We start from the raw sequence: 144,179 nt of genomic DNA, 5'->3' as shown, positions 1-144,179 counted from the left end.
ACTCCTTTGTTCTCAAATTGCTTGATTTGTTTGACACTGAGGACCCGCGGGAGAGGGAGTATTTGAAAACCATACTGCATCGTATATACGGGAAATTCATGGTGCATAGACCGTTTATTAGAAAGGCTATTAACAACATTTTTTATCGGTTCATATATGAGACTGAGCGGCACTCTGGTATTGGAGAGCTTCTGGAGATTCTTGGGAGCATTATTAATGGGTTTGCGCTGCCCATGAAGGAGGAGCACAAGTTGTTTCTGGTGAGGGCTCTTTTGCCTCTGCATAAACCGAAATCTGTGTCCATGTACCACCAGCAGTTGTCTTACTGCATTACTCAGTTTGTGGAGAAGGATTTCAAGCTGGCAGATACGGTGATTAGGGGGTTGTTGAAGTATTGGCCTCTTACCAATTGCCAGAAGGAGGTTCTCTACCTTGGAGAACTGGAGGAAGTGCTGGAGGTCACACAGGCTGCGGAGTTTCAAAAATGTATGGTTCCGCTTTTTAGACAGATTTCACGCTGCCTCAATAGCTCTCACTTTCAGGTTCGTAAATGATTTCCATCTTTTATAATGGTGTTAGTTTGAAGTTGAGATTATGGGTAGCTGTGTTCCATTGTTCTTATTTCCAGTTTTGACTTTGCAATATTACTTATTGAACTGCTACCTTGTATGCTATGATACGTTGTACGTTATACATCCAATCTAGCTCTTATTTTTAACTTGTGGGTTTCTTATTTATAGAATGCGGGGGTTGGGGGATGTAAGTTTCAGCTGCGTAATTAATGAACTTTAATTGTCTCATTTTTTATGTTTTTCCATTTATAGCTCCATAGTGTAGTGGGATTGAATCCGTTTCCTTTTTTCTGTAAGGACAGTTTTAAGGTCTATTGTTTAGTTGCTTTTTATGCTATGCATGTATTGCTGATGCTCCAATAGATAGGAAAAAAAAGGAAAAGTAAATTATACTGTGTCATTACTATTAACGTGAGAAGAGGATTTTTGTTCTAGTTGAATTAATTGTATTCTGGTCTTTCACACATTGAAACTAAAATAGACAGACACATGCACATGCTTTTGCATGTACAAGGGTTTTGACTTCACTATTGTTCATTGTCTAGTTTAGAGCTGAGTACTTAAGTGGAAGTTAACCATTTGTAGTTATGAGATTGTGTGATTTATATATCTTTTAATGGTAAAATACCTTGCAGAATATAAAGATTATATGGCTGAGGATATATGTTGGGTACTCTAATGTTAATTTTCTGTTTGTTAAATGCATTAAGCTACTATTTTGTCTATAGTATTATTTAAGAAATCTGTGGGTTATATTTTATTTCTTTCTTGTTGTTATCTTTATTTATTATGTCGGTGACATGCATGTAATTGTACTTTAAGAATGGTGACATAATTGAAAACAAATCTTTAGATCACATCCCTGATTTGTTTGGACAACTGCAATACTCTTCTTGATTTAACATGGTTTGCACTGTGCCCCCTAACAACAAAATTCAGTCAAGTTATCGATGGAATCAGTCACTACATTCTAGAAATAGAAACAGTTTGAAAGGATTTAAGAATTCCTTGTGAACTTGTGCTTTGAGAAGCTGTGCTTAGCTTCCTTGATGCGGCATTATTGTGGATGACCTTATTTTCTCAACTGAATAGAAATGGGGAATATTTCAAAGGGACATAACATGTTCTCATAAGTCATAATCTGCTTGCATCATCTAACAGCTTCCTTTCAACAAACTCTCCTGTGAACACTTGGAAAGGAAATTGCTCTTTTATGAGGATAATTATACAAAGTAGTAAAAATGTACCTTCCAATTTTCAGAAATGCCATGTGTTGTGTGATTTTGCTTTAAATATATTAGAATCTAATGATTATGGATATGGCTTAATTTTTATTCCTATAGAGCTGAGGAGAGCCCTTGATGAATTATTCTGAAACCCTCATATCAATAATGATGGTTGTCTCATTATCATTTACTTCCAAATAATAAGGTAGTCACCTATTTTATTCTTATTGGTTGGCATCAAAGTCATGTTGAAATTTTATGGCTGTCTCAGTATCAAATCTGTACAGGAATTTGTTACTCCCTTTTGTTTCTTTTTCTGGAGTTGATAATTTTGTTTCATCTATCTGAAAGGTGAAAGCCAGTCTTTTTGCATATTTCTGAACTGGGTTTGAGCGTCCTCTTTGGAATCTAATTAATCAATTAAATAACTATTTCTAGGGCTGGCGATATGAGTCCTTTTTAGTAGATCCAATCTGAAGATTTCTGGAAGCTTTTGGTATTGTTCACTTAGTCAATAAAATATTTTCCTGATGCTTGTATGTCACTAAAGGCAGAAACTATTATTTATTCCAGTGAAGAGAAAATCAAAACCAAGGAAAGAAATATACCTGCACGGGATGCTCGTTAAAATATTGGGGGGAGTAATCATGTATTTCGGGGGAGTTAACTTGTCAGGAAATTACATAGTCTGTGATGTAATAAAAGGCTAGTCCTAGTGCACTGGTAAGCCTGGCCTTGGTGACCAGTTGGTCATGGATTCAAATTCAGAAACAGTCTCTGTGTTTATCTAAGGATGAGGTTTTGTACAAATAAACACTTCTGCACCTTCACATCATGAGGAATCTTGTGACACCGGGGTATGTCAGTTTTTTTTATTTACTAGAACTTTAAGGACAGGAAGAGATGGAAGTGAAAATCTATTTGCTGTAGAAGTTATTTGGTTTGGTGGGTTTAGCATTTCTGATGCTCACAAAAGACCATGGGCGAAATTCAGTTGTCATATCACATAATTTGTTACTGTTTTTAGCCAATGGCAGTGTTTTAAATCCTGGAAACTGGTGCGTGGCTGGGGATCAAAAAACACAAATAGTGGGGATAGCAAGATAGCTGCCATAAAAATGTATTTCTCAAGTATGATAAAAAAGTGCTCAAAATTCATGACACTCATAATTAACAATAAAAATGTTATAGGCATCCTAAACAAAACATGCAATAAAATACCTAAAAAAGTCATATAAGTTCCTTAGATAGGAATTATCTCATTATCTTTGAAAGCCGAGTCTTCATTATCATTTTCACTACTATTCCATTTTTAGATTTTAGTTTTGGAAATTGAATATTAGAAAGTAGACTTTAAGTCTAACTTAATCTTGCAAAATCAGATTGTGAGTTTAGGTTTGTACTTGTTATATACTATAATTCGGTTATATCTTTAGTAGGAGATCTCCAAGACATTCTCTTACTATGAGGATTGAAAATCTCATGTGTGAGAGACTATGGGGAACCCGATAGAGGTTGACATGATAGGTTCAACAAACTTAAGGATAGACTTGGTATAGCTTTGACACCATCTTTTAAAGTAGACTTTAAACCTAATTTAACTTCAAAATGTTAGCTGTAAGGTGAGATTATATATTATATTTAATGTAAGATCTCCAACACTGTAAATCCAAAACTAGCTCTAGCCATTCTGGCTGCCACTTTAGCTGCCATAGCAGCGCCGGAGAGGACATCTTTTAGCTCAGCTCCTCTCCAGTACTTTAGTGGTGCTAGTTAAAACCCTACCTATAAGCTGTTACTATATGTAATTGGCTAACATAACCTTCATTTGGATGCACAGGTGGACCTATTTGATGGGAAGGGGAGTGGCACCCACATAAGGAAAATAATTCCTGGTTTTTAATTAAATCCACCTATAAATATTTTAAGAACCTTATATATTTATACTTTTTGCAACCCTAAAGTAGTATTACTGGCTCTACTTTTGGCCTGTGGCACATTGCAAATGATCTTCCATTCTTCACAAATTAAGTGTGGATGAGTTAAGATCATGAGGGTGTTGCAATTTATATGATTTATCAGGGAGCAAATTGCAATCGAGCCTTCGTTCATCTTTTCTGTTACTTCATTAATATGTTCTTTGTAAGCTTATCTTAGTTCTATCTTGTTCCTTCTAGTATCACGATGACGAAGCTGCTGTCTCTTGGTTTCTTACTAAGCCTCTACATGATAAAATCCCTTTGAAATTGCCAACAGTTGGCAAATAACAATCTTTCATCCAAAACTGGTTCGAATTTCTAAAATCTTAACTGATAATCCAATCCTCAGAAAATTGAGAGAATTTCTATCTGCAATTTCCCATCACAGCTTGGGCAATCTCATTTTTTAGTTTCTTTCACTTATTAGTGAGTGGAAGGCTGGAAATTTAAGCTGGCTATCGCAACAGGGGCTTATTGATAGAGTTTGGGTCATGAGGGTGGTATGCCTTTCATTGGAAACTTTATTGCGCTTTTGAATTGAAATTGGGTAAATTACACCCCTCCTTCTAGATGCTTAACTTCCATTGTCCTCTTCTCTATTTTAAAAAAATTAAACTCCTTTAAGAAATTGACGTGTTAACCTTCTTTTGTCCATTTTAACGTTGATGGCCCTTCTAGAGGACAGCTTTCCTCTCTTTGTGACTCTCTTCGTCATGGCTAACCTGTTTTAAATTTTAGATTTGCAGGTATTTATACCAAAATTTTAGATTTCATTTTAAATCTCTTAATATAATTCATTGATTCATTTTTGTTATGTTGACCGATTTTTCTACTCCCCTTCTATTGAAATTATTCAGCTACTAAGCTGCAGTATCAGTATGGATGTTTTCATATTCAGAAACCTTGGTATTTTATTGCAGTGTTAAGAGTTGTTGATGCTGAATTTGTCTGAAAAAAAAAGTATTCTGGTAGATTTTTCTGGTATAGCATTTTTTATCAGCAGGTATCATATAAAAAGACTGACAATTTGTTTAGTATTTGTTATATGATGTGAATATTGTTCTTCCCATACCGTAAAAAGAAGAAAATGAAAGGAGAAACATAAAGTAAAAGTCCTGAGCAAAGAGACGCCCCATAAAATAGCCATAGTCGAACATCGTAAGCCTTAGAATATGGTCTTAGTCAATATAGGAATGATGACTTTTATGTCTTCATTTTATTCATTTTTTCCTTAAAGAATTTTAAAACAGCTTCTGTAATTAATTATGGAAAATGCTATTCTGAAGTTTTTTTAAATCAGCATAGAGGGTTTAGAATCGTGAACGGTCAGAACTGAATATTTTTACTGTTATTATTTTTCATGGTTTAGATGTTCTTTTGAGAAGTGTTTGCGCTTAGCCACACTGATACTGCAGGTTGCAGAACGAGCCCTGTTTTTGTGGAACAATGAGCATATCGTGAGCTTAATTGCCCAAAACAGGACGGTGGTACTACCAATAATATTTGAAGCATTTGAGAAAAACATCTCGAGTCATTGGAATCAAGCAGTACATGGACTGACGGTGAATGTTCGCAAAATGTTCCTGGAAATGGATGCAGAATTGTTTGAGGAGTGCCAGCGGCAGCACGCAGAGAAAGAGGCTAAAGCCAAAGATGTAGAAGAGCAGCGGGAACTTAATTGGAAGAGACTGGAAGATGCGGCTGCACAGAATGGATTTGAGGATATGGTCTTAACTTAGCCTTGTTACCACAACTGCTCTCATCCATTTTGGTGCCATTATTTATTGGTTTCTTTCTTTTCCACCTAATTTTTTCTCCTCTTCTATCTTATTATATATCACTTGGATAATTAGCAATTTTAAGAAATCAGTGATTAATGTAACTTATTCGAAGTTGTTAGCAATGTCTGCAGATTAAGAACGTTTTTGTGAAATACTTTCTTGTATTTTTCTCCTTTTATAAAGAGAAATACGGAAGATTTTTTCTTTTCATTTCTCAAGACAATATCTCACCTTTTCTTGCTTCTTGGATTCGGCCATTGTGATTGGAAATTTGAAGGCATTATACTCAAAAACATTCTACACTAAGGTCGTTATTGAATGACAGTTTTTTCTTCCAAAACTTGTTTCTTCCAAAACTACTGGACAATATCTTTTTATATTATACACGTTTTTTCTTGCTTTCTTTTTTATCGTTTAAATTAATATACTTTTCTCGTAGGAGTTTCAAACTATCAAAGAATGTGCTTTTGTTTATATATAAAATAGTGGGTTACGATGTGTGGGACAACTGAATTTATCAAATTTTAGCTATATGTTTAAATAGGAAATTTGTAGGAACATCAATGAAATTTATATTTTTTAAGTTGAGTTGATTTTGTTCAACTTGAAATTTGTAACTTATAATTTTTAAATACATTTTTTAAAAATCAATTTTGATAATTCAACAGTTTTCTTTTTAATTTCGTGCATATTCTTTTTATAATTTATTATGTAAATGCTGTTTTTTTTATTCAAATGAAGTTATCATCTTAAAATTGGTTCAAATAATTTTTTATTTTAATCAATTATAAATATAATATAGCTTTTACAACTATTCCAAATACGCTGACGACATAAAAGAAGTATGGTGAGAAATTTTACGAAATATTAAGAGAATTAGTGTAATTTAATAAAAATATGCTATACACTGATATTTTCTAGTGTATATATTTTATGTAAATAAAATAAAATATGTTAGTAATCCATTCAAAACATACTACTTGCAAACTAGGTTTTTCCGACAAATTATAAGCATCATCATGTATGATAGAGGGAAAATAATTGTGTAAATATATGTCTAGGTAAAGTCTATATTTGGTAGTAAATAGTTATCCGTAACAAAAGTATTTTTAAGAAACGAATGATATATTAATTCAATCATAAAACTTAACACATACAAACTCGTTTATTTGGTTCTGACAAATTTTAAGTATCATTGTATATAAGCAAATGTGTATGGGTAAAATACGTATCTGATACCATATACCTTTAAACCGAATATTTTTATATAATGAGTGTTTTTTGTTAATTGCATGTTAATGGGACAAAGAACTATCATAATTTTCAACTCATGAGTATCATTTATTAACACTAATAATTATTATTTGCATTTTCACAATGATAAGATAAAAATAATGACTGAATAAAGAGATAATTTTATTTAAATTTATACTTTAAACTTTCTATTTTTTTAAAAAGGACTACTTGTATTTGCCTAATTTTACGATACAATTGAATTATATTTTAGGATAATTTTTTTATACGAATTTATATTAAAAAAATATTTTTTTTAAAATATTAAACAATCTTTAGTCTTGTATTTGTGAGGAAGAATATTATCGGAATTAACATGAGTGTTTATAGTTTTGTATTTGTCTTTAAGACATTATTCTTTTTTATTGATCAAAATATGTGTTCTAGAAGATTACACTCTTTGTAATCAAAGTGATTGAGTCATAAGTGATGATCCAAAAATTAATTGTATTTATTCATAATTAATTGTGTTCAAATAGTACTACTGATTTTAGTTAAAAAATGGTTGAGTCTAAACAATATTTATATTTATTCATAAGTGACTTTGTCCAAACAATACTTTTGGGTTTATGACTACAATAATAAAAAAAAAACTCATGTTAAACTTGGAGTAGTTGGGTCCAAAAAGTATGTAAGTTTAGTTAAAATGGTTGGATCCAAAGAATACTCAAGTTAAGAGTCAATTTTCTTAAACACTTAATAAGTAAATTTTCTTTCACAACAAGGCCTTAAAACAATTAATGAGTCAAACTCCATTCCTAGATACAAACTTGATTAGGTATTTTGCTTCAATTCTAGATTACAGAATAGATTACAGAAGTTAGAAGTTATTTCTCGATATCCAATAAATGAAATATCAAACTATGGGTGATCAAATCACCACATCCATTAATCATAAACAAAATACTAATAGTGAATGGAAAGACATATATAAATATAAACAATACCAATTACATAAGAGTTTAGTTGTTTACATCTAACTCCAACAAAATGGGTTTAGTTCTTGAATGTTATGACGAGCCCACAAAGAAAAGATGAATAATGGAAGAAGATGGATAACCAAAGAGCATGAAGGACTCCAAGGAAACCTTACCAGTACCAAAGGTCTTCAAGATCACGTTCTTCACTTCTCTATTTCCAAAAAAAAGTCTTTGTGACTCAAAGAAGCACAAAGAAATAATCTAAAAGTGCCACATTAGCAAAAGTGACACTCAACTTCAAAAACTCCATATGGGTGCATGAACTCAAAGGCAAGGAATAAATCTCTATCCAAGTGGCGCTCAATGTAAGTGAAGCTTCACTTAGCACAATTCACCACTGGAAAGTGGCACTTAGCAAGGGCTAAGTGGTGTTTCACGAAACTCACCATTAAGAGGTGGTGCCCAACCTCAGGTTAATGAAACTCAGTACTAGTGACAAATTTTCTTCCCAAGCTTCGTTGTGCTAAACTTGAATTTTAGATAGCGCCAAATGCAGGAGAATATTTCAAAGTCCTAATTTGACCTTTTATCTACACTTCCTTGGATTTCAATCTTACTTGGCTTAATATAAGATTAATGGAAAAAAAATTAATGGAGATTAATGCTACAATTATATATGAATAACTAATATTTAACTACCTAGAAAAAAAAGATCAACATGAGGACTAAGTGAGTTAAAAAAGAGAGAGGTGATTTTGTTAATGTAAAATGCCTAATAATAATGGTGAAATATAACATTATCATTTACCTTAGTAAAACTTGATCATGTTGGTCAAGAACTACACATAGTCTGGGTTTATAAGACGAACCAATATGAAAACACATATTAAATCTATCTAATCCATTAACCTTTGTACATTACATGTTATTAATATGTTATCAATCTTTGAAGGAGAGGTTACAAAAACAAACTCTAAAAGCACTTTAAATATTGCATTTTACAGCTTGAAACTAAGTAAAATCTGATCGCTCTTCATGAGATACAATTCAGAGGAAAACTTACAAAACAATGTGTCTATCCAATATTTAATTTCATTTGCTAATGAAAAAAAGTTTTTAAGATAAAATTTGACATTTCCTTCATGTGTTTTTGGGTTGTTTTTCATGTTAGTAAAAGAAAAATGACATTGCTAATCCAAGAGGGAGGAAGAATTAGTTTTAAAAGCTCTTCCAAATAAAATTTCTTTCTTTAAATCTTATCAACTTTGAAAAACTAGAATACAAATTTCTTGAATTCTAATTGATACAAGAATAAAAAGTGTTATATAAGATGATAAAGAAAGAAGAAGATCACACACAAATTTATTCTAGTTCAAATTCTAATAATCCTACATCTAGTTCTCAATTTTCCCATTAGAAAAATTAGTTCCATTATCAATAAGAGTTTGTAGAAAGCTATAAAACAATTACAAACACACAAGAGGATATAATCCCCAATCTACTCTAGACACCAAAGATGACATCTATCCTACCCACTCTTGAAATACTTGGTCTTAATAACTGTTTAGCTATCCAAGAGTATGTATATCATTATTAACTCTATAAAAAACAACTCAAGGAGCTTCTACTAGATAACATATTATATTACAACTCAAAAAGAAATTTGAAAACACTCGAGATAAAAAAATATGAAAAACATAAGCACAATTAGAACTTTTTCAAATCAAACAGCACGATCTTTGAATGATTATGAAAGGTTTAGTGAGCACTTATAAATTGCATGTTGATCTCATAAAAGTTGAATGTATTTTGCTCGTAATGATTGTTATTTGAAATATCGAGATTGATAATTTATTTGTCAAGTTTTAAAAAAGGAATTTAAAAATAGGTGTAATGCCCCAAATTCAGGGTGTCATGGATTATTGCAAAAATCGGTAAATTTCAAACTATGTTAGAGCACGAAAATGTATTTTCAAAAACTTTAACTTTTAAACGTGCATAATTTATTCAAAACATAATAGTTCCAAAAGCCTTGTCCAATTACATTATTCAATAATATTGAAAATAACGAAGGAAATAAAATAACCCCGATTACATTGTCTTAAAATTCTAACCAAAAGAACTTTTAAAGAAAATCCCCAAGATTTTCTCCTGTCAATTCTTGAGTCTATCATGCTTCTGAAACATCTGTAACATCATTTGTTCACGTAAAATACATTATACGATCATCGCCCATATACAAACACAAACATGTATGAGGTAAGCTACCGATAAAACAATCATAATAATAAGATATAACCACACTAAATATATCAACCATAAACAACCACCCCATACCCAATAGTAATAACAATAGGATCCATAATCCTCTAACATACAATTCAATCACAATGAGTTACTCAATTCTCGATCCTCGATCTTTGATTCTTTAACCCTTGATGTCATCACTAACATCTCTCATATAGACCCTTGATCTATTCACTCATTAGCACCTATGCTAACTACTTGTTATAACCGTTATAGTAACACCACTATCAACATAGCATCATCTGGAGCATCTTCAATACTATGATCATCATTATAGATACACCACCATCATGGCTATCAACCAAGAACATTATAGTGGAAAGAGTAAGTCGCATTCCTGTATCCTACCTCACCCGCTTGTAGCCGCTCTTACAGACCAATCTACAGCCTCCCTTACAGATCTTCTTGAGTAGTCTCACAATCCAGCTAAGGAACATGTCTTCCTGCCACACAAGGGCAAGGAAAACACCAACATCCCTCCACAAGGAAAGTTCAATACCCGAAAAACCCTTCCTTTGCACACAAGGCAAAAGGAAACACATATTTGTAGATAAACTTAGGTTTTACTAGGTACAACAAGTAGACCTATCCCACACTTTTATGCTCATCAACCACATACTCAAGTACACCCAACACCCACTCATGCTTCAAATCTCAACCATAAGTCAAACCTGACCCTAAATATGGTCATCAATCCCATTCTTTGCTTATCATCACGTTCTACAACTCCTCAAGCTTGACCCACGTCCACTCTTAATCAAATTCGCCATTTTTAAACAAAATAAACTAGGACAATCGTTTGTCATAAGTGATAATCGATTATTCCCGAGAAGTTCACAATTACGTAAATTATACTGTGATAATCGATTATCACTTAAGATAATCGATTATTCCAATGGCTCAAATACATCAAATTTCCAAATTAATCAACCTTTATCTTTTTATTTTATTTAGTTTAATTTGCATGATTTTACTACTTACACCCCCTTTATTTAATTCCTACACCAATTAATAAAGGTAAAAAGACCATTTTTTCCCTAAGCCACTCATTCTCTTTCTGTTAACTCTAATTCTCCCTTCATACTGCCTACTTGAGTTTCAGCCACTCCTGGTTGTGCAGTATCCTTCACCACTCCTAGTATCCTTAGTCAACGAATAACACCTGTTACCCTAACTGTATGAGTTTCACTCACTCCATGTTTTCACTAGACAATCTTGGTATCCCTTAATACACTGCCTTGTAATCCTTAACTCTCCTTAGTTAAACAACAAATGTCTGAATTCTCTTCAAAATTTGCAATCAATTTGATTGCTTACAAATCGTTAGACGATTGCTCTCACAAAGAGGATATATGTTAATACAATACTGCCTACAGACTCGGTATATGTTTTTCTCTCTTTTCTCTCTACTTATAAATAGTAAGCTGATATTACATTGAAGCTTGAGAGTGTTTCTCGATTTTTCTTTTTCTCTTCTCATATATTCTCTTTTTGATCTTGAGCTCTTATGTGTTTTTTTCTCTCAATGATATTGCTTTACTTATTATATTCTCTTCGTAAGTTATTCCCTTAATTCTTTCTTCAAATCTTGTTCTATTTAAAGTCTTCTAAAAAGACAAGTAACAAAAAGGAGAAGAGACTTATTTATTCTTCTTTATTAAGTCCAAGCTATGTGAAGTCCCACATTACTTGCACATTAAAGAAATGAAGAATATATAAGCTTCCTTACAACCAAACAAAGAGAAAGAAACTCTATAAACTAGAATAGGCAAAATACAAGCCTATGAAAACCTTTGCTATTTCTTTTTATGCTTATCTTCACTCTTAAAACTCTTCATTCTTGCCCTATCTATGATCATATAAGTTAAGGTGGTTGATCTCCCATCTCTCTCATCAGGACTTGAAGCATTTCGACAAGGAGGCAACATCAACTCTTAAGAGCCTAGTACACCAACTAGGAGAAGAAGCTTTGATAAAACTCACAATGATGATAACTTATAAATTGGTCTGAATCACAATGACCACAAAATCTTTAATGCTTGAGAATGCTAATAGATTGATGAATGATCAAACTTATACATAAGATACAAGAAAATTGGGTGAAAGAGGATGAAGTACAATGGATACTCTATTGGGAAATCTTTTTAAGGATTTCTAGGGAAATTTATAAAATGGGTCTAAGGAAAACTATGGCTAGGAAAGACAATGTTTATAAGTTTGTCCATTTATGAATCACTTCTTTTTCCTGAGAGTCTAATTAGTAAACTTCCAACAATATTTTTCTCTACAAAAAGAAGCTTGGATATGATAAGAAGCAATGAAACAAATGCGAGTAAAGGAATGAGCTTTCCAGAGATATGACCTTGTGTGGCAAAAAGTTGGAGAAACAAGAAGAAACAAACCTAAAGAAAATTTATCACCTAACTAGGATGACCATTACCGCGTAATGATGAATTCCAGAATTAAGCACACAAGCTTGAAGATCCCATTGACAAACTACGTGCACATGGAATTTAAAGATGTACTACAGGTGAGGTTACATTTGTGGAGATTATTGATAGGGGGAGCACAGGTTTAGCTGAACCCCCAATCTCAGTGATATCTGTGTTTTTGATGATGACAACACATAATTAATATTAACACATGTGTATGTACTGTGTTATACATGTTATATGCTTATGCTTACTGTGTTGTATTTGTACAAGCATATCGGTGAACATATTGTGTTAATTATTGCATACCACTGTGTTTGATATGTGATTTTATCTATGTATGCATAATATGATTTTTGGAAATGAAAAACCACAAGCACCTAGCTTTAGATGTTTGAACTATAAAGTGTGGGAAAACAACAAGTTTTAAGTCGATTACATTATTCGTTAAATCGATTAAAACTCGTATGTTTGCACAAATTTTTTTCAATTGTTCTGTGATGTATTTTGAGAAGAAAAGTTTTCAAATATATGCTAAGTGTTTCTACTTAATCGATTGCATGCATCTTGTATTTGACTAAGTTTGTTAATGATTTGAAAACTGTTTTAATGCTTGACATAACTGTCACAACGATCATATTTTTAAATATGTTGACCAAGCATTTATTGCAAATCGATTACATTAATTGTGCTTTCAATTAATGCCTTTGACTGTTGTTAATCTGTTATAACTATGAATTGTATTCAATTATATTAACAGCGTAATCGATTAAAACGCGTCTTATTTGTCTTATACTATATAGAGACGCATGATTTGATTTTTTTAAAAAGAATTGATCTTTACACTTTCATATCCTTCAGTGTGTCCTTTTCAAATCTTACAGAATAGAGAAAACCTCCAAGAATCAAGAATTACCATGGTGATAAAGTCTTGAGGATTTCTTGTGAAGAAAGATTGTTTGATACGAAAAGACTGATCGTTTTGCACAGGAAAGTGCTTACTGCGTGATTAGAAAAGCTTTGGCAAACGCTGAGAGTTGTTGGTTTCCCTGTGGTGTATACAGGAAGAAGAACATGGTTCTTGACTTTGAGGGGTATCTCAAAGGGGTTGACAACAGAAGATGATTGTTCTTGCTGCTTATCTGTTTTGTATTGCCTATACTTAGATTAGTGAGTTATAGAGGTGATTTACATTTGACGTGAGGTCGCTGTAAAGCCCTTGGTGTAAAAACTCATATCTATATAGTGCACTAGCTTCCATCTCAGGTTGTGTGAAAGGACACTGGATGTAGGCAGGTTGGCCAAACCAGTATAAACTATAGTGTTTAAATTTTCTTATCCCTTCTCTCTGCATTAAGTCGATTATACTGTAATTGCATTCGAATACGTGATAACGGTTGAAAATACCGTTATCTATGATGTAATTTTGATACTAAATGCACCCTTTTCTGCTTAGAAACTTGCTTGGAATCATGTTTTTCTGTTAAGTTGTGTGAATAAGAGAGTTGAGGTTGAATTTGATGGTTTTATGACTAATTCCCCTTGTTTTGGCAGGAAATGAGATAATATGGAAAGTAGAGATGAAGTGCCAAGGAGATGCTCAAAAAGGCCTGGAAAAGCACTAGAAGGAGGAATACTTGAAGCTTGGGTGCCCCGTTTGGAGGCTTAAGAGCAGAAGAGTGCCGCTCACCGCCCGTGCGGCGCTTGAGCGCCATAAGCACGAAGCTTGGGCGTCCTTTATGAGGCTTGAGCGCAGGGAACAACTGCTCACCGCCTGGGCACCCCTTTTTGGGCGCTTGAGCACCAGAAGCACGAAGCTTGGGCGTCCTTTCTGAGGCTTGAGCGTAGTGAACCACTGCTCACCGTTCGGCCGCCCTAAGTGGGGCCCTTGAGCGCTACTGATACGGGCCTGGGCTTTGTTTCTGTTCTGTCTTCGCTCTATTTAAAGGACCCATACATCCTATGTTTTGTATCTTTGGCTTGAGGAGCACATCAGAACACTCTTTCACCTTCTGGAGGCGGATTTAGATCCAGATTTGGATGCGGGAGCTTCCATCTACTACTTTTAGGGTTTTTCTATCTCATTCTTCTCCATTGTTCATCTAGTTTCACCATGTCTATGGTGAACTAAACTCTATTTGTTGTTGGGGAATGATGTAACCTTGTGAACTATCATGTATTTGAATTGATTCTTAATACCATATGCTTTTTCATTAATTGTTAGAGTAATTCATCTGTGCTTATACATGCTTTGTTTAACTCATTCATAGTGTGATGTATAAATTGCATGAGTGCCGGGAGGTTCCTTACAAATCAGGTTCTTGTTGAATTACTCCCAAGAGTAATATTTCTCAGGGATGAGAGTATGAGTCTTGGTCGTCTTAAAGCTCTTGATCTTCACATTTAATTACTAGGAATGCTAGGAATCGTATGAACTAGTGATTGATGACATGCTTATTTCGTTGAGGGATCGAGTTTAAGTGATTTAGTGAGTGACATTAACATTAATGCATAAAGAAGAATTCTTACATACATGAGAGGGAACTTGGTGAAATCTAACACTAACAACATACTCATCTCATATTAAACAACATTCGTTCATCACTGTCCTATTCTGCTATTGATCAAACTGCATTCATATTTAATTTTCTGTCTTTGCATCTAAAATCAATGATCTCATTTTCTTTAAGTCTTAATTAATCGAGTTATCACACGATTGTCTAGTGCCGAGAGTCCTTTGGGATATGATACTCGGTCTTACCATTTTATATTACTTGTGCAATTCGGTACACTTGCCGATTCATCAACAATACGCTTAATGTTTCATTGCGTACAAATTTACTTACGATTCAAGAAAAGTTTAAAGACTTCCTGTTTTGCAAAAAAGGTTTTGAAAGCAATCATTTTTACACATCACCAATTCACCCTCCCTTTTGGTGTGAGAAACAAAACACTTATTTTTTTAACAATTGGTATTAGAGTTGGTTTTCAAAAAATATTTCAAAAACAAATCGATTAATATTTTTGACTAATCGATTTGATCCGAAAAATGGCCTTTGTTTCTCACACATTTGGTTAAGGTGCATAAACAAATAGACCACCTCTATTTGTTGGTGAAATTTGTGGTTTCTGGAAAATCAGGATGCAAATTTTTCTTGAATCAGTGGATAAAGGTGTATGGGATGCTACACTCAATGGTCCATTTGAACCCACTCATGTTGTTAATGGAAAAATTGTTTTTAAAAATTTTTCTCAGTGGACTCAAGGTGAGAACCAGAGAGCACAGTATGACATTAAAGCTCGTAATGTATTTTCCTCTCCTCTAACAATGGATGAGTTTTTCAGGATTTCCCAATGCAAGACAACAAAAGAAATATGAGAAGTTCTTGAATTAACACACGAAGGAACTAATGAAGTAAAATGTGGCAGAAAAAATTCTCTAGTGTAGGAATACGAGATGTTCAGGATGAAGGCTGGAGAGACTATCTATGATGTGTAGAAAATATTCACACACATCATAGACCATTTAATGGCTCTCTGGCAAGGTGTTTGACAAGGAAGAAATCAACATCAAAATCTTAAAGAGCCTGAATAGAAGGTGGTAGCAAAAGGTAACTGCTATATCAGAATCTAAAGATTTGACTAACATGAATATGGCAACCTTGTTTGGCAAGCTCAGGGAGCATGAGCTAGAGCTTGGTAGATTGAGAGAGGAAGAAGAAATTGAGCAAAAGCAATCGATTGCTCTCAAAGCTACAAACAAAAGATCCTCCAAGAAAGCTGAATCTGAGGCTGAGTCAAATGTAGAAATGCTAGAAAAGGAAATCATGAACATGGTGGTAAGAAAGTTTAATAAATTCATGAAGAATAGAAGTACTGCAACTGATAATGTAGGTTCTTCAAGAGGAGGAAAGAAGAGTTCAAAGAACAACACTGTCATATGCTATGAATGCGGCAAGGATGGTCATATAAACTAGATTGTCCAGAAGTCAAAAACAGGTAGAAGGCTAACACCAAGTATCCACAGGACAGGAAGAGCAAGCAGAGAAAAAATTATATAGCCTAGGAGAACAGTGATGATGATTCATCCAGTAATGATGATTGTAGTGTTGAGGAGGAGTTCAATTTATGTTTCATGGCAGACTATGCACACTCTGATAACATCGACAATGATTTTGAAAGTGAATCAATTGAAGTTAAGTATTACTTACTACTGGACGCCTTTCAAGAGATACATGCAGAAGCCATGCAACTTCAGTACAAGGTAAATCGATTAAGCTCAGAAAGAAAAGACTATGAATATCAAATTGATAACCTTGTAGAGGAAAATGATAAATTGAAAAAGGAATTAGAAACTGCTTTACAATCTGCAAAAACTGTTAAAACTGAGGTTAAGATTGTAGAGAAGAATTGTGAAAATTGCCTTGTTCATCAAGAGAAAATCGATTACTGAACAAGCACTCTAGCAAAATTCACTCAATAAGATTGTAGAGAAGAATTGTGAAAATTGCCTTGTTCATCAAGAGAAAATCGATTACTGAACAAGCACTCTAGCAAAATTCACTCAAGGAAAAGATAATCTAGATGTTGTGTTAATATCTTTAGGGAGAGCAATAAATAGACAAGGCATTGGTTATAAAGCAAAGAGTAATATGATTAATCCTAAAAAGTTTATTGATATGAGTAAACCTATTACAAATGCTTGTTTTTATTGCAATACTATTGGTCATAATGTCAGAAATTGCTATTATAGAAAGGTTGGAGTTCCTAAAGGGAAATATAAGTGGATTCCTAAGGAACAACCTCCTGAAACTAACAACAAAGGACCCAAGTTTGTCTGGGTACCTGCTTCAAAACCATTCAATTGTTTTGCAGAAAAGTAAGTTGCTGACTGAAGCAGTACAATGCTCAAGGATGAACTGTAGTGGAATAAATCACAAGTTCTTGAGTATCTTGATATGGTAACTTAAACATTTATATTCATGCACGCATGCATCATAAGTATTTGTATGAATGATTGTTATGTGCATGTTTGTTGAGTGCCTATCTGGTTGATCTGTGATGAGTCAATATTTTATTGACTTCACTTAGCTTATTGTGCTGGATTTAATTAGGAAATTGTGCTTGAATGTCCAATATTTTCCCATTTTTGCTAATTGTGCTTAATTTGACCAGAAATTCTTATTTTAATTAATTTGAATTATCTGAGCTTATTATTTTTATTATTGATTGCAGGGAAATTGTTGGATAATATTTTGGGACTTAAAGAGAAATGTCACATCAATTATATTTTAAGTTAAAATGAGAAAGGAGGTGCAAATTTCATTTTTCGGGTGCACTGGAAATGGGCTGGAATTAAGAGCACATGCGGGATTTAGTTTTGGAGGAAGCACATCTTATTTTTCTTTCTTTGGAAGCACACGGTCGACCCACGTTGGCACCAAGGTAAGAGGGCACGTCCACAACAGCTTTGGAGCTCACGACTGCACGTCAACACCCAACAAATTAAGAAGGAGCAACCCACATTAAAACACGCCCAACAAATTAAGAAGGAAGCATCTCATCCATTCTTCATCCAGCTGCTTAAGGAGCTCACGGACAGCCCAGCTTCAGCACGGCCCAGCAGACTGCTTTCACACGGAGGGCTTCACACGGGACAACAACTTGGCACAGGGGGGCCCATGGACAAATGAAATTCGGAGCGTCTAGGAGGTGTGCTTGGAAAAGGTGTCACGGCCTTGGTCCAACGACAACAGCAGCCTTGAAGAGTAGCACACGTCCAACAGCGTCCAGCACGTGGTGGCAGCATAATCTCGTTTTTTTTTTGCACGGTTATTCATAAAGGAAACATAATCCATCTTTCTATGTAGTTCAGAGAAGGATCTTTGGAGCATTGACATTTTATCAAGTCTCTTGAACTAATCATCCACAAACTTCTCAAATTCTATTGCTTGCTTATTCCATCCGGCTAGTCGTGACACCTCCTACTTCCGTGAATCAGCGTGACAAGCAAAGTTGAGCTGCTGGAATCCCATCCATTTCCCGTGCACACTTTTCCTAAAAGATGAAATAAAGCCTTGTTGATAAAATCACCGTGCACACATGCTGCTCCAAGCTGGACATGCTGCGACCATTCTCCCATCATTAATCACCATCCTATTCTCTAAAAAAAATGAAAACATTCATGCCTGGAAAAGGCAAACCGATACCTCTTGGAGTATTAAAAAAAATGAGAGCTTTCCTTTATGAATAACCGTGCATAAAAAAACGAGATTATGCTGCCACCACGTGCTGGACGCTATTGGACGTGTGCTACTCTTCAAGGCTGCTGCTGTCGCTGGACCAAGGCCGTGACACCTCTTCCAAGCACACCTCCTAGACGCTCCGAATTTCATTTGTCCATAGGCCCCCCTATGCCAAGCTGTTGTCCCGTGTGAAGCCCTCCGTGTGCAAGCAGTCTGCTGGGCCGTGCTGAAGCTGGGCTGTCCGTGAGCTCCTTAAGCAGCTGGATGAAGAATGGATGAGATGCTTCCTGCTTAATTTGTTGGGCGTGTTTTAATGTGGGTTGCTCCTTCTTAATTTGTTGGGTGTTGACGTGCAGTCGTGAGCTCCAAAGCTGTTGTGGGCGTGCCCTCTTACCTTGCTGCCAACGTGGGTCGACCGTGTGCTTCCAAAGAAAGAAAAATAAGATGTGCTTCCTCCAAAACTAAATCCCGCATGTGCTCTTAATTCCAGCCCATTTCCAGTGCACCCGAAAAATGAAATTCGCACCTCCTTTCTCATTTTAACTTAAAATATATTTGTCATTGTAAAAAGTGAGACAAAAGAGACATTGATATGGTTCTTTCAACTACTTCGAGAACATGTTACCCCTTAACAAAATATTTGCATCATCACTAACAAAGGGAAGGGTATCATATCAGCCTTAAGATCAGAAGAAGTTGGTTGGGAAGATGATGGTTTGAACTCCGTCATTTAGCATTCAACTTCAACAACAAATTCAAAAATCTGGAACTCGAAAAACAATTAATCAATTTAGGTACTATTACACTAAATCTTACTACCAATTTACAGTTTAAATTTTGTACACAAAATTCTTAGATTTTTTATTTTATTAAGTGCTTACAACTTACAAGGTCAAACAACCCACTATGACGACAAAAGTTAATGCAATGAGACATCAATACCCCAATAGGTTGCTTGGATAGATAAACTTTCATTAAAAAAATGGTCTTAGGCTTTTGATGAAGGAAGAAGATATGGACATATGACCATAAATCTTGCTGAGTGAATGAACTCCATTTTAACGGAAGCATGTTCATTACGAATTTGTGCTCTGATCAAAACAACATTTGAGAGGACACAATCATGGTTTTTTGAACGAGGCTTAAAAGCACAGTACATACTGTTAAAATAGAATGAGTCAATTTCTCACACCAAGGGGGGGGGGGGGGCGTGAATTGGTGAAGTATAAAATTTAAAACTTTCAAAATCTTTTTCACCAAAAGTGATGCCTTTATGACTTTCTTGAAATGCAAGGTAAAAGACGTGTTTATGTAGTGGAAATTAAATCGATTGAGTAGAGTAAAAAGTCGACTGAATAAAAAAGTGTAGGGATAGAAAGATCAAACACTGAGTTTTTATACTAGTTCCGCCAAGCCTACATCCAATGTCCTTCCAACCACATGAAGCCAATGCACTATAATGATCAAGGTTTTTACAACAAGGCTTTTAAAGCGACCTCACGTCAAAAATATAAAAAACCTCTTTAACTATCTAATCAAAATATAGGCAGTATACAAATAGACTAGCAGCAAGAATCTCCTCTTCTGCAGTCCAAACCCTTTGAGCCACCCTCAAAGTCAAGAACGCAACACGCTCTTCTTCCTGTAATCACAACAGGGAACCTCAGTCCAATCTTCACAAGATTGTGGCCTTTGATATCTCAGTTACACCCAATGTGCAGATATGATCAGCCTTTGTACGTGTAGTTAACTTGTTCTTCAAGAATCCACAAGTAGATGAGCACCACGGTCACTTCTTGTTTCTTGGAGCTCTTTCTTTCTTTCTGTAAGAATGCACTTTCTGCAAAAGATATCACAAAACTGTTAGATTCACAAAAGTTCTTACAGAAATCAAATTCGCGTCAATTTATAGATAAACACAACTCTGACGCATTTGAATCGACTAAGCTAATAATGTAGTCGAATATAACAATTTTGTTATTGCAGTTAGCAGCAATCAATGCAGTTAATTGAATGTACGATTAATGCAGTCGAATTTCATTTAACGCTTGGTCAACATATTTAAAAATATAACCGTTGTGACAATTATATCAAGCATTAACAGGTATTCAAAACATAACAAACTTAGTCGAATGTAACACGCATGTAATCGACTTAATAAAAGAGTAAAACAATTTTCAAAACTTTTCTCTTTGAAAAACTCTCACAACACACTTGAAAAAGTTTGTGCAAAGACACGAGTTTTAAACGACTCACCTCATAATGAAATCGACTTAAAACTGTTGTTTTGCCACACAATTTAAGTTCAACAAAAGTGCTTGTGGTTTTTCTTTTCCAAAAACATGTGTCATGCATTCATGTATAAAATCACATATATAATACAGTGAAATGCAATGAACAACATAAACAACACAATCATGTTCTCAAAAACGCATATAACATGTAAGCATAGAACATGTAACACTATATACATGTGTGTTATAATTATGTGTTGTCATCATCAAAAACTCAGATATCATTGAGATTGTGGGTTCAGCTAAACCAGTGCTCCCCCTATCAACAATCTCAACACATACTACAAGCAGGACACCAATATCCTGAAGAAATCACCGAATTTATTCGAAAAAATCAACAACAATCTGCATTTAATGTTCATCGGTACAATCATGAAAATTATGAATTTGATGTTCAGGAAATTTCAACACCTCACCAATATCGCCCACATCCAATTTCGTATCATGTCAGGCTAAATGAATGGTAGTGTGATTATGGTCACTTCTAAGCTACTTGTCTCCCATGTCATCATGTCATTGCCATTTGTGCATATTCCCATATAGCACTAACCCAATATATCGATCCAACGTATAGTCTTAACAACATTTACAAGGCATACGAAGTACAATTTCACCCCATCCAAAATGAAGATTATTGGTCTGCGTATACTAGTCCAAAATTCATACCAGATCCTCAAATGCGACGCAAGGCATCTGGAAGACCAACTATTGCCTATTTACGTACAAAAACCGAAGATTTTCCTATAGACAATTGAATCCTTTATATACTGAATTTCAATACCCATCAAACAAGTAGATCAAATACATAAAAAGGAAAACTTGAAATTTTTATTAATTTAATTATATTTTTTTGTAATATTAGCTAGAACAATGTCTGATACAATAAAAAAAAGTTTTTAAGTCTTATGATTGATTAGGTGCAATTTTCATTGACAAGGTTTTCATAAGCCTTGTAAAATGATCTCATTTTAGACAATAGTTCATCAAAATGTTAGTATCACATTATCAACAATTATTTTACAATTGGATACTCCATTTGTAAGAGACAAAAATGATAACTATAACTACTATTGATGAATGGTTAAGTCTTATGAATGGTTAAGTTTTTAAGTCTTATGATTGATTAGGTGCAATTTTCATTGACAAGGTTTTCATAAACCTTGTAAAATGATCTCATTTTAGACAATAGTTCATCAAAATGTTAGTATCACATTATCAACAATTATTTTACAATTGGATACTCCATTTGTAAGAGACAAAAATGATAACTATAACTACTATTGATGAATGGTTAATGTCAGTAGTTAAGTAGAGTTAAGACGTAATCAATACGATAACTGCTATTGATGAATGGTTACTGTCAACATTAATAACAATTAAAAGGTAAATAAATATGTCCTATAAATAGAGGTTTAATTCTGAGGTAAAGGGGATTTTTTTCATAATTGAATTACTTTAGACCTTTAGAGAAAATTCTAACTTGAGCGTCAGATTATCTTCTTCAGATCTACCCCTCAAACTGATCGGTCACCCAGAGCGTAGAGAGGAGCATACGTTCATCCAGGCAAGAGAGTTGAGCAGGAGTCATCCTCTTCCCATTCTAGTAGAAACAATTTTACTTTTTAATTTTCATTTTCTCTCCTTCAAGTCAAATAATTACATTTTCTATTTTTGTTTCTCCTCTTTCCTATTTTTTTATTGTTCATTTCAAACTATATATATATATATATATATATATATATATAATAATGAATTAAATATGTTTTTATTTTTTAATTTTTAATACAAGTTAAAATTAATATTTTATTTGAAACTTTGACTTATTCTTTCAACTTTAAAATGTATAAATTTAGTTCTTTAATCAAATTTGATTAAGTTTATTATGAAACACGTTTAAACTATCAACTAAATTTAATAAAATTTAATTAAAATAACTAAATTTTTATACTTTTAAAGTTACAAAACTAAGTTAAGTTAAGATTTTGAAAAAGGACTAATTTTAATTTAATAAAAACATATTTAACACTTGAAATATGTAACGAGTGAGAATAAAATTGCCATTGAAGGGGTAGAATGGCAGGGAAAATGAGGGGTAAAGATGAGTTAGTTGGGGAACCAGGCCACATGGCACCTACAGCGGAAGGGAGTGGCAGACAAAGGCACGTGAGGGAAAGAAAAATGAATACAAGGTTCAGGGATTTTCATTGGGGAATGAATGGTTACAAAAAGGGAAATTAGTTAGCATTTTTGGTGTAGGCAATGATTGGGAATTATTCTCTCTCCCTCTAGACGTATGCCTTCATTGTTGAGTTTTTAGCTTTTTGTAGTTTCTTTTCGTGTACTCTATGATCCCATTTGAACTCACAATCAGAGAATAACACTGAATACACTTTTCTATTTCCAAATTATGATGCTCTTTTACTGTGCTTTTACTATTACATTGAATAACATTATAAACTGGTGCTTTCATTGAACATGGCCGAGACTTTATCTTCAAATGACCTAAAGCAGATCCTTGAGCTAATGCAAAAACATGAATGTGAGCATGCTGCAGAGATGCAAGAGCTACATCATGCCATTGAGGATTTGAAGAAGAACATGATCCATGGTGGAGCGAACTTACACAATGTTGAAATGTAAAGACCTTTTCCTAGAACATTAGACCCAACAACATTAAACATCTGCCAACTGTTGAAATGCAATCACGCAGGGAAAACCATAAGTGTTTGAATCACCAATATGCATTTCTCCAAGTTGAATATGAAGAGGAGGAGCAGACTGATATAAAAATCCTTGGCTTAGAACAAAACCTGGGACATCATCTTTCCCTTAATGCTTTAAAGGGTGCTGCTGGTGTGGGATTATGAGATTCCAAGGGTCATTACAAGGAATGACAATTCAGATATTGTTGGATAGTGGTAGTTTTGATAATTTCTTACAACCAAGGATTGCTCATTGCCTTAAGCTTCCGATAGAGGATGATGCAAGTACTAGTAGGTAATGGAAATGCCATGTCTACCGAAGGGGTTATCAAGGAAGTCCAAGTTAAAGTACAAGGACATACACTTAAACTTCTAGTGTACTTATTACCAGTTGCTAGTGCTGATCTAATATTAGGTGCTGCTTGGTTGGCTACTATTGGAGCACAGATTGCTGACTATAGCTCCCTATCCCTAAAGTTTTATTTAGACAAACAACTCATTACATTGCAAGGTGAGCCACCAACTCTGCCAAAACCAGCAGAGCTGCATTAGATGACAAGATTGTGCAAAACTAATGTTATTGTAGAGTTGTTTACATTACAATTAGCTCAACCTCTCACTCTAGAGGATGATTGGTTGGTTATTCCTGAGGATATTGAACTAGACATTGCACTCATACTTCATACCTACTGAATGATATTTGCAAAACCTAAGGGTCTTCCCCAAATAGATCTCAAAAGCACTACATTCCTCTCTTGCTTGATGTGAATGTTGTGAGAGTGAAGCCATACAAATATCCTCATAGTCAGAAACAACAGATTGAGAATGTGGTGCAACAGATGTTGGAGGATGAGATTATTACCCACAACACCAGCCTTTTTTCTTCACCAATTATTTTGGTCAAAAAGAAAGATGACACTTGGAGGTTTTGTACTGACTATAGAGCACTGAATGTTGTAACAATGAAAGACATATTTCCTATACCAACTGTTGAAGAGCTATTAGATGAATTATTTGGTGCTAAATTCTTTTCTAAGATGGATCTCAAATCAGGCTATCAACAAATTTTGGTCCACCCTATTGACAAGTTCAAAACTACTTTCAGAACCCATCAAGGCCACTATGAATGGCTTGTCATGCCATTTGAATTAACAAATGCCCCAACAACTTTTCAAGCTCTCATGAATGACATAATTCAAGGACTTCTAAGGAAATTTGTGTTGGTATTTTTTGACAACATACTAGTATATAGCCCTTCTTGGTCTACTCATCTTGGTCATTTGGAAATAGTTTTACACATATTACAAGAAAACAAATTATATGAAATATTATCCAAATGCTCTTTTGGTCTATCTCAAGTGGATTACTTAGGCCATATTGTCTTGGGGAATGGCGTAGCAATGGATGCTAACAAGGTTCAAGCTGTTTTACAGTGGCCATGCTCTCAAAACACAAAACAGTTAAGAAGATTCATTGGTCTAACAGGTTATTACAGAAGATTTATTAAAGGGTATGCTGCAATAGCTCACCCCTTGACCAATCTCCTTAAAAAGGATAATTTTCAATGGACATCACAAGCAACTCAAGCTTTTGAGGCCCTGAAACACGCAATAACCACTGCTCATATACTAGCATTGCAAGATTTCACAAAAATCTTTGTCTTGGAGACTGAAGCATCAGGTTTGGGAATTGGTGTAGTTCTCAGTCAAGACAAGCATCCTATAACATTCTTTTCAAAAAAATTATCCTCCAAGATGCAACACAAATCTGCTTATATAAGGGAATTCTATGCAATCATAGAAGCAATTGCAAAGTTCAGACATTACTTGTTGGGTCATAAGTTCATCATGAGAATTGATCAGAAAAGCCTCAAAAGTTTAATGGATCAAGCTCTCCAAACCCCTAAGCAGCAAGCCTGGTTACACAAATTTTTGGGATATGATTTCACCATTGAATACAAGCCAGGGAAGGATAACCAGGAAGATGATGCACTGTCCAGATCCTTCTTTATGGCATGGTCCCATAGAGAGACTAATTTGATGTCCAAAATTCATAAAGCCACATAACTTGACCCTAATCTTCAATCTGTTATACAAGCTTGCGCAGTAGGGAAACTACCTAATATTAATTATTCATACTATGATGGATTCTTACATTGGAAGCTCAAAGTGATGATTCCTAGAGATGTTGAGATTATACAATTTTTACTTAAGGAATACCACAGTTCGATATTAGGGGGTCATGTTGGAATAACTAGAACTATGGCTCGGTTGTCTTCTCAATTTTATTGGTTTGGAATGCTCAAAGATATTACTCAGTATGTCCAAGAATTCCTTATATGCCAACAAGCTAAATCTGCCACCACTCTACCAACAGGGTTATTACAACAACTGTCAATGTCGAATCAGGCTTGGGAAGATATAACCATGGACTTCATTACGGGTCTCCCACCTTCCAATGGGTATATAGTAATTATGGTTGTCATTGACCGATTATCTAAGTATGCTCACATTGCTCCCCTGAAGGCAGATTATAATAGTAAGATAATGGCAGAATTGTTCATTAATGTGGTTGTCAAACTACATGGTTTTCCTAAAACCATAGTCTCTGACAGAGATAAGATATTCATAAGTCAACTTTGGCAACACCTTTTCAAGTTGAGTGGCACAACATTGAACATGACTACGACTTACCACAATCAGTCAGATGGGCAATCAAAAAGCACTAAATAAGTGTATAGAGATGTATCTCAAGTGTTTTACTTTTGATAATTCCAAGACATGGACCAGACTGTTACCATGGGCAGAGTTCTAGTACAATTCAACATTTCACAGCAGCCAACAAACAACACAATTTAAGGTGGTGTATGGCAGAGACCCCTCGTCCATAATGAAATACACTGTGGATCCTAAAGATCCACCATCCGTCCAAGAGTTATTAGGGAAAAGGGACAGGGCTTTGGCTCAATTGAAGAGACAACTCCTTAAAGCCCAGGAAAAAATGAAGTAATATGCAGATAACAAACGAATGCATAAGGAATTGAAGGTTGGCGATATGGTTTTAGTAAAACTTCAACCTTATAGAAAAAATTCCATTGCCTTTAGAAAAAAAATCAGAAACTAGGACTTAGGTATTTTGGCCCATTCCCAATTATAGATCGAATTGGATCAGTGGCCTATAAACTCTTACTGCCAGAAACTTTTAAAATTCACCCCATCTTCCACATCTCTCAAATAAAAGAATGCAGGGATCACATGATACTACCTATGTTCCCCTCCCATTAATTACACTGCCAGAAGATCCTTTATTGATGCCTCAATCTATCCTTTAGAAACATGACATACTCCATAGGTCCAACATCATTCCTCAAGTATTAGTTCAATGGGTTGGTTTATCTTAAACAAAAGCCACTTGGGAAGACATTAAGGAATTTGTCAAAGCTTACCCTGACTCTAACCTTGATGACAAGGTTAGTGTTGATGGAGAGGGTAATGTAATGACTGAGAATATAATTGTCACTAAAGGGGTAGAATGGGGAGGGGAAATGAGAAGTAAAGATAAGTTAGTTCGGAATCAAGCCACATGACACCCACCGTAAAAGGGAGTGGCAAACAAAGACACGTGAGGAAGAGAAAAGTGAATACAAGGTTGAGAGATTTTAATTTTAATTGAGAAATGAGTGGTTATAAAATGGAAAATTGGGAGATTTTAATTTTAATTGAGAAATGAATGGTTATAAAATGGAAAATTAGTTGGCATTTTGGAGGTAGGCAATGATTGGGAATAATTCTCTCTTCCTCTAGATGTATTCTTTCATTCATTGTTGAGAGTTTTTATCTTTTTACATCTTTTCTTGTACTCTGATCCCATTTGAACTCACAATCAGATAATAACACTGAATACAATTTTCTATTTCCAAATTCTTGTGCTCTTGCTTTTACTGTTACATTGAATAAAGTTACAAAATAATTACAGAGATCAACGTTTTTACTGTTACTTGAATAGCATTACAAAATAATTACAGAGATGCACGTTCGAGGCTACAATTAACCTGTCTAAACCCACGTAACGAAGGGTAAGCCTAGGCCAAAAGTATAAATTATTTTATCTTGTATTGTGTTTTGCTTTCACGTTGAGTACTTCCGCCAAAATATCACGTTTGTTCTGTAATCTTTTAAAGGAAAAGTATAAAATTAACAATAAAATTGTATAATTAAGAGAGAAAAAAATAAAACAGCAAACTGAAAGCTGATCTTGATATATAAAATTTTAAAATTAAAATCCAATTTTAAAGTGCCGGATTCAGATTTTAGTGCAGAAAGAATCTGTGTTGAGAATTAATCCTACTATACTAAGAATATTATCAACTCATGTTTGGTTTTGCATGCCATACCGTTTTAATTTTCAAAGGATAAACCACCCTACGAATAACTTAAATTTAAAATTAAAGCAACACCACCTATTGTTCTTTCCGTTTTCCCTTTAAATTAAACAATCGTCAGAGATATGGAAAAGCGTATATGCATGCTACCATAAAAACCACGAAAATCACGGCCACACTTTTGGTCAAAAGGAAAAGAAAACGATATCTGTTCACCAAAATGGAACATCAATTAAAACCCACATACACGCATCGAGATTATCTGTTACTTTCTTTCATTTTTGTGTAATAAACTAACATAATTATGGATAAAGTTTATGATCAAACCCTACCCGACAAGATTCCATCATCTTCCCATCTACTAAAAACAAGTAGCATAAAGTTCATAACTCAGGTAGGTCAATGCAATTTCAAACACTTTTTTAGACACACTCACAACAATTTGTTACAAACAAACTCTATATCTCTGTCCATTTGACATAAAATACACACTAGTTTCTAGCCATTGGTTAATATCCTTCTGAAAGTTAAAGGGTACAAGGGTTGTGTTTGACGGACAAACATATACTCCTCGGAGTTACAGAAAGCCGGTTTAAATATGATTTTATGTTTTTGAATATATATTAATTCTTAAACTTAAAATACATATAATTTCTTAATTTAATTACGTTAATTAAAATTCTTAAACTTAAAATACATATTTAATTAAAATTTTAAACAAATTTGTATTTCAATTTTTCGTATAATGAAGAAACAAATGTTTTAAACACCTAAGACTTTTTTTTTAATCTGTCCTGGGTATAACTAAGTTCTCCTTCGCTACAAGAGTGGCAAATTTACAATTTTCTCTCTTGACATTGTGGGACACATAAAGACTAAGCCACAGAAAAAGGGTTCGAGGGAAAAATAAAAGAGGACGGGGGAGAAGGGGTTGGGACGAAGATATATAATGATGATGGAGGAAAATATTTAGTCTCAAGTCATTCCAACAGAGACAACAAACATCATCGTATTCGATTGGTTACAACTCATTTTGCTATAGAAGTGTTGTTAAGGTAATTGTATGAAATAAGAGGCACAAGAAAGCAAGAAATGCAGAGAGAAGAGGGAAAATACGTGAAGGTGGCAGCGGCATTGTACTCTGGGACATGTCATCCGTGTATTCTGGGCCTGTATCTGAAAAATATACACCACCATCATTGGCTCCTCTCGTCCACATTCCCAGATTATTGTCCCTGTTCATCATTCAACCATATTTCAGATTCCATTTCCATCTTATGTACATCAAAATGAAAATTTCCTATAAAAAAGTTGTTGAAATCATTTATCATAATTGTAATGTGTTCTTAGAAAAGTAAACTTACTAAGAAAAACAAAATGAACTCTACGAATAAAAGAATTTTCTTTGTAACTATGTCTTTACACATTTTTTATTTATTATATTCTGTATATTTCATAATTATTACGTATACCTTTTGAGTAGAGAATTTTTTTATGATTTGATAATTAGCTTTGATTATGATAAATGATATCATACTAATTTACTATTCTTAATTGTATTAATTAACTAATTTTTTATAATTATGAAAAATGTGTACAAAGTTACGTTAGTTATAATTAAAAAATAATTAAGAAATAAACATAATTAAGATACCTGGCAACGCCGAGCACACCGGCGGACATGGTGAGAAGCGAGATACGATCCACGTTCTTAGGCTCAACGCTGTACGCATTTTGGTAGTCAGTGCCGGCCTCACCTCCTGAGGCCACGAAAAACGCGCCGTTCAGCATCACATCCCCTTCCGACCTCCAATTCCAGCCGCTCCACTCCCCTTCTCCGGCGTCCAGCCTCTTCGTAATCTGCTTTGCGTACGGATCCTCCGGCGCAGTGTAGCGGTTCCCCTGGCTGTTAATAGTAGGCCTCCCACTTCCCCCGATCGCGTACATCTCCCATCGCGTGAAGTCGTTGTTCACCACGTGAATGTAACCTAGTCTGCAACGCGGCATGCGCTGCACCAGATTCTCTCCAAAGTGGTTGAACGCGATCGTCACTTGCATCGCCGAGTCTGGCAGGTAGTGGTCGCTGTGGCCTAAGAGCATCACGTCGTTGTGGTGCGAGAAGTGGTTGTTTGAGATCGTTATTGCCGTCGAACCCATCACCGCGTCGATCAGGCCATCCTTGCACCGGGATAGCGTGCAGTGATCGATCCAAATGTCACGCGACGAGAAGATTGAGATTCCATCGCCGTCTGATTCAGTTCGGTACCCGTAGTGCTCTGGACTCGACCGCACGTTAGCATTACCTGACAATCGTGGTAGTGATAATCATTACATATTTCTTTTTACTTTTTCTTCAGGGTGGAAATATTATTTATATATATATATATATATATATATATATATTCAAAAAAATTACATAACTATTATAGAAGTGTAAATAAAAAAGAATAAAAGTTGTATTTCAAAATTAAGTGAAACCAAACACAAATTTTTATCAGAAAATAATTCAAACAGATATGAAACAACACGATAAAGAAATTCAACAGTTTAGAAAATTGATATAACACTATTTTATAAAAAATTAAAGAATATATATTTTATTTTTTAATTATATATAATTTTATTTTAATATTTTTATTCAGACTGATTTGTTACTAAGATGATTGATCAATTTGAATCTTGGCATTCTTAGATACCTTGTTTTCTAAATATGCAGCTCCATCATTCCTGCAAAGACTTCTCTCTTTCAAAGTATATTCACCTAGATTATTTTAGTATTTCTTATTACATATATCTTAATAATAATAATTTAAAATAAATAAAGGTACGAAGTGAACAAGAAGAATAACATACTCTTTTTCAAGCATTTTGTGTTTTAAAATAGAATAATGAATTTATTTAATTTTAAAAGTTCATATAAAAATAAAAATATAAGATAAATTAATTAATACAACGACATATAGATAACATAAAACAAAATTAACTAATTCCCACATTTTTTTCTTCGCTTAGTATGGTACTCGATTTTCATTTCAATCTAAAAGAGCTAACAAATACCTATTAGTGGTATAATTTTACCATCATGATATATCTATCCAATTTCGCTATCATTATTATCAACATTATCCTATTATAAAAAATAAAAGTAAGAATAAAAAGTTATAAAAATATAAAATAAAATTGAATGACGTATAAAAAAGTTATGTTATTCCTTTTACATATATAAAAATAAAAAAATAAAAAAACAAACTCATTCTTTTTTAATAATGAATCTATCTAGTTTATTCATAAAAGATCTCATTGTCTTTATATTATCAGTGTCATCACAACTTACACTAATTTAAATTTCGCTAAATAATATTATTTGTCTCTATTTTTATAGTGAAAATCAAATGGATTTTCTTTTTTTTTATGTTTCGTAATTTGATTTTTATTTTAAACAATTTGATTAAATCAAATTAAAGAATTGGCACATGTCAGATTGTAATTTTCTTACGTTTTCTAATTTTTCTTTAATTTTTTTAAAATTTAAGAAAAAACAAAAATTTATCAAGTGCCAAGATTTAAAAAATTAAAAATCTTATTCCTGTTACACTACATATTATTGTCTTAATTTAAGTTAAATTTCTGTATTTTTATATTATTTCAATTTAGTTATAATTTTTTTAAAATTAAACAATTTTTGTTTCTTTTATAATTAAAAGCAAATTTAAATTTATATAAATATTATACAAATATTTTTATTAAACTTAATATTTTTAGTAAACGTATCTAACAAAATTAATTTATTTAAATTTATATTTTGTATTAAATTTTATTTAAAATTATTTTAAAGTTATTAATAAAAAATAATGTTAATAGAAAAATTTTAAATTAATTTTAACTAACAAATATATTAAACTTGTCTATCAATTATTTTTGATAAAATAAATCCAATCAGTTGAAATAGTTTTATACTTTTAAAATGTGTAAAACTCAATAATTTCTATATAATTATTTGAGTAGGTTTAAAAATGATTTTTTAAAATCAAATATAAAATTTAAAATATTTTTAAACAATTTTATAATAATTTGAAACAAATATATTTAAAATTTGAAAATAATTTCAAGTTCAATATAAATATAATACAATTAATCTTATTAAATATATTTAATAAAAATATTTATATAACATTTGTATCGTATCCAAGCTTTAAACTTGATCCGAGTGTACATTAAATATGGTTAAAGTTTGTATCGTATTTTATCTTATTACCATTATGTCGACTTTAGAGGGTAACTCTTTTTTTATAACTAAAATGTGTTGATGAAGTTTTGCATTTTATAAATAGAGACATCGTTTTATAACGTTAAGAAAATAATAGGTTTTTTTAAAGTGTAAAATGGAAGGATGTGATGATGAGAAAGAAAAGGGTGCGATAAGCAAGGGTACTAAGAGGGTAATACTTTACTTACGTGGAAAAAATGTAGAAAGTGAAAAAAATCATATTGGAGGGAAGCAGAAGCAAAGCGGGAAAAAGCATCATTATTTCTCTGTTGAATCTAACTTTGAATCTCACTTTATTGCATGTACAAAAGCAAAGAGGTTCCATAAATTTATGGTCAAAGTGAAAACACTCTTTTCAGTTTTCACACTGACTGAGGCTGAATTTTACAAAGTATGTTAATTTTACTATCCATTTATTTTATATTTTAAAAAAAATGAATAGAATAAAACTGAGAGTTTGTATTAAAAGTAAGTAAAAGAAGAAAGTATTGAAGGATGAATGTGTTACCAGAAGGATGGCAATGGTGGATGTGAATGTTGTGAATAATGACATTGCTAATATACTGAAGAGTGATGCAACCTCCACCCACGATGTGCACATCAGCACCACGGCCATCAATGGTTTTGTAACTATTGAAAATGAGTTCCTGAGAGAGCTTAATCATCATGTTACTGGGGAACACGATCCACAGTGGTTCATTCCGTATCACTGCATATCTAAGTGTTCCTGGTTTTGGGTTCACAGGGTCCTCATCAGATGAATCCGTGACTATGTAAAATTCTCCACCTTTTCCACCCTTTGCGTTCTGCCCAAACCCAATTCCACAATCAGCCAGTCTCTGTCTGTTGTTGGCCCAATCTGGGTCACACTTCCAACAATCATCAATCGGGTTACCTGTAAGACATGATGCCACATCTTTCTCTGACAATCTCAGCATTTCCCTTCTTCCCATTGAAGCATTCACCCTCCTGAAAATAACAAACTAAATTATTATATCAAGTTTCAAAAAAATTGTCCCTTTCGTAGTCTAGAAAGATATTCTAGAAAAAAAAAACATTTTTATCACTAAAAATAGTCACTTTGAGGCAACAAAATTGGGTAACTTAGCGTGTGACCCTGAAAAAGGAAGAAGAAATGAAATGTGAGTTGCTGGTTTTTGGCAATGACCCAGATGTAAAGATTGTATCTTTATGTTTTAGCTTTTATGTTACGAGGTTGGGATGATAATTTTCAATGTAGGGTCTTGAAGATAAGGTGAAATAAAGGGGTTAAGTGAGTTGGTTTGTAGTGGTTTTTGTGCTAAAAACCTGAAAAAAGAACTACAAAGACAGAAAGAAAATAAGGTTTTGGAATGATGTACCTATGAACTTGTGTGGCAACAGCTTCCGGGTCTGGATGTTGCCCTGGGAGAGTGAGGTTGAATGCTGCTGTTCCATGTGGTAAAAACGAGGACAGAACGGAGAAGAAGAGCAAAATGTGGGTTGCTTGAAACATTGTTGATGAAGAAGAAAAGTGCTTCTCTGTGTAAGTGTTGTTGCCACTACAATACACAGAGTGTGAACACTTCACTCACTCCCTCTCTCTCTCTCTCTCTCCCAATATTGGTCGCTCAGAAAGATTGGTACTTGGTGGTGTTAGTTTTTAGTAAACAATTCCGTGATTAAAGGAACATTGGACACAATGAATCACCTTTTCATTACATCTTCCAGTTTCGTAGTCAAAGGCAACTAAAGTTCAGTATCAGTTTCTAACAGGAAAAAAAAAAGAAAAATCATTAGGAACCTGTAATAAAAGCGAAAAAAGATTGATATAAAATAATGCTACTATAGGAGAGTGTGGGTTTGAGTTTTAGTATTTTAGTTTGGTTTATAGAGTTTAACCTTTAAAACATTTGTGTTTTGTTTTTGATTATGATTGTATGAATAAAAAGAAGAGAAGTGGGATTGGAGGGTGTGAGGGGCGCATTGAGCAATGTTAGAATGAAACGAAATTGTCCCTGATATCGAGGAAGTTCTGAGAGTAACTTGACCGGACCTGACCCTTGGTGTGTTTCAACGTATAGTACTGCCATTTCTGAAAAGGTAAATAAATAATAATATGAAATAGAGAAGGACAAAGAAAAGGGTCGTTAGTTAATTTAAGAGCAGGAACATTCTTGCAGAACTTCAAACTGCTTTTTGACTTTTTCATCACTTTCTTTTGCACTGTTTTTGTTTCACTAAATTAAATTTTTAAACTTTCTCTTCTATATATACTAGTATATTCAACGTTACCACGCACGGGTTTTTATTTTAATTGAAATTTATTGTATATTATTAAATTAATTATTATTATTATAAAAAAATATAGAATTTATTTTATTAATTGAAATTAGAATAACAATAAAACGGATTATAAAAATGAATAATATGAAATTATGATAAATTTTATTATAATAATATCAATTAAAGTTAAATATTTTATCAATAATAATCTATACAATATACAAATACATGAATAATACAATTTAAACAGATAAAATAAAATTATCTGATAAACTTAAATTTTAGAAAGCTATTAATAATTTTTTTAAATCTTATTTTAATATTAGATTGATTCTCAATTAGTTTGTTTTTAATAAAAATAAAATAAAGATCGATAGTTTTGATTTTTCATTATTAGATTATTAGTAGAAAAAGAGGATTTTATAACGATCTATCATAACCGATGGAATTCACCTTATGAAATTCAACTATCATAATAAGTTGACTGCTAATATTTTTGTAATAAAAATAAGAGTTATTATAACGTAGTTTTGGAGACATGTCATAATATATCAATACGATGACAAAATTGAAATTATGTTTAAACATATTATGATAGGTATTGACCTCTCATAGTGGACTTTTGTTATGGCTGTTAACTTAGCACCTTTCATAATACATGAGACATTATGTTGAACAGATATTATGACTGGTTTTAAAGAATCTATCATTGAATCTCTTAAATCCTAATTTTAGCGTATTCTTTGTAACCTACTCTTCACTCTTCTCAATCCTTAATTTTTTGTTCACACGTTCCCTACATCCTCTCTTTTCTCAATTCATCATTTTGGTCACCATTGCATCCACGTCGTGTAAGAACACCGTCGTCGACAACCCCGTCGTGGTAGACGAAGGAGAAAAGTGGAAGAGATTTAGTTCGCCGAAAGCGTTTGCGAAGGGTTGAGTAACGAATGTCCCTTTCCCTTAAAGGTTTTTTGGTCCAATCAAGCGCTAGTTGTCCACCGCCAATGATTCCACCCGCTTCAAAGAGAGCTTCATAGATGATCCTGAATGTTTATGTTTGTGTTTGGGATTGTTCTTATTCTCATGATGGATTCTGATTCAGGTTTGTTCTTTGTGTTTCAATTTGGTTATATTCCCATCCCCCATAATCCCCTTCCCTGTTTCAATTTAGTTTATGTTCAGTTCTTTTCGTGGTAAGTGATGGTACGCAAGTGACTATGTATTTGTAGCCTGCAACAAATATCTCATTTCACTCAATGAATTATATCATTGCCAACACATGTAGGAATCTAGAAACAAGTATTTTAGAACTAAATGGGATGTTACAATAAAATGAAACATTATGAGAGTGTTTATATTTTCTTAAAACATTATCACATTTAAAAAGATAAAATTTAAGTAAAAATTGTAAAGGGTAGTAGGATAAGCATAGATAAATAAAGATTTGACTATTAGTGTGTTACTGAGCAAGTGACCCTAGGTATGTAATGTATGTGTATACTTCTACTACTATTGTAACTATAACATGGTTTCTTTCACTTGCATATGCAATCCATAAGAGTTTGTGTTTGTGCTTTTATGTGTTGTGTGTTGAAATGTAATGTCTTTCTTATTATTAATATTTATGTAAGGGAGTTTAGTTTTAGGGTTTTGTAAGGGGCTTTCCGCCCATTTACTTTTCAGAACTATTATCTACTATAAATGTAGTAGTAAGTTGTATCAAAAGTTCTAAGTAAAATAAAACCTTTTAGCTTTTCTCAACTCTTCAAGTTGGTATCAAGAGCCATACCTCTGTGTCTTCCTTGTCTGTTGTTGGCGTCGTTGTCTCTCCGTCATTTTCATCGTTTCTCATCGTTGCCCATTTTTGTCGTCGTCGTTAATCATCGCTTTCTCTGACTAAGTCAAATGTTAGGTGCACCTTGAGAAGCGCGACCCAACCCTGGTGGTCCCCTCCTCAAAAGCCCACGTGCCGTTTCTCTCCTACCAGTCTCGGGCTTGTGTTCCTCGTGTGTCGCCTTCCTAGTGTCAGAGTTACATCGTACCACTATCGGTTGTCTCGTCGTTGCTTCCTAAGTGTGTTTTGGTTCTTATTTCTTGGTTTCATTGGCCATGGCTCATACCTAGTGTTTCCTCCCTCAAGTTATTTAGAACCCTAAGTTTTGTGTCTTCTCATAACTTTAGATGGCCTCTTCTACTTGAATTAATTCCTCTTTATCTGCTACCCCTTTCATTATGTCTGTGAAACTTAATTGGAAAAAATATTTATCATGGTCCTTTGTTGTGGAATTATGGTTTCTTGGTCAAGGACACCATAATCACCTTGAACGAGATGTTTTTATGGTCCTAGATAGAAAAAAATAAAACTTATTGGCAGAAACTAAACTTTCAGTTATGTGTTGTTTTTGTTGCAATTGGTTGAGCAAGAGGTTCTAGATATCTTGAGACCTTATAAGTAGTGTTGTCAAAACGGGCCACCTGGCCCAACCCGACCCGACCCACCACGGGTTGATCACTTAGTAAGCTAACCCAACTCAGCTCACTTAGCGAGCCGAAAAAAATTGAATTCATCTAGATCCACCACGGGTTGATGGGTTAAATAGGTTGGCTCACTAGCCCACTTAACTTTTTTTCATTCTCTTCTTTTAGGATTCTTATAACAAGTTACTTGGATCGATCAAATTGAAACAACAATAATTGGACCCATTGATATAAAAGAAAATGAAACAAAAGAACTCTATTGTTACATATTCTAAGCTATCAAGCATAAACTTTTGCCAATTTAGTTTAATGAGACATACAAAATTGTTTGAACAAAAAACTGTATATAGTAGTTAACAAAAATATACAGCACAATACTTGTATATTCTAAAATGGTTATGCTTGTAGATAGGTCTAAAAACAATATAAAACAAATGACATCTTCTTGAATTATCCAATCTATAAGATTATCCATTTATAAGATTTGAGTCCTTAATGGATAAATCCACAATATTATGTTCTCTTGAAGCATCTTCTTTTTTATCTCCATCTACAATATATTAAAAAAGAATGTTAACTAATAATATTGAAACAAAAAGTAATAAATAATTAAATTATTTCATGTAATAATAATGTTACTTGTTAGTTCAACACCATGCAACCAATTTTGGAAGGAAAAAAAAATTCCAGTTGCAATGTTTTATTTTGTTTCATTGCAATTTAATTTAATTAAAAAAAAAAAGGTGGGCTGGTGAGCCAATCCGGCTCACCACGGGTTGAACCAGGGTGAGCCGAGTCAAAATTGGCTCACTTCGAAATTTCACATTTTTTTCAACACAACCTGGCCCAAACCCGTGGTGGCCCGGGTTGGCTCACGGGTTTGAACCCATTTTGATAACACTACCTATAAGACATGCTCCTCCTTTTGGAAAACGGCACAAGTTATTTTTTCTAATGATGTACAACGTCTTTTTGATGCAACTCAATAGTAGCTTCTCTCAAACAAGTCAACCATGATATGGCTTCCCATATAGAAAAAACTCGGGTTGCGGTAGAAGAGTTGAAGAACTTCTTTGTAGCTGATTCATTAGAAAGTATCAACAAAAAGCTTCACAAGTATTACATGGTCCTAATTTTGAGAAGTTTACACTTAGATTTTGATCATGTACGTGATCAAGTTTTAGTTGGTGATCAAATCCCATCGATGGATGGATGGCTTAGTTACTCAACTCCTTTGGGTACCTACATTGGTAAAAGACAAGAATTTAAGTGATGATATTAAAACATCAGCAATGGTGGCACCGCGAGGTAGAGGAGGAGGTAGGATCAACTAAGGAGGACATGGTGGTCAAAGCGGATGTCCTCAATGCTCGTATTGTAAGAGAATGGGCCATACCCAAGATAAATGTTATTCCTTGCATGGCTTTTCAGATAAAGCCGCTCATGTGTCTAAATTTGATAATTCAGAATCTAGAATTTTTTATGAAGAAAACCAAGAGGGTTTTGAAGTATTTAAAAAACACTAGAAAGGGGGTGAATAGTGTTTATGAAAAACGTTTTTCGCAACCCTTCTAATATAGCACGTTGTTGAGCGTGTAAAATATTCTTTTAAAGACTTAGACGCTCATCTTGAAATATAAGCTTTGTAAATATTAGCGTGCTATTCAAAATGATTTCTATTGTAGTGTCTGTAAGAACTTCCTTTAAAAATAAAGGATCGTTTAGCTTGGAAGTTCTTATATTTTCAAATATAAAACTAAACTGCAGGTTTTCTAAGAGGATCATTTAGCAAAGAGAAGAGAGAATAACATGAGAGATTTTATATTGGTTCGCTCCAACTTAGCTACGTCCAGTCTCCCCGTAGAGGGTTTCACTATAATCTTCACCTGATTAAAAATGAGTATGAGCACCACTCCCGGTACTCAACTACCTCTCTGAGATTTCCTTTGAGTATTCACACCACTCTTGGTACTCAGCTCCTTACCAAGATTTCCTTGAGTATTCACACCACTCTTGGTACTCAGCTCCTTACCAAGATTTCCTTGAGTATTCGAACCAGCCTTGGTACTAGACTATCGTGCCTAGATTCCTTAACTCAAAAGAGTTCAGTTGTAAGTGTTTTAATTCTCTACATAATTGCAATCAACGATTTCTTACAAGCAGTTTAGACTAAATCTCTCTACGAGAGGATCTGATTACAATAAAATACAGTCTAAACACTTGCAGTTGTTTTTGTGTAAAATCTTACAACAGTAAGAGATTTTACGCTTAAGCTCGAGAGTATCTCTTTCTCTTTTCTTTTCTCTTCTCTTTTCTTCGGCTTAGATGTATTCTTTTCTTTGAGTTATTTTCTCTCTTCTTCTCTTTAGGATGAATATGACGTTGTAAGCTTTACGCACTTTGGCTATCCTCTATTTTATCCTCTTGATTTTCTTTTTGAGAGTTCTTCTATTTATAGACTTTGCAGATATTTGTCCATTTGACTATATTTGTAGTTTGTAGTCTTGATGCTTATGTTTTCTCCTTTTTCTTTTCACAACAACGATTGTATAAGTCATTTTTGTTAAAGCAGACATGCTTTTTCAATCCTTTGTTTGATGTAGGTTGTAAGATCTTTTTATACTTTGCTTCAAGAGAGGAACATTCCATGATTATCTCTTTTGTATCTAACATCCACATTTGATATTTGATTTGTAACACTGTGGATGCGTGTAGAATAGCTTATTGTTGAGTCACCGGTAAGTGTACCGGATCGTATAAGTAATATAAAATGGTAAGACCAAGTATCGTGTCCCAAGAGACTCTTGGCACTAGACAGTCGTGTGATAACTCGATTAATTAAGACTTAAAAGGAACGAAATCATTGGTTTAGAATGCAAATACAAAAAAATAAATATGAATGCAGTTTTGATTAATTGAAGAGTAGCACAACGATGAACGGATGTTGTTTATGTTATGAGATGAATATGTTGTTGGGGTTAGATTTCACCAAGTTTACTCTCATGTATATAAGAATTCTTCTTCTTTCATTAAAGTCAACGTCACTCACTAAATTACTTAAAACCCGATCCCTCGGTGAAGAAAGCCTATCCTTAATTACTAGTTCATGTGATTCCTAGCATCGCTAATAATTAATTCTTAAGATCAGGAGCTTAAGATGACCAAGACTCATACGCCCATCTTGAGAAATACTGCTCTTGGGAATAATTCTACAAGAACCTGAATTGTAAGGAACCTCCCGACACTCATGCAATTCATACATCACGCTATGAATGAGTTAAACAAAGCAAGCATTGATCACAGAAGAATTACCCTAACAGTTAATGAAAGAAGCATATATTAATAAGAATCAATTCAAATACATGAGAGTTCACAAGGTTACATCATCCCCCAATAACAAATAAAAGTTAGTTCACCATTGTCATGGTGAAACTAGATGTACAATGGAGAAGAATGAGATAGAAAAACCCTAAAAGTTGAAGATGGAGGCGTCTGCCTTCAAAGTTGAAGATGTCCAAATCCGCCTTCAAAGAGTGGAAGAGTGTGTTGCTACGCCTCCTCTACCAAAGATCCAAAACCTAGGGCGTTTGGGTCCTTTAAATAGAGCGAAATCAAAACAAAAACAAAGCCCAGGCCCATCTCGCTAGCGCTTAGCGCCCCACTTAGGGCCCCGGGCGTGCTGCGATACTAAAACTGGCGCTCAGCTTCACTCGGAGGGCAAGCAGGCGTGATTCTTCAGGAAAAGTGGTGCTCAGCGCCCGAAAAAGGGTGTCCAAGCGATGTGCGGTAGGCTTTGGCGCTGAGGGCTCCAAAAAGGGCGCTCAAGCTTCGGGCATTCCTACTTTCTTGTGCTTTTTCAGATCTTTTTGAGCTTCATCTCCTTGACACTTCAGATCTACTTCCATATTATCTCATTTTCTGCCAAAACAAGGGACTTTAGTCGTAAAATCATCAAGTGCAACCTTAACTCTCTTATTCACACAACTTAACAGAAAAACATGATTTCAAGCAAAGTTTCTAATTAGAAAAGGGTGCATTTAGTATCAAAATCAAATCAGAGATAACAGTATTTTCTACCGTAAACTGTGCATGCAACAGATATGAATTTTCTTATCAATTTTGTTGTTTTTAAACATTGGACATTTAATGTCATTTAATGCTCGCTTAGAACAACAAAGTACTTTTTGATTTCCTATCGTTAGGTAGCATTTTACAATTAAGCTCTTTGAATTTAAGGATACCAAACGTATAGATACTTCATCATAGGATGACATGTCTGTTTTGCTCACGGTACCAACTTGATCCAACTAAAAGCTTCTTTTGTTTTTGTCTCTTTGTAGACAGATAGCGTTTAGCTTGCTCAAGCTTTCGTATGTGTTTAACAATTATGTCTTTTATTTTTTTTAGTCAAAGACATTGTCTTCACCTATTTCGTTTTTAAGAGATGTAAAATACCTAATTTAGGTATTTTGAGCATGGAGCGTTTAGCTCATTTCTCTCTTAGACACTTTTAGACAAGACATCATCTAGTCAAGCCTTTGGTTTTTCTAGCCTAAATGTTTTTCTATTTCCTAGTAGCTAAGTGTTTTCCTACGATTTCTATTTTTGGGGTCCAGGTTATAGTTTTATTTGTTGGGGTTTTGACTCTATGTTTTTATCCTAGGTTGCTTTCTGATATTTAACCCGTTTTAATGTAATTTGGCTAAACTTCAAAACATGAGATCATTTGTTCATATAGACGCTTTTGTCTTTAACATTTTTGAGGTATAAGTCTAAAGAATCTTCTGATCTTGGCCAACCCTCCTCAATATCAAATGATAAAATGCTACTTGAATGGTAGAAAATGTAAAAGGCATTTTGTTGTTCTGAACAAGCATTAAATGTCATTAAATGCTCATCGTTCAAAAACAACAAAAGTGATAAGAGAAAAGACATATCTGTTGCATGCAAATCTACTCAACTTTGTGCAGATAACCTACTGGACGTATCCACTTGCTCCATCCAATAAAAATCAGAAGTAGACATGAGAAGCAAAGAATACATTCACGGAATGTTCTCTTCATTGGAAATCATGCCAAAAAAAATAGTACAACCTACTTCTGTCAAAGTACTGAAAAAGAAAGCATGCTCTAACAAGTTGACTTTAACCAACAACTACTTCACACGATAAGACTAAGAAGACACAAGAATCAAGGCAAAAGCTCAGTCTAACGAATATCTTTTAAGAATCCTTTAAATAGAAGATGATTTGAAGAAAGAATCAAGAGAATAGTCTACGAAGAGAAAAGCATACAAAGGGAAAAGAAAATATCATCGAGAGAAAAACACATAAGAGCTCAAGAACTTAAAGAGAATATCTAAGAAGAAAAAACTCAAGTCGAGAAACACTCTCAAGCTTCATTGTAACATAAACTTACAACTCAAAAAGAATATTTGAGAAGAAAAAGCTGAAGTCGAGCAACACTTTCAAGCTTCATTTTAATATAAACTTATTATTTGTAAGTTGAGAGAAAAGAGAGAAAAACACCTAGTGAGTCTATAGACTGAATTATATTGAACATATATAATCTCTATCAGAGTAATCGTCTAGCGCCTTGTAAGCAATCAAATTAATTGCACATTCTGAATAAAATTCAAACACCTATTGACAAACTCAGGTGACTTAAGGATTACTAGGCAATGTATCAAGTTTATACCAGGATTGTCTAGTGGAAACCAGAAGTGGGTGAAACTCAACTAGACAGTGTATCAAGTTGATACTAGAAGTGTCTAAGGATACTAGGAGTGGTGAAGAATACTACACAATCATGAATGGATAAAACTGAACTAGGCAATGTAAACGGTGGTTACTTGGAGTGACCAGGTATACCAGGAGTTGTGAGAATACTCAGTTGTAATCTTGTTGAAGATTATAGTGGAAACCTCTAAGGTTAGAGGAGACTGGATGTAACTTAGGTGGAGTGAACCAGTATAAAAATATTTGTGCACTTACTAATTTATTCTCTCTCAACGCTTCTCTTGCAAAATCTGTAGTTGGAATTTTATCTTAATATAAAACTTTCTATATCAAATGACTTTTATTCAAAATGAAGTTTTATTCAAACGCTACAACAATTATATCTTAACCAATGAATAACACTCGAAAAGAACACATCGCTTAAATCAATTTCAAAGTCGAGCTTATAAACAACCTAGGTAAAATCTTTTATCCTCAACGAAGATGTTATATTATATGTTTGTTGATGTTACATTCTTTAAGGATACACCTTTTTTCTTGTCCTTCATGGATCATCGTTCATTGGTTCAACAAAGGTTTTCTCTACGATCATGTGATCTCTTGGTGACTCCTACTTCTTTACGTCAAACTCAAAATGCAAATGACATTGTTCCTCCATCTCTTCTCACATATCAACGTTAGGTACAATCTCAAACTCATAACACTGAAGATGTTCAAGAGTTAGATCCTCCTTCATCAGATTCCAAAACCATGGATCCTTCATCCTCCTCACCCTCTCTTGACCTAGATAATAATTGGTTTATTGCCCTTCGGAAGGGTATTCGCTCTCCTCATAATCTTTATCCTGTTTAATATTTTTTGAGTTATCATCGTTTGTCTCATCCATATTTCTCATTTTTTTCCTCCTTATCTTTCATTAAGGTTCCTAATAATGTTCATGAGGCACTTGGTCATCATGGATGGCGTCAAGCCATGATTGATGAAATGCAGGCACTTGAACACAATGTCACTTGGGACCTTGTCCCTCTTCCTCCTGGTAAGAAGCCTGTTGGTTCTAGATGTGTCTATGTGTTAAACTGTTGTTTAGTTGCTTAAAACATAATAAAATTGGTCCCCACTAATGTAGAATAGGGCAACCAAAATATAATTGCTAGGACTTGGCTAAAATCAAGTTCTAATGTGTAGAGTTAAGGTCTTTATTTATTCAATAATTATTACTAAACAAGGTCAGGCAATTTAATGAAAAAAATGAAATTTTAAAAAGAAAAGCAAATCTAAAACCTGTTTAAAGGAAAAAAGATGAAATCAAATAAGAGAAAAGAAATTAGAAATCTAAACTACCTAAAATAGAAACAGAACCTAATACTAAAACTAGTATGACCTAATGATGTACAAAGACATTAGACATGCATACTACAATTGAGAAACCTAATTGCTAACTAGATTAAACAAATAGCTAAAGGTTACTATATTAAACAAATAGCTAAAGAACCTATAAAATTGAAATATAAACATAAGCAAAATTTTATTTGAAAGAAAACATTCAAAATAATAGGAGATCATTACCTACGCTAAAACCAACCCACAAATCATTCAACAAATGTAAAAATCAAATAATTAAGCTAAAGACATAGGGAGAATTGAATTCATAGGCAAATGTACATTTAATTGGATGAAAGAGTGCTAAGAGTTCTCAGGAAGACATCCTATTGATGTTGAAACCTACTTTGGGATATTCTGGTTCATATTTCAGAACCTAAATTGACCCTTCACACTCATTCATTCAACCAATGTTCATAAACCTATTCATTAAACAATATTACTCTCACATTCAATCAACATTAGCATAAATGAAACTAAACATCTCAATCCTAGTTTGCTAGATTCAAGAAAACTAATTATTACAAACCAAAACTTCCAGGAATCAAAATCTACAATGCTCAAAGTATAGTTCTCAAAAATTGAATCATAAAGAACATAATTAACATACCATAAACTCATAAAACTACAACCTAAACTTCATCAAATCCAAGTGTTGAAACCTAAAGACAATATATGCATGAACATTTGAGTAAACAAAAGAATCATAATAATGAAATTGAAATTACTAAGAAAATGTAACATTCATAAATCAACTAATTAAAAGCCTATAAAATCAAAATAGAATCAAAGTCTATTAATATCAAAGTAATTAACAATCTCAAAGCAGAATTGAATCCATAATAGAACAAGAGCACGAAACTAACGTAAAACCAGAATTGCAATAAAAAATAGAACAATTTGCAACAGAATTGAAATTCATTGAAAGGAAAATGAAAATTACAAGAGAATATCACTGATAAAATGAAACTGAGCCAACCACGGGCTGTCACCACCGTAATTTCCTGATCAAAAGTCCAAGAATATCGAAAACCTGCTATATGAAAAACGCGTAAACCCTAACTATGACTATCTAATGGTGTCTCTCATGGAGTCTGTCAACTTTCACGTTCTCCACCACTCTCTACTCTCTGTCTAACCCCCTTTTATAGGGTCTATCAGAAAAACAAAAGAAAGAGGGAAATGGGAACCTTAGCCTTGACGCTTCGCGATTCCATCTAACAACCTCTCTTCGTCTTGCTTCAAGTCGCGCCTTCAACCCTCCGATTGTCTTTCTCTCTTTGCCGATCAGCCTATTCGCAACTCTTGTTCTCTTGCATTCTCCCTTCTCTCGCCATGAAACCCTAACACATTGGTGCTTTGCATGTGGTAAATGAAGTTTCGAACTTGACCAAACTCTAGCACAGCAGCACACAGCCAAAATGGAATTGTTCCACTAAAGCTCAACCCATGCAGCGACCCAATTCTATGTGTAGTAAACCAGGTGTAGCCCAAATCAGAAATAACCAACCCTTGGGTGTTGCTCCCTCCACCACCACCCTATACTTCTTCCACCTCCCCACATTATTTTAAATACAATTATATCCTTAAGTTAAAAAGATTTTTTCTTTTACCCTGTTTTAAATAATTTGAAACCCTAATTTTACTTTCCCAGCACCCACCCACGGAACTCTCTTTCCCTTTCCCCATTTTCGTTTCACCTCCCCACCTCTCGCACTTCCATTCCTTTTCCTTTCCAGTTTTTTTTTTGGTTTGAAAGCTTCCATTGTTGCGCCGTGGTGTGAAGGAGCGTCGTCGCCGTGGTGTGGATGAACATCGAGGAGCGTCCAGAGCAGCGTGAGGAAGTATACATCAACCCTAATAAAACAAACTCTAAAATAAAAAAAAGTAACCTTTAAACGGAGGTGACATCTTCAACGGATGTCAACATCCGTTTAAGGTAAAACGGATGTCGACATCCGTTTTTCCTTAAACGGATGTCGACATCCGTTTTTCCTTAAACGGATGTCGACATCCGTTTTTCCTTAAACGGATGTTGACATCCGTTGAAGGATGTTGACATCAGTTGAAGGATGTTGACATCAGTTGAAGGATGTTGACATTCGTTGAAGGATGTCACCTGTTACGTTTTTTATTTTAGGGTATTATTTTGAAGTTTATTCGAATACGAGGAAGCACGACACGCACTGCACCACTCCACGTATTACACCACGAGAGCGATACTGCACCACGGGAGGGAGACTGCTTGATAATTCTTTCCACCACCACTAACCTTTGCAACTTGTAGTATCTCACAACGAAAGAAAGAGAGGAAGAAATATAATGTTAAAATGAAAGAAAAATATTTTACTCATGTACGAGACTAGAATAGGTTATTAGTGAAATAAGTTGTGAATGGGTAAAATTAAAAAATAATAACCCTAAAAATAAAATTTTACTGAGGGAGAAAATAGTAAAGGGGAGGTGGAGGGAGAAAGGTGTGGTGGTGGAGGGAGCAACACCCCCAACCCTTTTCCAAAAATGGCCCAATTGACTAGGGGCACCAATGCAATTAAAAACAAGTAGGAATAAGGATTGATTAATAATAAAAGTAAAGGATATTTAGCAATCAAGAAACATTTTAAACCTATTTAAACAAAAGACTTTTTATATAATAGAGATTTTTAGAAAAGATTAATTGGCTACTTATTTAAAATCACTAAAAATACCCATAAAAACTTATTTTTAACTAAAATTCTACAAAACTAAAGAATTAAAGAAAAAACTAAAAATTATCCTAATTCTACACAATTAAAGACTAAAAGAAACTAAGAAACACTTCTAAACACAAATAAAAGTGAAAAATTAGAGAGTTATCACTATGCTATTAAGGTTGGCCCTACTGGTGCAATCGATTGTCTCAAAGCTCGTCTAGTAGCTTAAGGATATACTTAAGTTTATGGCCTCAACTATTGAGATACCTTTTCTCCTGTATCTAAAATTAGTACCATTCGTATTTGGCTTGATACGATTGTCATTCGTTAATGGTCCCTTTACAAGTTGAACATTAAAAATGCCTTTCTTCATGATGATCTAGAAGAAGAGATATATGTGGAGCAACCTCTGGGATTTGTTGCTCAGGGGGAGTATGGGTTAGTTTGTAAATTACATTGTTCCCTTTATGGCTTGAAGCAATCACCTCGAGCTTGGTTTGGTAAATTTATTCGAGTTGTGGAGAATTTTGGATTGAAACAATGTGAGGCAGATCATTCAGTTTTTTATGGTTACTCTACTCATGATAAATTTGTTTATCTTATGATTTATGTTGTTGATATTATCATTACAGGAAAAGACGTCACTAGAATTGCTCAATTAAAGAATCATTTGTTCAACCACTTTCAGACCAAAGATATGGGTCAGCTAAAATATTTCCTTGGTATTGAAGTGGCACAATCAAAAGAAGGTGTCATCATTTCACAAAGAAAATATGCTCTTGGTATTTTAGAGGAAACAAGTCTAACAAATTGCAAGCCCATTGATAGTTCTATGGACTCAAATAAAAAATTAACGAAATACCAAAGTGAACTTTTCTCAGACCGAGAGAGATATAGAAGGCTGGTTGGAAAACTCATATATCTTACCATAACAAGACCAAATCTTTCTTTTCGGTGGGAGTTCTGAGTCAATTTTAAAACTATTGTCTCCTACAAATACACTAATAAGTTATATCGGAAGTTTTAAGTGAAATAAAACATTTTAGCTTTTCTCAACACTTGAAGTTTGTGACGAGTAGTTGTTAATGTACATCATTTCAATCTTCAAACCAAAACTTCGGGTTCACAGCTAGGTTGTCTACTCCTACCCATAACCATACTATACGCTCTATGCAGTTTGCGCACATTTTTTATTTACTTGTACTTAGTGTCAGCTCTTTCGGTTGGTGCATTTCTTCAAGCATGCATGGTAGCTCTTAATTTTTAAAAAGTTTTGGTAGTGAGACCAAAGTTAGTAGCTCTAGAGGTACACAAAAAAGTCCCAAGTGCTGGAGGCTGTGTTGAAGGAAACTATGGATTTGGTAACATTAACATAGATTTGAATCACTCTATCCATGTGTTGTTCATTGTTGTGTCTTTCTTGCTCTTCTTGTTTTTTTTTTTTACACTGATGGGGTGATGGCCTACCCCTTGGTATAACCTAGCACATTCATGAAGAGTTGGAGACATCTGTAGAAGATGGGCCTAGACTCTTTCTTTTGGGCCATCTTAAGTCATCATGAAGATTTAGTAGAGTAAGAATAATTTCGGGCCTTGTATTTTGGGCTAAGTATTCTAGATTTTATTTGGGCTTTGTATTTTAGGCCAAGTAGTCTAGATTTTTTTTGGGCTTTGTATTATGGGCCTAGTAGTGTAGGATTTCAATTGGGCCTTGTATTTTAGGCCAATTAGAATAGGATTTTGACCAAACAAGTCAACAAAGGGCCAAGGCCCAAAGTTGACTGTGCTTGGACTATCAACCTCACCCACATAGAATTCATGATAGAGACCATACTCCAAGAGAGGTTAGAGTAGACCTCCCACATTTCCATGGTAAAGAAGATGTTGAGGCTTACTTAGATTGGGAGATGAAAGTTGAACAACTCTTTGAGTGTCATGAAGTGAGTGAGGAGAGAAAGGTCACATTGGCCACATTGAGTTTCCAAGGGAATACCATGTATTGGTGGACCCCCTTGAGAGAGAGAGAAGACTCTCTAATTTTCCCTAAGTCACCTACTGGAATGACTTGAAAAGTGCCATGAGAAGAAGGCACATTCCCTCATATTATTATAGGGAGCTAATGGACAAACTCCGAAGGCTCCAACAAAGAGACATAAGCATTGAGAGCTATAGGCAAAAGATGAAGCTCTGCATATTGAGGGCATGAATTAGGGAGGAATACGAGACCACCATCTCTAGGCTTCTAAGTGGTCTTAATCTTGAGATTAGGGATAAAGTGGAATTGTTGCCCTACCAAGACTTAAATGACTTCATACAAATTTACATTAAGGTAGTGCAACAACTCTTAAGAAAATGTTTGAAAGCTTTCCACTCTAACTCTAGTGTTAAGAAAGACTACAAGAGGGAGGGTAAGCAAGTGGTAGAAGAAGAACCCTCTAGGAATCTAGGGATGGAGAAGATAGAAGAGAAAGAAAAAGAGAGGCCAAGGGTGGGAACATCATCTCATACTCACACTAGTGAAATTAAGTGTTTCAAGTGTCTTGGTAGAGGTCACATTTCATCACAATGCCCCACCAAAAAGACCATTATCTTAAGGGGTATTGATGTATATAGTAGCCAAGATGAGGAAAGTAAGAGTGAGAGTGAGAGAAGTGGTGAAAAGAAACAAGAAGAAAGCGCAATTGAGGATGCCCATCGTTGTGAGGGAGAACATCTTATGATAAGAAGAGTTCTCCATAATCATCCTAGTTCACAAGAGCACACAAAAAAAATAACATCTTCCACACTAGATGTAAAATATTAGACAAAACATATTCCCTTGTTGTTGATAGTGACTCATGTTCAAATTGTAGTAGCACTAGGTTGGTTAACAAGCTTGGATTAGCTACTTTTCCTCATCCTCAATCTTATAAACTTCAATGGATCAATAAGGACAAGGAATTGGAAGTTAATCAACAAGTGATGGTCAAGCTATCCACAAGGAATTATGAAGACAGTGTGCTATATGATATAGTACCTATGGATGCTTGTCACATTTTATTGGGAAGGCCTTGGCTTTTTGAAAGAGAATCTCTACATAATGGTCACACCAATGAAATAACCATCACTCATAATACACAGAAGTTTGTACTTCATCCTCTCACACCTCAAGTGGAAGAGGATCAAGCACAAATGACAAAGGAAATAGAAAGAGAAAGAGAAAAATAAGGTAAAAAGAAAATAAAAGACACATTTTTCCCTAAGTATCAAAGCATGATGCACAAGTCTCAAGAATGCCCCAACAAGAAAATTATGATGTTAAGGGCAAAAAGCTTGAGTAAAAGTGTAAAGGTCTCCTTGCCATCTTCCTCTAGAAGCATGGCAAGAAAAGACCCAAAGCATCCTTGTTTTGGTAATAAAATTTTCAAGAAAAATGCTCCTACTTTCAAAGACCTTAAACATTAATTTGATTTAAGGTGTATCCTTATTGGGAGCTATATCCTTCACATACTCACTATTATAACACTTGTTCTAACTTGTGTTATAAAATGGGTATTTGACCCTGGTGGAAAGAAAAGGAAGAATTGAAGATTATGAAGAAAAGGAAGTTTCCTTTAGCCCATGTTGAAGATTTGAGGGCAAATCCTTTTCAAGAGGGAGGGGATGATGGCATACCCCTTGCCATGACCTAGCACATTCATGAAGAGTTGGAGATATCTGTGGAAGATGAGCCTAGACTCTTTCTCCTGCGCCATCTTAAGTCATCATGAAGATTTAGTAGAGTAAGAATAATTTTGGGCCTTGTATTTTGGGCTAAGTAGTCTAGATTTTATTTAGGCTTTGTATTTTGGGCCAAGTAGTCTAGATTTTATTTGGGCTTTGTATTATGGGCCTAGTAGTGTAGGATTTCAATTGGACCTTGTATTTTAGGTCAATTAGAATAGGACTTTGACCAAACAAGTCAACAAAGGGCCAAGGCCCAAAGTTGATTGTGCTTGGACATCCAAAATGGGTGTGTTGACCAAAGGGTCAACATTTTGGCTAAGCTTGGAGAACAAGGGAGATGAATTTCGTCCTAGATATGTGGAAGCTTCCCATTGGAGAGTTTTCCTCCTAATTAGTGGCCATGTGTCACTCTAGGAATGGAGAGTTTTTCCATAGGTAATGGTCACTTGTCACTCTCTCATTTGAGAAGATTTTTGCCACCTGTCTCCCTCCTATTGGAAGGATTTCTCCTTGCTCTCCAAGCCAACCAAGGTAGATTTTTTAGGTTAAAGTTTCAACCCATTTTGAGACACCTTAGCCTATAAATAGAGGTGCTCTCCATCATGTAGTCGCTTTTGATTTAGAGTAAAGTTATTCTGCCATTTTTGTGCTATACTACTCTTTTAAGGTCACCCTAGGCTAGAGCAACCCAAGTGGTGTTCTCTAGCCACCTTCCTCCAAGAGTTGGCTCAACCTCTCTTAGAGAACCACCAAACACGCCTTTCATCATCATTCAAACACCCAAAACCATGACAACCTCCACCTTATACCACCACCATTCCACATTCCATCTAAAACCTTGGGCATCTTGTTCCTGTTGGCATGGTTGCATCTAGATTTGGCTTGTTCTAGCTAAAGCATTGTCATCATGGGCCTTTCTTTTTATTGATCTTGTGAATGCAGGAGAACATACCCATTAAAGAGGTTTTGGAGAATCTTAGATATGGCATGGAAGGTCTCAGTAGTGAAGTTGTTGAGGAGAGGCTTACAATTTTTTTGTCATAACAAGCATGAAGAGAAGAAAGTACTCTCTCTGCTCTCATTCATTAAATCCGATTTTTAAAAAATTGAATTTTTATGGTGAATTTGTCTTCTAGGATACTTTTTAGGAGAGCAAATTTTTGAAGTTTTGGGGATTTATGTGGAATCCTCTATCATGGGTTATGGAGGTTGCCGCTATAATGGCAATTGCGCTTGCAAATGGAGGGGTGAGTGGACTTAGCTTTTGGGACTTTGTATTGGCAATGAAGGTGTGTGTTTGTAGGTTGATTCTTCAGACTTGTTCCTTGAAAACTTGTGTAGGGGAAAGCTCTTGATTGGCAAGACTTTGTGGGTATTATTGCCTTGCTTCTAATTAATTCAATAATCAATTTCATCGAGGAGAGCAATGTTGGTAATGTTGTAGCAGCTCTCATGGCTCAGCTAGGTCCAAAAGCAAAGGTATTAAACTCTATTTTTCTTTTTGTTTTATCTTAATACTTCTTGAGTGTGTGAATTCCATATTCTTATTGGTGCGGTTAGAAATCGAAAGGAATATATTCTTTATTTTCTCCTTTGTAGTTTCATTTCTCATGAAAGTGTTTGTAAAGGTTCTTTTCTCATGGTAGTAAGATGTTGCAGTCCTAGTGATAACGGTTGATTTCACTGTTATTTGTGATTCAATTTTGATACTAAATGAGCCCTTTTTGACTTAGAAACTTGCTTGAACTCTTGTTTTTAGGTAAGTTGTGAATAAAGAGAGTTGAGGTTCGAAATTATGATTTGTATCACTAAATTCCTTTGATTTTTTAGGAAATTGGAATGATTTGGAAGAGGAGTTAAAGTACCAAGGAGTTCGAATCTAGAAAGGACAGAAAAAGCATCAGAAAAGAAGTCTACAGAAGGTCGTAGGACGCCTAGTTGCCCCTTTCTGGGGCCCTCAACGCAGGATGTCTCGTATGGGCATCTGACTGCCCTTTTCTGGGGCCCTCAGCACAGGAAGTCTCGCATCAACGCTTGGGAACCCTTCCTGGGGCGCTGAGTGTTAAGACCTCGGCTAGTGTACCGAATCGTATCAAGTAATAATAATTGGTAAGACCAAGTATCGTTTGCCAAGAGACTCACGACACTAAACAGTCATGTAATTACTTAACTAATTAAGACTTTGAAAAACAATTTTAGGGTTTTGAATGCAAAATCAAGAAACTAAATATGACTGCACTTTTGATCAATTGAAGAAAAACACAAAGATGAATAGACGATATTGAAAATTTGCGATGAATATGTTGTTGGGGTTTAGATTTCACCTAGTTTACTCTCATGCATATATGAATTCATCTTCTTCATTAATGTTAATATCACTTTCTAAATTACTTAAAACCCGATGTCTCGGCAAAGAAAGTCTATCCTTAATATCCTTAATTATTAGATCACAATGTCTTGTATCCCTAGTAATTAATTCTGCATTACGATTAGAAGCTTAAGATAACCAAAACTCATATCCTCATCCCTGAGCAATACTGCTTTTGGGAGAAATTCTCCATATATAGGTTTCTCCGTATGTGTCCATATCACGAAAACCAATAATCATGTCATGAATGAGTTAAACATAACAAGCATAGAGCAAAGAAGAATAACTCTAACAATTAATGAAAGAAGCATATATCAATTAAAACCAATTCAAATACATGAGAGTTCACAAGGTTACATCATCCCCCAACACCAAATTGAATTTAGTTCCCCTTGTCATGGAGAAACTAGATGAACAATGGAATGAGAATGAAAGATAAACCCTAAAAACTGAAGAGGAGAGCTTTCGCATCCACTTCTGCCTCAGAGAGTTGAAAAAATCTAAATTTGTGTCAATTCTGTCAAAAGATACTCCATCTAGGACGTCTAAGTCCTTATATACAGTTGAATTGGATCATGGGCCAACGTTGACACTGCTTAGTGCCCCAACTTAGGGCGCCCAGGCGAGCTTGCAAGAGGAGTGGCGCTCAGCGCCCTAGGAAGGGTACCTAAGCGTGAAACGTTACATGAAGATTGACGCCAAGCGTCCATGAAAGGACGCTCAGGCGTGAATGCGAGACTCTTACGCTGAGGACCCCAGAGGAGGGCGGCCAAGCGTCTTGCGACCTTCTGCAGCCTTCTCTTCTGGTGTTCTTTCTATCCTTTCTGAGTTCCAACTTTTTGACAACTTAACTCCTCTTCTAATTCATCTCAGATTCCTACAAAATCAAGGCAATTTAGTGATGAAATCTTCAAGTATAACCTCAACTCTCTTATTCACCAAAATAAGCTAAAAACAAGAGAACAACAAAGTTTCTAAGCCAAAAAGGGTTCTTTTGTTATCAAAATTTAATCCCAAACAATGGTGAAATCAACTGTTATCACTAAGAGCCAGCCTCCTTTTTTCGCACACTGCCTGGGCGCCCTTTGAGGGGCCTTGAGAGCCACTCCTCTCGGACCAGTGCCTAACTGCCCTAAGTAGGGGCGCTGAGCGCCAGCGTGTTGGGCTTAGACTCTGTTTTCTGCTCTATTTAAGGATTTGTTCGTCCTAGGGTTTGTATCTTTGGGCAACAGAGACGCAAAAACACACTTTTCCACTCTCTGGAGGCAGAATTGGATGCAGGAGCTCTCCTCTTCCGTTTCTAGGGTTTTTCTATCACTTTCATTCCATTGTATACCTAGTTTCTCCATGATTATGGAGAACTAAATTCAATTGTTGTTAGGGAAGATGTAACCTCTAAACTCTCATGTATTTGAATTTGTTCTGAATTATTATATGCTTCTTTCAATAATTGTTAGGGATTTTCTCCTTTGCTCTATGCTTGTTATGTTTTGATCATTCATAGCATGATTTTATGGCCTTCTTTGTTATTGGGAAATACCTAGAAACCAAGATCTGGAGAATTTCTCCCAAAAGCAATATTGCCCAACGATGGGGATAGGAGGTTTGGTTGTCTTAAGCTTCTGTTCGTAATGCAAAATTAGTTATTAGGGATGCAAGGGATTATGGTCTAATAATTAAGGATAAGCTTTCTTCGCTGAGGGATCAGGTTTTACGTAATTTAGATAGTGACATTAACAATTGAATGAAGAAGATGAATTCTTATATGCATGAGAGTAAGGATGGTGAAATCTAAACTCCAACAACATACTCATCTCATATTATCCATTCAATTTTGTATTTTTCCCCAATTGAGCAAATTGCATTCATATTTACTTTTTCTGCATGTTGCATTCTCAACCAATGAAATTGTTCTTAAGTCTTAATTAGTTAAGGTATTACATGACTCTCTAGTGTCGTGAGTCTTCTGGGATACGATACTTGGTCTTACCATTTTATATTACTTGATACGATTCGGTACACTTGCCGATGTGTCAACAAGTTTTTGGCGTCGTTGCCGGGGACTCGTGGTTTAAAATATAATTTTGTGTGATTTTTAACCGATTAGACTTTATTTTTTATTGTTTTAATTTTTGTTTTTATTAATTTCTTGTTTTTATCTATTTGTGCTAATTAGGTGCTCAAGTGTTTGTTCTCTAGTGTATGCAGGGTACAATTCGGACTAGAAGTACGAAAATTTCTAAACCTCTTCTTACAGGTCTGGACAATAGTAGAAGAAGAAGGAGGAACAGGACGTCCATAAAACATTTCCCTTCTCCTAAGACTCTTCAACAACCTTCACCTTAAATATTTGACTAGGAAACAAAAAATATGGCTGGAGAGCATAATGGTAGATGTACCCTGGCAGATTATGCAACAGTTATTGGTCCTCATCATTTTAATAGTATTGCAAGGTCGAGGTTTAATGCTGCAAACATGGATATGAAGCCTACTTTGATTCAATTGGTGAAGAGCAACCAATTCAATGGATTATCACATGAAAATCCATATGAGCATTTGACCACATTCAATGGGATATGCACTACTGTGAAGATCAATGGCGTGCCAAATGAAGGTATTAGACTTAGCTTGTTCCCTTTCTCTTTGGGAGGCAATGCTAAGATGTGGTTGAACTCTTTTGCAGAAAACAGCTTTACTGAGTGGGAATCAATGGTTGCAAAATTTCTGAACAAATATTTCCCACAATCAAAGGTAAACAAGAAATTTCTTCTTCCGGGCAGGGCATGGATGAAACATTAGGTCAAGTGTGGGACCGATTCAAAGGTTTATTGCGAAAGACACCCACACATGGCTTTGATGATCCTACAATAGTCATTCTATTCCTTCAAGGACTTAGCTCGCAGACTAAATTGATGCTAGATGCCTCAGCTCGAAGTAATATCAAGTGCAAGACTCTAGAGGAAGCCTATGAATTGATTGAAAATATGGCTACCAATGATAATGAAATGCATAGTGAAAGAGAAGCTCAATTTCAACAGAAAGAAGTTCTACAATTACAATCTCAAGATGCTTTGTTAGCATAAAATAAAATTATGACTCAATAACTAGAGACTCTGATAAAGAAAATCTCTAAATTGCTAAAGGAGTTGCAGAATGTTTCACAAGTTCAACAACAACTTTGTGAGTTATATGGTGGAGATCATATTAATGGTAAATGTGCTATGCTAGAAGATACCTAAGAGGAAGTCAAGTTTATGGGTCAAGGTAATCAGTTCCGTCTAGGTAATTACAACCAAGGGTGGAAACCTCACCCAAGTATTAAGGGAAAGTTGGGCAACTCAATAGACGACTACAACAACAATGGTAACAACAACCCTCCTTATCTGACAGAACTGCAAAGCTAGAAGAGACATTCCAACAGTTCATGCAAGTGTCTATCTCCAATCATAAAAGCACTGAAGCTGCCATAAGGAATTTGGAGATACAGGTTGGCCAACTACCTAAAAAATTGGAGGATAAATTTGAAAAGCAGTTTGGGGCTAATACTGAAGTTAATCCTAAAGAGCAGTGTAATGCTATTATGAGCATAAGTAGCGAGAGGTTAGAGGAGAGAAAAATATAGAGAAAAGAAAAAGTTGAGTTGAGTGAAAAAGAAGAAGAAATTGAAGAAAGAAAAAGTGAGGTTGAGAGGAAGGAAAAGAAGAAAGAAAAGGGGGAAAGAAAAGAAGAAGAAGAAGGCGAGAGAAAAGAGAGAAAAAATGAGAAATCTCTTCCTTATCCCAAAGTATATTGTAGAAAAGAAAAAGAGAAACAATTAGGGTGTTTCAAGGAGATCTTCAAGAAATTGGAGATTACTATTCCATTGATTGAGGCATTGCAACAAATTCCTGTGTATACAAAATTTTTGAAGAAGTTTCTAAAATGGAAGAAATATTTAGATGAGGAAACAATTGAAGTACAAGGCAATTGTAGTGTTATTTTGCAGAAAACGCTTCCTCCTAAAGTCAAAGATCTGGGAACTTTTACTATTCCTTGAACTATTAGGAATTATGATATAGGGAAAGCTCTAATTGATTTAGGGTCTAGCATCAATCTGATGCTCTTATCTGTGCTGAAGAAGATTGGTGGTCTTGAGGTTAAACCTGCTAAGATGGTGTTGCAAATGGCAGATAGATCTACCAAGAATCCCTATGGTGTCATGGAGGATGTTGTGGTCCAAATTGATAAACTAAAATTCCCAGTGGATTTTGTAGTGATGGAGATGGGGGAAGATCTGAAGATTCCTATCATTCTATGAAGGTCATTCATGAAGACAACTAAGGTTGTCATCAATATAGATGATGAAGTTCTAATGCTTAAAGACCAAGACGAGGAGGTGACTTTCAATGTCTTTAATGATGAGCAGCCGATTCAAGTGAATAAGACTAGTCCAAAAGCGACAGATGAAGATCTACCAAAGACTAGTGTATCTAACCAAGCTGTTGACTTAGTCAAGGGAGGTAAACATTGTTTCTTGTCACAAGTAAAGGAAGAGGAGAAAGAGATTAAAGAGAAGATAGTTCACCAATATTTGGTGTGTGAAGATGAAGAATACAAACCTGGCAAACCAGTCAAGTATAGCAACATGTTATGGGTTGTGAAGGAGATTAAAGCGAATGAAGTTATTGAGATTGAAACTCCATATTCTAGAAGAGTCAAGATGGTGAACAGGAAGCTACTAAAGATAAGTTAGTTTGATGAAAGCAAGAGGAACACCAACATCAAGAATTCAAACTAAGCATAATGGTGTCAAGCTAGTGACGTTAAAGAAGCGCTTGTTGGGAGGCAACCCAGTTTTGTAAAACTTTATTTTTAATTTTTGTTATTTGGTTGTATTTGTTGTGTTGAGATGATCTAGTATGCATTAGGGATGTCATGGTGGATGAATGATTATGATGTGTATAGGGAGCTTTGATTATTTTAAGTGTGAGATGCTTAAGCTTGAGTTGGAAAGTAGAAAGTTGTGAAAGTGCAAAAAATCTGAAAAATTAAGGGTTGAAGCTGAGGGTCCCTTCCTAGGGACGCTCAGGGCAAGCAAAGAAGGGGAGGAAAACAACACCGCACGGCGCTGAGCGCCCCCTGTGTGACGCTGAGCACTAGCGCTGCAGGTTGGGCATTTGGGCTTTTTAGGGCTCAGCGTCATTAGGCCCAACCAACCCTTTTAAACCTAAATGAGTCGCCCAAACCCTCAGTTTCCATTCCCACACTCTCCATCTGCACTAAATCATTTCTTAAAGTTCCTTCTCACTTTCCCCTTTCATTCTCCTACCAAAAGTCATCATTTTCACTCACTTTGTTGTCACACATCCAAGTTTGGGGTGGGTTGTGAGTGGTTGTTGCTAGTGTCTACACAAACCCTATATTTTCCTACTCTCTTGTGCATCTTTCAAAAGTTTTGCTTTCCACTCAAATATGGCATCCTCATCTGGTTCCAAGCGTATAAAGACCCTTGTTAATAAAACAGAGAAAGGGAAGAAGAGGAGATAGTAGGTTTATTCCAACAAATACCTTTCATACATGCATGAAAGGAACTTTGAGACGGTTCAGAACAGAAGACTGCTGATGGGGAGGAAGGTGGGGCTGATTCCTCTCATGGCTCCGCAATTTGAAAGGGAGCTAGGGAGAAGACATTGAAAGCAACTGGCTTCCTACCCTGCGCCTGCCAACATAGTAGTGGTAAAAGAATTCTACACAAATGCAAGGTCCTTTGGTGGTGATTATGAAATGTACACCAGTTACGTGAAGGGAAAAAGGATCCCTTATGATGCTGCCACCATAAATTCCTTCTTGGGCATTGTATGGACAAGGGAACAATGCCAGTTCGCTTCTGCAATTGAAGAGGATATAAATTATGCAAAAGTGGAAAGGACCTTATGCGTTCCAGGGGGTCACTTTCAAAGGAATAGGCAGGATGATTTACTTATTCACATCAGGAGATCTTTCCTAACCCCCCTAGCGAAGTATTGGATGACATTTACACATGCTAACATCCAACTATGCTCTCATGTGTCAAACACTACGACACATAGAGTCGTATTCCTATATTGTGTGCTCAAAGGATTAAACATCAATGTGGGGCAAGTGATAGCAAACGAGATTAAACAATGTGTACACGCTGCAAGCAACAAGTCTCCTCTAGGGAACCCATCTCTCATCACACACCTTTGTGAGCTCGCAGGTGTGAACATTTCCACTCTGCCATTTGAGCGACCTAGGAAGGAGGTTGACGACTCTTATTATACCCAGTACTGTATGCTGGATGCGCAAGGATTACTAGGTGTCAACACCCAATTTCGTCCGGATTGACTAAATAACGACTCTCTTTTTATTCTGCCTTATTTCTATTTTCCTTATTTTTATTTTTTTTATTTTATTTTTTATGTTATTTTATTTCTTTAATTCACTTTATTATATTTTATTATTTTATCCTTTTTATCTTTCTTGGTTATTTTATTTTATTTTACTATTATTAAGTTATTTTACTTCATTTTATCTTCTTAATTTTATTTTACTATATATATCATTTCATTTTATATTATGAGGGGTTTTTTTTTTTTATCCTTTTTGGCTCCCGTAACCACCCCTCTGCTCTACACACACCCGTAACCACCCCAACCACTTTTCCTTTTTCACTCCCAACTCCATTACCTCCAAGGGGATCCCATTCACTCCGGAGATTGATCTCCGCATCACACAACACTCAATCCTCCTCCATTCTCTGTCAATGCTGGCAACTCATATGCACCCATTACCATAGCCATATGGACACCCGCGATCAGAATCATCATTTTGATCCATTTCCTCTTCATTTTCATCAAAAACACCATCTCCAACATCATCAACACTTCCACGGCCAGCACCTATCATCTTCATCCTTTTCTTCTTCATTTTCATCTCCAATACCCGAGATCATTCATACCTCCTTGCCATCACTTCACAGGCATCTTTGTTTATCCACTCAAACCTGCAAGAAGAAAATCACAAAACCAGAAATGACTAAACCACTGTGAACCCTTCAATCCTTTTTTCAATTTGGCCGGACCATCCTCATCCTCCTCTTCGAACCATCCTTGCCTCCATAGCAACCGTGAGTTTGAACAAACACCTTCATCATCATCAACTCATCTTTCATTTGTTCAGCACCTGAAAAAACAGAGAAACTCAATCAAGCCTCACCTTATTCTTTCATTTTTCATCACCTGCAATTCTAACAGGACAACACAATACTCATTATTTTCTCCTCACACTTCACCTTCTCCATTTCCCCTACCATCTTCTTCAACAGAAAAAATCATTTCCCAAACCTCATTCTTTCTATACTGAAGCCATCTCCAATCATCAACAAAATGGAATCCTCAAGCAAGAAACACTATATTTCCAGCCACGATGTCGAGGTTTAGTGATGGTGATCAACGGTACCGGTAAGGAGCCGCATCTCGCGGTGGTGGATCTGTAAGGAGGTAAGCCCAACTCGAGAGAGAAAAGTTGAAGTTAGCATCCCAGCCCGTTGGTGGCGGAGTCAGGGCGGTTGCCGACATCAGCCGCGTATACCGGCGTTGAGTCTGGGCCGTGCGTGAAGAAAAGAAGGAGAGGAAGCGGAAACCCCTGTCTTCGAGCCGCGCCAAATCGGAAGTTGACGAGGGAGATCTTTCACCCTGAGGTTATTTTCGGAGAAGACGATGCATTGAATCGATGGGGAAGAAAGCATGTTTATGGGGGTTTTGGTAAGCGGCGCCGGACGTCGTTCATGACGGTGAAGACACGTCGGGGAGCACGAGGTTTTTTCCATTGCGCGGGAAGGAAGACGGGGGGCGGAGCTGCTCCGACAGGCGTGGACGAAGAAGCAAGAGAGGGAATCTGGTGCCATGGCTGGTAATTCCTCTGGCGGAGGCGGCAGTGTGCGTGCGGAGGTGACGCCCCTTCATCGGAGTTCTTGGCTGGGAGAAGAGAGATTTGGTTCGTAGTGGGCATATGGAAAATGGAAGAATGAAGAAGGTATGAACAGACCCCTAATGGGATTCTGAATAAAGAGTCTTTGGACCTAGCTATTGGGCCGCGTCCTTTTCCTCCTGCCACATGCACAATTCCATTCACACCCCCACTGCCCACTCGCACCCCTGTTCCGTTTTGGGCTTCAGCCCATTCTGTTTCTGCAAACAAAAATAAAAGAAGAATTGGGCCTGTGCACGGTATTTCGGGATGCACCTCCAGTTTCATCCTTACACCCCTGACAGATACAAAGTTGGAGAAAAAAGGTTTTGGCCCAAACTAAAGAGCCTCAACTTTACGTCGCACCTCTGGTTTTTAATCTCTACACCCTTATTCTTGTTGGGCTGTTTCTCTTGTTTCATTTTTATGCTTTTGTTTCTTTATTTTTATTAGTATTTGTTTGGTTATTAGTTTTTACTGTATGTAACCTCTTTATATGATAACCCCACTCCTAGATCTTGTCTTTTATTTTTATTTTGGTTTATTTGCTGCACTTTAAACACGAAAAAGACGATAATAAAAAATAATAATAATAAATAATAATAATAACAAAAAAATACGTTTAAAGGTTAAGCACACGTGTGACCGCTCGCGTCGTCCTTGTGCTAAAAACCTTTTCTTCTTTCTTAAATAAAATTAAAAAAAAACGTTTAAAGGTTAAGCACACGTGTGACCGCTCGCGTCGTCCTTGTGCTAAAAACCTTTTCTTCTTTCTTAAATAAAATTACAAAAAAATACGTTTAAAGGTTAAGCACACGTGTGACCGCTCGCGTCGTCCTTGTGCTAAAAACCTTTTCTTCTTTAAATAAATTTACAAAAGAAATAGTTTTGAAGGTTAAGCACACGTGTGACCGCTCGCGTCGTCCTTGTGCTAAAAACCTTTTCTTCTTCTTTAAATAAATTTACAAAAGAAATACGTTTTGAAGGTTAAGCACACGTGTGACCGCTCGCGTCGTCCTTGTGCTAAAAACCTTTTCTTTTCTTAAATAAAATTTCAAAAAATACGTTTAAAGGTTGAACACTCGTGTGATCGTTCCCATCGTCCTAGTGTTCAATACTTTTCTCTCTTATTTACGTAATATTAAACGAGGGTACGAGTGCTCGTGCGATCGTCCGCATCAGCCTAGCACTCAATACTCTCAAGTCTTCCTAAATAAGTAGATAACGGTTTGAGTACTCGTGTGATCGTTCGCATCGTCCTAGTGCTTAATATCGTTATTTCTCTTTTAACAAAAAAAAATGATTAAAAATATTTAAATATCATTTTAAAGGTATGAGTACTCGTGCGACCGTCCGCGTCGGCCTAGTACTCATTACCTTCTTTTTTTATCAAAAATATAAAAATCATAAAATCTTCAAAAATTAAAAACATCAACATTTTCAAACAAACAAACATTCTTTCAGCTAGAACTACGTAACCCTGATTTCTCATTTTGAATGAGAATACGTAGGAGCAAGGTCAATCCTTGTCGGGCCCAAAAAACTAAAACATATGTTTTGTTTATTTAGAATTCTATTTTAGGGGATAATTAAACATTTTGAAAAACCACATCATATTCGTGCATTTAGTTAAAGGTACTGCCTTAGGGTAGGCGTTGTGGGGTGCTAACACCTTCCCCACGCGTAACTGACTCCCGAACCCAATCTTTGGTTTTCGTGGACCGTGCTTTATCGTTTTGAGGTTTTTCCATAGTTTTCCATAATAAACCATGGTGGCGACTCCAAATCTCTTTTTAAAACCCGTTTCTTATTTGGATCGTCGTCCCGTCGCGATTCCGGTTGCGACAGATGGCGACTCCACTGGGGATTTTTTTTAGAGTGTCAAGCCATTTAACTATATGTGCGAATTCAATGTGGTTTTTCTTTATGTTTTTCTTCCCTTTTTCTTTATCTATCTTTGATATTTGAATAATCGCATGTGAGTAAATAACTGTTGAACATTGAACCCTAGGGTAGACAATATGTTTATATCTGCCTGGGAATTTTTCTGGTTGTTTTGCAGGTGAGGGTTTGGGTGTGCATAATTTTCTCCCTTCACACACACACTTTCGGCATATCATGAGTGGGGCCCTATACCCAGGTCTGAGCGTAGCTTAGAATTAGAGGAGTTGTGTAGCGGTGTCACTCTGGGATGTACTTCCTGTTTGGCTATCGTGAGAACTCCAACTAGAGTCTGTGCTCTTCATTTGTGTCTTCACACCTAGTTGATTACTCGACTGTTGTGGAGATGCTATGAAGGGAGCCATAGCTCTAGTGACCGTCGACCTTTAAGTTTAGGGAACCATCCTGGTGAGATTGCATATGGTTGACCTCGAATCCGAAGCGTTGAACCTTATCTAGGGCACAAAGGGAGATGTGTGCAGCCTTATAATCCTCATTGTTTCTTAATAAAATCCAACACCTTGTACATATCTTTATACCGTTTTTATACACCTTTTTCTTTTCTTTCTTTCTTTTTCTCATGCATTTTTATGGTCTTGTCACTGGTTCTAGTCAGGAAATTATAAATTTGTGACTAGGCCTTTGAGATAAAAAGGAAATTAACATGAGATCTGAAGTCAAGGGGGGTTCAAGTTCAGACAGTTTAAAGGAAAGGTTAGCCATTGAAGTAAAGGAGGGTAATATGGATGGCTTGAGAGAACTGCTGAAGAAAATGAAGACAACCAAAAAGGATGCATTCAGGAAGGAGTAGGGGAATTTGTTGAGCATGTTAGAGGTTGAAGTTCAAACATCGGCCATTGTTGTTTTAGCCCAGTACTATGATCCATCACTAAGATGTTTCACTTCTCGGGATTTCCAATTGGTGCCTATGATGGGAGAACTTGAGCAAATCTTAGAATTACTTCTCAAGGGCAAAGCTCCATACAAATACCTTGGACAATATACCTCTATCTTGCAACTAGCAAGAATCATAAAAGTACAACTTTGAAGTTGGAGAGTGAATTCATATTTACAACAAGGGGCCTTACTCAAGGATGCTTAGAGTGGTTCTTGCATTGATTGACCAAGGAGGAAAAGTGGGAAACATTCATGAATGTACTAGCTTTTATCCACTATGGTGTCTTTCTCTTTCCTAATACCATGGAGTTGATCGACTGTACTGCCACGAATGCATTTGCGGGATACAAAGTTCGCTCTGTGACGCCGATTCTATCGTCCTAGCCAAATCTTATGGAACCCTTGAGTCAATGTTGTGAGCCAAGGAGAAGGAAGATGTTACATTGTCTACCAATGTTGTATCTGTGATTCATCTCTCGCATGAGTAAGGAAGCCTTGAATGCTACAGGTCTTGTGGAGGAGTTACTACAATGTAAACCAGAAATTGAAGGGGCAAATGAATGGGTGCAGCTCTGCGCAAGCTTATAAAGAAAATTTAAATGACGTGTTTTCTTGGGAGGAAAGATCGTGTATCATACACCATCGCAGGAGTTATCCTAATGTCCCCCTCATGGGTATCCGGTGTTGTGTGTTGCTTACATCCGTGTGTCAGTAAAAAAAAAAAAAAAAAAAAAAAAAGAACTTTTGGGTATCCTGTGAGAGGATCGCTAACGCCTGCATCTCTGGCCACATTGCAAATCTTATGAGGAATAAACCTTTGCTAAAATGCTTCATCAAGTTAAGAACGCTTGGGGCAATGTTGTTCGCTTCAAGGGAGACCCAAGATCATGGACTTTTAATAAAGATTCCCTTAGCCAATGAATCGCAGAGAGGGTTAAGACAATCAAGTTGTCATTCAAGTTAATTTCTCCTTACCCAAGCTATGAAAAACAACTTCATAATGCTGAGCAGCAGATGAAAACAGCAGTTGAGAAACTAGAAAAAGAATGTTAGCATCAAGCTAAAAAGGAGACATCCATAAATAATGATTCAGATGAAAGAGTATGTCATTGAACAAGGACAAGTTACAAAGAATTGGAAGTGACGTCTCTCACAGCTAGCTTCCCTTGCCGATGAAGCCATTGAAAACGTCCCTAAGTTCTTAGCTGATGCTGAGTCTGTAATGTCAATCATCAATCCGCTTAAGGGGATTGAAACATTCCTCAATTGCTGCAGGGAACTTATCAGAGAAATGAAGAATGTTATGGCTAAAGCCTGAGATGGTTGACCAATACGTCCTATGTCTCACGTCTTGGGAACTTCTGAATGATGAACCACCTTATTGACTTTGTTTCATGTTAATTTCCAAATTACACCGGGGCAATATTTTCGCAACTTTATAATTTCCGACTAGAGTATTTGAACTACATTGTCTCTTCTTTTTCTTTTCATTTTTATTTTCTTTTTCTTAATTTGTTTCATCTAAAAAAAACTTAAAAAAAAATACGGCTAAACATCCAAGATACCCTAAAGGAATCGAACCAGTTAACAAATCTTGGAGAACCAAAGAGAAGTTCAAGAAGGGATGAAAGTCGATATCCAACAATTGAAGAGACAAATGAGCCAAATCCTAGAGGCCCTGAATGGCTTACAAAGCCCTGGAGATTCGTGCGTACCACGACTATAATAGAGAGTTCCAGAGGCACAAACTTTCCCTCCTTATGGTCTTCCCCTACATTACACTTCACCATTGGGAGTGGAATTGAGGCATGTTCACATTCAAAAGGCAGAATATAACACAGTTCAAGGAAGAAACAAGCTTAGGGCAACCACTTTCATGGTCCCTGCAAAAATGATTCAGCCCAATGTAGTGAGCAAGACAATGACAGAGCAACCCGAGTTGAAATCTTCTCCTCATGTCGTTACGCCAATGGATGTTGAGGTTGACAAATGTAAATTGGAAATGCTGGAAAAGGGCAAGAGTCATAGAAGTTGGAGGAAGCCTTAACTTTGAAAATGTTGCAAGGCTATACTTAGTCTCAGAGGTGGTGATACCTCCCAAAGTTTAAATTACCTGGAGGGATCACTTGTCTTCAGAGCCATCTCATGATGTATGGAAAAAATTGTTCACGCATGTGAAGTTGCTAATTCATTTCTTCTAAGGTAGATTGGCTGGCATGACACCAAACTGGGGCACTCACCCTGAACAGTCGTGCATCCGGTCTTGGGAGGATTTGGTGGATGCTTTCTTGAGGCAGTACAAATATATCAGGGATGGGGCACTTGATTGATTACAACTGCAGACCTTAATGAAGGAGTCTAAATTGTTCAAAGAATATGCCAAAGGTGGAAAGAGACTGTTGCTCAAATGAAGTTTCATCAGAGTGACAAGGAAATGGTTCCCGTATTCCTCAATACTCTGTAATCACCCTTCTGTGAGACCGTGGTGAGCAGTGTTTCCATAAGCTTTACAAACTTGGTGATAATCAAATAAAGAATTAAAATTTGTGTGAAGACTGAAGAGATCGCTCAAGGTCCTACCATGGCAGTAAATGTGAACAAGTCTGGTCTAAGCTTGGGATAAGGAGAGAAGAAAGAGATCAATCACATCCCACCGCTCAAATACCGTTGGCCTACCCTTTGAAACCGTTTTGAGGAAGATTGGAGACTAGACCCAAACTCAACTTCCTACCAAGCTGTCAGGTAGAAAAATGTTTGATCAAGAGAAAAGGCCTATGAGTTTCACTCCTATCCATATGACTTATGCAACATTTCTTCCATGTCTTCTGCATAAAAAGGCGTGGCCTCTACTTGTTACATGAAGCCTTTAAAGCCTCAATACCTCAAGACTCATGATACATCATACACAAAAGGTGATTACCATGGAGTGGCTATCGGTCATTCCACCAAAAATGCTGGTGGTTCAAGCGCAAAGGCAAACTTTGATTCATTCAAGATGATTAAATTGTGAAGAAAGTCAATCCAACATTGAGGCAAGGCTTGAGAATGCCTCCACAAATGCCATGAAGAAATGAAGTGGGCTTTAAGATCACACAAGAAATCATAAGTCATTGTACAAGTGAATTTGATGTTGTGGAGTGTCTTGCTACTGGGAAGTATGCTCATTGGTATCACGTCTTCATCCATGACTTTGGATGCGAGCATTCACTACAGGGTTTCTCCAAGTAGTGCTGGAAATCGAGTCCTGAAAGGGTATCGTGGAAAAAAGGAAAACAAAATTGAGAAAAAAATGAAATAAAGTCAATCTTGAGTCACTTATCTTTCTTGCAAATCGTCAAACTTTTGTTTTTCGAAAATAGAAAAGAGCAAAAGAAAAAATGATGAATAATCAAAAGGAAAATTGGGATGTCAAGTTTTTCTAAGGTCAAGTGTTTAATCAAAAAATAACAATTTGACGCTTTCTCCCGAGACGTTTGTGCGCATTTTGCTTGAAAACCTTCACCCTTCACTGTTCCAAAATAAAGGATGTTCCCCAACAAACACTGTCACTGCCCTTAGTAATGATGTAAGCCTTTACACTAGGGCAGATTGGCCTGGCCAAAATTTTCCTTGCTTGTGCTAGTTGGGTGATCCTTGAACCCATTGAGACAAATAAAAGAATTTTCAAAAGGAGAATAAGTCCACTAGATTGAAAACCCAAAAGGGCGGTCTAGAAAGAAAAGGAAAGGGAAAAATCACTCATGTCGAGGTCATCTAGTCGTAGAATTAATCTTTTGAAAAGAAAGCAATCAGAATTTGAAATGATGTGTGGCCATTTTTTCTTTACCAAAAAACAAAATATATCCATTGTCACCCCGTTTTGAGCCAAAAATAAATCCTTTTTTCAAAATTATTCCCAAGCAAGGGTTGTCATCAGTATGAGTCAACTTAGGAAGCAGTTGAAGAGCACTCAATGATCAAACGGAGGAATCCTTCAAAAGGGTAACCAAAAACAAAAAAAAAAAGAACAAAAAATCACAAAGTGATGATGAAAAAAATAAAAAAATGGAGTTCAAGAAAAGCAAAGTGCTCAAAATGTCAAATAGTTGACACAATGCCAGATGACAACCCTTGCTTCAAAAAATGTATCCGACAAACATTTATTTGGGCCTTTATACCCCTTCCTTTCAATACCTTCTAGCCCTAGCCACATTATAAGCCTAATAAAGTCCACGCAGATTGAATAATGTTTGCTCAAATTTTCATAAAGCTTAATTTTGCGATAAGACAAAATGACTTGCAATATAGCCACAAAAAAAAAAACAAAAAAAAAAAACAAAAACTTTGAAAATGAAAAAAAGAGAAAAAGTAATGTCTCAGGAAGAAGGGATCTCTTTGCCAACTAAGGAAAAGCATGCAAAAGAAAATCAGACCAATTAGGGTCATCCTTTTAGCTTATCCTTTTCATGCCCACTACCTCTTCCAGGTAAGAACCCATACCCGAAAAACTGGGGCAGATTTGTGAATCTCACGCGAATTCTTCGCCTTGCAATTCATTGACACATAATCCCAGACTGGAACAGCTTTGCAGGTCTCACCTGAACTATCATGAATCCAAACCCAATGCTCATTTTCCCAAACACCAAACTGGGGCAGCTTTTGGGTGTCTCGTTTCCTTTAAGCAATGTATAAGGAATGATGTGCTTATGTGGCTGTCCCAGACTTCTCCAAACCATTCTAAATAGCTCTTATTCTTCACTTGCCAGTAAATTCAAGCATGTGTGCGTCGATGTCTCGAAAGAAAAAGTCAAAATGTAATCATATCAAACATTAGACCTCGAATGTATGATGTTCCTCAATTTCACAAAACATTGAAAATAAAGATCAGTTTAATGATGATTGCAAGTAAGATGAATGACTCAAAAAAAAAAAATAAAAGGGAAAGAAGAAACACAAAACAAAGCAAATGTTTTCCATATGTGTGCGTCCATCCATCAAAAGAATATCTTTCAGATCAAAACCCTCTTCATTCATATGAATGGTTGTTGAATCCTTCTTCGAAAATACAAAAAGAATAACATTATGGTCTTTTCTTCAAGTCATGTTGTTTCATGTTGATCATTTTTTTTTTCTCTCATTTTGGGGTTTTGACACTCACAACTTTACACATTGTTCACCGCTTGTAAGTTAGGGTTTCAACATTCTACCATGGTCTTTACACTTTGTTTCTCCTATTCGCATATTAAGACCTGCTCTTTGGAAATGGTCACTAATGCCTTTTCAAAAATCAATTTTTTGTCAAAAATTACAAAATAAAAAAAAACATTTCACAAAACTACAAGTTTCAAGAATTTCCAAATTTGAAAGCCCAGTTTCTACACTAGCCCACAAAGCCTAGTTCACACTGGCCCCCAAAGCCCAGTTGCACACTGGCCCATTAAGCCCAGTTTCGCCTGGCACCTTAAACTCAAGTTTTTATTTTTTGTAACGGCCCTATGCTTGGCAATGGTCGAATTCAACTAGTTTTCTGTTATCGGCCCTCTGCATGGCAATGGTCGGATTTAAATTTCTGTTCTGTGAGTTTGGCCCTCTGCGAGGCAATGGTCAAATCCAGGTTTTAGTTTTCTGTTATCGACCCTCTGCATGGCAATGGTCGGATTTAAATTTCTGTTCTGTGAGTTTGGCCCTCTGCGAGGCAATGGTCAAATCCAGGTTTTAGTTTTCTGTTATCGACCCTCTGCATGGCAATGGTCGGATTTAAATTTCTGTTCTGTGAGTTTGGCCCTCTGCGAGGCAATGGTCAAATCCAGGTTTTAGTTTTTTGTTATCGACCCTCTGCATGGCAATGGTCGGATTTAAATTTCTGTTCTGTGAGTTTGGCCCTCTGCGAGGCAATGGTCAAATCCAGGTTTTAGTTTTCTGTTATCGACCCTCTGCATGGCAATGGTCGGTTTTAAATTTCTGTTCTGTGAGTTTGGCCCTCTGCGAGGCAATGGTCAAATCCAGGTTTTAGTTTTCTGTTATCGACCCTCTGCATAGCAATGGTCGGATTTAAATTTCTGTTCTGTGAGTTTGGCCCTCTGCGAGGCAATGGTCAAATCCAGGTTTTAGTTTTCTGTTATCGGCCTTCTGCATGGCAATGGTCGGTTTTAAATTTCTGTTCTGTGAGTGTGGCCCTCTGCGAGGCAATGGTCAAATCCAGGTTTTAGTTTTCTATTCTTCCATTTTCTCTTTTGGAAATCCAGACGAAATTAGTGTTTCTTTCTTTACTTAGCTTTTACTCTGATAATACAAAAATATCAACTTTTCATATTATCCAGTAATAGCTAAGTAAAGAGGGGCAACTGTCAACACCCAATTTCGTCCGGATTGACTAAATAACGACTCTCTTTTTATTCTGCCTTATTTCTATTTTCCTTATTTTTATTTTTTTTATTTTATTTTTTATGTTATTTTATTTCTTTAATTCACTTTATTATATTTTATTATTTTATCCTTTTTATCTTTCTTGGTTATTTTATTTTATTTTACTATTATTAAGTTATTTTACTTCATTTTATCTTCTTAATTTTATTTTACTATATATATCATTTCATTTTATATTATGAGGGGGTTTTTTTTTTATCCTTTTTGGCTCCCGTAACCACCCCTCTGCTCTACACACACCCGTAACCACCCCAACCACTTTTCCTTTTTCACTCCCAACTCCATTACCTCCAAGGGGATCCCATTCACTCCGGAGATTGATCTCCGCATCACACAACACTCAATCCTCCTCCATTCTCTGTCAATGCTGGCAACTCATATGCACCCATTACCATAGCCATATGGACACCCGCGATCAGAATCATCATTTTGATCCATTTCCTCTTCATTTTCATCAAAAACACCATCTCCAACATCATCAACACTTCCACGGCCAGCACCTATCATCTTCATCCTTTTCTTCTTCATTTTCATCTCCAATACCCGAGATCATTCATACCTCCTTGCCATCACTTCACAGGCATCTTTGTTTATCCACTCAAACCTGCAAGAAGAAAATCACAAAACCAGAAATGACTAAACCACTGTGAACCCTTCAATCCTTTTTTCAATTTGGCCGGACCATCCTCATCCTCCTCTTCGAACCATCCTTGCCTCCATAGCAACCGTGAGTTTGAACAAACACCTTCATCATCATCAACTCATCTTTCATTTGTTCAGCACCTGAAAAAACAGAGAAACTCAATCAAGCCTCACCTTATTCTTTCATTTTTCATCACCTGCAATTCTAACAGGACAACACAATACTCATTATTTTCTCCTCACACTTCACCTTCTCCATTTCCCCTACCATCTTCTTCAACAGAAAAAATCATTTCCCAAACCTCATTCTTTCTATACTGAAGCCATCTCCAATCATCAACAAAATGGAATCCTCAAGCAAGAAACACTATATTTCCAGCCACGATGTCGAGGTTTAGTGATGGTGATCAACGGTACCGGTAAGGAGCCGCATCTCGCGGTGGTGGATCTGTAAGGAGGTAAGCCCAACTCGAGAGAGAAAAGTTGAAGTTAGCATCCCAGCCCGTTGGTGGCGGAGTCAGGGCGGTTGCCGACATCAGCCGCGTATACCGGCGTTGAGTCTGGGCCGTGCGTGAAGAAAAGAAGGAGAGGAAGCGGAAACCCCTGTCTTCGAGCCGCGCCAAATCGGAAGTTGACGAGGGAGATCTTTCACCCTGAGGTTATTTTCGGAGAAGACGATGCATTGAATCGATGGGGAAGAAAGCATGTTTATGGGGGTTTTGGTAAGCGGCGCCGGACGTCGTTCATGACGGTGAAGACACGTCGGGGAGCACGAGGTTTTTTCCATTGCGCGGGAAGGAAGACGGGGGGCGGAGCTGCTCCGACAGGCGTGGACGAAGAAGCAAGAGAGGGAATCTGGTGCCATGGCTGGTAATTCCTCTGGCGGAGGCGGCAGTGTGCGTGCGGAGGTGACGCCCCTTCATCGGAGTTCTTGGCTGGGAGAAGAGAGATTTGGTTCGTAGTGGGCATATGGAAAATGGAAGAATGAAGAAGGTATGAACAGACCCCTAATGGGATTCTGAATAAAGAGTCTTTGGACCTAGCTATTGGGCCGCGTCCTTTTCCTCCTGCCACATGCACAATTCCATTCACACCCCCACTGCCCACTCGCACCCCTGTTCCGTTTTGGGCTTCAGCCCATTCTGTTTCTGCAAACAAAAATAAAAGAAGAATTGGGCCTGTGCACGGTATTTCGGGATGCACCTCCAGTTTCATCCTTACACCCCTGACAGATACAAAGTTGGAGAAAAAAGGTTTTGGCCCAAACTAAAGAGCCTCAACTTTACGTCGCACCTCTGGTTTTTAATCTCTACACCCTTATTCTTGTTGGGCTGTTTCTCTTGTTTCATTTTTATGCTTTTGTTTCTTTATTTTTATTAGTATTTGTTTGGTTATTAGTTTTTACTGTATGTAACCTCTTTATATGATAACCCCACTCCTAGATCTTGTCTTTTATTTTTATTTTGGTTTATTTGCTGCACTTTAAACACGAAAAAGACGATAATAAAAAATAATAATAATAAATAATAATAATAACAAAAAAATACGTTTAAAGGTTAAGCACACGTGTGACCGCTCGCGTCGTCCTTGTGCTAAAAACCTTTTCTTCTTTCTTAAATAAAATTAAAAAAAAACGTTTAAAGGTTAAGCACACGTGTGACCGCTCGCGTCGTCCTTGTGCTAAAAACCTTTTCTTCTTTCTTAAATAAAATTACAAAAAAATACGTTTAAAGGTTAAGCACACGTGTGACCGCTCGCGTCGTCCTTGTGCTAAAAACCTTTTCTTCTTTAAATAAATTTACAAAAGAAATAGTTTTGAAGGTTAAGCACACGTGTGACCGCTCGCGTCGTCCTTGTGCTAAAAACCTTTTCTTCTTCTTTAAATAAATTTACAAAAGAAATACGTTTTGAAGGTTAAGCACACGTGTGACCGCTCGCGTCGTCCTTGTGCTAAAAACTTTTTCTTTTCTTAAATAAAATTTCAAAAAATACGTTTAAAGGTTGAACACTCGTGTGATCGTTCGCATCGTCCTAGTGTTCAATACTTTTCTCTCTTATTTACGTAATATTAAACGAGGGTACGAGTGCTCGTGCGATCGTCCGCATCAGCCTAGCACTCAATACTCTCAAGTCTTCCTAAATAAGTAGATAACGGTATGAGTACTCGTGTGATCATTCGCATCGTCCTAGTGCTTAATATCGTTATTTCTCTTTTAACAAAAAAAATGATTAAAAATATTTAAATATCATTTTAAAGGTATGAGTACTCGTGCGACCGTCCGCGTCGGCCTAGTACTCATTACCTTCTTTTTTTATCAAAAATATAAAAATCATAAAATCTTCAAAAATTAAAAACATCAACATTTTCAAACAAACAAACATCCTTTCAGCTAGAACTACGTAACCCTGATTTATCATTTTGAATGAGAATACGTAGGAGCAAGGTCAATCCTTGTCGGGCCCAAAAAACTAAAAAATATGTTTTGTTTATTTAGAATTTTATTTTAGGGGATAATTAAACATTTTGAAAAACCACATCATATTCGTGCATTTAGTTAAAGGTACTGCCTTAGGGCAGGCGTTGTGGGGTGCTAACACCTTCCCCACGCGTAACTGACTCCCGAACCCCATCTTTGGTTTTCGTGGACCGTGCTTTATCGTTTTGAGGTTTTTCCATAGTTTTCCATAATAAACCATGGTGGCGACTCCAAATCTCTTTTTAAAACCCATTTTTTATTTGGATCGTCGTCCCGTCACGATTCCGGTTGCGACACTAGGGCCAGGACCTCAGCCTCCTAGGGTTCACAAGAGACCACCAGAGGTGGCCCAACAGGATCAAGCTCAAGATGCTGCCCCTTTTCAGATGCGAGACATGTATATGTCTCTAATGGAGGCCAAGATGGATGCACTTTACAGAGGCGAGCAGGCATTACTGATGACCCTAACTTCTGCCTTCCCTGAGCGCCATTTCATGTCTTAGGATGATTTCATGGCCCATGTTGCATGGCCTATTGATCAGGCTCAGGCTAATGGAGGAGCTGGAGCATTTGGAGCTGCTACCATGGAGGAGGATGAGGATGATGAAGAGGATGATGAAGAGTCTGATGATAGCAGAGGTTGATGCCTTAGAGGATAGCTTCTACTGATGGATGTTATTATAACAGGATTTTCATTCTCTTTACTTTTATGCATTTGTGAATTTTTAGTTGTAGTGTGTGATGTACTTGGCTTAAATGAATTGTGCTGCAATGGTTTGGCTATAATTTGTTGTTTGTGATGAATAATATTTTCTTGTGCTGCTTTATTGTATTGATTGATATTGAGATGATGCATGGTTTAGTCTCATAAACAGGTGGTTGCTCATAATTGTTAGAAACAGATTCATGAAGTTAAATTGTGATTAATTGCTGGACAAGATGTTATTAAATTGTGGAACTTGATTTAACCTATGAGAGGTTGGACTCCAGAGTCTCTGATTGATTGAATCCTATTGCTTTGAAAGCATGATTGATTTTGCCTAAGTTTCTATGATTGGTTGTTACACATGATCAAGGCCATTTGTTCTTCTCCCTTATAAGCCAATGCTAATATGTGTACCCAACAAAGAACGATGTTTTTTTCTATCCTTTGAACCTTGAGCCTAAATTTGAAATTTGAAAAAAACCTTTTCGAAATCCTTGCCTTGAGTTGAGTAGAGTATGTTTATATGGTAATGGAGAATTGTTCAAGTTTGGGGTTGTGAGAAACCGGAAAGAACTTTGTTAAAATCTTTAAAGAGCATTGAGCAAAAGCAAAAAGTAAAAAGCAAAAGAAAAGAAAAGAGAAGAAAAGAAAGAAAAGAAAAGGTTAATCTCAATGAAAGGAAAGTTGGGAATGAAGTGAAGATTGGTTTCTCACATAAAAGGAGAAAGAAAGATTATTGTTAATGTAAATAAATGAATTATACACTCTCTTAACTCAAGGAATTTTGTTTTCTAGAAAAACCAATTTTCTTCTTAACCCGGCCTCAATACAAGCCTCAAAAGGTCCTTGTGATGATAACTTCCTTGTGAGTGTGTTTGATATGTGGTTAAATGAAAGGCAAAGTTGATTCATGTGACATTGTGATGGTAGAGTGTAAGAGTGTCACTTCATTCTACACCTTTGAGTTGAGTGAAACATTATCCTTGGTGAGGAATATTTCCATGCATTATAGGATAACATTCTTGCTTGGCTATTGATCATTCATGAGTTTGCATCTATTATATATTGTGAATATCTGAGCACCATAGTTGAGCTTGATTGGTTAAGGCATCAGTACATCTTGACAAATATTTTTATGATAAGCAAATATGAGTAATTACTTGTCCTAGAAGAAAGTTCTTTGTGATATGTTGAACCATTGAAGTGTTGTTGAGGCTGAGTTACATGTTGTTTAGCTTGGGGACAAGCAAAGTTTCAAGTTTGGGGTTGTGATAACGGTTGATTTCACCGTTATTTGTGAATCAATTTTGATACTAAATGAGCCCTTTTTGACTTAGAAACTTGCTTAAACTCCTTTGATTAAAGATAGTTTAGGTTAGAAATTATGATTTTTATCACTAAATTCCTTTGATTTTGTAGGAAATTGGAATGATTTGGAAGAGGAGTTAAAGTACCAAGGAGTTGGAATATAGAAAGGACAGAAAAAGCACTAGAAAAAGCACCAGAAAAGAAGGCTACAGAAGGTTGCAGGACGCATGGTTGCCCCTTTCTGGGGCCCTCAGCGTAGGATGTCTCGTATAGGCGTCTGACTGCCGTTTTCTAGGGCCCTTAGTGCAAAAATTCTCGCATCAACGCTTGGGCGCCCTTCCTGGGGCACTCAACGTCAGCCTCCTTGTGTCGCACACCGCTTATGCACCCTCTGAGGGGCCCTGAGAGCCACTCCTCTCACAACAACGCCTAGCTGCCCTAAGTAGGGGTGCTGAGTGATAACAATTGAAAATACTGTTATCTATGATCTAATTTTGATACTAAATGCACCCTTTTCTGCTTAGAAACTTGCTTGAAATCATGATTTTCTGTTAAGTTGTGTGAATAAGAGAGTTGAGGTTGAACTTAATGATTTTATGACTAAATTCCCTTGTTTTAGTAGGTTAATGAAGCGATTTGGAAGAGGAGTCAAAGTATAAAGGAGTCATAATGCAAAAATGTCAACAAAAGTGCAGAAAAGTCAACCAGAGTGCAAGTTTTCTTCCCGCACTGTGCCCGGGCGCCCCTCAGGGGGGCTTGACCGCCAGAATTGCACCGCACACCGCTTAGGCGCCCCTTTTGGGCGCTTAAGCGCCAGAAAGTACCGTTCGACACCCGAACGCCCCATTTAAGGCGCTTCAACGCCAACGACATAGGCCGAACCTTGTTTCTGTTCTGTTTTCGCTATATTTAAAGGACCCAGTCGTCCTAGTGATGAGAGGGTCGTACCTCCCAACAAAAGTTGTGCATAAAAGAATGCAGTATAGTACTAGGAAGTGACTCCTAGGTCGTCTCTCAAGGACCAATTTTTGGTTCAGTCTCAGATCAAACACGCAGTGGGGGGGGGGGGTTTTGAAAGATTTTTTTTTTTTTTTGCGATTGCGGATGAACTTGAATAAAACACGAATGCAAACATAAAATGTAAATAAATAAAAACGATATCAAATACAAAATTTAATCATTGGTCTATTAAGCTAACATTACAACTAAATTAAAGAAACTTGTATGACCCACTCAAAAAGCAATTGATAAAATAAAAAAATTAAAATAAATAAAAAAAACATATTATTCAACTAGAATAAAAGAAGCTACGGTTTAGCTACTAAAATGGAACGTTGATTGCAGTAACTTGCCACCCACTTCCATAACCGAAAACAATAATCTAAAAATAAAATTTCGTGAACAGTGAGCTAGAAAAATGAATACGCTGCTTCCAAACTAAATGCATTTAAATGTATATGGTATAAAAGATTCTCGGTGCTAGCATTAAAACATAATAAATCAACAAACACATATATTTAAAACCAAACAAAACCACTGCTTAAGCAAAGCAAATCCTAAATGAAGTCAGCACCGAAATTTTTAAAGCAAGCCATATAATAAAATGCAAATAAAGCCCTTGCTGGTTTCTTCTAAGTGAAAATCACCATTTAATTCCCTGTGCTTCTAACAAGAATGAAACGTGTTTCTCCTAGCCAAACCGTGACACCTCCTTTCCAACTCCATGTGTGCACCGCTGCACATTCAGCTGAACGTTCCCATGCTTCTCACTATCCCATTCAATAAAAAACTTCCTCGAAAAAAAGTCCCTGGAGGTGGCGGCTGGAGCCCTCCAAGTGTACACACCCCAACCTCTTCTCCCCCTCTTTTACTGTAGCCCTGGACCGGGTGAATCATTTTTTCTTCCAGCACCACGGTTTTACTTCTCTGCTGGACCGTGAGTGCTTATCTTCTTTTTCTCCCTGTGGCAGCTAGCTAAAAGAAAAACCCCTGCTGGACCATGTGCTGGATGCACCCCCTTCTCTCCTCAACATGGCAGCTGGACCGTGAGCTCCCTGGATGTGCTGGACGTAGCACCCTTCTCCATTCAAGCACCGTGTATCCAAAGCTGCTCCTACTGGACCAAGGCCAAGTGAATGTCCGCGTGTCTCAAGTGTGGACGTGGAAGCTGGACGTGTGTGCAGCTGCTTGCTGGATGCACCCCGCTGCTGTCCAAGTACCTCCTCAACGTGCACACCAATTTACTGCAAGCATGGGCCGCTGCACCTCCAATGTGCTCATGGGCCGTGACCCTCTTCCGTGTGGGCGTGAGTTTTTCCAAGCCATGAGTGGTGGCCCTCCTTCTTTGTTTAATTCAAAATGCTTGCCAAAATAAATGGGCTGCCGTGTGGTTTGTGTTACGCATTCTTTACGTGAAATACTGGCCTCAAAGTAATAAAATAGAATAACACTTCTCCCAACCAAAACCGTGAATGAAGCGTGGTCCCTCCATCATTTCACTTCTTCAGCACTTTGCATTTTGGAGCTTGCCAACGTGACTTGTCCATGGGCCATGTGCTGGACGTGTGCCCCCTTCCAAAATTAATTTTCCAATGGACCTTAGCTATTACAAATTCAAGAAAAATATTTATCAACACACAGAATAAATAAATGCAGTGCAAGTTCTTTTAAGCACACTGTGTGAATGTTTTTCCAAATGTCCCAAATTATTATCCAATAATTTTCCTATAATTAATAATGCAAATAATTAGCTCAAATAATTCAAATTAATTAAAATTTGAATTTCCGATCAAATTAAGCACAATTGGTGAAAACGGGAAAATATCGGACATTTAAGCACAATTCCCTGATTAATTCTAGCACAATAAACTAAGTTAAGTCAGTAAAATATCGACTCATCACCTAGGTTTTGTATCTACGGTAGAGGGAGCGCAACAACACACTCTTTCAGTCTCTAGAGGCGGATTTGGATGCGGGAGCTTCCATCTTCTACTTTTAGGGTTTTTCTATCTCATTCTTCTCCATTGTTCATTTAGTTTTACCATGTCTATGGTGAACTAAACTCTATTTGTTGTTGGGAGATGATGTAACCTTGTGAACTCTCATGTATTTGAATTTATTCTTAATAATATATGCTTTTTCATTAATTGTTAGAGTAATTCATCTGTTACAACACTAGCTTTGTTTAACTCATTCAATAGCATGATTTAAGAATTGCATGAGTGCCGGGAGGTTCCTTACAATTCAGGTTCTTGTTGAATTACTCCCAAGAGTAATATTTCTCAAGGATGAGGGTATGAGTCTTTGTCGTCTTAAAGCTCTTGATCTTCACATTTAATTACTAGGAATGCTAGGAATTGCATGAACTAGTGACTAAGGATAGGCTTATTTCGCCAAGGGATTGGGTGTAAGTGATTTAGTGAGTGACGTTAACATTAATGCATAAAGAAGAATTCTTACATACATGAGAGTGAACTTGGTGAAATCTAACCCCAATAACCTACTCATCTCATATTAAAAACAACATTTGTTCATCACTTTGCTATTCTGCTATTGATCAAACTGCATTCATATTTAATTTTTTGTCTTTGCATCTGAAACCAAAGATCTCGTTTTCTTTAAGTCTTAATTAATCGAGTTATCACACGACTGTCTAGTGCCGAGAGTCTCTTGGGATACGATACTTGGTCTTACCATTTTATATTACTTGTGCGATTTGGTACACTTGTCGATCCATCAACAAGTATTTGGCGCCGTTGCCGAGGATAAAAAATGTTGTTAACAAGTTTTTGGCGCCGTTGTCGAGGACTCACAATTTAAACTATTCTATTTGTGTGATTCTTGATTAACTTTGACCTTATTTTTATTTTTATTTTTATCCTATTTTTAATTTGTGTTTTGTGTCGTTTGTTTTTGTTTTTGTGCTAATAGTGTTTTCTAGGATTTTGTGTCTAGTGCTTGCAAGATGCAATTCGGACAAGAATTTAACTATATCGACTCTCAATTCCACCAAGGTAATTTCAACCATTGGTGGAAACCTCACTTAAACAAAGTCAATTTGGGCAAGCTGCCGAACAATTTGATAGGCTGCCACAACAACAATGGCAACAACAACCCTCTCTCTTAGAAAGAATGGCTAAGATGGATGACACACTTCAACAGTTAATGCAGATGTATGATTCTCATCATAAAAGCACTCAACCAGCATTCAGAAGGATAGGGAGGCATCTTTGTCACATAAGTCAGAAGCTGGATGATCTTGGGAGTGACATGAAAGTTAACCCTAGGGAGGAATGCCAAGCTATTATCACTAGAAGTGACAAAGTTTTAGATGAGAGAAAAATAGAGAGAAAAGAAGAAAGGTTGAGTGAAAAAGAGAAAGATGTAAAGGAAGAGGAAGAAAAAGAAGAGAGAAAAAGTGAGGTTGAGAGAAAAGAAAAGGGGAAGAATGTGGAAGAAGAGAGAAAAGAAACAAAAGAGGTTGAGATAGAAAAGAAAAAAATTGAGAAAAATCTTCTGTACCCTAAGGAGTGTTCCAAGGAGGAAAAAGAGAGGGAAGAAGAGAAAAAGAGAGAGAAGGAGGATGAGAGAAAAAAAGAAAGAATCATATGAAAAACTCCTTCCTCACCCAAAGAAGTATCATAGGAAGGAGAGGGAAAAACATTTTGAGCGTTTCATGGAAATCTTCAAGAAATTGGAGATTAAAATTCCTATCATTGGGACACTGCAACAGGTTCCTGGTTAATTAAATTACTGAAAAAATTCAACAAAAAAAATAATATCCAGAAAAGGGAACAATTGAGGCATAGGGCAAATGCAGTGGGTCAAGCTAGTGACGTTAAAGAAGCGCTTGCTGGGAGGCAACCCAGTTTCTGATTTTTTTTATTTAGTTGTGTGGTGTGGATTTGATTTTGTTTTGCAGTAATGACAACATCTGCTGATGGATGCTGGACAACATCTACTGAGGGATGCTAAGAGGATTCAGATAACAACATCTACTGATGGGTGCTGCTACGATGAATAATAGCCCATTTTTCTGAACTCTTCTTTTTAGTTGATTTAATTGTGTTGTTTTGATTTGATTTGTTTTTGGTGTGTTTGAGTTGTTTTAGGTTAAACGTTGCTTCTGATGGCTCACAGTGTATGAAACAGGTGCTTGAGGTAAAACTTGTTGAGATACTGAGAAGGGTATTTTTCTGAATTATGGGTCTTATGAGTTTACTTGTGTGACATTTGGGCTTTAGAGTTCTATTATGAATAATTGCTATTACTTTAGAAGCATGAATGATTTTGCCCAAATTTTCTGTGATTGAACTACTTGCTTGCTGATAACAGTTGAAAAACTATTATTTTTATATTTAATTTTGACATCAAAAACAACCTTTATGACTTAGAAACTAGCTTGTAATCATGCTTTTGCCTATGTTTTGGAAATAAGAGAGTTGGATGGGTTTTATGCTTGGTTTTCCTTGTTTTTGTAGGTTTTAAGATGAATTGAATGGAAGAAGTGAAATAGCTAGAAGTTGGATTCAAAAAAGGAAGAAAAAGTGCATAAAAGAAGAGCCGCAAGTACCGCTCAACGCCACTTTTACCGCTGAGCGGCACTCTGAAGTACAACAGTCACCGCTGAGGAGAAAAATTGCAGCTGAGCGTCAAATAGAAGAACCGCAATTACCGCTGAGCGGTAATTACCGCTGAGTGTCATTTTATTGGGCCTTGGGCCACTTTTTTGTAGTTTTTAGAAGGCTATATAAGGTTTCAGCCGAGTTAGATTTAGTATCTTTGGCCAGAACGAAGCAAAGTCACACTTTCTTCACCCGTGGGAGGAGGATTTTGGATGCTCAAGCTCCACTCTTCAAATTCTAGGGTTATATCTTTCATTCTTTCATTATTTTTCATCTAGTTTCACCATGATTATGGTGAACTAAACGTTCATTGTTGTTGGGGAATCAATGTAATCCTTTGAAACTCTCATGTATTGAATTGGTTCTTTAATCTATATGTTTTCTTTCATTAATTGTTAGGGTTTTTCTTCTATACTCTATTCATGCTTTGTTTAACTCATTCAATTGCATGATCAATGATTTTATTTGTATGGACACATATAGATAAATCTAGACATGAAGAAATTCTCCCAATAGTAATATTGCCTAGACATAGGGATAGGAGGATTGGTTGCCTTTAAGCTTCTGTGCGAATGTAATGCATGAATAATTGCTAGGAAGACAAGACATTGTAAACTAGTGATTAGGAGTAGGCTTTCTTCACCGAGACATCGGGTTTAAGGTAAATTAGAAAGTGGCATTAACATTAATGAAGAAAGATGAATTCTTGAATACATGAGAGTGGTTAGGATGAATTGAAAACCCCAACAACATCATTATTCCATAATTTACATCAATCACTTTTGCTTCTTTTGATCCAATTAATCAACACATGCATTCATATTTAATTTTCAGCATTTGCATTTAAACCGACAAGAATTCGTTCACAAGTCTAATTTAATCAACAAATCACATAATTGTCTAGGCCGTGAGTCCTTTGGGAAATGATACTTGGTTATTATTACTTGATACGATTCGGTTACACTTGCCGAGGGTTAACAAGTTTTTGGCGCCGTTGTCGGGGACTCGTGGTTTAACTATTCTATTTGTGTGATTATTGATTAACTTTGACTTGATTTTTATCTTTTAATCTTTTTGTTCTTTTTATCTTTTTGTTTATCTTTCTATATTTTTGTTTTTCTTTTCTTTTTTATCTTTGTATCTTTTTAGTTTATCTTTTGTATCCTTTTGTGCTAACAATTGTTTCTAGGGTTTTGTGTTCTTGTGTATGCAGGATACAATTAGGACTAGGAGCAAGAAAACTTTGGAACCTTTTCTTAAGAATTGGACAAAAGTAGAAGGAGAAGGAGGATCCGAACTTCTAGAGAACTATTTCCTTCTCCGGAAACACTTCTACAACCCTGATCACAAAGATCTAACCAGAGCATTGAAGAGATGACTGAAGAAAACAATGTTAGACTTACTCTGGCGAATTACACCACTGTTGTTGACCCTCATCACTTTAATAGCATTGTTAGGCCGAGGGTCAATGCTGCAAACATTGAGGTGAAACCGGCGTTGATACAATTGATCAAGAGCAACCAATTTAATGGCCTATCACATGAAAGTCCATATGAGCATCTCACCACATTCAACGAGATTTGCAACACTATGAAGATCAATGGTGTGCCGGGTGAAGCAATAAAGCTTAGTTTGTTTCCTTTCTCATTGGGAGGCAATGCTAAGTTATGGTTTAATTCTTTTCTGGAGGAAAGCTTTACTGAATGGGAAGTTGTGGTTTCAAAGTTCCTAAACAAGTACTTCCCAAAATCTAAAATCAACAAATGGAAGCAAGAGATTTCTTCTTTTAGACAAGGCATGGAGGAGACGCTAGGTCAAGCATGGGTTAGATACACGAGTTTGTTGAGAAAGATGCCCACTCATCGTTTTGACGAAGCAAATGTAGTCATTCTTTTCCTTGGAGGTCTTGGTTCACAAATCAAGTTGATGCTAGATGCCTTAGCTAGAGGTAATATTAAATGCAAGACTCTAGAGGAAGCCACTGAATTGATTGACAACATGGCTACAGATGATAATGAGCTGCATAATGAGAGAGGAGCTCCAATTCAACAGAAGGGAGTTCTACAATTGAAATCAAATGATGTCTTGCTTGCACATAACAAAATTATAACTCAACAGTTGGAGAATTTGACAAAAACACTTTCTCAGTTGCCAAAGGAGCTAAAGAATGTTGCACAGGTTCAACAACAACTTTGTGAACTGTGTGGTGGTGACCATATCAATGGTCAATGCGCTTTTCCAGTGGAGGCTTTAGAAGACGTAAATTTCATGGCCAATCAATTTCCATACCGCCAAGGGAACTACAACCAAAGGTGGAAACCACACCCAAGCATGGGTCAAGGTCAGAATGGACAAGCTGGACAAGTGATGGACAAATTTATGATCACCAAAATATGATGTCACAAACTTGTTTAACAATCGGCAAGTATGACCGAATCGTTTCAAGTAATAAACTCGGTAAGACCAAGTATCGTTCTCCCAAAGGACTCACGGCCTAGTTTAGTTATGTGATTTGTTGATTAGCTAAGACTTAAGAACAAAATAAGTGGAGTTTAATATGCAAAAGACGAAAATAAACATGTATGCATGAGTGATGGACAAATTTATGATCACGAAAATATGATGTCACAAACTTGTTTTACAATCGGCAAGTATGACTGAATCGTTCAAGTAATAAACTTGGTAAGACCAAGTATCGTTCTTCCCAAAGGACTCACGGCCTAGTTTAGTTGTGTGGTTTGTTGATTAGCTAAGACTTAAGGACGAAATATTTGGATTTTTATATGCAAAAGACGAAAATAAACATGTATGCATGAGGTTTTGATCAATGGCAAAAGCAAAAGATAAACACTTTCAATGAAATATATGTATGAATATGTTGTTGGGGGTCAATTTCATCTTATCCACTCTCATATATTTTAGGAATTCAACATTCAAATCATCATTGTTAATGCCACTCTCTAAAGTACCTTTCAAGAAGGCTTCTCCCTAATTACGAGTTCATACAATTCCTAGCATTCCTAATAATTAGTTCATCAAGTGCAGGAGCTTAACGACAACCAATATAATATTGGGAGAGATTCCCCGGATCTAGACTTCCCCGTACGTGCCCGTATCGACAAAACCAATAATCATGCATCGAATGAGTTAAACAACGCAAGCATTAAGCAAAGAGGAAAAACCCTAACTAATGATGAAAGAAAGCATAGGTCTTAAATAAAAGATGTAAAAACAAATTCCATATATGAGAGCTTCAAATGATTACATTGATTCCCCAACAAACATACAAAGTTTAGTTCACCATATTCATGGTGAACCTAGATGAATAACAATGAAAGAATGAAAGAGATAGAAAAACCCGAGAGAGAGAAGAGGAGAGCTGTCACCATCTCCCAATCTACCCCAAGGGGTGGAAGAGAGAGTGTTTGCTTCGTTTCTGCAAAAGATACCTAACCTTAGGAAACCCTAAAGCTTATATATTATTCGTAAATTACAAAAAATTAGGTCCAAGCCCATAAAAGTGCCGCTCAGCGGTAAAGTACCGCTCAGCGGTAAGTGCGTGAGTCGTTTCTTCCCCTCAGCGGCCATTTTGCCCCTCAGCGGACCTCCCGTGACTTCCTGAGTGCCGCTCAGCGGTAAACTGCCGCTGAGCGGTGACTTCGGCTTCTCCTTTTGCACTTTTTGATGTCTTTTCTGATTTCATCTCTCTCCTTCTTCACTTCTTTCACTAAATTCACCGTAAAACCTGCACAAAAACACTGAAATCAAGCATAAACCTGTCCAGCTCTCTTATTTCTGAAAATATGGATAAAAGCATGATTTCAAGCTAGTTTCTAAGTGTAAAGGTTGCTTTTTGTGTCAATTTTAAGCATGAAAATAACAGTTTTTCAACTGTTATCAATGAGGTTGATCAATGGCTAAAACAAAAGACAAGCACTTTCAATGAAATATATTGATGAATATGTTGTTGGGGGTCAATTTCATCTTATCCACTCTCATATATTTTAGGAATTCAACATTCAAGTCATCATTGTTAATGCCACTCTCTAAATTACCTTTCAAGAAGGCTTCTCCCTAATTACGAGTTCATACGATTCCTAGCATTCCTAATAATTAGTTTTTTTAGCGCAGGAGCTTAAGGCAACCAATATACTATTGGGAGAAATTCCCCGGTGATGAGTCGTTATTTCTTGAATTAGATTTAGTTTATTGCACTTAAATAAACCAGGGAATTGTGTTTAATTGTTTGTTATTTCCCAGTTTTCCGAATTCCGCTTAATTTGGTCGGAAATTTGTAATTGTGCTAATTTGGATTTTCTGAGCTGATTAAGTGCAATTTTGAAATGCAGGAAAATTTCAGAAATACATTTTGGGACATCAGGAAGAATGCCAAATAAATTCAAGACTCTCCAGACAGACATTTTTGAATTGATTAAATTGTAATTCAGTAGTTTAAAATTTCTGTATCAACTCTTATATTTTGGGTCAATTTTTGGTAAATTAGAGTAGACCCAAAAATTAGAAGTTAGTGATTTAGACCTAGGGTTTTTTCTTTTGTGTGGACCCCACCCTTATAAAAGGTGACCCACGGCTCTTGGAGATGACCTAGCCGCCACTTGACACGGACCACTTACACTTTGTTTTAGCCACTGTTCTTTTTAGTTTTCTCTTCTCTCGGTCTTGGACGTTGGGAGCATGAATGAAAAGCACATTTGAATTTTTTTTCATTTCCTTTTTGCAAGCCCTGGATTCATAAGAATGTTTATTTGATTTTCATTATGAAGAGTGCAAGGTTTAAGTCCAACATTGTCACGAATTGAGAGAATGGTGCAATGCTGTTACCGGATGAATGAAAGAAAGTTTTTCACTTCTCTACCTCATTGATTTTCATTTTATTTTGGCTGGAACGTTTTTTTTGGGACTCACTCTCGGAAGCAACGTGTTGCGCTGGTACGTGGTGGAATCGGAGGTGTCACAAGCTGGGAGCACTCAAGCAAGCATTACGTGGAGCTGGAATGGTGACTCATTTCGGGAAGAAAGCTGATTTGAAAGCAAGCAGCTCACGGGAATTGGAGGGCTGTCACAGGAGTTGAATTTATTTTCACGTGTTGATTGAATTGGAGAATGGAGCGAGGAACGTTGGAGCAAGTGAGAAGCGGTGTTAAATGGACGTTTGGAGCTGGAAGCAGGGGGTGACACGTTCACGGAGAAAGGGCTAACCATTTGCAATTTGGGGAATTGATACTTTGTAGATTTAGCTTAGTAGGTGTGCACGGTGATGGGTGATGGGACGTTACCAGCAGAGGCCTTATTTTCATTTTATTATGTGGCTTGCTTTAAAACTTTAGTGCACACGGGAATGTGCAGTGAAGAATAGATTAGGAGAAAGAAGTAGTGCTTCAATATTGGGTGTGTGCAGAGAAGTCGTCCAGAGGTGCTGCACCGAGAATGATGGGAAGTTATGGCATGATGCATTCAATTTGACCTTAAAAAATGTGTACACCTTGAAGGAGGCACGGTTTACATGGTAGAAGTAATTCCAATTCACTTTTTGCTTGGGATGAATCACGTGAATGATAGATAAACTTTAGAAGATTTTATATTGTAGGTTTAAATGCTTTTCTTCTTTTTGTGGTGAATGTGTAGGATAGATGACAATATTGTGCATTTAATGTTTTAGCTTGAGTGTTGCATTTTTATCATTTGAATTGTGTTTGCATATTTATTTATTGTATCGTTTTCTTTAAATGTTTTCATGCACCTTAATGCTTTCAATTATATTCGGTCGTGTTTTATTTAATTTCCATCTAATTTAATTTTACCGCAACCAGAAAAATCACAAAACCCCCCCCACTACGTGTTGACCTGAGACTGAACCCAATTTGGTCCTTGAGAGACGACCTAGGAGTCACTTCCTAGTTTATACTGCATTCTTTTATGCACAACTTTTGTTGGGAGGTGCGACCCTCTCATCAAAATGGCGCCGTTGCCGGGGACCAACGGTTCAGTCTTAGGTGTTTTGTTGTGTTAGTGTCTTTTGTGTTGATAATGTGTTGTTGGTGTGTTGTGTTTTGTCTTGAATGTTTGAGTGTGTGTGATTTGTTTGTTTAGGTTGTTTTGTGTGTTCAAAATTTTTGTGATATCGTTTCATGATTTTAGGGTGTTCTGACTTAGTGCATGACTAGGGGAAATCCTGGGCCTATACCACCCTTTGATCCTGAGATTGATAGAACTTTTCATAGGTTAGCTAGGCATTCTAGGAATTTATCTTTAGAGTCTGTTTTTGAGTCTGTTCCATTGGATACTGTGCATCCCACTGCTGAGTATTTTGTGCATACTGCATCTACTGCATCTGTTGCATCTGCACGTGACTCTGATTCTGATTCTGTTGTTTTTCACACTGAGAACAATATGGCACAACCTCCACCTCGCGAGAGGACTTTTAGGGAGATGGCTGCACCTGATTTCGATATCGAAAGCTTGTGCATCCAATATCCTGATGAGGACGTTCCATGTGTTCTCAAGACTGGACTGATCCATTTGTTGCCCAAGTTTCATGGTCTTGCAGGTGAGAGTCCTCACAAGCATTTGAAGGAATTCCACATTGTCTGTTCTAGTATGAAACCACATGATGTTCCTGAAGAGCACATCTTCTTAAAGGCATTCCCTCATTCATTGGAAAATGTTGCTAAGGATTGGTTGTATGGTTTGGTGCCTAGATCTGTCACTAGCTGGGATGATCTGAAGAGGCTGTTCTTAGATAAATTTTTTCCAGCAGCCCGGACCACAGCTATCAGAAAAGACATAACTGGGATTAGGCAGCTTGGTGGAGAGAACTTATATGAGTATTGGGAGAGATTCAAGACACTTTGTGCTAGTTGTCCCCACCATCAGATACCTGAGCATCTCCTTGTCCAGTATTTCTATGAGGGTTTGAACAACATGGACCGTGGTATGATTGATGCTGCCAGTGGTGGAGCTCTTGGAGACACCACACCTGCTGAGGCCAGGCAATTGATTGAGAAGATGGCCTCCAACTCCCAGCAGTTTAGCACCAGGAATGATGCCATTATGGTGAGGGGCGTACATGATGTTGTTGCCCAGTCTTTATCAGCTGTTGAAAGCAAGTTGGAAGGAAAGATTGACTCTCTTACGAAGTTGGTGACACAGTTGACTACCAACCAGAAATCTGCAGCTCCATCTGCATCTGTTGCATGACTATGTGCTATTTGTCCTTCCAGTGACCACTATACAGATGCTTGTCCTTCTTTGCAACACTCTACTGCCTCTGATGCGCCTCAGGCTTATGCTACAAACATCTACAACAACAGGCAGCAACAACAGCAAAATCATGACTTATCCAGCAACAGGTACAACCCAGGGTGGAGGAATCACCCCAATCTGAGATGGAACAATGCGCCACAGCATCAACAGCAGACACCACCTTTCCAAAATGCTGGAGCACCTAACAGATATGTGCCTCCACCTATGCAACAACACCAGAGGCAACAACAACAGCAGCAACAAGAAGCACCTGCCCAACCACCTGCCCAACCTTCCACTTCGTCTGAACCTTCATTGGAAGAGTTAGTGAGACAGATGACTATGCAAAACCTGCAGTTTCAGCAGGAGACTAGAGCTTCCATACAGAGTCTCACTAACCAGATGGGTCAGATGGCTACTCAGATAAACCAGGCGCAGTCTCAGAATTCGGATAAGTTACCATCCCAGACTGTGCAGAACCCAAGGAATGTGAGTGCCATAACCCTTAGATCAGGGAAGCAGATTTTTGTGCCTTCAGAGCCCGCTTCTACACCTACACCCATGCCTGCTACTTGTCCTAGAAAGAACGACCATGACGGTCCGAGCAAGGCATTTGAGGTGGGTGAATCTTCTTCTCCAGCCGGTGGTTCTTCTTCAAGTGGATCTTCTCCCTCTTCCACCACCACCGCTGCCGCACCTTCTCCATTGGTTGACCGACCTATCCCTCTACCATTCCCTTCACGGGCACTTCCTAGCAAAAAGATGGAAGATGTGGATAAGGAAATTCTGGAGACCTTCAGGAAGGTAGAGGTGAACATACCTCTACTTGATGCCATCAAGCAGATACCGAAGTATGCCAAATTCTTGAAGGAGCTGTGCACACACAAGAGGAAGATGAAGGGAAATGAGAGGATAAGCATGGGAAGGAATGTATCTGCGCTCATTGGTAAGTCGGTCCCGCACATCCCTGAAAAGTGCAAGGACCCAGGTATATTTTGCATTCCTTGTGTGATTGGAAACAATAAATTTGAAAATGCCATGCTTGATTTGGGTGCTTCTGTTAATGTCATGCCTTTATCTATATATGCATCTTTGTCTCTGGGTCCTTTGCAAACCACGGGTGTGGTCATTCAGTTGGCCAATAGGAGTGTTACCCACCCAGCAGGTTTCATAGAGGATGTCTTGGTTAGGGTTGGTGAATTGATTTTTCCTGCTGACTTTTATGTTTTGGAAATGGAGGAGGGATTCTCTCATGGATCCGCTCCCATTATCTTAGGCAGGCCATTCTTGAAAACTGCCCGAACTAAGATTGATGTGTATGCTGGAACTTTGTCTATGGAATTTGCTGATATTGTTGTTCATTTTAATATCCTTGATGCAATGAAATTTCCAGCTGAGGACCATTCTCTGTTTAGGATTGATGCATTGGATGACATTATTGATAGATATGTTGTTGATGATTTTGATTCTTTGCATAAGAAAGAGCATTCTTTTCTATCTTCTCTACATACATGCATTGAATCTGAATTTGAGAATGAGGTTGATTTTGAAGAGAATTTTGATATCCATGATGTTGATGATGTTTTTGATATGGATGATGTTGATAATGTAATTGTCATGGATATGGATTTGGAGCATGATGAGATAGGTGTTCCGCCTTTACCTGTGAATTCTTTGGAGTCAGAATGCACTAACCACTTTGTAGGAAGTACAAATGAATCTGACTTGCAGGCACCTACTCTTGAGTTGAAACAGCTCCCAGATAACCTCAAGTACGTGTACTTGGAGGATGATGAGAAGAAACCGGTGATCATTTCCACCTCCCTTGATTCTGTTCAAGAGGAGAAGTTGCTTGGTGTGTTGAGGAAGCACAAGAAGGCCATTGGTTGGAGTTTGGCTGACATACCTGGTATTAGCCCATCCACATGCATGCATAGAATTCTTTTGGAAGATGGGGCAAGGCCAGTGAGACAGCCACAAAGAAGGCAAAACCCCGTGATCATGGACGTCATCAAGAAAGAGGTGACCAAGCTTTTGCAAGCTGGGATCATCTACCCTATTTCAGACAGTCAGTGGGTTAGCCCCATCCATGTTGTGCCCAAGAAAACTGGCCTCACTGTGGTGAAGAATGAGAGGGATGAGCTTATCCCAGCTAGAGTGCAGAACAGTTGGAGAGTCTGCATTGACTATAGGAGGCTCAACCAAGCAACCAGGAAAGATCATTTCCCCCTGCCATTCATTGATCAGATGCTGGAGCGCCTGGCAGGTAAATCTCATTATTGTTTTCTTGATGGTTTTTCTGGTTACTTTCAAATAAATATTGCTCCTGAGGATCAAGAAAAAACCACATTCACCTGTCCCTTTGGCACTTTTGCCTATAGGAGGATGCCCTTTGGTCTATGCAATGCCCCTGGTACCTTCCAGCGGTGCATGCTTAGCATTTTTAGCGACTTTCTTGAGAACTGCATAGAGGTGTTTATGGATGATTTTACTGTGTACGGATCCTCCTTTGATGCATGTTTAGACAGTCTGGAAAAAGTTTTGAAAAGATGCATAGAAACAAACCTTGTTCTCAATTTTGAGAAATGTCACTTCATGGTTGGACAAGGTTTGGTTCTAGGGCATATCATTTCTGAAAAGGGAATAGAGGTAGACCCTGCTAAGATATCTGTGATTTCGCAGTTGCCTTACCCCTCTTGCGTGCGAGAGGTGCGATCTTTTCTTGGACATGCAGGTTTCTACAGGCGTTTCATCAAAGATTTCAGCAAGAAGGCGCTTCCTTTGTCCAGACTGCTACAGAAAGATATTGACTTCTCTTTTGATGACAGATGCAAGCAGGCGTTTGATTGCCTGAAGGAAGCTTTGACCACCGCCCCTATCATTCAGGCACCAGATTGGACAGCCCCATTTGAGCTCATGTGCGATGCGTCTAATTATGCATTAGGAGCTGTCTTGACACAGAAAATTGACAAGCTGCCGAGAGTGATCTACTATGCTTCACGCACTTTGGATGTTGCTGATGGACAAATTTGTAAGCACCAAAATATGATGTCACAAACTTGTTTCACAATCGGCAAGTATGACCGAATCGTTCAAGTAATAAAACTTGGTAAGACCAAGTATCGTTCTTCCCAAAGGACTCACGGCCTAGTTTAGTTATGTGGTTTCTTGATTAACTAAGACTTACAAACGAAATATTTGGGTTTAAAATGCAAGACAGAAAATAAACATGTATGCATGAATTTTGATCAATGGCAAAGACAAAAGATAAACACTTTCAATGGAATATATGAATGAATATGTTGTTGGGGGTCAATTTCATCTCATCCACTCTCATATATTTTAGGAATTCATCATTCAAATCATCATTGTTAATGCCACTCACTAATGTACCATTCTAGATGGCTTCTCCCTAATCAAATAGTTCATACAATTCCTAGCATTCCTAATGATTAGTTCATTACCGCAGGAGCTTAAGGCAACCAATATAATATTGTCAGTAAAATATTGGGAGAAATTCCCCGGATCTAGATTTCCCCGTACGTGTCCGTATCAACAAAACCAATAATCATGCATTAGAATGAGTTAAACAATGCAAGCATTGAGCAAAGAGGAAAAACCCTAACTCATGATGAAAAGAAAGCATATGTCTTAATTCAAAGATGTATTCAACAAATCCATATATGAGAGCTTCAAGAGATTACATTGATTCCCCAACAAACATACAAGGTTTAGTTCACCATATTCATGGTGAACCTAGATGAATAACAATGAAAGTATGAAAGAATAAACCCAATAAAGTGGAAGAGGTAGCCTGAGCATCCAAGATCCTCCTTCAAAGGGGTGAAAGAGAGAGTGTTTGCCTCGTTTCTGCCAAAGATACTAACTAAAGGACGTGCAAGCCCTTAAATACTAATCTAGAGTTACAAAAGATTATAAAAGTCCAAGCCCAAAAAGTGCCGCTCAGCGCCATTTACCGCTCAGCGGTGGTTACGCGTCTTCTTTCTTCCCCTCAGCGGCCATTTGCCCCTCAGCGGTTCCAACGCCACCTCTTGAGTGCCGCTCAGCGGTAGTTTGCCGCTGAGCGGTGCCTTCGACTTCTCTTTTTGCACTCTTTCTTGTCTTTTCTAATGTCCTCTCTCTCATTCTTCACTTCTTTCACCAAATTCACCTCAAAACCTGCACAAAAACACTCAAATCAAGCATAAACCTGTCCAGCTCTCTTATTTCTGAAAATATAAACAAAATGCATGATTTCAAGCTAGTTTCTAAGTCTAAAGGTTGCTTTTAGTATCACTTTTAAGCATGAAAATAACAGTTTTTCAACTGTTATCAGTTGCCCAGGCAAATTATACCACCACTGAAAAAGAGTTGTTGGCAATTGTTTTTGCCCTTGATAAGTTTAGGTCATATTTGCTTGGATCACCTGTTATTGTGTATACTGACCATGCAGCTCTAAAGTTTCTGTTGAAAAAGGCGGAGTCAAAGCCTAGATTGATCAGGTGGATGCTACTGCTCCAAGAGTTTGACTTGCAAATTGAAGACCGGAGTGGAGCACGAAATTTGGTTGCAGACCACCTAAGCCGGATTGAAAAAGCTGATGATGAAGCTGATGTGTTGCCCATACAGGATACCTTTCCTGACGAGAGTTTGTTGATGATTTCTTACTCTCACCCCACTCCTTGGTTTGCACACATTGTAAATTATTTGGTTGCTTCTGTTTTTCCTCCCTTAGCATCACGTGCTCAGATTGCTAAAATTAAGAGTGATGCTAAGTATTATGTTTGGGATGACCCATATCTGTGGAAGTTGTGCAGTGACCAGGTTACTAGGAGATGCATTCCGGACCATGAGATTGACTCAGTCCTGCAGTTTTGTCATGCCTCCTCACCTGGTGGTCATCTGGGGATACAGAGAACAACTCGCAGGGTGCTGGACTGTGGTTTTTATTGGCCTTCCATCTTCAAAGATGCGGAGAAGATCTGCAGCACTTGTGAACCTTGTCAGAGAGCAGGAGGATCAATTTCACAGAGACAAGAGATGCCTCAACAACCTATGTGGTTCTGTGAGGTGTTTGATGTATGGGGTATAGATTTCATGGGTCCTTTTCCTGTTTCTTTTGGTTTCTCTTATATTCTCCTTGCTGTGGATTATGTTTCAAAATGGGTGGAAGCTAGAGCCACCAGGACTAATGATGCTCGGGTTGTTGTAGATTTTGTTAGATCTCACCTCTTTTGCAGGTTTGGAGTGCCTAGAGCAATTGTTAGTGATCAGGGAACCCATTTTTGCAACAGATCCATGCAAGCTTTGCTCAAGAAATATGGGGTGACGCACAGAGTTTCTACACCTTACCACCCCCAAACAAATGGGCAGGCTGAGATCTCCAACAGGGAGATTAAGAGGATTTTGGAGAAGATTGTCCAGCCCAACAGGAAAGATTGGAGCAATAGGTTGGACGATGCTCTTTGGGCTCACAGGACAGCTTACAAAGCACCGATAGGGATGTCTCCCTACCGGGTTGTCTTCGGAAAAGCATGTCACCTACCGGTCGAGATTGAGCATCGGGCATATTGGGCTGTGAAGATTTGCAACTTCTCCATGGACCAAGCTGGAGAGGAAAGAAAGTTGCAACTGAATGAATTGGATGAGATCCGATTGGAGGCATATGAGAACTCGAAGTTCTACAAGGAAAGGACAAAGAAGTTTCATGATAGTTCTATTGTTAGAAAGGACTTCGAGGTTGGCCAACAGGTTTTGTTGTATAACTCTAGACTGGGCCTCATGGGTGGTAAGTTGAGATCAAAATGGACTGGACCTTTTGTTGTGACTAATGTTTATCCTTATGGTGCAGTAGAGATCCAAGGTCCATCTACAGCTAAAAGCTTCAAGGTGAACGGGCATAGACTGAAGCCTTTCCTCAGCAACCCTTCTTTAGTGGATGTAGTGGTGGAGGAGACGTCTTTGGTCCACCCCACCTATCCTCCCATCTGACTCAGGGAGTTTCTTTTCTCCTTCCCTCCTCACTTTTATTGCACTTTGTCGATATCTGATGATTGTTCTGATCGTTTGATCTACTGATTGTGACACACTGAGGACATTGTGTCGTTTAAGTGTGGTCTATTAGGGGAGGTTGTTTCTTTGTTCATGTTTCGGTTTTTATGTAGTTTGTTGTGTCTTGTGTACAGTTTTGCACGTTTTTCGTAAATTCTGGATTAGGGTTAGGTTGACAGTTTTCCTTCACTTCATTGATACTTTGAGATGTTGGATTCCTTGCTTTTCTTTGCTTGGAAGATGATCATGATGTTTGAGAGTTGAATTGATTGTGACAGAATTACACTGTGTGAGATTTGAGCCACTTTATATTCTTTCTTGTGTGTGATATGTCTCTTGATTGCTTGCGCATATGCCTTGGCTTGACTCTTATTGATAGTTCTTGATTGATATGCATGTTTGGAAGTGATAAAGGCAGTTTTGTTTTTGAGCCTCTCTAGCCAAATAAGCTTACCTTGTTCTAATCCTTTGAAAACCCTTTTTGAGCCTATACTTTCCCCCATTTCTTTGTTTTGAATGCTCATACACTAGCCCTAAGTGAAAAACCATGATTACCTTAACCTTAGGGAATTTTGGAGCTTTGGAAGTGTTTTGGGAACAAGTGTGGTCTCCTTGGGGATTCTGATGAGTTGGCTAGTTAGTTCCTCTTCTTGTTTTGTTTTTGTAAATATGTGGTGTATCTTGTCTCCTGAAGTTGTGTGCTGAATAGAGAAAAGAACAGAGACAGGATGGGAAAAAAAAAAAAGAGAAGAGCAGAAAAATAGTGAAAAAAAAAATTGTGAATAATTGTGAATAATGGAGTCAAGAAGAGGATGGAATTAGAGGTTGTGTGTGTGTTTGAAGGTGTTTACACTTGTTCCCCATTGCTCCTCTGTTCCTTATGGTTTGTAGCTTTATATCTAGATATATCCTCCCTTGTCCTTGGCCCCATTACAACCATGAAAAGACCTTTTGATTTGAACATGCATATGTGTTTGAGTGTTGATATTAGAGGCTTGCCAAGTCTGTTGTTGTTTGCTTTCTTGAGTGCATTGAGTGACATTGATTTACCTTAAACACTTGAGAGAAACACTGATTGTGTGCATCTGTGAGGCTCTGTTGCTGTTGATTCATCTCTTGAACTGATCGACTGCTTTCCTTGTACTGAATTGTTTGGATGATTCTTTGAGTATCTGCTTTTGTTGACTCTGTGTTCGATTCTGCCTATACCTTTTACCGTCCAGAATTTTGTGAGAATTGTGCAACTGTGTTTCTGTTTTGGAGTCTTTGTTGTCTGTCTTTCGAGTCTGTGTCAGCTCCCTGATGTTTGAGTAGTTCCCTGGTTTTCGTTTTAGTTTTGCCCAGGAGTGCAAAAGACTAAGTGTGGTCTATTTTGATGAGTCGTTATTTCTTGAATTAGATTTAGTTTATTGCACTTAAATAAACCAGGGAATTGTGTTTAATTGTTTGTTATTTCCCAATTTTCCGAATTCCGCTTAATTTGGTCGGAAATTTGTAATTGTGCTAATTTGGATTTTCTGAGCTGATTAAGTGCAATTTTGAAATGCAGGAAAATTTCATAAATACATTTTGGGACATCAGGAAGAATGCCAAATAAATTCAAGACTCTCCAGACAGACATTTTTGAATTGATTAAATTGTAATTCAGTAGTTTAAAATTTCTGTATCAACTCTTATATTTTGGGTCAATTTTTGGTAAATTAGAGTAGACCCAAAAATTAGAAGTTAGTGATTTAGACCTAGGGTTTTTTCTTTTGTGTGGACCCCACCCTTATAAAAGGTGACCCACGGCTCTTGGAGATGACCTAGCCGCCACTTGACACGGACCACTTACACTTTGTTTTAGCCACTGTTCTTTTTAGTTTTCTCTTCTCTCGGTCTTGGACGTTGGGGGCATGAATGAAAAGCACATTTGAATTTTTTTTCATTTCCTTTTTGCAAGCCCTGGATTCATAAGAATGTTTATTTGATTTTCATTATGAAGAGTGCAAGGTTTAAGTCCAACATTGTCACGAATTGAGAGAATGGTGCAATGCTGTTACCGGATGAATGAAAGAAAGTTTTTCACTTCTCTACCTCATTGATTTTCATTTTATTTTGGCTGGAACGTTTTTTTTGGGACTCACTCTCGGAAGCAACGTGTTGCGCTGGTACGTGGTGGAATCGGAGGTGTCACAAGCTGGGAGCACTCAAGCAAGCATTACGTGGAGCTGGAATGGTGACTCATTTCGGGAAGAAAGCTGATTTGAAAGCAAGCAGCTCACGGGAATTGGAGGGCTGTCACAGGAGTTGAATTTATTTTCACGTGTTGATTGAATTGGAGAATGGAGCGAGGAACGTTGGAGCAAGTGAGAAGCGGTGTTAAATGGACGTTTGGAGCTGGAAGCAGGGGGTGACACGTTCACGGAGAAAGGGCTAACCATTTGCAATTTGGGGAATTGATACTTTGTAGATTTAGCTTAGTAGGTGTGCACGGTGATGGGTGATGGGACGTTACCAGCAGAGGCCTTATTTTCATTTTATTATGTGGCTTGCTTTAAAACTTTAGTGCACACGGGAATGTGCAGTGAAGAATAGATTAGGAGAAAGAAGTAGTGCTTCAATATTGGGTGTGTGCAGAGAAGTCGTCCAGAGGTGCTGCACCGAGAATGATGGGAAGTTATGGCATGATGCATTCAATTTGACCTTAAAAAATGTGTACACCTTGAAGGAGGCACGGTTTACATGGTAGAAGTAATTCCAATTCACTTTTTGCTTGGGATGAATCACGTGAATGATAGATAAACTTTAGAAGATTTTATATTGTAGGTTTAAATGCTTTTCTTCTTTTTGTGGTGAATGTGTAGGATAGATGACAATATTGTGCATTTAATGTTTTAGCTTGAGTGTTGCATTTTTATAATTTGAATTGTGTTTGCATATTTATTTATTGTATCGTTTTCTTTAAATGTTTTCATGCACCTTAATGCTTTCAATTATATTCGGTCGTGTTTTATTTAATTTCCATCTAATTTAATTTTACCGCAACCAGAAAAATCACAAAACCCCCCCCACTACGTGTTGACCTGAGACTGAACCCAATTTGGTCCTTGAGAGACGACCTAGGAGTCACTTCCTAGTTTATACTGCATTCTTTTATGCACAACTTTTGTTGGGAGGTGCGACCCTCTCATCACCCGGATCTAGACTTCCCCGTACGTTCCCGTATCGACAAAATCAATAATCATGCATTGAATGAGTTAAACAAAGCAAGCATTAAGCAAAGAGGAAAAATCCTAACTAATGATGAAAGAAAGCATAAATCTTAGATTAAGATGCAAGCACAAATTCCATATATGAGAGCTTCAAAAGATTACATTGATTCCCCAACAAACATACAAGGTTTAGTTCACCATATTCATGGTGAACCTAGATGAACAATAATGAAAGAATGAAAGATAAAACCCTAGAAAGGTGAAGAGGTAGCCTGAGCATCCAAGATCCTCCTTCAAAGGGGTGGAAGAGAGAGTGTTTGCTTCATCTTTGCCAAAGATACAAACCCTAGGACGTCCTAAAGCTTATATACTATTCCAAAATTACAAAAAATCTAGGTCCAAGCCCATAAGTGTGCCGCTCAGCGGTAAAGTGCCGCTCAACGGTAAGTGCGTGAGTAGTTTCTTCCCCTCAGCGGCCATTTTGCCCCTCAGCGGTCCTCCCGTGAGTTCCTGAGTGCCGCTCAGCGGTAAACTGCCGTTGAGCGGTACTTGCGACTTCTCCTTTTGCACTTTTTGATGTCTTTTCTGATTCCATCTCTCTCCTTCTTCACTTCTTTCACTAAATTCACCTTAAAACCTGCACAAAAACACTGAAATCAAGCATAAACCTGTCCAGCTCTCTTATTTCTGAAAATATGGATAAAAGTATGATTTCAAGCTAGTTTCTAAGTATAAAGGTTGCTTTTAGTGTCAATTTTAAGCATGAAAATAACAGTTTTTCAACTGTTATCACAACCCCAAACTTAAAACTTTGCTTGTCCTCAAGCAAACAAGATGTAACTCAATCTTCTACCAATTCATATGATGGTTCACTTCATTCAAAAATCCTCTTTTCAAGATAAGTAACAACTTCAAACAAACTTATGACCAAGAGTTAAATCAAGATGTGCACATGCTTTGGTGTTCACAAAGTCATTTAAATTCCAACAAATGCTATTTTTCATGAATGATTAATCAATTAAGCATGGATGTTCATGTGCTTATGGAATATTTCCTCACTAGGTAAAGTGTTTCACTCAACACACAAGTGTATAAGAGGTAAAGTGTTTCACTCATTCACTCCACTATCACAATGTTACATGAATCAACTTTGCCTTTCATTTTACCACAATCAAAAACATTCACAAGCATGCATCATCACAAGGACTTTTCAATGGCTTATAATGTGGCTGGGCTAACAAGAAAATTGGTTTTTCTGGATCACAAAATCCTTGAGTTAAGAGAATCATAATCAACACAATCATTCTTATTTGCATTGAGCTTTGCTTCTTTTTTTCTTTTTTTTTTTTTCTTTGCATATTCTTACTTTTTAGCTAATAGCTCAATGCTTTTCCTTTCTCATGTTTTCCCAATAACCCCAAACTTGAACATTTAACAATACCACACAAGATTCTCTACTTAACTCAAGGTAAAGCTTTTCAACAAGGGTTTTCAATTTATGTTCAAGGCTAAGGGTTCAAAGGATAGAACACAAAGTTTTCTCTTTTAGTGGGCTAACTTTATGAATTTGGCCAATAAAAAGGGTTCCAACAAACGGCCTTGATCATATGATGCAAAACAAGCAATTGATTCAATCATAGAAAACCTGGGCAAAGTCATTCATGTTTCCAAAGTAATAGCATTCAACAATAACAACTCTGGAGCTCAAAACCTCACATATAAGCTCATTCACATTTGACATACACATCCTGCTTAATTTCACAATCACAATCATAATATCATGCATTTGTTCACAAAGCTTGTGAATCACCTGTATAAGCATTTTAATGTGCACATCTATCTCAACATCAATCAATCACTAATCATCATCAAGCATTACTTATCACACAATCACAGTTAATAGCAAACCATCATAACAAACCAGGTGTTCAATAGAGTACATCAAACCCTAATCTAAACACAAAAACAAATAAGTTCAGAAAACTTAAACCACAAAAGCATAAGCATATGATAGCATTCATCAGTAAATGCTATCTCAGCTCCTCATCAATCTGAGCTGTCCTCTGTATCCTCCTTCTTCTTGGATCTTATAGTCTCTATTCTTTTTGCCCGATGAGGAGGCCATTCCTGCATCAAACATAATTCACAAAACCAAAAGATACATTGTTAAGCATTAGTAAATCACAATGAAGAAATCATCCCCTTCAATGATACTCTCTCCCAACCCCAAACTTAGATGGAAAACTAGTGAGAAAGTGAGTGGAAGTGAGATTTTCTCAAGAGGGAAGAGGGAAAAGATGTGGAGAACCTTGGAAAAGGTATGTATGAGTGTGTGTGCAGAGAAGAGCCTGAAAATAAAAGCTTATGCGCAGCTTAGGGTATAAAAATACCTTAATGGGCTCGAATCTCGCTAAGGGGAAACTAAAGCCCATCTGTGAGAGTACCGCTCAGCGGTAAGTTACCGCTCAGCGGTAAGTTACCGCTCAGCGGCACTTTCGTGATGTGCTCTTCTCCTTCTTTTCTTAACCTACGTGCCTCCTAGACATGCCCCTCACTGGTTCCCTGCAATTCAATGTTTAGAATACTTATGCAAACCCTATTATGCAACTAAAATGAAACAAACAAAAACAATCAATCAACTAGGTTGCCTCCTAGGTAGCGCTTGTTTATCGTCACGAGCCTGACCCAAAATCCACCAACACCGTTCAGTAGGTGTTACAAACTTACCAACACCCATCAGTAGGTGCAAAATTTTCTCACCAACACCCCTCAGTAGGTGTTACTACTTAGCATCCTTCAGTAGATGCTATATCCACAAAATATTTACAAAATAATGTTCAACAGATTTAAAAATTACAAACCAAAGTAAAATTTAAAAGTTCTAAAATCACTGGGTTGCCTCCCAGCAAGCGTCTTTTAACGTCATTAGCTTGACCCAGTAAAGTTCAAGTTCCTTCTTCTTTTTCTTCTTTCTACTGAACTTCTTCAGAAATTTGATCAAACCAGGAACCTGTTGCAGTGTCTCAATCATAGGAACTTTAATCTCCAATTTCTTGAAGATTTCCATAAAGCACTTAAATTTCTTTTCCTTCCTATGATTCTTCTTTAGATGAGGATGGGATTTTTCATATGATTCCTTCTTGTTTCTTCTCATCTTCTTTTTCTTATGCTTCCTTTCCCCAATTTTTCTCTTTTTCTTTTCTCTTATTTTTTTCTTCCCTTCTCTTTTTCTTCTCAACTTCTTTATTTTCACACAAATTTTCTCTTCTTCTTTTTCTTCTCTCTCTTTTCTCTCTTCTCTCTCTTCTTTTTCCAACTCAACTTTTTCAACATTTACACTCACTAGCACTTCACATTCTTCCCTCGGGTTAACCTCAGTATTAGCCCCAAAATTTTTATCAGGCCTTTCTTCCAATTGCTTGGTAATCTGACCCATTTGAATCTCCAAGTTCTTAATAGCAGCTTCAGTGCTCTTTTGAGAAGATTCAGTTTTCTGTATGAATTGCTGAAGAATTTCTTCCAACCTTGTTGATCTTTCATTAAGTGTAGACATTTGTTGCCATAAGGTTGGTTGTTGTTGTTGTTGCTTGTGAAATGGCCCTGATTGTCCAGCTTGCCCACTTTGTCCTTGACCAATACTTGGGTGTGGTTTCCACCCTTGATTGAAGTTCCCTTGACAGTATGGAAATTGATTGGCCATGAAGTTAACATCCTCTAAAGCTTCCACTGGAAAGGCGCATTGACCATTTATATGGTCACCACCACATAATTCACACATTTGTGGTTGAACCTCTGCAACAGTCTTTAACTCTTTTGGCAGTTGTGCAAGTATCTTTATGAGATTCTCCAATTGTTGAGTTAGTATCTTGTTCTGAGCTAGCAAGGCATCATTGGATTGCAACTGTAGAACTCCTTTTTGTTGAATAAGAGCTCATGTTTCACTGTTCAGCTCATTATCACTAGTAGCCATATTATCAATGATTTCCGTAGCTTCCTCTGGAGTTTTCCATTTGATGTTTCCTCTTGCTGAGGCGTCAAGCATCATCTTGGTTTGTGGACCAAGACCTCCAAGGAAGGTTAGGACTACTTGCACATCATCAAAGCCATGCGTGGGAGTCTTTCTTAATAGGCTTTTGTATCTGTCCCATGCATGACCTAGTGATTCCTCCATTCCTTGCCTGAAAGATGAGATATTTTGCTTTCCTTTGTTGACCTTGGAAGAATTGAGTGTCCATATAGTCAAATTCTTGACCGAATTGCATCCTGCAAGCATTAGGCACAAAACTCTAGAAAATATTTGTTAGCACAAAAGATAGAGAAGATACAAAGAATAAATGATAAGAAGATAAAAGATAGCAAGATAGAAGATAAAATAGAAAAATAAAACAATAACCGAAAAATAAAAACAAAAAATAAAATAAAATAAAATAAAATCAAATAAAATAAAATCAAATCAAATAAAATCAAATCAAATAAAAATAAAATAAAATAAAAATAGAAAAAATAAAAACAGAAATTCAAAATTCAAAGTCAAAGATAATCAATAATCACACAAATTAACCAGTTAAACCACGAGTCCCCGGCAACGGCGCCAAAAACTTGATGACAAATTTATGAACACCGAAATACGGCGCCACAAACTTGTTTAACAATCGACAACTATGACCGAATCGTTTCAAGTAATAAACTCGGTAAGACCAAGTATCGTTCTCCCAAAGGACTCATGGCCTAGTTTAGTTATGTGATTTGTTGATTAGCTAAGACTTAAGAATAAAATAAGTGGAGTTTAATATGCAAAAGACGAAAATAAACATGTATGCATGAGGTTGATAAATGGCTAAAACAAAAGACAAGCACTTTCAATGAAATATATTGATGAATATGTTGTTGGGGGTCAATTTCATCTTATCCACTCTCATATATTTTAGGAATTCAACATTCAAGTCATCATTGTTAATGCCACTCTCTAAATTACCTTTCAAGAAGGCTTCTCCCTAATTACGAGTTCATACGATTCCTAGCATTCCTAATAATTAGTTTTTTTAGTGCAGGAGCTTAAGGCAACCAATATACTATTGGGAGAAATTCCCCGGATCTAGACTTCCCCGTACGTTCCCGTATCGACAAAATCAATAATCATGCATTGAATGAGTTAAACAAAGCAAGCATTAAGCAAAGAGGAAAAAACCTAACTAATGATGAAAGAAAGCATAAATCTTAGATTAAGATGCAAGCACAAATTCCATATATGAGAGCTTCAAAAGATTACATTGATTCCCCAACAAACATACAAGGTTTAGTTCACCATATTCATGGTGAACCTAGATGAACAATAATGAAAGAATGAAAGATAAAACCCTAGAAAGGTGAAGAGGTAGCCTGAGCATCCAAGATCCTCCTTCAAAGGGGTGGAAGAGAGAGTGTTTGCTTCATCTTTGCCAAAGATACAAACCCTAGGACGTCCTAAAGCTTATATACTATTCTAAAATTACAAAAAATCTAGGTCCAAGCCCATAACTGTGCCGCTCAGCGGTAAAGTGCCGCTCAGCGGTAAGTGCGTGAGTAGTTTCTTCCCCTCAGCGGCCATTTTGCCCCTCAACGGTCCTCCCGTGAGCTCCTGAGTGCCGCTCAGCGGTAAACTGCCGTTGAGCAGTACTTGCGACTTCTCCTTTTGCACTTTTTGATGTCTTTTCTGATTCCATCTCTCTCCTTCTTCACTTCTTTCACTAAATTCACCTTAAAACCTGCACAAAAACACTGAAATCAAGCATAAACCTGTCCAACTCTCTTATTTCTGAAAATATGGATAAAAGTATGATTTCAAGCTAGTTTCTAAGTATAAAGCTTGCTTTTAGTGTCAATTTTAAGCATGAAAATAACAGTTTTTCAACTGTTATCAACAAGTAGGACAATTCAATAGACCACAGCAGCAACCATCAATATGGCAACAAGTATTTGCATTAAATAGAAATCATCAAAGCTTGAAGAAACTCTTCAACAATTTATTCAGGTGACCATCTCCAACCATAAAAGCACCGAAGTTGCAATTAGAAATTTGGAGATACAGATTGGCCAAATAGCTAAGGATTTGAAGGATATGCCTGATAAGAGTTTTGGGGCTAATACTGAGATTAACCCTAGGGAAGAGTGTAAAGCTATTGTAAGTGTAGATAATAAGAGGGTGGATGAGAAAGAGAGTGTTGAGTTGGAAAAAAGAGTGGAGAGAAAAGAAGAGATAATTGGTGGGGATGAGAGAATAGAGAATGAAAAGAAGAGGGGAGAGAAAAAAATTGAGAAAATTCTTCCTTATCCTAAGGGTAGTGAAAAGGTTGAAAAAGAGAGACAATATGGGCGCTTTAAAGATATCTTCAGGCAATTGGAGATTACAATACCTTTGAATGAAGCATTGCAACAAATTCCAGCTTATGCAAAGCACATGAAGCAAGTCTCCACAAAGAAGAGATATCTAGATGAAAGGGGAGATTGCAGTGTTATTGAGAAGAAGCCACTTCCTCCAAAAGTGAAAGATCCAGGAAGTTTTACTATTCATTGCGTCATAGGGAAGGAGAAAATAAGGAAAGTCCTAATTGATTTAGGGTCAAGCATTAATCTGATGCCTTTATCTCTGCTTGAAAGGATTGGTGATCTTGAAGTCAAGCCAACAAAGGTGACTTTGCTAATGGCGGATGGATCTCCAAAGAAACCCTATGGTGTAGCGAAAGATGTGGTGGTTTGTATAGACAAACTAAAATTCCTGGTAGATTTTGTGGTGATGGAGATGAAGGAGGATGAGAAGGTCCCAATCATTCTTGGAAGACCGTTTATGAAAACGACAAAGGTAATAATCAATGTGGATGATGGGGTGATAGTACTTCAAGACTGAGAAGAAAAGGTGATCTTTAATGTCTTTAAAGGGGAGCAGCAGATTCAAGTGAAGGAGGCTAGTCATAAAGCTGCATGTAAGGATGCACCCTTGACTTGTTCAAAAGCTGTTAAGCCGGTCTTGAAAGGTAAACATGATTTCTTGTCACAGGTTAGGGAAGAAGAAAAAGATGACAAAGGAAGGAAGGTTCATGATGAGTTGATCCAGGCACAACTCAAAACTTGGTACACCAGTAAGATTCAAGAACAAGTTGTGGGTTATGAAAGATTATAAAGAGAATGGAGTGATAGAGATTGAAGCTCCATATTCAAGGAGAGTCAAAAAGGTGGACCGAAAATAGCTGATGAGGTGGTGTGATGAAAGAAAGGGGAACACCAACATTGAAGATGGAACTTGAGCTTATTAGGTCAAGCTAATGACATTAAAAAAGCGCTTACTGGGAGGCACCCCAGTGATTTGAGAACATTAATTTCTTTGATTTTGGTTATGTAATTTTATAAACTTTGGGACATTGATTTATATTGTTTGAGATTTTATGGTATAACATCTACTGATGGATGTTAGGTGGTTGAGTATCTACCGAAGGATACTAGGTTTTCTTACACCTACTGATGGGTGTTGGAAAGATTTGCACTTCCTAAAGGGTGCCGGAGGATTTTGGGTCAGGCTCATGACGTTAAACAAGCGTTACCTGGGAGGCAACCCAGTTGATTTACTTTATTTTTGTTTGTTTGTTTTGATTCTGCTTTAAATGCATGATAGGCATGGAATGTATGAGTGATGTGAGAACATAAGGAGAGTAGGTGAGTGAGAGGCATGAATATAAGACACCTAAGGCAAGCTAGGAAGAAGGAGAGTAGGTGCTACAAATGCGGCTCAATGGTAATTACCGCTGAGCGCGAATACTGTAGAGTTGGGTGGACTGGTTTGGTTCAATTGGGCTCAGCGAAATTAGGCCCATTAGGGTATTTTTATACCCTAGGGCGCGACTTTACTTCTATTTTCAGATCTCCCTCTTCCCACACACTCTCAAGCACTCTCCAAAGAGTTCTCTTCACTTTTCCCTTCTTCCCCCTTCACAAAACCTCTCTTCCACTCACTTTTGCACCAAGGTTTAATCTAACGCAATGGTGAAAGAATTTTACACCAACGCAAGAAGGTTGGGTGGTCATCCTATTGAGGATTATTTGAACTATGTTAGAGGACACATCATTCGGTATGACCCTGATTCCATTAATAGATTTTTAAATACTGAATGGGCTGGTGAGCAGTGTCAGTTTGATCTCAATATGGAAGAAGAAGCGGACTTTGGTGATGTGGAAAGTGTGCTATGTGTGCTTGGTGGACACTTTCAGAGAAACAGGAATGGTGCTGTTGTGAACATCAGGAGAGTTGATCTGACTCCTTTAGCAAAGTATTGGATGGCATTTTCTCATGCCAACATCCAGCCATGCCCACATGTCTCAGACATTACTGTCAGTAGGATGCTTCTTTTGTACTGTGTGCTCAGAGGACCACCATAGGGCCAGACATCTACAGAGCCTCAGGAGGAAGAGCCATTTCAGATGAGAGACATGTATATGTCTCTTATAGATGCTAGCATGCAGTCCATCCATAGAGGGCAGGTGGCCACAACAAAGATGATTATTGGGATATATGATACACCCCCAGCACATAGGTGGACCATGGATGAGTTTCATAATGTAGTGGCATGGCCAGAGGAGCAAGCCCAAGGCAGTAGAGGTGGAGTAGCTGAAGCTTCAACTATGGATGATGAGGATGATGAGGATGCTTTTGAAGATGCTGAGGATGATGAAAAGGAGGAAGATTCAGATGAGGAGTTGAGATAGCATCTACTGATGGATGCTATCACCTCTAGAGTAGGATTTGTTATTTTTTGTTTTTTTTTTGTACAGTTGAACTTATTTGCTTCTGTTTTTAGAATAGGGTGTGATGTACTCAGTTTGAAACTTTATCTGCTATGATGATTTGCTTGTGATTTTTGCATGATGAGATTGCTTGTTGATGCTTGGATATTGATTGATGTTGAGATTGTGCATTATATGCTGATATACATGTGGTGGTTCACGAGCTATGTGAACAAATGCATGATGTTGTGATTGTGATTGTGATTATGATGCTAAGCAGGATGTGTATGTGGAATCTTGAATGAACCTATATGTGAGGTTTTGAACTCCAGAGTTGTTGTGAATGAATGTTATTACATTGAAAGCATGAATGACTTTACTCAGGTTTCTATGATTGAATCACTTGCTTGTATGTGTCATATGATCAAGGCCATCTGTTGTTACCCTTTATTAGCCAAATTATTTTAGCTCAATAAAAGAGAGCACAATGTGTTCTATCCTTTGAACCCTTAGCTTTGAACATGATAGAAAACCCTTTTTGAAAAGCTCTACCTTGAGTTGAGTTGAAGATATCTTGTGGTATTGACAAATGTTCAAGTTTGGGGTTGTTGGGTGGTTTAAAAAAGGGGAATATGAAAAGCATTGAGCTAAGCATGTGAAAAGTAAAATAAAAAGGAAAAGAGAAGAAAGAAAAAGAAAAGCTCAATGCAAAAGAAAGTTGGGAAGAAGGAAGAATGGTTGTATTTAGATGATTCACTTAACTCAAGGATTTTGTGATCTAGAAAAACCAATTTTCTTTTTAGCCCAGCCACATTATAAGCCATAGAAAAGTCCTTGTGATGATACTTGCTTGTGAATGTGTTTGATTATGGTTAAATGAAAGGCAAAGTTAATTCATGTGACATTGTGATGGTAGAGTGAAGGAGTGATCTCTTATACACTTGTGTATTTGAGTGAAACACTTTATCTAGTGAGGAAAGATTCCATGAACACATGTTTACATCTATGCTGAGTTGATTGATCATTCATGAGAATAGCATCTGTTGGATATTATGTGATTAAGTGAACACTAAAGCATGTGTGCATCTTGAATGAATTCTTTGTGTTGAGCTGATTTGAGTAATTACTTATCTTGAAAGAAGGAGTTTTGAATGTGATGAACCATTGTATAGATTGGTGAAAGATTGAGTTACATCTTGTTTGCTTGAGGACAAGCAAAGTTCTAAGTTTGGGGTTGTGATAACAGTTGAAAAACTATTATTTTTATATTTAATTTTGGCATCAAAAACAACCTTTATGACTTAGAAACTAGCTTGTAATCATGCTTTTGTTTATGTTTTGGAAATAAGAGAGTTGGATGGGTTTTATGCTTGGTTTTCCTTGTTTTTGCAAGTTTTAAGATGAATTGAATGGAAGAAGTGAAGTAGCTAGAAGTTGGATTCAGAAAAGGAAGAAAAAGTGCATAAAAGAAGAGCTGCAAGTACCACTCAATGCCACTTTTATAGCTGAGCGACACTCTGAAGTCACGCAGTCACCGCTGAGGGGCAAAACTGTAGTTGAGCGTCAAATAAAAGAACTGCACTTACCGCTGAGTGCCATTTTATTGGGCCTTGGGCCACTTTTTTGTAGTTTTTAGAAGGCTATATAGGGTTTCAGCCGAATTAGGTTTAGTATCTTTGGCCAAAACGAAGCAAAATAACACTTTCTTCCCCCCTTGGAGGAGGATTTTGGATGCTCAAGCTCCACTCTTCAAATTCTAGGGTTATATCTTTCATTCTTTCATTATTTTTCATCTAGTTTCACCATGATTATGGTGAACTAAACTTTCATTGTTGTTGGGGAATCAATGTAATCCTTTGAAACTCTCATGTATTGAATTGGTTCTTTAATCTATATGCTTTCTTTCATTAATTGTTAGGGTTTTTCTTCTATACTCTATGCATGCTTTATTTAACTCATTCAATTACATGATCATTGATTTTATTTGTATGGACACATATAGATAAATTTAGACATGAAGAAATTCTCCCAATAGTAATATTGCCTAGACATAGGGATAGGAGGATTGGTTGCCTTTAAGCTTCTGTGCGAATGTAGTGCATGAATAATTGTTAGGGAGACAAGACTTTGTAAACTAGTGATTAGGAGTAGGCTTTCTTCACCGAGACATTGGGTTTAAGGTAAATTAGAAAGTGGCATTAACATTAATGAAGAAAGATGAATTCTTGAATACATGAGAGTGGATATGATGAATTGAAAACCCCAACAACATCATCATTCCATAATTTACATCAATCACTTTTACTACTTTTGATGCAATTGATCAACACATGCATTCATATTTAATTTTCAGTATTTGCATTTAAACCTACAAGAATTCGTTCACAAGTGTAATTTAATCAACAAATCTCATAACTGTCTAGGTTGTGAGTCCTTTGGGAAACGATACTTGGTTTACCATTTATTATTACTTGATACGATTCGGTTACACTTGCCGAGGGTTAACACTTGCGGGTTTCATATGATCAAGGCCATCTTTTGTTGTCCCTTATTCTTTTAGCCTTCACATGAATTTTTGCATACTGAAAAGAGAATAAATTGTTCTAACCTTTGAACCTTGAGCCTTATGTATGTTTGAAAAAGCTTTTTTTTTTTAAATCTTGACCTTGAGTTGGGTTGAGAACATTTGATGAGGTATTGACAAAGGTTCAAGTTTGGGGTTGTTGGAAAGATTGAGAAAGGAAGAAGAAAAATCATTGAGCTAAGCAGTGGGTACTTGAAAAGCAAAAGCAAAAGAAAAAGAAAAATGAAAAGAAAAGAAAAGAAAAGCTCAATGCAAGGGAAAGTTGGGAAAAAGAAAGAGAGTTTGTGCTTGAATGATGAAATCATAAATGTCTCTCTTAACTCAAGGATTTTGCTGACCAGAAAAACCAATTTCCTTCCTAGCCCAGCCATGTTACAAGCCATAAAAAGCCCTTGTGATGAGAAATTGCTTGTGAGTTTGTTTGATTATGGTTAAATGAAAGGCAAAGTTAATTTGTGTGACATTGTGATAGCAGAGTGAAAAAGACACCAACACCTCACTATACACCTTTGAGTTGAGTGATACACTTTTGAGTGCTTGAGTGATACATTTTTTAGTGCTTGAGTGACACTTTCCTTGGTGAGGAGTAGTTCTTTGAATTTCTGATTACATCTTTGTTTGGTTGATTAAACATTCTTAAGGATATCATCTATTGAATTATATGAGCATCACATTGATTTTGATTAGATTAATTCATCTGCACATCTTGACTGACATCCTTATGCTAAGTTGATAAAAGTGATTTCTTGTCCTAGAAGAAAAAGGTTTTGAAAAATGTTGAATCATTGTAGTAATTATTCTGAAAAGATGAGTTACAATCTCTTTTCCTTGAGGACACGCAAAGTTCTAAGTTTGCGGTTGTGATAACGGTTGAAAATACCGTTATCTGTGATGTAATTTTGATACTAAATGCACCCTTTTCTGCTTATAAACTTCCTTGAAATCATGATTTTCTGTTAAGTTGTGTGAATAAGAGAGTTGAGGATGAACTTAATGATTTTATGACTAAATTCCCTTGTTTTAGTAGGTTAATGAAGTGATTTGGAAGAGGAGTCAAAGTATGAAGGAGTCGGAATGTAGAAAAGTCAACATGAGTGTAGAAAAGTCAACCAGAGTGCCAGTTTTCTTCTCGCACCGTGCTCGGACGCCCCTCAGGGGGGCTTGAGCACCAGAATTGCACCGCACACCGCCAGGGCGCCCCTTTTGGGCGCTTAAGCGCCAGAAAGTACCGTTCGACGCCCGAGCGCCCCATTTAGGGCGCTTGAGCGCCATCGACATGGGCTGGACCTTGTTTCTGTTATGTTTTCGCTCTATTTAAAGGACCCAGACGTCCTAGCTTTTGTATCTTTGGCAGAGGAAGCGCAGCAGCACACTCTTTCAGTCTCTAGAGGCGGATTTGGATGCGGAGCTTCCATCTTCTACTTTCAGGGTTTTTCTATCTCATTCTTCTCCATTGTTCATTTAGTTTCACCATGTTTATGGTGAACTAAACTCGGGATGGTGTAACCTTGTGAACTCTCATGTATTTGAATTTATTCTTAATAATATATGTTTCTTCATTAATTGTTAGAGTAATTCATCTGTTACAATGTTTGCTTTGTTTAACTCATTCAATAGCATGATTTATGAATTGCATGAGTGTCGGGAGGTTCCTTACAATTCAGGTTCTTGTTGAATTACTCCCAAGAGTAATATTTCTCATGGATGAGGGTATGAGTCTTGGTCGTCTTAAAGCTCTTGATCTTCACATTTAATTACTAGAAATGCTAGGAATTGCATGAACTAGTGATTAAGAACAGACTTATTTCGCCGAGGGATCGGGTTTAAGTGATTTAGTGAGTGACGTTAACATTAATGCACAAAGAAGAATTCTTACATACATGAGAGTGAACTTGGTGAAATCTAACCCCAACAACCTACTCATCTCATTAAAAATGTTGTTAACATTGAGCGCCAGCATGTTGGGCTTGGACTCTGTTTTCTGCTTTATTTAAGGATTTATTCGTCCTAGGGTTTGTATCTTTGGGCAGCAGAGATGCAAAAACACACTTTTCCACTCTCTAGAGGCAGAATTGGATGCGGGAGCTCTCCTCTTCAGTTTCTAGGGTTTTTCTATCATTTTCATTCCATTGTACACCTAGTTTCTCCATGATTATGGAGAACTAAATTCAATTGTTGTTGGGAAAGATGTAACCTCTAAACTCTCATGTATTTGAATTTGTTCTGAATTATTATATGCTTCTTTCATTAGTTGTTAGGGATTTTTTCCTTTGCTTGATGCTTGTTATGTTTTGATCATTCATAGCATGATTTTATGATCTTCTTTATTATTGGGAAATACCTCAAAACCACGATCTGGAGAAGATGAATTCTTATATGCATGAGAGTAAGGATGGTGAAATCTAAACCCCAACAACATATTCATCTCATATTATCCATTCAATTTTGTATTTTGCCCTAATTGATCAAATTGCATTCATATTTACTTTTTATGCACGTTGCATTCTAAACCAATGAAATTGTTCTTAAGTCTTAATTAGTTAAGGTATTACATGACTATCTAGTGCCGTGAGTTTTCTAGAATACAATACTTGGTCTTACCATTTTATATTACTTGATACGATTCGGTACATTTGCCGATGTGTTAACACCTAATTCCTGGTGACATAATCAGCATCAAGCTTCCAGATATTTTTCCACCAAATGATCGGCTTCTTGAAGAGGATCCTTTGAAAATTGATCACGTGGTTTATTATTATTATTATTTTTATATATCTATGTTATAGTATTTGTTCTTTGAATTATCCAAATAGTCAATTATCATTTTTTTCCTTTGTGCTTTTTAGTCCGCACTTACAGGTGAATCACTTCTAGTGACAAAGGGTCCTGGTGATGGAGTATACTCTAGTTCAACCTGCAAATAGGGAGAGATTGAAGTTGGTGTCATTGCTACTGGTGTTCATACATTCTTTGGGAAAGTTGTTCATCTTGTTTATACCACAATTCAAGTGGGTTACTTTCAAAAGGTAACTTATGAGAGAATGTAACTTTTCACACCTCCCTCGCAGTCTCATTGATATTCATTGCTCAGAATTTCAAATTTCATTGTTATCGTCTTTTGCTGCTTTTTCCAAGTCTTAACTGCAATTGGGAACTTCTGCATATGTTCAATTGTTGTAGGGATGGTTATTGAGATCATTGTTATGTATCCCATCCAAGATAGAACATATCTTCTAGGAATTGATAACCTCCTTGTACTTTTCTGATCGGAGGAATTCCAATTGTCATGCCCACAGTTTTGTCTGTGACCATGTTCATTGGTTCTCACAACTATCTCAACAAGTTAGTCAGGTCTTTTGGTTGAGCACGTTGGATTTGGGTGGATATATGCAGGGAAGAACTAATGGAGATAATGTCTACAGGGGGCTATCACAAAGAGGATGACAACCATTGAAGAAATGACAGGCATGGATGTGCTTTGAACTCGGACTCTGACATTGAATAAGCTTATTATTGACAAAAGTCTAGTTGAGGTTGGATGATTAATGGCTGAATGGTGTTATTTGCTAGTTATTTTTGTGTTTCATATCCATTTCTTCTAATAATTTTCAATTTTAATCAACACCTTGGCTAAGTGAAATTTCTTATAATCGTCTATTCACTAGGCTACACCTCTCGAAAATAGAGGCATAATTAGTGTTGAAGTTACTCTGAAAAAACCTGAAATATCGCATAGCCAAATTTTTATTCAAATTGACTTCCAAGATAAAGGGTCAGGTAATTGTGCTGCATTCTAATCTAATTTAGTTTTTTTTTTTCTGTAGAAGCTCTTGCAAAGGAAATATAGTAATTTGGTTTTCCTTGCCCTGGGGTTAAACAAGAGACTACACGTAACTTCATTCTATTTTTCTTTGGTTTGATCGGTATAGCTAAGCAATGAAGTTTGATAGAACAGATGCACTGTCAATTTTGTCACAAATTAAGCGTCAGGAGAAATAGATTAAACTTAAGAGTAGGTAATTTGGTTTGATTCAAACACTGAACATGGAAAGGTTGATATCACTATTGCTTGATAATTTGACTACCAAGGGTCTCTATCTTCTTGCTATGATAGTGACTGGTAGCTCTTTTAAGTCTAAAATAACTCGTTGCAAAATGAAAAGGGTTATCAAGGATTCCCTTTTGAGTGTTCTGGGCAACAAAAGCCGCCATAACCATTTGGACACTTGTAAACAAATTTTTTCAGTTCTCAACAATCCACAGAATTTTCGAGACAGGTGTGAGCCTTTAGGTGCATTAAGATCCCTCTCCTATCATGCTACGGTAAAATAGGTATTGCACAGGCTTCAAAAGTTGCCATCTCGGACCTTGATTGCAATGCATAGAAGAATGCTACTACATATGAATTTCTTGACCTTATTATCATTCAAAGTGTAAGAAATAAATTGGAGGAGATCAAAAAATACTTAACTGAGATGTTAAAAAAAAGGTGATAAAGAGATTTATTTAGCACCTTACTTGCATAAGTATTGCATAAGTAAGTATATAGTTTTTGAATTCTTGGTAACTATATTAAAAGTTATTTTTAATTAATATTATTTCAACTTGTAGAGGTTATTGTTTTTAATCATTCTCTTGTAGTTCTCTTATGTTTCTTGCATAAGAAAGTTAACACATTGTCCATCAAAAATATATTAGGGACAAGTTTTTCTTTCTATTTTAGTTCCTTCCAATATGATTATTATGATTAATGAATGTCTACCTTTTATAGTTTTTGGAAGCTCATTCAAGGTTAAGGGTTTTCCATATGTATCTAGGACGAAGATGCAAATAATGACACTAACGTAACGGAAGATGACCTTTGTTTTGTGTTTTGTGATTGTTATTTTTTTGTTGTTGTGATTCTCGCTATGCCCTATGTCAACCCTTATTATTGTAGATCAAGATGCAATATAGGTTGTGATGAACGATTTCATGAACATATGATGTTTCGTAGTGTAAAGTAGGGTTATATATTTCCTCTTGGTAGGGTCTGAATGTAGGTACAACACATCAGGTACATGTATTACCTTTAGAATATGGGATTTTGATTTCTCATTGCACTATGGTGCTATAATGTTTGGCATGTTTAAGTGATGATGTGAGATTGTTGTTTAGATATGAATTTGTGTTCACGCAATGCGTGTTGGGTTGTTTATATGGGTTGTTTAGAAGCATCAAGTTGTGGCCACTGAGTAGTGATCATTGTTACCAATGAGGTGCATTGGTATTTTAATAGATAATGATTTTGATGATGTTGTAAGAGAAGAACTCGAAGAATGTAGTTGTAATTTATTTAAAAGCACTTTTGTAGACTGGAAATGTATTAGGAATAACCTTGAACATGTAAAACACTTAGAAATTTATTGTCTTTAGGATATCTGCGCATATAATCGATTATGTGATGTAATAATCGATTATCTCGAGCCTTGTTCAAAAACCATTGCTCTCGTAGATAATTGATTATTGCTTGAAATAATCGATTATCCTGGTCTGGATGAGAATTGCCCAACTCTCGCATATAATCAATTATTCCTCAGAATAATCGATTATCACCTTTTTTGGAAACCTGTAACGGACTTGAATAATCGATTATTACTTATAATAATCGATTATCACTGGCAGTTGTATTGTGTCTTTTTGAGTTCAGACCTTTGAGCTATATATAGTGGTTTAAACCCTTAGAGGGTTTATCTAAGTCACTTGAGAATACAGTGTGATCTGAGGAAGTTCTCTAAGTGTTAGTTCATTGCTTTTGTCAAGTCTTGTGAATAGGAGAAGCTCGCGCTTTGTGTGTCAAAGATCGGAGCGGTTCTCTTTAAGCTGGCAAAGTTGTTTTCTTCTGGTTCGTTTATCGAAGGAAGATTTTCTACTGCACTGTTCCAGTTCCTCTGTCGAAGGAAAGTGCTCGTTGCTTGCTTCCGGTTCGTTTGTCGAAAGAAGTTTCCTTCCTGTTCGTTTGTCGAAGGAAGGTTTTATCACTCTTATTTCATTCTCCATTTTGTAATATGTAAAACTATTTTTAGTGAAATCGTTAATCACTCTTTATAGTGATTAACAACTAGACGTCGAATCTTTTAATTCGAACCAGGATAAAAATCTACTGTGATTTTCTCTACTCCCTACACTCTTTACATTTTCTGCACATCAACTGTTTGATAAAACATTTAAGAAAAAATTAAAGGAACCATTTTTTAAATTGACCAAACAAGCTCTTTCCTTTTAACAATTTGTATTGTACTTTGTGTTTTATTATTTTCGTTGCGCAATATCGGTACCGATTGTTCCAACAATTGGTATCAGAGCTTGTTTTGATATTCTTTCAAATTTTTCGAAAATGGTCGGTCATCAAAATCAAGTATATGCCGAGGGTGCTTCCATCAACAGACACCTCCTTTTACTGGTGATAACTATGCCTTCTAGAAAGTCAGGATGGAAGTTTTTATGGGGTCTGTTGACAGAGGCATATGGGAAGTTGTACTAAATGGTCCTTATATTCCCAAAAAGTACTGTTGATGGTGTAGAAGTAGAAAAGCCATATTTTAACTGGACTGCTGAGGAAAACAGAAGAGCCCAATTTGACATCAAGGCTCGTAATATTATTTCATTTGCTGTTGTACTTGACGAGTTTTATAGGATTTCTATTTGTAAGACAGCACAGGAAATGTGGGAAGTCCTCAGAGTTACACATGAGGGCATTGATGATGTGAAGCGTGTAAGGAAGAACACGTTCATCCAGGAGTATGAGATGTTCCAGATGCAGCCTGGAGAATCAATTTCTGATGTTCAGAAGCACTTCACTCACATAGTGAATCATCTAACCGGTTTGGGTAAGACCTTTGATGTTGATGAATTGAATGTAAAAATTTTGAAATCATTGGACAGGTCTTGGCAACCAAAGGTGACAGCTATCTCAGAGTCACAAAATCTCACCCAAATGTCGATTGCAATTCTCTTTGGAAAGCTTCGTGAGCACGAGCTTGAATTGCACAGATTGACTGCTGAAGAGGATCAAGGAAGGAAGAAGACTCTTGCCTTCAAAACTGAAATTACTCAAGGAAAAAGGTCAAAAAGAAATAAGGATGATGACTCTGATGATGAGGAAAACATGAGCCTCATGATAAAGAAGTTTGCTAAGTTCATGAGAGCAAAAGGAAAAAACAAATATCATGGGGAAAGAAAAGAGAATCAAGGTTCTCCATCAAGTGTGAAATGCTATGGATGTGGAGAAAGAGGACACTTGAAGACTGATTGTCCTAAGAACAAGAAAAGTGAAGAAAAGATAGAAAGAAGATTTCCCAAGAAGAAGAAAGCTTACATAGCATGGGAAGAAAACGCTCTAGTTCTTCAAGCTCTAGTGAATCTGATGATGAAGCAAATCTCTGTTAATGGCAGACTCAGAAGATGCTGGAAGCCAAGTAAGTGATTCTAGTTTTGAGTCAAGTGATGGATTTGATTTACAAAAGGCATTTCTTGAACTGTTAAATGAATCTGAGAAACTAGATGTTGCTCATAAAAATTTTAAAAATGAGTTCAAGGATTTGCAAATTAAATATGAGAAAGCATTAGATGAAGAAGTGGTATTAAGAAATAAAGTTAGTAATCTAGAAACTAAATTGTCTGAGTCTAATGCAAATGAACAACCTGTTGAATGTTTATCTTGTAAGAATCATATGTTTGATATTGACATTCTTGAAAATCTACTTGCAAAGGCAACCAAGCCTAACTCATATGATAAAATTATCTTTAAAAAGGGCAATAATAGTAGCAAGAACATGGATCATCATAAAAAGTCTAAAGTTAAGAGAACTCGTAGAGTATGGGTTGAAAATGGGACTTTTGTGAAAAACAAAGTACATGATGTTTGTTGTTTTTATTGCATGAAGCATGGTCATACAACAAACAAATGTAACATTAAACATTTTGGAATTCCAAATGGAAAATATGCTTGGGTTAAAATTGTGAAATAATGTTTGCTTGCATGTACTAACCCCATGGACCCATAATGAGATTAGGGACGTAAATTCTTGCTTAACATGTTTTGTAGGAACCTACAAAATCAAAGAAGTCATTGTGATATCTTGATAGTGGTTGTTCAAGACACATGACTGGTGACAAAAAGAGGTTCATCTCTTTTGAGAAGAAGAAGCAAGGTTTTGTAACATATGGGGATAACAACAAAGGATGAATAATTGGAACTGGAAACATTGGAGGAGGAAATACCTTGACCATAAAAGATGTGTTATATGTTGAAGGTCTCAAGCATAATCTCCAAAGCATAAGTCAGTTATGCGACAAAGGTCTCAAGGTAACATTTGAAAGTGATAAATGTATTGTTTATGTTCATAATTCTTTTGATGTTGCTCTGCAAGGTGTTAGGCATAATAATATTTATTTGATTAACATTGAAAATGCATCCAGTCATAGTATAACATGTTTAGTTGCAAAAGAGGAAAACCCTTGGTTTTGGCATAAAAGAGCTGCACACATTCATATGCAACATCTAAATAAACTGATTTCTAAAGATCTTGTAATTGGTTTACCTAAACTAAAATTTGAAAAAGATAAATTATGTTCTGCCTGTCAAAAAGGGAAACAAACCAAATCTTCTTTTTCATCCAAAAGCATAATTTCTACATCAAAACCTTTGGAACTCTTGCACATGGACTTTTTTGGTCCATCTAGAATTAAAACTTTTGGTGGAAACTATTATGCACTTGTGATTGTTGATGACTACACTAGGTTTACTTGGACATTCTTTTTAACTTTGAAAAGTGAAGCCTTTAAAGCATTGAAGACCTTTGCAAAACGTGTTCAAAATGAAAAGGACTTGAAAATCAAAACCTTAAGAAGTGATCACGGTGGTGAATTTCAAAATGAATCTTTTGAAAAGTTTTGTGATGAGTATGGAATAACTCATCAATTTCAAAATGAATCCCTACAACGCCCTGCACCTCCATTTTTAGATTATGAATATGTTACATTTTGGATTTTGAAATTCATATAACATATTAAATTATGTCGTGAATTCATAGAAAGTATTTTGTATTGTACGATTTGGTATGTAAAAACATTTCAAAAATTCTACAATCCAATATCATTTTCGATTCAAAATCGTGTTATAAACTGCACAATTCAGTATCCTAACTAAGTCACGATATGCTACGGATTTCCCAATATGTTATGGATTTCATAATTCGTAATGCATTCGAAATCCAAAAAAAATCGCACCAGACATCCCTTCCCCAGAAACAACCCATCAATAATGGAAATGTAAACAAACCTTTCTTCTTCACGTTGTCAACGCTCTTCATAGGATACCACCAAATGGAGATCTGACGCCTTCAACAATGGAGGTGTGATGAAGCTTCCATGGAGGCATAGGTGCAGCACAATGAAGCTTAAGATGCTACTACCAAATGGAGGTGTTGGGAGATGCGACTTCCTCTAATGGAGGTGTTGGGAGATGCGACTTCCTCTAATGGAGGTGTAGTGCAGTGTAGCCTTCCTTCAAACTATGGAGAAGAACTCTTCTGACATCAAATATTGTGCAGAGTATGGAGATGCAAATTATGGAGGTGCAATGACACTCTCATGAGAGGGAGAGGGGTTATGTTAAGATTTTTATTAGTTTTTAATCAAGGGTAATTTTGTTAGAAGTAATATGGATATGAGTGGAAATTAGGGATGTCAATTGGTCGAGTTGAGCACGGATAGTGTCTACCCCCAACTCGACCCACTGGACAAAACTACCCATTACTCGTTGGAAACCCGCATAAAAAAGATCTGTGAATTTTTTTCAATATGTGGATACTTCGTTTTCAACCTGCGAATATTTTACCAAATTGCATTTAGCATTTCCTTATCTGTAGTAAAAAGCTTCGTGGAAGATGTGTAGAAACTTGTTGAGTTGGAGCCAAAGTCACTCAATGAGTTAGAAATAGTGAATTGAATCCCTATGCGTTATGTTACAGCTTCCAGCACTTACCTTGGAAAATCATAAGACGTTGTGGATTTTGACATCACCTACTATCGTAGTAAAGATCCATTGGCTCCTAGGCTTTTCCAAGATATATACTTGAAGAAATAAAACATATTGGGTTGTTCAAATATGGAGGATTACCCTACTGGGGCAAAAATAGAAACTTAGTATTTCTTGGAATAATAAAAAAGTATGACAATGCAGAGAAATTTTTGAAGGTTAAAGAGGAGTATGACTCAGAAGGGATCTTCTCGAGCGAGTGGACAGACGAAATGCTTGGACTTAGAGAAGGGGTGACAATATTTAAGGATGGGTGTGCAATGGAAGGGATGTGTATTTGCTCAAAAAATAGACATTGTGCACCAAAGAAGGATTATTTATGCAAACTAGGGAAAATTTATAAGGAAGTTAGGGTTTGCACTCATGTTTCTAAGAAAACCAAAGAAGCAAATGATTTTAAGCACGAGTTATGAAGCACTACAGTTTTGCTTCAGCAATTATTAGTTCCCATAAAACAATCTCAATAACACTTATGTCTGCCATTTAATTTGTTAGCAGAGGCACGCAAAGAGGCAAAGAGGCATGGCGGGGCTGTAAAGATGTAGAATGAGGCAAAGAGACAAAGAGGCAAAGAGACAAAGAGGCAAAGAGACAAAGAGGCAAAGAGACAAAGAGGCAAAAATAAAACCTAATTTAAACCTAAAAATAAAAATATAATTTCAATTTTTTAGCGGGTACCCGCGGGTACGAATAATATAATATCCAAACCCGACCTGTTAACTAGTGGTATTAAAATACTCGCGAGTACCTATTACCCACAGGTACTAACTATCCGCAACGGGTTTTATCCGTAGACACGAGTTTTTTTGTCATCCCTAATGGAGATGGGTATCGGGTGGAGGAAGAAATTATGGGGTGCAAGAAGAAATGGCATGCCAGAATAGAACCAAATGGTTTAGCCCATCAAGCAACACAATACAAAAATTGTGGTGCAAAATTGAAGAAATGAGGTTCATGAACTAAACATTCAACTACAATGACTTCAACATGCTCACCTTCTTGCCAGATTTCAAGTTGTAGATGTTTTAACGAAACTCTCTATAATCCTAGTTTTCAGACCTTCAAACTTAAACATCTAGTTGTGGTTGGTCCAACCATAAGTAGTGTTGTCAAAATACACCACTAAGTTCACCACAGGTTGGTCATCTAGTGAGCCAACCCAACCCGACTCACTTATTAACGAGCCAAAAAAATTCGAATCTAGCCCGGTTCACCACGGATTGGTGGATTAAATAGGTTGGTTTACTGGCTCATTTAATTACAAGTTTTTTTTTGCAATTCTAAAAAAACTAACATTTTTTTCTAATTCAAATCTAAATAAATTTAAGTCCAAAAGTAGTGTTAAACTTCAAAGACAATTCAAAATCAAAATAATACAATACAATCCAAAATCATTCTATACTTTAAATAAAATCCAAAATCAAACACAAAAAAGCAAAATAAATAAGTATCTAACATTAATAATTTTTGTAACACTTATTCGTTTATAAGATTAGAGTGTTAAATGTATAAATCCCCAATATTTTGCTCTATTGAAGCATTTTTTTTCTTTATCCACATCTATAATACAATAAAAAAAGTATTAATCAATAATATTGAAACACAAAGTAATAATTAGGTAGGTTGGTGAGTCGTGTTCTTAGTGGGTTGGGCGCAAAATTGGCCCGTATCGAAATTTCAAAATTTTTTTCAACCTAACTCGACTAAAACACATGGTGAGCCGAGTTAACTCACGAATTCCAACCTATTTTGATAACACTACTTTCAAGAGATGTTATGTGTTGAGAAAACATATAGTGAAAGAAGAACATCATCGATTTTACCTTAAGAATCACCCTTCTAACATAGAAATAAAATTAATACAAGAAACTCCAAATTTTGAGAAGAAATCACTTATCGTTGATTGTTTAAAGACAACTAAAGAATAATACTATGTGAAAATTTGTACAACACATAAAAAACATTCTTAAACCATTTGACCTCAAATACACCTATACTCTTTAGAGAATGAATTTAACTATTTCTCAAAACACTTTACCTACAAAAATATAAGAAAAAGTTAAACAGTAACTCAAAATATCTTATATATGAAGTAACTAAAACAATAAACTTAGAAATCATTATATAATCATCAACCTTCATATCCTAGATAACGTGAGACTTTACAAAATACATAATTTTTAATCAATTTCAACCATACCTAAACAAACCTTTCTATTATTTAGTTTCTCCTTTTTATATATAAACACACGTATTGCATGTAACTTTTGCATATCAATAATATAAGTAGAGGTTATTATTGTTATTGTATTCTTTCTTCTCTTCTTCTCAGCTTTCTTTACATGTTCATTGAGAGATTTTTTTTTATATACAAGCCTATTAGGAAATAATATATTTCAACTGAAATATCATTATAAAATTCAAATCTTTTCTATATATATATTAGAACACTCTTAATATCTCTTTATAGATATATAGAATACTAAAATTAAATAATCCTATTCATATATTAATTTATAAATAAAAAAGAAAATTGAGAGCACGAAGGCTTCGTATCCAACCAAGTAAAATAAACATATCTAGGGTTTCCTCATGGCTGCTCCATGCTGGCTGGAGTTAACCTTAAAATATTTTTTCTTCAAAAGATTCGTTAGAATGACAGGTTTGCAGGACACCCTTCGGTTCTCAACTAACTGTGAGACTTCGAGAATGTATATAATATGTTTCCTTAGAAAGAGCTTTTAATACTTTTTTATGCTTGACGACAAAAAAACAAATAAAAGTTATTTATGGTTCCATCTTGCTTAATTTCTTAGTTGGGTTGGGTAGATAACTGAATATTGAAATTTCTTGGATTCTTCCTTCTGTCCATGCGGTTCAAAGTTTCAACTCTTTCGTGCTTTTACCAACCCAATATTTTGAGACACAAGCCAAGTCAATAATTAAAGATTGCATATTTAATTATAAGTCATACGTATACACATTATTATAAAATTCTTTTTCTTCAACTATCTCATCATTATTAGATGGCATGTCTAAATTTTCTGTACATTGTTCATAAAAAATATACTAAATTGATTTTTTAGTCTTTCTCCAATTTTTAATTTGCAATTTCAGTCTAGAATGTTTAAAAATTCATATTTTTGATGTAGTTATAAATTATTTTGCATGCTTCTTTTTTACTTTTTATTTTTCCTTAATCAAATTGTTTCTTGATTATATCTTAAATGAATATATACGATGAATTTAAAAATTGTTTAAACCAAAATAAAAGAACTCAAACTCGTAAAATTAAATATTAGATTAAAATTGTGAATTTTTTAAATTTATAAACTAAACTAATAAAAAATGGGCAAATCAAAATCACGGACAAAAATTAAATGTTTAGTTTTCAGCAATGGAAAATATCAAACAACTTAGAAATACCATTGTTCTTGTAAACTTTATATATTAATAAAGAATAAACTAAAAACATTTACTGCAATATTACTGTATTTAAGTTAGATCTGATTTTTATAATATTTTAAACAATGAATATAATTCGCTGATAGCATTAAATATATTATTATTCATAAACTGAAAATTTATAAGTAAAACACGCAAGTTCAAGCTTCTCTCTTTTTTAACCTTGTCAACCAAGTTTTAGGTATTTAGAATATATTATATAAACCACGTGGAAAATAACACATAAAATTATACTACTATAAATCTTGAGTTTACCACAGTTTTAGAACTTTAGTTTAAACGTGGTTAAAAGTTTGAAAAAAACGATTAGTCTAACTGTTTCGATAGGGATTTGTAGGATCAAGAGACTAACCTTTCTGACGTAGTTTTGTTGTTTTTCGATGTTGGAATCGAGTACTCCGCTCGCTTCGATTCTGGATGTCGTTCGGTTGGACTCTGGATGTCGTTCGGTTGGACTTTGGATGGGGGAGGTACCTGCAAAAGGCACTCTGACGCTCAAGTTATGAGTGGTTTTATGAACTGTTTATCACAATTTAATATTTAAGTCCTTATTGGACGTAAGTAGAAGGTAGTGGAGTCTCAACTGAACGTACCTGACTTTTGGCCTTGTCATTGTATTTATAAGTGTTTCATAGACAAAATAATAACAAACTTACCTGAACATTCGGTTAGTTATTCATCAACTATTATATCAATATCTCTAATCAGATATCTTTGGTTATTTTAACTGTCTATTGGACTTTTGGCCCAATAATGATTTCAATGTTGACCCAATTATGACCCAACATCATTTAAGCTGGTTGAACATAGTTGATATAGCATCTGGACCGAACGGTTCTAGATGATAATCGTTCGGCACATACTCTATACGGTACATATGCTCTCCAAGTCCGAGTTAACCGTTTGGCTATAGCCAAGGTTAACTATAGGACTTATAAGTTTGAGAGAGGTTGTTCTCTTTGTATTGAGGAGTTTGCTTTCAATGTGCTTTACGTCGTCGCTTCTTCTTTGGGCTGAACGACAAACTTTAGAATTTTCTTTGGACCCTTTTTCCCAAGGTCGCACGATTTTTATGTGCAGGATCTTGCACTATGAAGCCGACTGGCTGAATACTTTTGAGGCCGAATGGCCGAATACTTGTGAGGCAGAATGACCGAATACCTTTGAGGCTGGAAGGCAGAGTACTTGTGAGGTCAAATGGTCAAGTACTTGCGACCGTTCGGTTTAGGACGAGAGTGAGAGTTTAGTGAGAACGTTCCTCACTGCTCAGTTTAGGACAAGGGGTTCTCGGAAAACATCCCTGGGTTATGTTTACAAGAGTGATAGTTCGTTTATAACTTTTATCACCACTCGGTTTGGAGAGGATGAGGGAGGGCGTCTGGAGAGTGCGGCGCTTGCGTCACTGGGAAGAGAAAAGATAAATCATCTAATGAAGACCCATCCCAATTTGCAAGGGGAGAACTTCACCCTTGGCCCACAATGGCAGGTAGGATAAAGGAAAATTAATTTTCCTTGTTGATGAAATTTCACTAGAGATGATGATTCGTGTGGTGTAGCTTTTGCTTTGAAAGTTCCTAGTGTTGATCCGAAGTTGCAATGTTGAGACCGAGGGTTCGTCTTGGTTCCTTGTGGTTTCAACGAGATGCCGCTTCGACCCTATGGTGAGTGTCAAAATGTTTCGATAGGGATTTACAGGACCGAGAGACTAACCTTTCTGACGTGGCTTTGCTGCTTTTCGACGTTGGAATCGTGTGCTCCGCTCGCTTGGACTCTGGATGTCGTTCGGTTGTACTCTAGATAGGGGAAGATACCTGCAAAATGCACTCCGACGCTCAAGTTAGGAGCGATTTTATGAACTGTTTATCACAATTTAATATTTAAGTCCTGATCGGACGTAAGTAGAATGTAGTGGAGTCTCAGTTGAACGTACCTGGCTTTTGACCCTGCCATTGTATTTATAAGTGCTTCATAGACAATATAATAACAAACTCACCTGAAGATTCGGTTAGTTATTCATTAATAACTTTATCAATATTTCTAATCAGATATCTTTGGTTATTTTAATTGTCTGTTGGACTTTTGGCCCAATAGTGATTTAAACACTGGCTCAATTATGATCCAACATCATTTAAGCTGGTTGAACTTAGTTGATATAACATCTGGACTGAACGGTCCTGGATGGTAACCGTTTCAGCCCATACTCTATACGGTACACTAACTATGATCATTTTTAATAAAAACTACGACGATTTCCAAACACATTAATGTAATATATTTGAAACATAAAATAAATAAAAAATAAAAATCACAAAACTATCACGGTTGTCGCTCTAACCACTATCGTATGTGATGACAAATTTATGAACACCGAAAAACGGTGCCACAAACTTGTTTGACCCTCGGCAAGTGTGACCGAATCGTATCAAGTAATGAACTCGGTAAGACCAAGTATCGTTCTCCCAAAGGACTCACGGCCTAGTTAGTTATGTGATTTGTTGATTATTTAAGACTTGTGAACAATTGATTTTAGGTTTTAAATGCAAAAGACAATAATTAAACATGTATGCATGAATTTGATCAATGGAGAAGAGGAATACAAACACTTTAATGAATTAGATGGATGAGTATGTTGTTGGGGTTATCAATTTCATCTTATCCACTCTCATATACTTTTAGGAATTCATCATTCTATTCATCAATGATAATGTCACTCTCTGAATCACCTTGCAAGAAGGTCTATCCTTAATTACGAGTTCATACAATTCCTAGCATCCCTAATAATTAATTCTGAAGCACAGAAGCTTAAAGGCAACCAATATGCTATTGGAAGATTTTCCCCGGATCTAGATTTCCCCGTACGTTTCCATATCGACAAAATCAATAATCATGGCATCGAATGAGCTAAACAATGCATGCTTTGAGCAAAGAGGAAAAACCCTAACTAATGATGAAAGAAAGCATATATCTCAAATAAGATGTTTAAACACAAATTCCATATATGAGAGTTTCACAAGATTACATTGCTTCTCCAACAATAATACAAGGTTTAGTTCACCATATTCATGGTGAAACTAGATGAACAATAATGAAAGAATGAAAGATAAAACCCTAGAAAGAGGAGTAGGTAGCCTGAGCATCCAAGATCTTCCTCCAAGGGGTGGAAAAGACAGTGTTTGCTTCGTCTCCAGCCAAAGATACAAACCCTAGGACGTCCTAAAGCTTATATACTATTCTAAAATATACTGAAAATTAGGCCCAAGCCCAAAATAGTGCCGCTCAGCCGTAAACTACCGCTCAGCGGTAAGTGCGTGAGATTGATTCTTTCCCTCAGCGGCATTTTCACCCCTCAGCGGAACCAACGTGGTTTTCTGAGTGCCGCACAACGGTAAACTGCCGCTGAGCGGTAGTTGCGACTTCTCCTTTTGGAATTTTTGAGTTCTTTTCTGATTCCATATTTATCCTTCTTCACTTCTTTCACCAAATTCACCTTAAAACCTGCATAAAACACTGAAATCAAGCATAAACCTATCCAGCTCTCTTATTTCCAAAAATATGCATAAAAGCATGATTCCAAGCTAGTTTCTAAGTGTTAAAGGTTGCTTTTAGTATCAATTTTAAGCATGAAAATAACAGTTTTTCAACTGTTATCAGTATGGTATTTAAAAGATTTAAAAAAAAAAGATTAGATTTAACAAATCATGGCGGATTTGATTTTATCACAAACTTGTCAGAAATTTTGACATAAGCAAACACATTCAGACAATTCAAAAACATCCAAAGATAGTTCAGAATATTTAATGATCTCTGTAGTAAATAATTAACTAATATATATTTATAAAAGTATTATAAACCAATGCTTATTAAACATAAACTAATATTTTGAATCCAATGGACATAGGTATTTGAATTATGTAAAAGTGAGTTGAAATTAAAATTAGTACATATGAATATTAATAGTGAGTTACCATCTGAGTCACTTAAGTAGATAGACAACTTCATTATTGCCAAATATGATATACTTTGAATATTATTGTTTATCATATTATTAAAGTCACTTTCATTAATTTGATAGTATCTCTAGATTGTTTTTGTTCAAAAAGTCATAAGAAAATTCTAACCAACATTGATTTAATTTATAGAAAACACACAAAGTTAATAAACTCAAATGTAAGAATAAAGTATTATTATCTTACAAAGTGTTACTTAGTCTTTTCTATTTATTAAAAAACGATTTTGATATGATCTTGAAAAACGAATAATGAATGTGATATCATGCTAAATCAATTAAATTTAATCTAATTTTATAAAATCAGTTTAATAAAATAAAATTTACTTTATTTATATATTACAAATTGGTTTTAGTGTAAGATCCTAGATGGTACTAAGTTAGATAGAGCTTTTATAATAGACACTTGATTATTTATTATTAAAAAGCTTTGCTATAAATATAAATAAGTTAAATTGAGTTCATTTTATAAAAGCTAATTATTTAAAATTGATTGTTTTGTAATATGGAATTGTCGTAGAAATCTGAGTTGGACTGGTTGAATTTGATATACAATGTGAATTGGTTGCTTTGAAAATATGATTTAGTGTTTGGATTGAATTGATGATTGTAGTAAATTTTGTTATGTGTATTTGTGATTTGATTATCTGTTACTTCAAAGAATGGTAAGTTTGATTCAATTGGTATGAGATGGTACATTTTTTATCTTGTATAGTTTTGACTTGTGAGAATGGAAAAATAAAAATACCCTCTTAAGATAAGGAAGCAAATTCAACACTTTGTCGTGACTTTATAATTATGCAGACTCGTTGGATGAGAGTGACTTTCATTAACCAAGAGCATAATTCGCAAAGTCAGAGAGACAGGAGAGGGTCCACTTGTTCGGAAAGTAGCACCTTCACTAAGAGAGAATGTATTATTGTTAAGTCAAATAGGCAAGGAAGTTTTACTCATTGGACGAGATATGACTCACTGGCGAGATAGGAATCACTGGCGAGATAGGACTCGTTGGACAAATTTATGCATATTACTTGTCCTATTCGTTGAGCGAGGAAGACACTTGCTTAGGGAATATTAGGGGATTTTCTTCTAGTATTCCCTCATTGGGTGATCCATAGTATCTGATGATGGTGAATTGAAGAGTATCACTCTTGAAGAAGGAACATCCACCTTGTTATGATTATGATGTATCAAGACTTGGAAAAGTTCTCTTATTGATTAGGAATGAAGCAGGATATAGCAAAGTATGTGGCAACTTGTTTAACATGTCAAAAAGCTAAGGTTGTCCAACAACTGAAAGTACCTAAGTAAAAATGGAACAATATTACTATGGATTTTATTTCCATTTACCATTGCCAATGAGAGGTCATGACGCTATATGGGTGACAATGGACAGACTGGCAAAAAATGCACACAGGTGTATATTAAAGTAGTAAGGCTACACGGTGTACCCTCAAGTATAATGTTGGATAGAGATCTAAGGTTTACATATAGGTTTTTGTAGAAACTAGTGGAGGCTTTAGGGAGAAAATGAGAATGAGCTTTATTTACCATTCTCAAACAAATGAGCAATTTTAGAGAACGATCTAATCTCTAGAAGACTTGTTGAGATATTATGTATTGAATCATTTTGGAGTTTGGACGAAGTTTTGCCTTTGGTGGAATTCGCATATAATAATAGTTACTATGCTAGAATTGGTATGACTCATTATGAACCATTATATGACAAGAAGTGTAGGACTGCTTTATGTTGGTATCAAGAAGGGGAAACAATTTTAGTGGTTTTGAGTTGTTGCAGCAGACAATTGAAAAGGTGAGGCAAATTCAAGAGCGATTGAAGGCCTTGTAACAGAAAAAATTCTTATTCAAATCAAAGGAAAAGGCCTTGTAAGTTTGAGGTAGGAGATCATGTGTTTTTGCAAGTGACTCCTACTACTGGTATTGGGAGACTTATCAAGTCTAAAAGGATATCAACTAAGTTCATTGGTCCATATCATATTCTCCGAAGGATAAGACCAGTTATTTATGAGACTACTTTATCACCTCAATTGGTAAACCTTGACATTCTTTTCCATGCATCTCATTTGAAAAGATATATCCCTGATCTTAGTCACTTGATGGAGGTGGATGATGTGTAAGATAGAGAGGATTTAACTTTTGAGACCAAACCAGTCAAAGTAGTAGACCAACAAGTTAAACATCTAAGAGGAAATGAGATTAGTATGATGAAAGTTTTGTGGGATGTTAGATCAGGTTTTTCCACATGGAAGTTGGAAGAGGACATGAAGACATCTTATCCTCACCTTTTTCTTGGTAAGTGAATTTTTGAGGATGAAAATTTTTCTTGTTAAAGAGAAAGTAATACCCTAGAAAATACTAAGTGAGATAGAGATTTTATAATAGACACTCAGTTATTTTATTATTAAAATGTTTTAGTATAAATTGAAAACACTTAAATCAGATTCATTTTATAAAAGCTATTATATGTTTTAAAAGTATAACCTTTTCCTTCCTCCACCTTCTCTCTAAAGTTTCTAATCCTCTGTCTATCCAATTGCAGGAGTGTATTGTAGGACTCTTGGCTACAAGACTTCCCGTTTTATCCTACTTTGTTGAACACAATAAGTTCCCTTTTTGCTTTATTTAGAGCAGTTGATGTTAGGGTTTTCATGTAGGGTCCTTTAGGGTTGCATGCTTAGTCTTAAAACACTTGATGAATCTATGTTCAATTAGGGTTGCTAGGGTATGATTAAATAATTAATTTGAGTCTTTATGTAAATATTGTCCACTCGTTAGGTGAGTAACACCCTCAATAAGTGATAATGTATTTTTGTTAAGTCAAAGAGTATAAATGTGTTACTCGATGGGTGAGATAGGAATCACTAGGTGAATTTATGTGAATTACTATCAGTGGTCCTATTCATTGACCAAGTAAGACATTCACTTAGCAAATAATAGAGCTTTTTTTTTCAACACTCCCTTTTTTGGGCTTGCCATAGCGTTGCCTAGCAAGATGGGGATTTCAACTAAGATAATCTAGTAAGTGTATGGATTTTGTAACTACTTTGAAATATATAGATATAAGATGATTGAATTGTGAATGCGTTCATAACATGAGATAATAGTATGTGGTTGTGATGTGATGAATGTGAAATAACTTTTAAGGGAGAAAGCATTTCACTTTAATGTTAGATGTATTGAGTAAGGAAGTAAGAGGAAATTATTTGGACTCTACTAGGTATTCTAACTCACATAGAGGAAGATATATAGTCAGTGAGAGTCTATGGATGTTTTTATGAATAATTTATTTGAAATAGAACCTTTTTGGCATGGCATAGTGAGCTAACCCTGTCATGTAGGAAGATTGGGTAGAGCCATGATTTTATAAGCCAAAATATATTGGGGTGCATAAGTGTGCAATCTTTGATATTTGATTCAATACACGAAATTCTCCAAAGGTAGTTGTTGTACTTTGTCTAGATGATGATGTATGATTGAATGAATGTGTTGTATGTGATTGCTTGATTTTAATTATTTGATTCAATTATAAGTCTTTTTTCTTTTTAAATATACTAGCTTACCCTAGTTTGTGATTGTATTTCTTTCTACTATGATCGTATGTTTCACAAGAGTAGAGAATAATGCAGGTGCAGAATCCAACAATAGTCTAGATTCAGAGTAGTGTACAAAGTGAAAGCTATTGGTGAAGAGCTTCTTTTGTGTTACATAACATTCCTCTTCTTTTCAAAAAGTTTCTATATTTTTGAAGAACTATGATATGTAAATATTGAGGAATAATGTATTACATGAAGCATTACTATTTAGAATTGTGCCTAATACCAATTATCATGTGCTTTGAATTAGTAGAAATTTTTTTATTAACATGAGGTGTTAATACTTAGTGAAAGTGAAATTTTTTAGTATATTAATTCACATGTTAAAATCATAGTGAATAAAATTGAAGTAACTTTAAGATATGATAAACTCAATAAATTTAATCTAAAATAGTATCTCTTAATAACTCTATATTATATTAAGATAATAAAATTTCAATTAAACTCAATTTCAAAATATATTTTGAATTGAATTAAAAAAATGTGTTAAATTGAGCATGATTGTATGTTGACTACCATGTTACATTAAACAATATTTATTCAAAAATTAAAACTACATAATATATAGTATGTAACATCCCAAAAATATAGCATAAAACTATATAAAGGAGTTATCATATAATAATATAATAAAACAATTACTGGACATAAAGTTAATCTTACAATTATTACAAAATAATCATAAAATTTAAAACTTTACAAAATTTCTATACTACTACAAAACTATGTACATAACTGAACGATTATTACAAAGCTAGAGTTATAACCGAACGGTTAATACAAAACTTTTCACAAGACCGAGCGGTCTTTTACTAAGCCGAGGGGTCCTCTCCTTCCAAGGACTGCTCCACCGAGAAGTCCTCTCCAACTGCTCACACCCACAGGATGATCATTGCAAAAGAAGAACCGAACAGGAAACATGGACAAAAAAAGGAAATAAGGGTAAGCTAATGTAATTTAATTGTATACACATACATACATTTCAAACAAGTCCAAACAATGCAAGACTGAACCCTACAACATACCAAAACTGAATACAAGCAAGCATATACAAACCGAACACTCAAGTAGTTATGACCGAACATTATACTCATGCATATACTGAACACCATAATTCATACGTAGATCGAACACCTAACTTGACCATCCGGATTGTATGAATGTGTAGCTACAGGCTTTTCTACACTTATGGTGGTGAAACAGCAAGACCCCCATCAAGCTACCCCACAAGGTTAGTCCAGTGAAGATTACCTCGATACCCTAAGGTTAAAGGACCTCCTGCCATTCTCACACATGAATTACTCCACTCTACATGAGAATGAGTAATCACAGAATATCAAGACAAACGCTAGCTTAGCACGATACCCACATTCATACTTTACAATTCAATAACAATCCACGAGACATTCCGCCTTGGAATTCTCTTTCACATTACTCAAAACCATAATTCTAATCACTTAACATAAAAAATCATTCACCAATTATATCCTTACTCATAAGACCGAAAACCCTGTGAACATTGGAGACCGAACAATTTCTCACCATCCCAGGACAGGACCGAACCGTCTATAACAGACAAGACCTAACAATTGATTGAACACTGGCAAAGGCCGACAACTAGGGAAAGTTTAACACTATATTAAAGTTGAGTACTAAAACTAGGTTGAATACCAAGACTAAACTGAATGCTAGTATAAGACCAAGAGTTAACAGTAGCATAACTATTAATATAAGACTGAGCGCTAACACTAGCATAACTGCTAGTATAAGAATGAGCGCTAACACTAGCATAATTGCTAGTATAAGACCAAGCCCTAACACTAGCATAACTACTAGTATAAGACCGATCGTTAACACTAGCATAACTATTAGTATAAGACCGAACGCTAACACTAACATAACTGCTAGTATAAGACCGAGCACTAACAATAGCATAATTGCTAGTATAAAGCCGAGTGCTAACACTAACATAAATGCTAGTATAAGAACGAGCGCTTGACCAAGACCAAACAACCAACCGTGCACACTCCGCGTTCTGCATAATTCTGCAAAATTCTACAGAATTACGAAGAACACCAGAATTTACCCAAAACCAAATATTTTTCCCAACTTCTAATCTCCAAACATGATTCCTACACCACTATAAACCTATCTAAGGGTGTCTCAACATCTCTAACCTTCCTTCACAAAATTTCACACCAAAACCCACCCAGAAATCTGCATAAAACTCAATCAAGAACCCAAAATCAGATGTTACCACTTTTATACATTTTATGCCAACTTAATGATTCTAACAGGTCCCAATGCACTTGTTCAAACTCACCTCATTGCCAAAAATCACTCCCAACCTCAAACTCTCATTTTCACCCTCTCACATCCTCAAATTGACACTTGCCGAACACTTTTTCTGTATAATACACCCCAAATCCAATTCACAGAGTTCAGTCCTCACATTCAATCCAAAATAGAAATTCAACATGCATTTCAATCAATCATACAATTCATTTCAAACATATAAAAATACAAGTTAAATTATTTAGTTTCCCTTACCTTAAAATAGCTAGACCAAAGGAAAACCTTCACTGAATTGGCTATCCCACAAGCACAAACACAACCTACAAATCTTTGGATTGGTGAGAAAACACCATCCACTGAACCAGAACTAAGAATTAGACTCGGAGGAGGTGACGAAGGACACATGCAAGCAGAACACAGCTTGCATGCAACTGAAACGTGCAGAAAACACCAAGGACAAGAGAAACCACTTACCAGTGATTAAACCGGTAACTGAGAGAAGATTCAGCAGCTCCAAATTGTAGAGATACTCAAATTTGAGCTGTTAGAAGAATAGCACAGCTTGAATAAGTGGAAATCTAGAGAGAATTTGTAAAGAGAATGAGGAGAAAATAAAACTCAGAAGTTTGGAGAGAAGAGTTGCATGTAGAGAGTGGCACTAAATTTTAAAACTTTTGTTTATATACTACCGTCAAAACTGATCGGTCATCTCAGCTGCATACACCTGTCTTCCTCCACTTTCTCTGAATTTCACAGTCTTTACATAGTAAAGTAAAAGAAAACTATAAAATGTCTAAAGTAAATTGTTGAATTAAATAAATCTAAAAAAAATTAAATATAAATTATTGAAAATATTGTAATAATGTTATATCTTATAGTGTATTCTTATGTAAAGATAGATTGTAGGGAGAGTGAGTGAACGAATATGAGCAAATTTGAATGTAAAGCTTGTATTATTTTTCTTAAAGTGAAAATAAGTGGATTCAAAGAAAAAATTTGTGAATGATGAAAAGTTAATTCTTAATAGATAGTAAATAAATATTACCAAATTGTTTCTCATAAAAAAAGAGTAATATGAAATGATATTTAGATAAGTGAAATTTTTTTTATTTTATTCAATAAATTTGAAGAAAAAATATAATAGTAATAAATAAAGAATCACTAGTACAATAAGAAGAAAAGACACCGGTTACTTTTTATTATTGGCATCGGTTCTTCAACTGAGTCATATGTGGGCGAGGTAAAAAGGCCAGATTTTATGCCTCGGTCATGTACCGAGATAAAATCAGATATGAATATGCCTCGATTATCTAAGAACCGAGGCAGTATCGTTTTTTTTTTTTTCAGATGCAACCCGTTTCAGTAAGCAACCAGCGTCCAGAAATTGTTTCAGTCCTCAGCAACCAGAAATTGTTCAGTACTCAGCAATCAGAAATTGTTCAGTTCAGTTCTCAGCAACCAGAAATTGTTTCAGTGGTGCAAGTAATTGTTTTTCAAACAACCGAAAAATCTCAATCCCAAACCAAGATCAAAACAGACCTAACATATGCCAAAATGTACAAAATTTCTTCAGTGGGCTGGCCTCAAGAACAATGCCAAAATCTACAAAATTTCACAGATCTAACATGGTTAAACTTCTGCAACGAACAAGATATGAAGAAGAGGCAGACGAACAAGAGTAGATGGACGGCGGTGGATCTGGAGCGGTAGATGGATTGTCGGTCTTGGGCGGCGGCTCGCGGTGGATCTGGAGCGGTGGATCAGATCTGGGCCAGGCGTGAAGAGCGAGGTCCTCCCTCGCACGCGAGAAAGGAAGAGTTGGAGCGGCAGAGCAGATCTGGGCGGCAGAGCAGATCTGGGCCAGGCGTGAAGAGCGAGGTCCTCCCTCGCACGCGAGAAAGGAAGAGCTGGAGCGGCTGCCGGCGATGGTCTCGTCCGAGGTTGTTGGAGATGGCGATGTTTCTGGCTGGTGCGCGGTGGCCGTTTCTGGTTGGAACGCCGGCGAACTGCCGGGGGAGGAAAGAGACCTGGGTCTCATCTCGGTGAAGTGGCGTGGGGAAGAATGGGAGAGCATGGAGGGAGAAAAGTGAGAGCACGAGGGAAAAGAGATGTTGGGTCGTTGAAATGAAGAAGATCAGAGAAATGAAGGGGTGTATAGGCATCGGTTGTTTGGCAACCCGAGACCATAGAACCATTCGCACATGTGTATAGGCATCGGTTGTTTGGCAACCCGAGACCATAGAACCTTTTCATAAAGTTGTCAGACAAAAAAAGCAGAGTATAGGCCTCGGGTGTTTTTTTAACCGAGGCAATATCATTATTCTGCCACGGGTTAAGATATAACCGAGGTATATAGTCTTTTACGTTTCAGGTTTTGCATAACCGAAGCGTATATGGCGTGTTAAATTCCACTTTTTTTACTAGTGAATACATCTCATTCTTTTTTTTTTTGTATAAAATACTAAATATTTAGATATTAATTATTATTTTTGATAACAGTTTGTTGAAATTTTGTATTCACCATGAAACATATTTCATCCGTAAATCTTCTAACATTATATTCAAGTGAAGTTAATTTTGTAAAGCAATATATTTTATCTGTAAATCTTTTCACATAAAACGAAGATGAGTAAAAAGTTAATCTCGTTAATCCCTGCTCCATTTAGATATGTTCAAACAAACACAAAAAGTAATAAAAAAAATTCTATGCCTTTCATTATCTTTAAACATCTAATCCACACAAAAGAACAAAGCATGAGAGTCCCAATCACTTTGAATTTATGTGAGTGTTTATTAAATATTTAATTCGGTTGTTATACAACTTTTTTCCTTTCATTCTTTAAATAAACTTGCATTTTGAGACTGATTATTGAAATAAAGTCGCGTTAACTTTCAGTCAATTTTAACTTTGGAAAAAATAGTTTGAATTGATTTCTACCTACCAAATAATTCTAATTATGGGAGTTAAAAAAGAAAATAATAAGTAAGTTTACTTAAGATTTCATAAATAAATTAACTTTTTCCAGGGTGCATACGAATAAGCGCGTTAATGAAAAGGAAAAAACGCGTAGCAAGTCCCAACACGTACGACATACAGATACAATCAATCTTCTCTTGACAATAATTTTTTAATTATTTATTTACTACTTTACTGTACATTCAAATTTCAAAATAACACCACCACCACCTACTAAGGTTACTTCCATTTCCATTTCTCTTGAATTTTCTTTTCCACTCATTTACATTATCAATTAACTAATAATGATATTTATTAAGATTTTAAGAATGAGCTTAATTCTATAATTAGAAGAAATAAATTTAAAAAATAGTATATAAAAAATCCATATTATTTTAAAATTTAACATTAGATTTGATATTTTGACTTTATTTTATATAAAAATTTTATGATTTATTTGACACCAATCTCATTCATGTAAAATATAAAAATAAAAAGTAGAACACTTACTACTCAAAATCTGAGCAATATGATCTTCATATCCAACAACTACGATTCAATAAGTACATATAGAGAATTAGGTTTGCTCAAGTTTCATCCACTTTCTACCTAACAATGTGACCCAGATGCATTCTCCTTATTAACATAGACAAATTGATTTCACTTCTATATAATTATTTTCTATGCATTAATTAAAAAGAAATAGACCATAAATTCAATGTTTCATCAACTAGACACGACAAAGGATATAGATAATGTTCAAATTTTATTTTGTTGTTCTTCGTGCAAACTAGAAAAACAAAAATGTACTTGTTCATATATTATGTTGTGTGTTACATGTTAAATGTCAAAAGAAAAGAAGAAAACATGGAATTGAATTCAGCTAGTCCAATCTTTTGTCAATAACTTCAAAAACCTTTACTTATGCTTCAAATTTTCCCCTGGATTAATGATATAAAATGGACAACCACTCTTTCTTTGACTCTGACTCCCGTTTTCTTGTGAGTGCAAAAGATTCTGAGTTCACATTTCAAATAGGACAAAGGGAAAAATAATCAAATTTTAATTTGGTTTCTAAATTTAAAACATATTCTATAAATGTTTATAAAACAATATAAATATATAAAAATAAAAATGGTAAAATGTGAAAAAAAAATTGGAAAATTATGGTAGTTAAATATAAAAGGTGGTATGTGAAGAAAAGTTAGATTTGAAAACTGAAATTCTGTGTTTTGACTTATAAGGTTTCGCTTTCGCTCACCAAACCATGGCCGGGAATGTGTATATATAGTATGCCCTAATGCTCTTCCTCCCTTCAATTTTACATATATCTGAGAATCGCCCCTTTTCATCTTCTTGAGATTTGAAGTTTGGAAATCTGAAACTTGATCGTCCTTTGAAATCAAGATGAATGATGAAATGAGATGCAGAGTTTGTGTTCGAAATCTGATAATAGTTATGATCCTAGTCCATTCAAGAAGATGGATTAGTGCACAGGAAGTTGGTAAGTGGAAAAAGTGTTTGAGTTTGGTTTGTTTTGATTGATGAATGAATTTGATGTGGTTGTGCAGAGGATGAGAGTGAGTTTGATTACATAAAAGAGAGTGAGAAGGGTCCCTCATACTGGGGGGAACTGAAGAAGGAATGGGAAACATGTAAAAATGGCAAAATGCAGTCTCCGATTGATTTGTCAAGCCACAGGGTCAGGTTGGTGCCAAAGTTGGGGCAGCTAAGCAAGCACTATAAGCCTCAGAATGCTACTGTCAAGAACAGAGGCCATGATATTGAGGTAAAAACAAGACTCACAGAAATGGATTCATTTCAGATTTTAGATAAAAAAATTATATGAATTTTTATTTTAGTTGAACTTAGATCACATTTATATAATGTCTCCTGATGAATCAAAAATCAGTATCTCAAAACCTTAAAATATGTTTCAAACATATATTTTAACTTAGTTTTGTGTTTGAAATTGAAAAAAGAAACAACTTTATTGTAACAGTTTTCTGGAATTAGTGTGGGTTCTTCTCTGATCTGAAAATGCTGAAAACTGATGATTCCTTAGGTAGAAACATGATAGTGTGTGTCTCATTCCAATAATGCATACTCATTGATCATGTTATAGATATTTAGATGTAAGCAATCATGAGGTTAACAAAGCCTATCAATAATTTGCATAAAATAACAGAGCCAAATAATGCAATATGTGTATACTCGAGGGCTCTTATCTTATTTGTTTATTTATTTATTTATTTCTAAATTGTATACAGCTCATCATGTATAAGAAATTAACTGTCATTAGCTACCTAATACTTAATTTTTGTCTTCATTAAAGATATATGATATTCATGTTATTTAAATTTGGTCGGTGATTTCACTTATAAACTTTGATTAATAAGATCTGAAATCTTTTAAGTTATAATTTACGTAACTGTTGCAGCTGAAATGGGGAGAAGATGCTGGATCATTAAACATCAATGGCAGTCAATTTTTTCTGCGTCAGTGCCATTGGCACTCACCTTCAGAACATACCATCAATGGAAGGAGGTTTGTCTTGCCTCAAAATCTCTGTCTTTATTCTCTCCAGAATTAAAACATAAATCAAATCAAAAACCAAAACAAATTATAACTATATAATTTCTTATTACACTAAACCTACAACTATAAAAATTAATATTTTATCGTAATATAATATTTTATTGAACAAAACATGTGTATAGTAAATGATTTTAATGAACAGTGGCATCAATATATACTTAACCTCAATTAATGTTGTTTTTTTCTTATTTAATTTGATAAAAAAAAATTAAAACTTTTCTCTCATAAAACTGAAACATTATATAGGTACGACTTGGAGCTCCACATGGTTCATGAAAGAAAAAGCGAAAATGGAAAAGTGAATATTGCTGTTGTTGGTCTTCTGTTCAAGATTGGTCGACCCGATCCCATTCTCAACAAGGTAACTTTTTTATAGCGGTATTTTCTCTTTCAACTCCTTCATTATTATTAATTTGATTTCATTATCTAAGTCTTTAATTTATTTTAGTATTTATATTTATTTATTTAAGTCTTAATATCTTTTAAAAAAAGTTATAATTTGATATTTTTGTTAAATTAACATGTTATCGTCTTGAAAAGTGTGATCATTCCTTAAAAAGTGATACAAATTAAAATTTAGATAACTTGTTTTTTTAAATGTGACACTTTCAAGATTTTGTTATGTACATTTCAACTCATCTTTACTTCAATTTAATAAAAAAAAAAGACTAAATTGATTCTATTTTTAAATAATATTAATACAAGTAAAAAAGATAGGAAATAAAATGAATCTTAGACTTAAATATATAAATTAAATTACTAATTAAACTAAAAAAGGAAAGTATTTCTTTTAACATATTTGTTTTGTTGAAAAGATCCCAAAGGCAGGAATATTTGAAACATGGACCAATGTGTACTGAATGTATGAAGAAGTTAATTAGGGAATTAATTTTGTTGAATAATAAGAAGAATGTTTGAAATGATTGCAGTTGTCAAAAATCATAGAAAGCATGGTGGATAATGAATTAGAAAAGAAAATTGGGGTGTTTGATCCCTCAGAAATTAAGTTGGGTGGGAAGAAGTACTACAGATACATTGGCTCCCTCACTGTCCCTCCTTGCAGCGAAGGTGTCATTTGGACTATCAATAAAAAGGTACTGTTAAATTACTCAAAATTATTTAATGAATCATCCTAATTAATCACCTCTTTAATTAAAACTTTAAACCTTCGTCTTCTTCAGATCAAAAGTGTGTCGAGGGCACAAGTGAATTTACTCAGAGAGGCTGTCCACGATGTAAGTATTGATTTACTGCACTAATCATGAAAATGATAATAATGAAAATTAAGCCAAAAAAAAAACTAAGTGTTACCTTTGTGTGATTTACTCCATGGCAGCATGCAGAGAAGAATTCGAGACCTCTACAAGCGCTGAATAAACGAGGGATACAACTCTATGGACCAAAACGCAAGGAGTAAATTTATCACATAATTTCTATTTCTGTAGTAATATTTGTCTGTCTATTATACGGTTTTTCTTGTAGTAATTTGTTTTTGGTAGTGGTTATGTAATCATATATATATACATATATATATATATATATATATATATACATATACATATATATATATATATACATATATATATATATATACATATATATATATATATATATATATATATATATATATATATATAATAGACAGCTATATGCATATTTCATCATTTACTCATTTTATTTTCTACCACAAGACTTTTATAATGTACTAAATTCAATTCGATGATTGACGAATTTACAATGCACTTCAATGAACCTCAACATAACTCCCAAGTGAAATATAATGCTCAAATTTTTTTGCAAAAAGTCATTGAAGGATAACGTGAAAAGAGATTGAAGTATTAACGAATTTAAATTTATTATCAATTTAGAGATTCTCTTTTAATTAATAGTTTAACAACTTTTAAACTAGCTGAACTAACAAAAGTAAAAGGTCTTACTTATAAGCAAAACAAATCTTAAATGCTAAAGTGTAAAATGAACCCATCAATATTAAAATTTGTATCACAGCAACCTTTATGTGCAACATCCGACGTTATGCATCTCAATACATGTCTTAGACATGAGAATATGAGTCACAAACAAAATATTTAGTTATACAATTGAAAACAACATTTTCTGAAATATATATCAATCTACTTGATTTTAAGATTATTCTTTTTCTTTTTCATCAAACTCACTCTCTTCTTTTCTTTCTTTAATTGTAGCAGGCCCATCTCTAGGATTACTTTCTATCTTATGCTGATTATTTATCCATCATCTTTTATATTTTAGAGTAGTTATTACTCATCTAGCATCAGATTGCTTTCACACAAGATTTACAGCTTTTCATCTAACTTTTGATTCATGCATGAGATTCATCATATATTGTATAGATAGCTCGGAATTGGATTTCACAGATGGCTAATCATAATATTGTAAAGGTTCTTGTAAAATGCTGACAAAAATAAATTTTTTTCCAAAATGTGTAAACCTATTTCCTTAAGGACTTTAACACAAATTTCTTAGATACAAACTTTCTAAAAAAATTTAAAACTAACCGAACTAGCAAGTAAATAAACTCATAATATTTGAAAATAATGAAGAAGAGAGAGAATAAAGAGACGAGATAGAGGGAGAGCTCTGGAACGTATTCTGTATAAGAGAGATTTCGTTTGTATTATGTGAAAGGGAGAGCTTAAGAGTTTGATTTATGAGAGGCAAAGCTCGAGATGCTTATTTATGACAAGGAGAGATCGAGATGCTTATCTATGAGAGGGTGAGCTCGAGATGTTTTTTTCTATTATTTAAGGGAAGCAAAACACTTTATTTATAGACAGAGAAGTGGATTCGAGACCGGTTACGTAAACATGAAATGCAAAAGAATTCCCGCATCTTGCGATTGAATCCAATCAACGACGTTGTGTTACTTGTGGGGCAACTTTCCTAGTCAAGCGAGATCTTCCAACGACAAGCTGTAACAACAAGCTCGACCACGAAAAAAGACAACAAGAATTTTGTAATATATAAAGCACATGTTTTATAACAATCTTCCACATATTGCAAAAAGGTAAGAAAGAAAGATGGCTTAATTACTTACTTAGTCTCCATGTTAGGAGGTAATTTTCTGTTTAGTACCCGGTTTTAAAAATGTAGGCATTTGGTACCTATGTTTTGAAATTTGTATCAATTCAATCCTATCCAGTTAACGGCGTTATAATTGATGCGAGAAATTAAGGACGTTAATGAAGATGCATTCAAACATTTGATAGTTATTCCACCCAGGCTATCATTAACGTCCTTAATTTCTCGCATCAATTATAACGCCGTTAACTGGATAGGATTGAATTGATACAAATTTCAAAACATAGGTACCAAATGCCTACATTTTTAAAACTGGGTACTAAACAGAAAATTACCTCCTAACATGGGGACTAAGTAGGTAATTAAGCCAAGAAAGATTGAAAGAAGAAGAAAAACTTAGGTCTCAAAAGATGTAATGCATCAGAGTTAGTATAGCAAGTTATATAAACCAGTCTTAGATCGAGAAATTTAACACACAATGTAGTTGGTATAGCAAGTTATATGAACCAAAGACACTTGAGTATGTTAGTGGTTTATCAATCACAATACCCCCCTCCCCCACAATCTTTAGTGTTACGCTTATAGGCCATGTGTGTGCTCTATATTCATGAGCCCTCTAGAGATCATACTAAGATCTCATACTTATCTCACATAGGTGATTTCATCAAGTATATGTTGTAAATCATACACCACCCGTAAGGAATATGAAAATCATTAAAACTTTGTTTAAACTATAGGCTTTATTCACTCCTCCCCTTTTCGTGCTTCTAGAGCTACATCACACCAACACTTTTTTTCTCTCCAACGATTAGAAATTTTCATCAAAGGACACTTATTTGGTTAGATATATCATTAGTAGTATAATTACTTATCAAAATCAAATTAATTGTTAGTCACATAAATTATTTCTACATATATAAACAATACAAATTTTTTATTTATGTTTTATTATCTAAAAAATAATTTGAACTTTGTGGCTTATAAATAAATAAATAATTAGAATAAAACATAAAACTGAGAATGTTGACTAGTAACGTTTTGATCAATGTCCGCCTGATTAATAATTCAAAAGCGTAACTAGTGGAAAAATATGATTTTATGATGACCTATTATGACGGGTGAAATCCACCTATCATAATAGGTTGACTGATGGTATTTTCGTAATAAAAATGAGACTTATTATAACGTAGTTTTGAAAATCAGTCCTAATATATCAATATGGTGGCAAAATTGAAAATAAGTTTAAAATGTATTATGATAGGTTTTCGTAAACATATACCTTTTTTATGATTGTTAACTTCTCACCTGTCATAATATATAACATATAATCCCAATTTTGAAATTTTATTAAAAATATATTATGCCTGCTTTTAGAAACACGGTCATAGTATCTCTTAACTCACATTTTCGCGTTTCCTCTAGAATCACATTTTCCCTCTTCACAATCCCTAATTTCTCTTCCGTACATTGAATCTCAAATTCTCCAAAAGCTTCTTCTCACCTAAAGTCGTCCTCATCGACCCTTCTCCAAAGCCTCCTCCACCGCTAACGAAGCCCCCTCCATCAAACTGCTCCAACAATGAGTCCAGACCTTGGAGAGAGGTTGACGCCGCCATCACTGTTGCCGCTCGCTTCGAGAAAAGTCGAGGCCGCTCAAAAAGTCGCCAAATCCTGCGTTCAACAGCTCACCACCGAACTTGAAAACACCACAAGTGTCATCATCTTCATCATACTCTATTTTTACTCTTCTCAATCATTGCATTTGACAAGTTTGGAATGGTTCTGGTCTATGATCTACGAAGCTAATCATTTATTATTTCCTTTAACAGAGGTGTTTAAGTTGCACATGGAAGAGCTGTGTGCGAAGCAAGAAGAAATTGAGAAGCAAGACGAGGACTGTTGGTGGATTTCGGCAAGCGCACCGAATCGTTTCAAGTAATAAATCATGGTAAGACCAGGTATCGTTTTCCCAAGAGACTCGTAATACTAGAGAATTGTGCGATTAACAACTCATCTAGACTCAATAGAACAACATTCATTTATAAATATGTGCAACAAGATAAATTCACAAATATACAATGGTTGGACTTTGGTCATTAAGGCACTTAGATATGGACAAGACTAGAAATGGTATGAAATGACATTATTAAGGTTAGTTTTCACCTATTTCACTCTTGTGCTTACCTTATTTCATCTCCTCTCCATCAATTTACTAAAGTCAATCCACAAAAACACTCTAGCCCTAATCCCTTAAGTGAAAAAGCCTAGGTTTTCCCTATTAAACTCCAATCCCTTGGAAAATCTAAGAAAACCCGCATTAATGAGCTAGGATTTTAAGACAACATGTGAATCATCTTCCATCCCTAGAATCAATGACCACAAGGACTCTTGTTTCAGTTCTAGGTTCCATCTTACGTCCCCATAATCCATGAAACCCCAAAATCAAGTCATGAACATTCCTATTACATGCAAGCTTTAAGATTGGAAACAAGAATACTAGCAATTGATAGAAAAAGGCATATATAAATACAAATCAATCATCCATTACACAAGAATTCATAGGCTACATCTAACCCTAACAATATGAATCTGGTTCTCCACTTCCATGGGGAACCCTAGAGCTTACAAACATGGATGGAAGAAGAAGGAGACCTAAAGGAAGAGAAGGAGAAGTTCCCACAAGCTCCTCACGCCCTCCATGAGCTCCAGTAGTGAAATCGCGCCTCCAAAGAACCAAAGACCAAAAGCTCTTCGCGTTTCTGAGTTAAATAGAGCAAATATGCCATGTCAACAAAAATGGCGCTTAAGCACCCCTAAAGAGTGGGGGCCCGAGCGCGCGTCAGTCAAACTCAGCAGGTGGTTCACTGGCGCTCAAGCCCCCATGGAAAAAGGTGGCTCGAGCCTGACTCTGCTGCACTACTTCTTTTTCTGGTTTTTCTGTAGATTTGCTTGCTTTTGTGGTTGATTCAGTTCTCTACATTGTTGGAGATTATTTCAAGCATAGTTTTAGCTACAAAATAATGGGATTAGTGATGAAGTTACATCAATGTAGCCTAAAACACATTTATTTAGAAAACAAGACAAAAGACGATGATTAAGCAAGTTACAAGCTAGAAAGGAGTTAACTTTTCAACTAAAATGATGCTTAGATAATGGTAAGAATTAGCATTATCAAGGACATCAAGCTTCTCGAAGCTATAATTCGAAGATTTGGAGGAAAGGAATTCCCAACCCTTTCGGCTCCAATTTTCATTTCATTGGACAA

The 144,179-nt window shown here is 36.0% G+C and overlaps 4 protein-coding genes and 1 pseudogene across 4 annotated transcripts in view; 4 read left to right on the top strand and 1 right to left on the bottom strand.

The window, feature by feature from the left end:
* The window catches only part of LOC124842827 (serine/threonine protein phosphatase 2A 57 kDa regulatory subunit B' beta isoform-like), a 6,829-nt gene extending 1,061 nt beyond the window's left edge, over window positions 1-5,768 (top strand). Inside the window, exons 1-2 of the mRNA XM_047319401.2 lie at window positions 1-542; window positions 5,193-5,768. The exon at window positions 1-542 is cut by the window's left edge and continues 1,061 nt beyond it. Of these exons, the coding sequence (XP_047175357.2) occupies window positions 1-542; window positions 5,193-5,516 (866 nt within the window). The 3' untranslated portion in view covers window positions 5,517-5,768. The remainder of the gene's footprint in view (window positions 543-5,192) is intronic.
* Window positions 5,769-29,079: 23,311 nt separating this feature from the next.
* On the bottom strand, window positions 29,080-34,036 carry LOC124842826 (putative pectate lyase 12). Its single transcript, XM_047319399.2, has 4 exons — window positions 33,761-34,036; window positions 32,908-33,368; window positions 29,787-30,435; window positions 29,080-29,367 (listed from the first exon to the last, which is right to left on the bottom strand). The coding sequence occupies exons 1-4, from the start codon at window positions 33,892-33,894 to the stop codon at window positions 29,169-29,171; spliced, it is 1,443 nt and encodes a 480-aa protein (XP_047175355.1). The 5' UTR covers window positions 33,895-34,036; the 3' UTR covers window positions 29,080-29,168.
* A 9,596-nt stretch (window positions 34,037-43,632) lies between these two features.
* On the top strand, window positions 43,633-112,381 carry LOC148194273 (plasma membrane ATPase 1-like; annotated as a pseudogene).
* Window positions 112,382-115,362: 2,981 nt separating this feature from the next.
* LOC148194272 (uncharacterized) lies at window positions 115,363-115,783 on the top strand. Its single transcript, XM_088097163.1, has 2 exons — window positions 115,363-115,708; window positions 115,764-115,783. The coding sequence occupies exons 1-2, from the start codon at window positions 115,363-115,365 to the stop codon at window positions 115,781-115,783; spliced, it is 366 nt and encodes a 121-aa protein (XP_087953289.1).
* Window positions 115,784-136,493: 20,710 nt separating this feature from the next.
* On the top strand, window positions 136,494-139,365 carry LOC148194271 (alpha carbonic anhydrase 7-like). Its single transcript, XM_088097435.1, has 7 exons — window positions 136,494-136,760; window positions 136,828-137,045; window positions 137,697-137,803; window positions 138,101-138,215; window positions 138,784-138,948; window positions 139,036-139,089; window positions 139,191-139,365. Exons 1-7 carry the CDS (start codon window positions 136,664-136,666, stop codon window positions 139,269-139,271), a joined length of 837 nt encoding a protein of 278 aa, XP_087953561.1. The 5' UTR covers window positions 136,494-136,663; the 3' UTR covers window positions 139,272-139,365.
* Window positions 139,366-144,179: the final 4,814 nt, after the last annotated feature.

This window comes from Vigna umbellata, chromosome 8, assembly GCF_029865625.1.
Source record: "Vigna umbellata cultivar VRB3 chromosome 8, Vumbellata_1.0, whole genome shotgun sequence".
Classification (NCBI taxonomy): Eukaryota; Viridiplantae; Streptophyta; class Magnoliopsida; order Fabales; family Fabaceae; genus Vigna; species Vigna umbellata.
The sequence above is the reverse complement of the archived record's forward strand: the minus strand, read 5'-3'. Positions and strand labels throughout refer to the sequence as shown.

Bases quoted from the DNA above. Each gene is read 5' to 3' on its own strand.
- LOC124842826 (XM_047319399.2), bottom strand. From the start codon at position 33,894: ATGTTTCAAGCAACCCACATTTTGCTCTTCTTCTCCGTTCTGTCCTCG. The intron at 30,436-32,907 runs GTAACACATTCA...CACGATTGTCAG, and splicing joins CCACCATTGCCATCCTTCTG to GTAATGCTAACGTGCGGTCG. The intron at 29,368-29,786 runs GTATCTTAATTA...AATGATGAACAG, and splicing joins GGTGTGCTCGGCGTTGCCAG to GGACAATAATCTGGGAATGT.
- LOC148194272 (XM_088097163.1), top strand. From the start codon at position 115,363: ATGGTCCTTATATTCCCAAAAAGTACTGTTGATGGTGTAGAAGTAGAA. The intron at 115,709-115,763 runs GTAAGACCTTTG...ATCATTGGACAG, and splicing joins GAATCATCTAACCGGTTTGG to GTCTTGGCAACCAAAGGTGA.
- LOC148194271 (XM_088097435.1), top strand. From the start codon at position 136,664: ATGAATGATGAAATGAGATGCAGAGTTTGTGTTCGAAATCTGATAATA. The intron at 138,949-139,035 runs GTACTGTTAAAT...CGTCTTCTTCAG, and splicing joins TTTGGACTATCAATAAAAAG to ATCAAAAGTGTGTCGAGGGC. The intron at 139,090-139,190 runs GTAAGTATTGAT...ACTCCATGGCAG, and splicing joins TCAGAGAGGCTGTCCACGAT to CATGCAGAGAAGAATTCGAG.